Below are 144,179 nucleotides of genomic sequence, written 5' to 3'. Positions count from 1 at the left end.
GCTGGATAATGCAGGGGCGCCTGGGTGGCGCAGTCAGTTAAGTGTACGACTTCAGCCAGGTCACGATCTCGCGGTCCGTGAGTTCGAGCCCCGTGTCAGGCTCTGGGCTGATGGCTCAGAGCCTGGAGCCTGTTTCCGATTCTGTGTCTCCCTCTCTCTCTGCCCCTCCCCCGTTCATGCTCTGTCTCTCTCTGTCCCAAAAATAAATAAACGTTGAAAAAAATTTTAAAAATAAAAAAGAAGCTGGATAATGCATTAAGAGAATAATAAAGGATGTCTAAATGGTATCTTCTACTTTATTGGATAAAATGCATAGAAATAGATTGTTGTCTTGAGTTGTACAAGGAAATTAAAGCACTTTATAAAAACGTGCTTATGTGCCACACATTGTAACACTTGAAAACAGAACAAAACCTGAACTCTTAGTACTTTGAATTGCTTCAATGCTTCTACTGGATATAACACATGGTATTAACTAGCACCAGCACTTACATGAAATGCATTCCCTTATTCTGTGTATTAACTCATGACAAAAGGCCCAAAGGTTTTCTCAGTAAAGTTGGGAAACCAGAAGACTGTTAATTATAGAGATGTGGTAGAGTGGTTACCAGTCAGGTTTAGCTGAACACCTCAGGCTTGAATGCCAGCGTTGGCCACTTACTCCCCTACAAAAGGAAATAGGATGATTTCAATGTCTTTATCCTCCCTCTATTAAGTAGTCATGAAGACTCAATGAGATGATGAATTTAAAGCACTTAGCACAGAGTACTATCCTAAATGAAATAAGTCAAAGAAAAAAAGATACCATATGAACTCACTTACATGTAAAATCTAAAAAACAAACAAACAAACAAACACCAGAAACAGACTCATAAATACAGACTAGTAACTCCCAGAGGAGAGGGAATAGGGGGATGGACAAATGGGTAAAGGAGATTAAGAAGTATAACCTTCCAGTATAAAATAAAGAAGTCACGGGGATTAAAAGTATGCGTAGGGAATATAGGTCAATGTAGTTGCAATAACATTGTACGGTGACAGATGGTAGCTATACTTATCATGGTGAGCACTGTGTAATGTATAGAATTGTTGAATCACTGTTGTACTTCTGAAATTAATATAACATTTGTCAACTCTAATAAAAATAGGGGGCACTCTGCACAGTACCTGTTGCATAAGTTCTCAAATGTCAGCTGGTCATAGTAGCTGTTGCAATTGCCATTGTATTGTAAAAACTATAAGACACAGAATTACAGGCCTTTGGAGACAAATTTCAGTTATGGATGACTTCATTTCTAGTATGAGTGAGGATTCTAAATCCACAGTCAGTATTGTTTGATAAACCGGAAAATAAAAGGATTAACACCTAATAGACCTTAGCATTCCTGAAAACTAGATTTACATCAAAGTTTAGGTGTTTGGTGTTGACTTTCATAAGAGTTTGTGTCTATTTATTTATTTATTTATTTATTTATTTATTTATTTATTTATTTTTTTAATGTTTATTTTAGAGAGAGAGTGTGAGCCGGGGGGAGGGGCAGAGAGAGAAAGGGACACACAAAATCTGAAACAGACTCGAGGCTCTGAGCTATCAACAGAAAGCCTGATGCGGGGCTCGAACTCACAAACTATGAGATCACAACCTGCACCAACGTTGCATACTTAACTGACTGAGCCACCCAGGTGCCCCATAACAGTATGTATCTAAAGAAAAATATCACTCTTTCTAAAAGTCTAAGTAAACTTTAGTTATTATTTAATGAAATACAGCCTTTTATAGAGATAACTGCATAAATGGATCTTAGACATTCTCTAAAAAAAAGCTCCATATAGGAAAACACTATTAGAGGTTAAAATAAAATAAAAATTGAAAGATCTAATTAAAACTCCATATCTGAATATTAAAGAATTGTTTTTGGTTTTTGTTTTAATGGAGATATAATCCACACATAAATTTTACCCTTTGATTATGTACAATTCAGTTGTTTTTAATAGGCTCACAAAGTTGTGCAACCATCAACCACTCTATAATTCTGGAATTTTTTTTTTTTCTTTTTGAGAGAGAGACAGACAGCAAGCAGGGGAGGGACAGAGAGTGAGGGAGACAGAATCCCAAGCAGGCTCTGCACTGCCAGCACAGAGCCTGATGTGGGGCTTGAACTCACAAACCGTGAAATCATGACCAGAACTGAAGTCAAGAGTCAGATACTTAACTGACTGAGCCACCCAGGACCCCCTATAATTCTGGAATATTTTTATCATTCTACAGAGGAACTCCATACCTATTAGCAACCACTCTCCAGAATGTACATATAGACACTGTTTATTTCTTAATGCATGGTAATAGTATTATGATTATTTTAAAGAGTTCTTATATTTTGTGATATATCCTAAGATAAAGATAAAATTACATGATATCTAGGAATTGTGCAAAATAATCCACAAGTGAAGATATAGTTAAGACAAGATTAACCATGTGCTAACAATTTTAATTCAAGATCATTATTTCTATTTTAGTATTTGTTTGAAACTCTCCATAATAAAAAAAAAAAAAAAACTTAAACAAATATAACACAAAAATTTCAGGTAAGAATTTTAACCAAATCTACCTAAGAAATACCTTTCTGATATAAGTCTTTAACACTAAGAATAATTAGAATAAGGACTCTCAACTACAAAAGATGAATAAAAATATTACATTCCCATGTCACATAAACATGAAACATTTTATCTTTAGTTCTTATTCAATCTTTGTGCACCCTTTTATCAGTGTCTTTTGTAAGTCACATGCAGTTTTGGAAGTAGCATAATAATATAGGAAACTGTCAGTAGCATAAAGCTTCTCCATTCAGAGAAGCATTGACTTTTGATTAGAGATATTTAGTCCATTTAGACTTAATCACTGATGATTGAATTTAAATATACAATTTTCCTAATTTTTTATTTCACCTGTTATAGGTTCCCCTTTTTCTCCTTTCATACATTTTTTTAAAATCAAATATATTTTTATTATTCCACTTTTTTCTCATTTTTTAGTTTTCCCTGTTCATTTAGCACCAACCTTAGAGATTACAACATTCATCCCTAACTTACTGAGTTTAATGTAAATTAATTCATATTACTATTTCCCAGATAATACAGAACTTTTGAACACTTTATGTCTCTCCCACATTTTATACTAATGTTGACATGTATTTTATTTCTATTTTAAACCCCATAAGCCATTATTATTGTGGTATATAGTCAATATTCCTGCAGATTTACCCACATATTTATCATTTTTGTTCTTAATTTTTTCCTATATTTCTAGGCCTGTAAGATTATATTCTATATTTCTTAAGTTTTTTAGTTTCTCTTTTAGTATAGGTTTCCTAGTGATGAACTATCTCATTTTTTATTTGAAATGTCTTTATATTTGACTTCATACTTGAAGAATATCTCTGATTCTTCAATGGGTATAGTTAATTTTTTAGCACCTTAAAGATGTCATTTTATTGTCTTTTGGATTTATTTAGGTCCCTGGATACTTTCATGATTTTCTCTGTGTCATTGGCTTTTAGTGATTTTACTATGATGTGTCTAAGCATGGTTTTCTTTATATTTATTCTGATTGTTCGAATCTGTGGTTTGACATGTTTAATCTCTTTGGAGAAATTTTCTACCAATATTTTTCAAATGCTTCTTCTGCCCCTTTCTTACTTTCCCTCTCTTTCTATCACAAGTATGTTAGACTTTCCACATGTCTTATGTCTTTTCTCTATTTTCTATCTTTTTTTTTTCCTCACCGTAGCTGAGTGTGGATTTATTTTTTAATATCTTTCAGATGAGCTATGTCTAATCTGGTATTAAATCTATTAATTGTGTCCTTGATTTCACTTACTGTAACTTTCAATTCTAGTATTTCTATATGATACAGAAATGAATAAATCCAAGTTTTTGATGATATTTCCCATATTTTAAAGTCTGCACCTGGTACCACCCAATCTCTGGATCACCAGTCTGTTTCTATTGTCTATTTTCTCACTTGGATCTCTGGGTAATGTTTTAATTCTCCAGAAAAGAGGTTTTGTTTTGTTTTGTTTTGTTTTGTTTTTTGTTATTTTTTTTTAAGTCTCTGGCAGGTAACTAAACCTTCCCACCTTCACCCAATAAAGAACTAAGAAAATCAAAGTAGAATTTCATTCTTTGCAAAGCTGATATATTTCTCCTTCATCTTTCCTCCTAGGGTATGGTCCTTCAGGGGTCCCAATAGAAAGTCTCAAGTATTTACTAAAGCACCTTTACCTTCACAGGTCCTGAATTACAGTTTTTATTCTCTGCAACATAAAGAGATTGCTGACAATTCTGCTTGCTTTTTAGTTTCTTTGCAGCTACACTTTGCAAGCTGGCAAACACTCCAAGGAGAAACAGGTACAGAATATTGGATTCATGATATTTTTCCATTTCTCTGACATCTTGGCCTCCCAACTCCTAGCTGACTTATCAGCCTCAAAATCCAATTTTGTCTCACCATGCCCCTAAGATTGTTAAAAGCTCTACTCAGTTTCTCAACCTCTCTCCTCAAGGCAACTATGAATCAACAGATGCTTTGAGGAATAAAGCATCATAGAATGTCAAAACCCATTCAGTGTATTTCCCTTCTCTCTTGAATCCTGGCACCTCAATTCCTAGCTGACTTAGTAGTTCTCTGATTCTTTCAAGCATATTATTGTTTTTGTATTTTGTTGAGTTTTCTAGTTATTCTAGGCATGAGCAATGGATTGCTACAAACTATTCCTTTCAATCTAGAGACAGATCTTACATGTTTGGATGTAATAAAGTACACATATAAAACAATGGGATAAGGGGACAGGGGAACAAATGAGGAAAGACAGAGAAAGGGGGAGAATCTCTAGAAGGCTCCATGCTCAGCACAGAGTCCAACACGGAGCTCAATCCCATGACCCTGGGATCATAACGTGAGCTAAAATCAAGAGTTGGATGCTAAACCAACTGACTGAGCCACCCAGGTGCCCCGGTCCTTAACTCCTTAACTCTTGATCTCAGGGACTCTTTAATTTCTTCTTTTTTTTTTTTTAATTTTTAAATATTTATTTATTTTTGAGAGAGAGAGACAGAGAGAAAGAACACAAGCAGAGGAGGGGCAGAGAGAGAGAGGGAGACACAGAATCTGAAGTAGGCTCCAGGCTCTGAGCAGTCAGCACAGAGCCCGATGTGGGGCTTGAACTCATGAACTATGAGATCGTGACCTGAGCCAAAATCGGGTGCTTAACCCACTGAGTCACTCAGGTGCTCCTTTATTTTCTTAATTCTTAAAGACTGTAAAGAACATTTGTTTAGGTGGGTTAGATCTATTAACACTGACCATATTAGAAATTAAAACTATAATTCTAATTTTTTTAATATTTTAAGTGTTTATTAATTTTAAATAGCAATAATAAACTCATTGCAGATTAACAAGTAATTTTATGAAAAGAATCTACTTTCCATAACAAAAAAATTGGTAGAAGAGTGGCAATGTTGTTCATTTTTGCAAATCTCTTTAGTGTCTATATTAATAGGATAGAGCTGAATTGTCTGTTATCTGATTCTGTATTCAGTCTATTACCATATATTGTTTTGGTTGAAATATATGAAGAAAATGTAGCCTCACACACAGGTGAGGGTTAAAAAAAAGTTTTCATTATCAAACAGATTTATTTAAAATATTAATGTCTGCCTTAAAAATACATCTGCATTTGCCTGATACTGTGCATATGAATTTTGCTGTTGTTACTTTATATTTATTTATATAGATAAAAAGAAGAAGAGTGTTGTTTTCATAGTCTTTTCAGATAATTGTGGATTTCCTTCTTTGACAGTATACCTACACTCAAAGAGGAACAGTTTCTTAAACATTAGTTGCAGTGTAAAATCTGAAATTATATCAATGAAAGTTTTTTACTTCGTCACATTTAAATCCAGTGGTCTATTTTGCACTTCAAGTGGATTTTTTACTCATGGATGATTTGTTAACATTAGGCACCAGTCATCTGAGAAATATGGGTTGACCAAACTATACAGACCATTTCAATGTTGAAATATTTCATTATATAAAGTTAAAAAGCACACTCATTAATATTACCATCATTCTTATCCTAGAAGTCTAACTACTGAGAATCTATCATATTTGTGGTGTCAGAAACATGCTTGTCAAAACTTGATTTGTATCAATGGCAATAAACACTGTCAATATGTTTTTTTGAGTAACAGGCTCACTTCTTTTTTCATTTTCAAGACAATATTTACCAAATAATCATAATTGAAAAACAATAGCTGTATGGTATTCTCTCAAGAATGGTGTTCTATGAAATCAGTGGTCAGTTCAGCCTGCAACCCAATAACATACATGTTTTTGATATCCAGCAAAACTGTTCTATGCATGTTACCATTTTTTATGTACGTATATATGTATACAATACACATATAATCAATCCTCATTATTCACAGATTTTTATTTGTGAACTGCTTACTCACTAAAACTTATTTGTAACTCCAAAGTCAATACTTGTGCTGCTTTCATGGTCATTCAGACATGCACAGTGGGGTGAAAATTTGGGCCATCTGATGTACACATTCCCAGATGGGCAGGAACAAGGCAACACCTGTCTCAGCTGTCATAATGTAAACAGGTATCCTTTCACAGTCTATTTACTGCCATGTTTTTGCATTTTTATGCTTTTTGTTGGTGATTTTGCTGTTTGAAATGGCCTCAAGCATAAGGTGAAAAATCTCTGGTATTCCTTAGTACAAGAAGACTGTAACACGACTTATAAAAAAAAAAACCAAAAAAGCAAAAAAACTAACCAAACAAACATATGTGTTAGACAAGCTTCCTTCAAGCATGAATTATAATTCTGTTTTCCATGCGTTCAATGTTAATGAATCAGTAATACATATTAAATAAAGTGTCTTTAAACAGAAAACACACAAAACAAGTTTATATACTGATTGGTTGACAACAATGTTGTGATGAGAGACTCACAGGAATCTAATATTGGATTTCCCCTAAGAGCAATGGCACAGTGTTCACTAACTCATCTTTATAATAACTTTATAGAATAGAATTATGGCAAATAATGAGCATGAACTATATATACATATGCATATATGTATGCATGTGTATAATATACATTATATACATGTATATATGTATACATACATGTGTAGTTGTAAAGACTAATGATTACTAAAGAGGATTTGGTGCCACTGCCTCCATTGGCTCTAAGGCACCAGTTTTTATACCATTACTTTTGTACCATCAGTACGAAAGGCAAATGCTACAGAAAATAACATCTTAGTATCGTTATGAAAATATTGTGATATTCCCCAAGGGTTAAAAAAAAAGTTTTCATTATCAAACAGGTTTATTTAAAATATTAATGTCTGCCTTAAAAATACATCTGCATTTTCCGGATACTGTACATATGAATTTTGCTGTTGTTACTTTTTATACATCCATGGAAATAGTTTCCAAATGCTTTAAACATTGCCAATTCCTCAGGATCGTAATAATAATTTGACAACAAATACTTACAAAATATTCATGCCTTTTCTTTTTTTATTTGTTAGTGTTTTTTTTGTTAATTCCCATAATATTATTAACTGCTCTTATGGTATCTCTGAATTACATTTTTTGAGATAAATATTAAAGAGTTTATAGATTACCCATTTACACATTTTAAGGCAGAAGATGATTATATCCAGGGACAGACTTGAGATAGTTATAAATGGAAGAGATAAACTTGGTTTGAGGTGATGGCAAAATAAAATTGTTAAAGGGAAGAGAGACATTTTTTATTCTTAAATTACAGATATTATTGCCCAAAGGGAGGGACAGACAAATAGGTCACTTATATTGCTTTCATGTCTAAAGTATAATTTCATGGGAGAAAAAGAAAAAGGATTATGATTTATAAACAAAAGGGAAAGGATAGGTAATATGAATGGATAAAAGAGAAGATAAAGTGGAAATATGGATTAAAAGTGAAGAAAGATTGAGAAATTAAAAACAGACACATGTTTAGGATGCAATTGTACAGGAGACCATCTTTCAATAAATCCTATCATTCCAGCCTGGTGGAGACTATTCTCTTACCCCTTCCTCATGTACTAGTAATTTTCTAAGGCTATTAAGGATGGGATTTGAATCTTTGAAGAGAAGAGGCTGCAAAAACACTGGACTGAGTTGATATTGCCCCTTGTAGGGCTCACAGAGTGCTCTTCAAGACTAAATAACCCAGACTATGGGAAAGGCACTTATAGCCATAGAATGCATGAATGTTCATTCTTTCAATTATCCTGTAAAAATACTAATTATAGGGGCGCCTGGGTGGCTCAGTCGGTTAAGCATCCGACTTCGGCTCAGGTCATGATCTCGCGGTCCGTGAGTTCCAGCCCCAGTGTCAGGCTTTGTGCTGACAGCTCAGAACCTGGAGCCTGTTTCAGATTCTGTGTCTCCCTCTCTCTCTGACCCTCCCCTGTTCATGCTGTCTCTCCCTGTCTCAAAAATAATAAATAAACGTTCAAAAAAATTACTAACTATAGAGTAGGAATTAAGGAAATTTCGTCTTCTCTCTTTGAAGTTTTAAAGAGAGAGAGAGAGAAAAAAAAAAAAGAAGGAACAGTGGGGCATCAATTTGACCTTGACTCTGCAGCCCAAAGTTTCACAGTTTCCCAATCATGGGAAATAAACTAGCTCTGGCCACACGGACTTGAGCCAAGCACAAGTCAAGGACACATGCTGGCTAATGGTAGACTTTGCAGTTGTTACTCTCTGGGTATTTTCCAAATTCCTTCAGTTACTGCTAAACACTTAGTATAAATTTGCCTCGGTTGTACGGGGTTGGGGGTGGGAGGTAGGAGGGTCTAAGCCCACAGTTAACGCAGAAGACAGTAGGCCCTCTCTTGAGCTTGAGAAATGATAGCAGCAGCAGTCACTGGTGGATGAAGGTAGACCCAGTAGAACCATGATACGTTGAGGGCCACCAGCGTCACAGCCAGCGATGTAGCTGTTTGGGAAGGAGGACAGCATGGCAGAACCTAAAGACTTATTTCTGAGTAGGAGGCCTGGGTGGCTCAGTCCGTTAAGCGTCTGACTCTTGATTTCTGCTCAGCTCATGATCTCACATTTCGTGGGCTGAGCACCATGTCGGGCCCTGCACTAATGATGTGGAGCCCGCTTGGGATTCTCTCTTTCTCCTTCTCTCTCTGCCCCTCCCCCACTCGAGCTCACTCTCTCTCTGTCAAAATAAATAAGTAAACTTAAGAAAATCATTAAAAAAGATGTATTTCTTCATAAATGTGGAAAAAGATGCAGGCTTTTTGAGAATTAATTTTAAGCAGCAAAGCAAGTAGGGGATCATGTTACATAAAAGCTATTAACTTCCTTAATAGCTTTAGGGTCAGCAGGTTAAAAGACAAACTTGGGCTAAATTTTAATGTTTATGTTTCCTACAAATTGTCTTTTAATTAGTGTTTTGAGACTTTCCTCTGAAATCAGCAAGTGATACAAGAAAGAGGGGTCTCTTATTTGTTACGGAAACATTGCCTCTTGCTTAGTTCACTATTCTACCCCTTCTGCGGGACTTGCCCTAGAGGATGTTTCCCATTAATATCTTGGCCTTGTCCTTTCTCTACTAGTTTTACTAAAGCCAGGATTAGTCTAGTCCAGTATAACACACAGCCCTGTGTGAAATTGTAACTTTATTTCTCCAACTTTGAAAATGGCTAACAGCCCTTATCAGCAAATAAACACCTCCTACTGCAGACAAGTAAAGTGATTGAGAAACCCATAAAAAGCCGAGGAAACAAAGCCCAATGAAGTTAAAACAAATTTCGGTGCTAGGTCTCCATTGATCTCAACAGTAAATACAAAAAGCAAACATGTTTATCGGCCCTCTTTTGATTATAAGTCAGTATTATTGCACTGTTTTCACATCTACTAGTACCTTCTTAGTTGGAATCTTCCAGTAAAACCTCAAAATGGGCATTTTTAGAGAGAGAGAGAGGCACAACTACTCAGATTCTAACTCGTAAAGTTGTGGGTTTTCTAGGGCTTACTTAGAATTATACCATACATGTGAATAATAGAGTTCTAAAAACCAAACTCCAGCTTTATAAAACACATGTTTAAATTTTGTTGGATAAAGAAAATAGGCATCTCCAAATTGGAACAAAATATTTAGAATGCTCTTTCAAGAAATAACAGTCTAGTTAAATATAACTAATGAAATAGAGCACAAAGACTCATTCTTATAATGTGATCACGTATTAAACTGCATTTCTATACCTGGCAGCAACAAAAAGTTTGAAAAAAATCATTTACCCTGAAAAAGAGAACACTTGTGATCATGATTGCTAATCATCAAATACTGTAAAACCCAGTAGCTAGAAAGTTTATACTTGATCTATGTAATCTCAAAGGTCTGAATTTAGATACTATCAGCAAAACCTATAGAGAGAAATATTTTGTCTAGGGACAAGTGAGGGTCCAAGTGTAGGATGAGCCTGAACTCACCTCCTACCCAGACACACCAAATCTACACTTAGATATAGCACAATTCCCCCTGCAGAAGAACGGAGGATTGATTGAACAGTCTGCACAACAGATGCTAGAGGGGCCACATAGAGAAGGGTGGGAGAGACAGAGACATGGTAATGAGAGGAACACCATCTCTCATGCAAGGACCTAAAGTAGGGAGGGATGTCACTGAGCCCATGCACAGAGTCACCCACCCTGGGCACAGTGAAAACAACAGTGGTTTAAGGAGCAACTAGACTATAAGTGAAGGAAATCCATTTACTAGCCCTAGAATGCCTGCCAAATGGGTTGAGAACTGCTGGAACTCTCTCCAGGGTCAGAGGCCCCAGCCAGCACAATATTTTCCATCCACCCTGATAATGTCGGCAAGAGCAGGACCCAGATGTTCTAGCTGGTCAGTTAGGGCCATCCCAGTATGCTCCAGGCCCCTCATCTGCCCCAACTCAACTGTCCCACCAAGGAAGCCCCAGCACAGTGTGCTCCAAGACTCCCCTGCTTGCACCTCACCCAGACATTCCATCAAGGCAACCCCAGTGCAGTGTGCCTCAAGACTCCCCAGCCTACACCTGCTCCAACTCCAACTGTCCCATCATGGTGGCCCTGGCACAGCCACTGGCCCACACCCACTCCGGATGTCCTGTCACAATGGTCCTAGGACTGAATGCCCCCAAACACCAGAGCTAGGAACCACTCTAGCTCCAGCCATCCAGTCAAGGTAGCTTGCATGTGGAGTGCCTGGGCACCCCACCAGCCCACATCTGCACCAGCTAGCTGGTCTTTCAAAGCCTCCAGGTACATCCAATCTACACAGGGAATAGTCCTACACAAGGCTACTTCTTCAAGACCAGAAGACGAAGCTCTCTCACCTAATGCATAGAAACAAACAGAAAGTCAGATAAAATGAGGATACAGGGAAATATGTTCCAGACAAAAGAACAAGATAAAACCCAAGGGGAAGAGGGACCCAATGAAATGGAGAAAAGTAATTTACCTGATAAAGAGTTAAAATTAATGGCCATCGAGATCTACCAAACTCAGGAGGAGAAGAATGGAAGAACAGAGTGAGAACCTCAACAGAGTTAGAAAATATAATAAAAAAACAATTATAGCTAAAGAACCCAATAACAAAAATTAAAAATACACTAGGAGGAATTAATAGCAGATTAGATGATTCAGGACAGATCAACTTTGTGGAAGACAGAAGAGTGGAAATCAGCCAATCAGAAGAAGAAAACAAAAAAAAATGTTTTTAAATTAGGATAGTTTAAGGAAAATCTGGGACAACATGAAGTGTGCTGATATTCATATTACAGAGATCCCAGAAGAAGAGAGAGAGAGACAAAAAAAAAAAAAAAAAAAATCTATGAAGAAATAATGGCTGAAAATTCCCTTAACCTGGAGAAGAAAACAGATATACAGGTCCAGGGAATGCAAAATTTCAACTAAGATGAACTCAAAAATATCCACACCTAGACATACTATAAACTAAAATGGCAAAATTTAAAGAGAGAATCTTAAAGGCAGCAAGAGAAAAACAATCATATACAAGGGAAATCCCATAAGACTATCAGGTGATTTTTCTGAAGAAACTTTGCAGACCAGAAGGGAGTGGCAGGATATATTTAAAGTGTTGAAAAGGAAAAACTTACAATGAAGAATACTCTGCCTGGAAAGGTTATCATTTGGAATTGAAGGAGAGATAAGAGTTTCCAGATAAACAAAATCTAAAGAAATTAATCACCAGTAAACTGGCTTTACAAGAAATGTTAAAGGGTTGGTCTTCTTTAAGCAGAAAAAAAAAAAAAAAAGGCCTTAACCAGAAATAAGAAAATATATTAAGGAAAGAATCTCACTGGTAAAGGCAAGTATATAGTAAAAGCAGTGGACCAGGCATTTAAAAAGCTAGTTGGAATATAGTAAAATCAACTATAACTACAGTAAGTAGTTAAGGGATACAAAAAAGATGTAAAATGTGATCTCAAAACAAAACGTGGTGGTGGGGGGGGCGGGGTGGATAGAAATGTAGTGCTTTTAGAATGCATTTGAACTTAAACTGTCACCTTAAAATAGACTGCTAAATATATAGGTCAATATATATAAACCTTACGGTAACTAAAACCCAAAACCCTATATTAGATACACAAAATAATAAAGAGAAAGGAACCCAAACACTAAAGAAAACCACCAAACCACTAGAGATGAAGAGAAGAAGAAAAACAATAAAAGACAACAGAGAAGAATTACAAAAAGAATCAGAAAACAATTAACAAAATGGCAATAAGTACATATCTATCAATAGTTACTTTAAGTATACATGCACTAAATGTTCTACGGAAAAGACACAGGGTGGCTGAATGGATAAAAATACAAGATCCTTTTATATGCTGTATACAAAAGACTCACTTGAGATCTAAAGACATACACAGGAGTGCTTGGGTGACTCAATCAGTTAAGTGTCAGACTCTTGATTTTGGCTCAGGTCATGCTCTCAGGTCATGGTTCATGATTCATGATTAATGGTTCATGAGGTTGAGCTCCATGAGGACAGCATGGAGCCTGCTTGAGATTCTCTCTCTCTCCCTCTCTCTCCCCAATCTTTGCTCTCTTTCTCTCTCTCTCTCAAAATAAATAAATAAACAAATATAAAAAAAGAAAACTTAAACAAAAACACACACTGAAAGTGAAGGGATGGAGAAAGATACCCCATGCAAATGGAAACAAAAAGAAAACTGATGTAACAATACTACTTAAGACAAAATAGACTTTAATATTTTTTTAATTTTTTAAAGTTTAATTTATTTATTTTGAGAGACAGACAAGGAAAGCGGGGAGGGGGGGTTGCAGAGAGAGAGGTAGAGAGAGAGGGAGTCCCAAGAAGGCTCTGCACTATCAGCATGGAGCCTAACGCAGGGCTCAAACTAACAACCTGTGAGATCATGACCTGAGCCAAATCAAGAGCCATATGCTTAACCAACTGAGCCACCCAGGCACCCCTAAGACAAAATAGAGTTTAAAGAAGACGGTAACAAAATATAAGAAAGGGCATTACATAATAGTGAAAGGATCAATCCAAGAATAGGAAATAGCATTCATAAATATTTATGGACCCAACACAGGATAATCTAAATATATAAAGCTAATATTGACATAAAGTGAGACATTGACAGCAATATAATAATAGTAGGAGAATTTAGTACTACACTATCAATGGACAGATCATTCAGACAGAAAAACAATAATGATACATTGGCCTTAAGGGACATTAGACTGGATGGACCTAATAGACATATATAGAACACTTAATCCCAAAACTGCACAATAACTATCTTTTCAAATGCACATAAAACATCTTCTAGGAGAAATCACATGTAAGTCCACAAAACAAGGTTCAAAAAATTCAAGAAGATAAGAATCATATCAAGAATCTTTTCTAACCACAATGATATGAAACTGGAAATCAATTACAAGAAGAAACTAGGATAACACAAACATATGGAAAATAAACAATATCCTACTAAAAACCAAGGAGTTGATGAATAAATCAAAGAAAAGGTAAAAAATACTTGGCAAGAAATGAAAATGCAAACAGAACTTTCCAAAATCTATAGGACACAGCAAAAGCAGTTCTAAGAGGAAAATTCATAGTGACATAAGCTTACTTCAAGAAACAAGATAAATCCCAAATAAACAATCTTACTTTACACATAAAGGAACTAGAAAAAGAAAAAAAAAAAAATTCCAAAGTTAGTGGAAGGAAGGAAATAAAAAGATCAGAGTGGAAATAAACAAAATAGAGACTAAAAGAAACAATAGAAAAGATCAATGAATCTAAAGCTAGTTTGCTGAAAATACAAACAAAAGCAATAAACTAGCCAGATTCATCAAGAAAAAAAGAGAAAGAGAGAGGGATCCAAAATAAAATTAGAAATGAAAGAGGAGAAGTTACAACTGATACCCTAGATATATACAAAGGATCGTAAGAAACTACTCTGAACAATCATTTACCAACAAATTGGTAAACCTAGAAAAAATAAATTCCTAGAAATACTCAACCTTCCAAGACTGAATCACAAAGAAATAGAAAATCTGAATAGACCTATTACAAGTAATAAAATTGAAACAGTAAAAATTCAGGACAAGATTGATTGACAGGTGAATTCTACCTGTCACATAACCTTGGCACATAACCTTCCCACATTATACCAAAAAATTGAAGAGGAAAGAATGCTTCCAAACTCATTTTATAAGGCCAGACTTACTCTGATGCCAAAACCAGACATACCCCCCCCCCACACACACACGCGCGCGCGCATGCACACGCAAATTTTAAAAAAAGAAGGAAAATGAGGGAAAAAATAAAATTACAGGCAAATATCCCTCATGGACATAGATGCAAAAATCCAGAAAAAATATTAGGAAACTGAATTTAACAATACATTTAAAGGATTATACATCACAATCAAGTGGAATTTATTCCAAGAATGCAATAATGGTTCAACATCCATAAATCAACCAATATGATACAACACATTTACAGAAGATAAAGAATATATGATTAACTCACTAGATGCAAAAAAAATTGCATTGGACAAAATCCAAAATTTTTTCATGATAAAAACTCAACAACATAGGTATAAAAGGTACATACCTCAACAGAATAAAGGCCATATGTGACAAACCCACAGCTAACATCACACTCAATGGTGAAAAACTGAAGGTTTTTTCTTTAAAATCAGAAACACGACAATGCCCACTCTCACCATTTTTATTCAACATAATCCTAACCACAACAATTAGGCAAGAAAAAGAAATAATAGGCATCTAAAATGGAACAGCAGTAAAACTGTCATTATTTACAGACAGGATACTACCTACGTAAAATCATAAAGACTCCACCACAAAACTATTAGAATAAACAAATTCAATGGAGTCACAGGGTACAAAATTGGCATACAGATATTGATTGTGTCTCTATACACTACTAATTAGCTATCAGAAAGAAAAATAAGAAAACAGTCCAGTTTACAACTGTATCAAATAAAATTCCTAGGAATAAATTTAACCATGAGGGTGAAAGACCTGTACACTGAAGACTATAAGACATTCATGGGTTGACCCAGCAATAGCACTGCTAGGAATTTATCCAAGGGATACAGGAGTACTGATGCATAGGGCCACTTGTACCCCAATGTTCATAGCAGCACTCTCAACAATAGCCAAATTATGGAAAGAGCCTAAATGTCCATCAACTGATGAATGGATAAAGAAATTGTGGTTTATATACACAATGGAATATTACGTGGCAATGAGAAAAAATGAAATATGGCCTTTTGTAGCAACGTGGATGGAACTGGAGAGTGTGATGCTAAGTGAAATAAGCCATACAGAGAAAGACAGATACCATATGGTTTCACTCTTATGTGGACCCTGAGAAACTTAACAGGAACCCATGGGGGAGGGGAAGGAAAAAAAAAAAAACAGGTTAGAGTGGGAGAGAGCCAAAGCATAAGAGACTCTTAAAAACTGAGAACAAACTGAGGGTTGATGGGGGGTGGGAGGGAGGAGAGGGTGGGTGATGGGTATTGAGGAGGGCACCTTTTGGGATGAGCACTGGGTGTTGTATGGAAACCAATTTGTCAATAAATTTCATTAAAAAAATCATATAAAAAAAGACATTCATGGGAAAAAAATGAAGACAACACAAATAAATGGAATTATATACAATGTTTGTGTATTGGAAGAATATCATTAAAATGTCCATGCTACCAATAGCAATCTACAGATTCAATTCAATCTCTACTAAAATTCCAATGGCATTGTTCACAGAACTAGAGCAAAGAGATCCAAAATTTGTATGCAACCACAAAACACCTCAAACAGACAAAGCAATCTTGAGAAAGAACAACAAAGCTGGAAATATCATGCTCCCTGATTTCATACTCTACTATAAAGTATGGTACTGGAGCAAAATCAGACCCATAGATCAGTGGAACAGAATAGAAAGCCCAGAAATAAACCCATGCCTAATATGGTCAATTAATTTACTATAAAGAAGCCAAGACTATAGGATGTAGAAAAATGGTCTTTTCAATAAATAGAAAAGGATGAAACAATTATGGGTATGGAATATAAAACTCTAAGTTAATAAAAAAAATTTCCAGATATTAAGCAAGACCTGAATTTATATATTCAAAAGGCCAATTTTGTATATGGAAAAATAGACAAAGAATGATCAACTAAAGTAAATGAATTCAATTCTCAACATAAAAGACAAATACAATAAAGGAAACAGAAGAAAGCAGAAGGAAAGGAAAAATAAAGTATAAATCTTAAAATGCTGGTTTACAGAAAATATCAACAAAACAGACAAACCACTAACTCTCAATCAAGAAATAAAAAGAAAGACTGGGGGAAAAACAAATATAACAAATATAACAAAGTATAACAAAAAACAAAAGAAATCACAAGGGGGATAGCAAGGCCTGAAATAGAAGAAATTTTTAAAAGATCTTCAAACGTTACTTCACACAACTTTACAGAAAATAGAAAATTTACATAAAATTGCTAGTTTCCAAGGAAAATATAATTTCCCAAAATTGGACCAGTAAAGTTAAAAGTACTCAGGCAAATTTCTTTAGAGGAAATTGAGGAAATTATCAAAGTCCTACCCTTCAAAAACACCAAGGAGTGGATAGTACAAGATGGCAGTGTAGGAGGAACCTGAACTCACCTCTTCCTACAGACATACCAAATCTACAATTTCATGTAGAATAATTCCCACTGAAAGTATAAACTCAAAACTAGCTGAACAGCTCCCTCCACAACAAGGGATAAAACAGCGTATCAAGATGGGAGGAGGGCAGAGATATGGTCCTGCCAAAAACTCTATCTCCAATGCATCAACATACAATAGGAAGGAATCACAGAGGCTCAGAGCCTCTTCCCAAGTGAGGAGGAGTTTGTTTGTGCTCCATATGGATTATCCCAACCTTGGGAATATGCAGTAGCAAAATGAGGCCCCAAAAACATATGGCTTTGGAAATCAATAAGGCTCCTGTCCAGAGGACCCAGAGAGCTAGGAGGGATCTGAGATACTCCTTTTGAGGGTTTTGTGTGCTCTCAAAACAAAATAAACAAACAAAAATAAAAACTAAAATTCAGATACAGAAAACCGATCAGTGGTTATCAGCGGGGAAAAAGGATTGGAGAGTAGGCTAAAAAGGTGAAGGGGATAAATATGGCAATGCATGATGACCAGGCATATTTGCTCATCACTTTGTAACGTATACAAATATTGAGTTATTATGTTGTATACCTGAAACTAGATGTTCTATATTGTTTTTTAAGAATAAAAAAAAAAAAAGGAAAAAGCAAACTCAGATGTTTCACAGAGGAATTTTATCAGAACTTCTACATCTGGATAATCACATTGTCACATAAATTATTCCAGAAGAAAAAAAAATGAAGACTTCCCCCCTTTTTTGTTTTATAAAGGAAGTAACATTGATACCTAAATCTGATAAATACATCATAAGGGCATGAAAAATATCATAATCTAGTTTCACTTACACACACACACACACACACACACAAAAAGAGAACAAAGTATTAGTAAAAAGAACCCAACACTGTTTATAAAAATCTTCCAAGAATGGAAGATTATTATAATATTAGTTAATCCAATAATGTAAATTGCCATCTTAATAGAGGTAAGAAGGAAAATAATATAAATGGATTAGATATTAAATTTCAAAATAAATAATCATTCAAATAGAATTGATATGTACTTCCTTAACATAATAATGTAGTTCAAAGCATACACCTGCACACACACACACACACACACACACACACACACACACACAGTTCCATCATAAACCATTACCTTACCTAATGGGGAAATATTAGAGGCACTCACAGTAAAACCAAGAAGAAGGCAGGAATGCCCAATGTCTTCAATACTATTAATTTGGAGGAATCAGTCAATACAATTGATACAATTGGTACAATTGATACAATTGATAAAAGTAATGAAAAGCATAAGAAATAGGAAAGAAGTATAATTACTTCTTTCACAGATGACACAAGATGATAGTATAAATGGAAAGACCAAAAGGCTAAAAGATAAAATTAACACAAGCAATAAAATAATATAGTAACATAGTAGAATGTAAAATGGTCATTAAAAAATCCACAGCTTTACATTTGCAAGTGATATCCTGTTAGATGAAATGAGGAAAGGGAAGATGTCAGAATAGGATGTGCCAGAAATCCCTATCTTCACTTAAACAACAATTGCACAGGCAGAATCTGTCTGATGTAACTATTCTGGAACTGTGGAGTCTAGTGAAGGATTACAACCTCCAGAGAAAAGCTTGGAATGTAAATTGTGCCAAAACTCTGGCAATTTTAGCTCTTAGAAGCTTATACATAGTTTGCAATATCCAGGGTAGACAAAAAGGACTTTGTCTTCCTAGTAGCTGGAGTCTGTGCTCTGATTACCTGCTGCTTCTGACCACAAAAGTACAGACCAAGAGGCAGGCACCCATTCATTTTTGCACTTCTTCCATTGTTGCAAGGACCTCTCTCCCTCCAACTGAAATGGACTTCCAGGGGATTTAAAGTGCTGGCACCCCACCCCACCCCCACCCTTTTGGGAGATTGACTTTAAAGACTAAGACATTCAAAAACAACTGCATATATGGGAAGAACTAGAAAGTGACTGCACATCCAGGGGAAAACTCAAAACACTGGAGAAGACCTTAAGTTTACACCTCAGGCTGATCCTTGGCAAAGACACAGCCTACAACAACAACAACAACAAACAAGAAGAAACAACAGTAACACAAAACAGAAAACCCTGGGGAAGGGGGAGACTCTGGTTTCAGAGTTACCATGTTATAAATTCAAAAGTCCAGCTTCAACAAAAAACACCACAAAACATACAAAGAAATGGAAAACTATAGTCCGTTTAAAGGAAAAAATATAGACAGAAAATGTCCTTGAAAAAGACGTGATGGCAGATATACTAAAGATTTTTTTTTAATGCGTGAAATATGCTCAAAGAAGTAAGAATTATAATGGAGAAAATCAAGAAATTTAACATGTGAACAAAATGAAAACATCAATAAAGAGACATAAAACCTAAGAAACCAAAAAGAAATCTTGGAGCTGAAAAGTACAATAATTGAAATAAAAAATTCACTAGAAATATCCAAAGGCAGATTTGAACAGGCAGGAGACAGTCAGTCAACCTGAATATAGGACAGTTGAAATTCTTGAAACTGAATAACAGAAAGAAAAAAAGAATTAAAAGTGAAGAGTCCATGGAACTTGTAGGACACCATTAAGTGGACCAGTATATGCACTGTGGGAGTTCCAGGAGGAAAGACAGAGAAAGAATGTGGCAGAGAGAATATCTGAAGAAATACTAACTAAAAATTCCCATATTTGATGAAGTGCATAAGCATCAATATTCAAGAAACTCAATGAACTCCAAGTAAGATGAATTCAAAGAGACTCACACTGAGACACATATAACCAAACTGTTGAAACACAAAGAAAGAATCTTAAAAGCAGGAAGAGAAAAGTGATTCATGATATGTAAGGGAGTGTCAATAATATTATCAAATTTCTCATTAGAAATTTGGAGACCAGAGGGCAATAGGCCCATATATTCAAACTGCTAAAAGAAGAAAACTGTCAATCAAGCGTCCTATCTCGCAAAGCTGTTCTTCCAAAGTGAAGGAGAAAATAAGAAATTTCCAGAAGAATAAAGGCTGAGAAATTTCTTACCACTTGACCCACCTTGCAAGATATGCTCAAAGGAGTCCTACAGGGTGAAATGAAAGGACTCTAGAGAGTAACATGTAGCTGTATGAGGAAATATAAGTTTTAATAAAGGCAAATACATGGGTAATGATAATAAACAGTATTATAACTATTGTTTGTAACTTTTTGTTTTCTGTATGATTTCAGAGACTAAAGCATTTTAAAGAAACAATTAGCCTAAAAGCTAATATTATTTTTTTTATTTTTTTTTCAACGTTTATTTATTTTTGGGACAGAGAGAGACAGAGCACGAACAGGGGAGGGGCAGAGAGAGAGGGAGACACAGAATCAGAAACAGGCTCCAGGCTCTGAGCCATCAGCCCAGAGCCTGAAGCGAGGCTCGAACTCACGGACCGCGAGATCGTGACCTGGCTGAAGTCGGACGCTTAACCGACTGCGCCACCCAGGCGCCCCTCTAATATTATTATAATAATGGTTTGTAACTCCAAATTTTGTCTTCTACATAATTTAAGAGACTAATGCATTTAAAAGATTAGTTTATGTTTTGGGGCACACACGTATAAAGAAATAATTTTGTGATATCGAAGGCCAAAAGGGGTAAAGATGGAGATGTAAAGGAGCACAGTCTTTGTATGTTACTGAAGTTAAACTGCTGTAAGTTCAAATTGGAGTGTTATAACTTGAGGACGTTAAATGTAATCTACATCATAATCACAATGAAAATATTTATAGAACATATAGCAAAAAAATGAGAAAGAGATTTAAACATTTTACAACAGAAAATTAACCACAAAAGGCAGAACTAATGTAGCAATGGAGGCACAGAAAAGCTGCAAACATATAGAAAACAAATAGCAAAATGACAGAAGTAACCCCCTCCTTTTTAAAAAAAATTTTTTTTAACATTTATTATTGAGAGATAGAGGAGAGGAGAGACAGAGCATGAGCATGGGAGGGGCAGAGCGAGGAGGAGACAAAGAAAGGAGGAGACACAGAATCCCAAGGAGGCTCTAGGCTCTGAGCTGTCAGCAGGGCTTGAACTCACAAACTCACAAACTCCTTATCAATTATTACTTCAAAGGTAGATAGATTAAACTTTCAGAGAAAGAGAAAAAGAGATTGATTGTGTGAATACAAACACAATATCCAACTATATGCTGTCTATAGAAAGGTCACTTTAGTTTTTTAAATGTTTATTTATTTATTTTGAAAGAGAGGGAGAAAGGGAGAGGGCCTGTAAGGCGGGGAGGGGCAGACAAAGAGGGAGAGAGAGAATCCCAAGCAGACTCCAAGCTGGCAATGCAGAGCCCTACTCAGAGCTACATCTCTCTTACAAACCATGAGACCATGACTCGAGCCGAAATTGAGTCAGATGCTTAACTGACTGAGCCACCCCAGTGCCCTGAGACTCATTTTAGATCTAGAGACACAACTCAGTTGAAAGTGAAAGGATGTAAGAAGACATTTCGTGCAAACAGTAACTAATACTAACTATACTAATATCAGAAAAAAATAGACTGTAACAACAAGGTTACAAGAGACAAAGGATGATATTACATATTAATAAAGAGTTCAATGCAGCAAGATCTAACAATCATAAATTTTTACACACTTAATGACCAACTGACAAAATATATGATGCAAACACTAACAGAAATAGTTCTAAAATCACAGTTGGAGACTTCAACACCCACTCTCCATATGGTTAGAACAACCAGACAGAAGATAAGGAAATAGAGGACTTAAACAACGGTCAAACCAACTAGCTCCAACAGGAGCTACAGAATAACAGCATACACATATTTCCCAACTGAACAGGAGACATTCTCCAGGATAGATCATATACTAGGCTACACATTAAGTCTTAATAGATTTTAAACGTTAGGTAGGTACCATACAAAGTATTTTCTCCAATCACAGTGGGATGAAGTTAAAAAACAATCACAGAAACAAAACTGAGAAACTTGAAAATTTGTGGAAATTAAATAAGACTCTCTTTAACAACCAAGGGGTCAAAAAAGAAATCACAGGGGAAATTAGAAAATACTGAGAGAATGAAAATGAAAATACAACATACCAAACTTATGGGACACAATGAAAACACTGTTAAGTGGGAAATTTATAGCTATAAATGCTTACATTAAAAAAACAAAAAAAGATCCAAATCCACAACTTAACACTTTAAGGAATTAGAAAAAAGATGAATAAACTAAACCCAAACCTAGCAAAAGTAAGGAAATAATAGACATTGGAGAAAAGATAAAGTAGAAAATAGAGAAAAACACAGAAAGTTAATAAAACAAAAAGTTGCTTATTTCAAAAGATATTAAAAATGACAAATATTTACCTAGATAGACTAAAAAAAGGTAATGCTCAAAATACTAAAATCATAAATGAACGTGCGGACATTATTGACTCTATAAGAATACAAAGAATGTAAAAGATTACTCTGAACAGCTATATGCCAACAAATTGGATAACCTAGATGAAATGGACATAGTTCTAGAAACTTAACACCTACCAAGACTAAATCACCAGGAAATACAAAATCTTAATAGACTTATCACCAGTAAAGAGATTGAATACACAATCAAAAATCTCCTCCTGACAGGAGGAGAGGTGTCAACATGGTGGAGAAATAGGGGGACCCGAAGTTCCCTTGTCCCTCAAACACAGCAGTATTGAGGCCAGAAGACAGAATTCCAGTAATCTGGGCTACGTAGTGACAGACACACCTCCAGGGGCCCATGTGGACAACCTGGCAGACATAGGTGCATGATTGCGAATTGGGAGAGATAAAACGGGCAGAGTAGGCACAGAAGGAAGGGATCGATCCCCTTCTGTAAAGATGCAAAAGGAAGAGAAAGAGAGGCTGGGGAAGTATAGGATTGTATTTGGACAAGAGAAAAACCACAGACCGGGGAACAGAAAAAAACAGAGAAAGAACCAATTTCTGACAAAATCCAGCATTGTGGGGCTTTCTTTGGACAGGCCTGCCACCCTGTACACACACCTGGTGGGGAGGGGGAACCAGCCTGGGGTCAGTAGCAACCTCAGAGGTGCAGTCAGAGAGAGAAGTCCCCTCCCTTGAGGGCTGTGGGAAGAAGGCATATAGCCACTCTAAAGACAAAAAATCCTGCAGGCACCTGCCAGCCAGAGGCCCTTTGTCGCCTGGGCAGAGTGGCACTACCCCAGAACCCTGGTGCGTGGAGTGGGATCCTTTAAGCATCAGGGTTTGGATCCCAGCCAAGGGCCTGGGAGGTACAGAAGACTGTGGAGCTGGACAAACTGGCCCACTCATGCCCACATGAGACTGTGAGGAAGGCCTAAACAGACTGGTCTGGGACACCCAGTCAGGGAAGGAGAGACTGGGATGTTGCCATTTTCCCCCCTTTCATCAACAAGGTGGGGCTTCAGGGACCAGACAATGTGCCCACAGTGGAGGCAGGACCCACCTACATCCAAAACATGCCCCAATGTGCCTGGTAACTGGGAACCTACTAGAACAAGATGGACATTGACCTAACCAGAGGGCCCCTCCTCCAGACCAGCGCATGAAGATTAAAGAACATCTTACTAAAGAATGAATGGGTCAACCAGGCAATTAAAGAAGAAATTTTAAAGAATTTATATGGAAGCATATGAAAATGAAAACACAACAGTCCAAACCCTTTGGGATGCAGCAAAGGCAGTCCTAAGAGGAAAATACATGGCAATCCAGGCCTAATTCAAGAAATAAGAAAAATCCTAAATACAAAATCTAACTGCACACCTAAAGGAACTAGAAGCATAATAGTAAAGAAACCCCAAAGCCAACAGAAGAGAAACAATAAAAATTAGAGCAGAAATACACAGTATAGAATACAAAAAAAAAAAAAAAACCCAAAAAACAGTAGAACACATCAATAAATCTAACAGCTGGTTTTTTGAAAAAATAAAACAAAATCAATAAACCCCTAGCCAGACTTTTCAAAAAGAGAAAAGAGAGAACCCAAATAGATAAAATCACAATGACAGAGAAGAAATCACAACCAACACAACAGAAATACAAACAATTATTAGAGAATACTATGAAAAATTATGTGCCAACAAACTGGACAACCTGGAAGAAATGGACAAATTCCTAGACACCCACACACTACCAAAACTCAAATGGGAAGAAATAGAAAATTTGAACAGACCCATAACCAGCAAAGAAATTGAATCACTTATCAAAAATCTCCCAACACATAAGAGTCCTGGGCCAGATGACTTCCAGGGGAACTCTACCAGACATTTATTTTTTTTTTTAATTTTTTTTCAACGTTTTTTATTTATTTTTGGGACAGAGAGAGACAGAGCATGAACGGGGGAGGGGCAGAGAGAGAGGGAGACACAGAATCGGAAACAGGCTCCAGGCTCCGAGCCATCAGCCCAGAGCCTGACGCGGGGCTCGAACTCACAGACCACAAGATCGTGACCTGGTTGAAGTCGGACGCCTAACCGACTGCGCCACCCAGGCGCCCCTCTACCAGACATTTAAAGCAGAGTTAATACCTATCCTTCTCAAGCTGTTCCAAAAAATAAAAATGGAAGGAAAGCTTCTGGACTCATTCTATGAAGTCAGCATTACCTTGATTCCCAAATCAGACACAGACCCCACTAAAAAGGAGAATTACAGGCCAATATCCCTGATGAACATGGATGTAAAAATTCTCAACAAGATACTAGCAAATCGAATTCAACAGTATATTAAAAGAATTATTCACCATGATCAAGTGTGATTCATTTTTGGACTACAGGGCTGGTACAATATTATCAAATCAATCAATGTGATACATCACATTAATAGAAGAAAGGAGAAGAACCATATGATCATGTCAATAGATGCAGAAAAAGTATTTGACAAAATACAACATGCTCTCTTAATAAAAACCCTTAAGAAAGTTGGAATAGAAGGAACATACCTACACATCAAAAAAGCCATATATGAAAAGCCCACAGATAATGTCATCCTCAATGGGGAAAACCTGAGAGCTTTCCCCATAAGACCAGGGATGTCCACTCTCACCACTGTTGTTTAACATAGTGTTAGAAGTCCTAGCCTCAGCAACCAGACAACAAAATGAAATAAAAAGCATTCAAATTGGCAAAAAAAAAAAAAGAGTCAAAATTTACTTTTTGCAGATGACATGATACTCTACATGGAAAACCTGAAAGACTCCACCAAGAAGCTGCTAGAACTGATACATGAATTCAGCAAAGTCTCAGGATATGAAATAAATGTACAGAAATCAGTTGCATTTCTATACACCAATAATGCAGCAACAGAAAAAGAAATCAAGGAATCGATCCCATTTACAATTGAACCAAGAACCATAAAATACCTAGGAATAAACCCAACCAAAGATGTGAAAGGTCTGCATCCTAAAGCTATAGAAAACTTATGAAAGAAATTGAAGAAGACACAAAGAAATGGGAAACATTCCATGCTCATGGATTGGAAGAACAAATATTGTTAAAATGTCAATAATACCCAAAGCAATCTACACATTAAGTGAAGTCCCAATCAAAATTGCACCAGCATTCTTCTCAGAGCTAGAATAAACAATGCTAAAATTTTTATGGCACCACAAAAGACCCCGAATAGCAAAGTAATGTTGAAAAAGAAAACCAAAGTGGAAGGCATCACAATCCCAGACTTTAGCCTCTACTACAAAGCTGTAACCATCAAGACAGTATGGTATTGGCACAAGAACAGACATATAGACCAATGGAATAGAATATAGAACCCAGAATTGGATCCACAAGTGTATGACCAACTAATCTTTGACAAAGCAGGAAAGAGTATCCAATGGAAAAAAGACAGTCTCTTTAGCAAATGGTGCTGGGAGAACTGGACAGCAACATGCAGAAGAATGAAACTGGACCACTTTCTTACACCATACACAAAAATAAACTCAAAATGGATGAAAGACCTCAATGTGAGACAGGAAACCATCAAAACTTTAGAGGAGAAAGCAGGAAAAAAATTCTTTGATCTCGGCCGCAGCAATTTCTTACTCAACACATCTGCAAAGGCAAGGGAATTAAAAGCAAAAATAAACTATTGGGACCTCATCAAAATAAAAAGCTTCTACACTGCAAAGGAAACAATCAGCAAAACTAAAAGGCAATCGACAGAATGGGAAACAATATTTGCAAATGACATATCGGATAAAGGTCTAGTAACCAAAATCTATAAAGAACTCACCAAACTCCACATCCAGAAAACAAATAATCCAGTGAATAAATGGGCAAAGACATGAATAGACACTTTTCCAAAGAGAAGACAGCCAGATGGCCAACAGACACATGAAAAGATTCTCAACATCGATCATCATCAGGGAACTACAAATCAAAACCACATTGAGATACCACCTCACACCAGTCAGAGTGGCTAAAATTAACAACTCAGGAAAGAAAAGATGTTAGTGAGGATGGGGAGAAATGGAAAGCCTCTTGCACTGTTGGTGGGAATGCAAACTGGCGCAGCCACTCTGGAAAACAGTGTGGAGGTCCCTCAAAAATTTGAAAATAGAATTACCCTGTGACCCATCAACAGCACTACTAGGAATTTATCCAAAGCATGTGGAATGCTGAATCATAGGGGCACATGTACTCCAATGTTTACTGCAGCACTATCAACAATAACCAAATTATGGAAAGAGCACAAATGTCTATCAACTGACAGATTGATAAAGAAGATGTGGTTTATATGTACAAAGGAATACTACTTGGCAATAAGAATGAAATCTTGACACTTGCAACAACATGGATGGAACTGGAGGGTATTATGCTAATTGAAATAAGTCAGTCAGAGAAAAACAGATATATGTTTTCACTCATATATAGAATTTAAGAAACTTAACAGAAGACCATGGGGGAAGGGAAGGGGAAAAAATAGTTTCAAACAGAGAGGGAGGCAAACCATAAGAGACTCTTAAATACAAAGAACAAACTGAGGGTGGATGAGGGTGGATGAGGGTGGATGAGGGTGGATGAGGGTGTGGGGGAGGGGGGAAATGGGTGATGGGCATTGAGGAGGGCACTTGTTGGGATGAGCACTGGGTGTTATATGTGAGTGATGAATCATGGGAATCTACTCCCAAAGTCAAGAGCACACTGTATACACTGTATACATTAACTTGATAATAAATTATTAAAAAAAAAAATCACCTGACAAGGAAAAGCCCTGGTCCTTATGGTTTCACTGGTGAATTTTACCAAACATTTTAAAAAGAACTAATTTTCATCCTTCTCAAAATTTTCCAGAAAGTTGAACAGGAATGAAAATTTCCTAATGTTCATACATTCTATGAGGCCAGCATTATTACCCTGATAGTAAACCCAGACAAAGGCACCACAGGAAAACTACAGACTAATATCCTTTATGAACATTGATGCAAAGCTCAACAAAATACTAGCAAGCCAAATTCACCAGCATAGTAAAAGGATTATACACCATGACCAATGGGATTCATTTCCAGAATGCAAGAATGTTTCAATATATGAAAATTAATCAATTTAATATAACACATTAACAAAATTTAAAAAAAAAACCCTCATGATCATCTCAGCTGATACAAAAAAAAATTAGACAAAATTCAATAGCCTTTATGATAAAAACAAAAAATCTAGAAATAGGTTGAAAGAGTAAAAGTTTTTCCTCTATTATTAGGAAAAAGACAAGGATGCCCGTTTTTGCCACTTCTATTTAACATTGTACAGCAAGTTCCAGCTAGAACAATTAGGCAAGAAATAGATGTAAAAGGCACCCAAACTGAAACAGAAGTAAAATTGTCTCTGTTCATAGACAATATGACCTTATGTATAGAAAACTCTAAACATTCCCAAAAAAACTATTATAGCTAATAAATGAATTCAGCAAAGTAGCATGATACCAAATCAACACACAAAATAAGTTGCATTTCTATACACAAATAATGATCAAAGAAGAAATTGTGAAAACAATTCCAATTATAATTCCATTTTTAAAATATTTGGAAATTAACCAAGGAGGTGATGGACTTATACAATGCAAACTACAAAAAGTTGCTAAGAGCAATTTATGAAGACATAAATAAAAATACATCTATGTTCATGGATTGGAAGACTTAATACTGTTAAGATGCCAAATATGGCCCAAAGCAACCTACATATTCAATGCAATCCCTCTGGAAATCCTAATAATGTTTCTTTCAGAAAAAGAAAATTCCATCCTAAAATTCATTTACAATCTCAATAGACCCTTGGTAGCCAAAACAATTTTGAAAAAGAACAAATCTGGAAGACTTTAAAGACTCTCCTATATGGTCAAACGATTTTTTGACAAGGATGCTAAGACCACTTAATGTGGACAGAATAGACTTTTTAATAAGTGGTTCTGGGAAAACTGTCACAGACTGGCACAAGAATGAAGTTGGACCCTTACCTAATATCATATATAAAAATTGTTCAAAATGGATCAAAGACCTAAATGTGAGACCTAAATGTGAGACCTAAAAGTGAGACCTAAATGTGAGACCTATAAAGCTCTAGAAGAAAACACGGGGTAAAATCTTCATGACATTAGATTCAACAATGATTTCTTAGATATGAAACCGTAAGGCACACACAAAAACAAAAGACAGACAAATTGAAGTTCATGAGATTTTTAGAATTTTGTGCATCATAAGACAATATCAACAGAGTAAAAAGACAACCCACAGAACAGGAGAAAAAATATTTGCAAATCATTGATCTGATAAGAGATTAATCTTCAGAATATATACAGAACTAAAACTCAACAACAACAAAATCCAATTTAAATATGGGCACAGGAATTGAATAATACATTTCTTCAAAGAAGACATACAAATGGCTAACACACACATAAAAAGATGTTTAAGATCAGTAATCATTTGGAAAATGCAAATCAAAACTACAATTAAATTCACTGCACACCCATTAAAATTGCTATCAAAGAAAAACAAAATAGCAAGTGTCAACGAAGATGTGGAGAAATTAGAACCTTTGTGCATTGCTGGTGAGAATATAAAATGGTAGAGTCTCTATGAAAAACAGTTTGGCAGTCCTTCAAATAATTAAAATAGAACTACCATATGATCCAGCAATTGTACCTCTGGGTACATTCCAAAAGAACTGAAAACAGGACCTTGAAGAAATACTTACATACCCATGTTCATAACAGTATTGTTCACAATAGTAAAAACATGGAAGCAACTCGAGTATCCACTAACGGACAAATGAATAAGCAAAATGTGGTATATGCATACAACGGAATATTATTCAGCCTTAAAAAGGAAGAAAATTCTCACATATTCTACAATACAGATGAACCTTGAGGACACTCTACTAAGTTAAATACACCAGTCACAAAAAGACAAATACTGTATGATTCCAATAATATGAGCTAGTTAGAATAGTCAAAATCATAGCGATGGAAGGTAGAAGGGGGGTGGCCAGGGGCTGGAGAGAGGGAGAAATGGGAAGCTATTGTTCAATGAGCGTAGAGTTTCAGTTTTACAAGAGCTATGGAGATGGATGATGGTAATGGTTGCTCAACATCATGAATGTATTTAATACCTCTAAACTGTACACTTGCAAATTGGTTAGGATAAAGGCAAATTTTATGGGTGTTTCATCATAGTAAAAATTTTTTTGAACTAGGCAGATAAAATACTCAGAAACTACCTTAAAATAAATGCAGGAAACTTGTAGGAGGAGAATTTTAATACATTTTTGAAAGACACAAAAGTAGACTTGAACAAATGGAAAGATACATCCTATTACAGGATAAGATTAACCAAATTCCTAAACTTTGGATGGCAATTCTCCAACTTAATTTTATAAATGCAAATGTGATCCCAGTTTTAAACCAACAAGTTTGTTTCTGGAGCCACACAGGCTGATTTTTAGCTTTGAAGTTCCTGTGGAAAAAATAATCATGCAAAATAAGAAAAATAATTTTTAACTTGGGAGAAAAATGGGGATTAGCCCTGTCAGATATGAAAACATATTATTAAACTTCCACAATTAGGGGTGCCTGGCTGACTCAGTCAGTTAAGCGTACAACTTTGGCTTAGGTCATGATCTCGTGACCAGTGAGTTCGAGCCCCGCATTGAGCTCTGTGCTGATAGCTCAGAGCCTGGAGCCTGTTTTTGGATTCTGTGTGCCTCTCTCTTTCTCTGCCCCTTCCTTGCTCACACTCTGTCTCTGTCTCTCAAAAATGAATAAATGTTAAAAAAAGAAAACTCCCATAATTAAAAGAATATGTTTCAACCACCTGAATAAATAGTAAGACAATGGTATAGGAAAAAAAAATCCAATACACCAGAACAGACCCAAAAAGATATGGACATCTAGCATCTCAAATCACTGGGAAAAGAAAAATAGATGTTTTTAATAAATGGTGTGGGATAGCCATCTGGGAGGGAAATTGTGGGTCCATTTCTCACATATATACCAGGAGACACTTCAGGCAGTTTTTTAGGCAGTTTATTTATTTGTTTATTTTTTAATTATTTTTCAGAGAGAGAGTGCGTGTGTGAGCAGGGGAGAGAGGAAGAGAGGCAAAGAGAATCTTAAGCAGACTCCATGCTCAGCCTGGAGCCCCTCGATCCCACAACCCTGGGGTCATGACCTGAGCCAAAATCAAGAGTCAGAGCTCAACCACTGAGCCACCCAGTCGTCTCTGCCAGGATACACTTCAAATGTATCAGAGATCTAAACCAAAATAGTGTAACCATACAAACATTAGAAGAAAACCTGGTGAATGTCTTTATAATCTGACTGTGAGGAAAATTCAGATGCAATGAAAGAAAACATTGTTAAACTCAATTCCATAAAAACAACAATTGAATAGCAAAAATCATACTAATAAAAGTAAAAGGCAAATGCATGTTAGGAGAAAATATTTGCAATATCTATCACAGTTAGAAGCTTAATTTCCAACTCTCTAAGGAACTCTTGAGGGACAGAGAGAGAAACCTGACTTGATAGAAAAATGGACAGAAGACGTAAGCACACAATTGACAGAAAAATAGGTGTACAAGTGCCCTTCAAATCTATAACATTTATGTCTTTCACTGTGATGAAATATGTTAATGCATGCAGCATTGCTGATTAGTGTTCTTATGAAAAGTTCTTCACCTGAATTTCATCATGAGTAAAAAATAGAATAAATTCAGAAGACATATATAAGACAACTGATTTAGTAATAAAAGTTCCAGGGGAGAAAAAAAGGTAGAGAAACATTCTAGATTAAAGGGATGAAAGAGAAAGGACAATGGTGGTAGGGGGCTTCTGAAATGACTCCCACTAATCTTCCCTCTTCCTATTCACACCTTTATGTCATCTATTCGGCATGTACGCATAAGCTCAAAATCCTACATGAGCCTGCGGTCAGGTTTATCAGGGAGGTTGGACTCAGAGGCTTGCTCCTGATGAACAGAGCACAGCAAAAGTAATGGGTTATCACTCACAAAATTAGTCTGCAAGCAGCAATTTCTTACTCGACACATCTCCAAAGGCAAGGGAATTAAAAGCAAAAATGAACTATTGGAACATCAAGATAAGAAGTTTCTGCACTACAAAGGAAACAATCAACAAAACTAAAAGGCAGTTGACAGAATGGGAAAAGATATTTGCAAATGACATATTGGATAAAGGGCTAGTATCCAAAATCTATAAAGAAGTCACCAAACTCCACACCCGAAAAACAATCCAGTGAAGAAATGGGCAGAAGACATGAATAGACACTTTTCCAAAGAAGACACCCAGATGGCCAACAGACTCATGAAAAGATGCTCAATATCACTCATCATCAAGGAAATGCAAATCAAAACTACAATGAGATATCACCTCACACTGGTCAGAGTGGCTAAAATGAACAAGTCAGGAGACTATAGGTGCTGATGAGGATGTGGAGAAATGGGAACCCTCTTGGACTGTTGGTAGGAATGCAAACTGGTGCAGCTGCTCTGGAAAACAGTCTGGAGGTTCCTCAAAAAATTATAAATAGAACTACCCTATGACCTAGCGATAGCACTGCTAGGAATTTACCCAAGGGATACAGGAGTGCTGATGCATAGGGGCACTTGTACCCCAATGTTTATAGCAGCACTTTCAACAATAGCCAAATTGTGGAAAGAGTCTAAATGTCTGTCAACTGACAAATGGATAAAGAAGATGTGGTTTATATATGCAATGGAATACTACTTGGCAATGACAAAGAATGAAATCTGGCCACTTGCAGCAATGTGGATAGAACTGGAGGGTATTATGCTAAGTGAAATAAGCCAGGCAGAGAAAGACAGATACCGTATGTTTTCACTCATATGTGGATCTTGAGAAACATAACAGAAGACCATGGGGGAGGGCAAGGGGGAAAAGAAAGTTACAGAGAGGAAAGGAGGCAAACCATAAGAGACTTTTAAGGACTGAGAACAAACTAAGGGTAGATGGGGGGTGGGGGAGAGAGGATAGTGGGTGATGGGCATTGAGGAGGGCACTTGTTGGGATGAGCACTGGGTGTTGTATGGAAACCAACTTGACAATAAATTATATTTACAGAAAATATTAGTCTGCAAGCAATGGTGACTTCCATCTTGCTGCAGTCTGGCTCCTCTAGCTTCCTGCTATAAAGAAGCAGAATGCGATGATCATAGTCTGCCCAGATGGAGAGGCCCACGTGGCAAGGAACTTAGGATGGTATAATAGTCTTCTATCAGTAGGTAAGAAAGTATTGCAAACTTAGTGACTTTTAAAAAAAGAACACATTTTATGATTTTACAGTTTCTGCGTATCAGAAGTGAAGACATGGGTTAGTTAGGTCCTCTGCTCAGGGTCTCACAAGACTATCCCCCTGGGGATTAGCTGGGCTGTGTTCCCTTCTGAGGTTCAGGGTCCTCTTCCAAGTTTAGGTGGGTGTTTGCAAAATTCAGTTTCTTGTAGCTGTAAGAAAGAGGTCCCCACTCTTAGCCCGTAGATGACCTTGCAATCGTTGCCAGGTAGCCCTCTCGAAGGCCCTTGACAACATGCAGCTTACTTCTTCCTTGCCAGAAGAATCTCTGGATCTCATCTACTTAGATAGTCTTATGTACCAAAACCTAATGGAGAGCATGACTATCCCATCACATTTGCCATATTTAATTGGCTAGAGGCAAGTCACAGATTCCACGTGTATTAAACGGGAGAAGTTGTACCAACGTGTGACTCACTGGGGTCCTTTCCTTTTAGAATTCTGCCTACCATAGGCAGCCTCTAGCCAAGGAGCTGAATCCTACCAACAACCACTTGAAAGACTTGAGCCTTGAGATAACTAGTGACTCATTTGAAATCTTGACTGTGGCCTGTACAAGACCCTGAAGCAGAAGATTCAGCTAAGCCGCGTCCAGATTTCCCAATTTACAGATGGTGAGATAATAAAGTTTGGGCTAAGCCACTAAGTTTTGTGGTAACATGTTACACAACAGTAGATAGTGAATAAGTAAATATAATCTTGAATTTTATTTGGATCCAGAGGGAGAAACACGGACACAAGACACAAGACATTACTGGGTCAATTAGAGAAATAGGAATATGTAGTACCAAGGTGAAATTTCTTTGAGGTAATGGTACTATTAGTGCTATATAAGAAAATGACAGTTCTTAGGAGACCTGTACTGAAGTATTTAGGGGAAAATGGCATGTTATCTGCCATTCACTTTCAAGTAGTTCAATAAGCAAAAGCACAAACATATCCATAAACAACCATATGGCTGAGTGTGTGTGTGTGTGTGTGTGTGTGTGTGAGAGAGAGAGAGAGGTGACAAAATACTAATAAATTATAAATGTACATGATCTATACAAATTATGTAATTTAAAAATGACATTGTATAAACTAAGATGGTCAACTCTTCTGTAGGTTTTCAATTCTTCAAACTAAAAGGTTACCTTTTTGAGATGAATATTGCTGGAATTCTCAGTATATAAATAGAATTTTTTAAAATGTCTCCATAGTAATGAAGATAGGTGTTGTGACTAATTCCAGAGCCTTGCCATTCAGCCCTCAGCCTGGCATGGGACACTCTGGGAATAAGGTTTCATGAGGAACACAGAAAATAACTAAAATAAATCCATTTGAAGGTCTTATCCCATCCTGAGCATCTACAGTTTTATGCTTCTTGGCTGATCGTAAAATTTGATCATGAGTCAATTGTTTTGCCTTTATGTAGGAACCAGCTTCAGCCATTTGAAATTCTATACCTTCCAAGGAAAGTTACTAGCGAGCTAATTAAGTGTTTTGAGTTAAAATAAAGCTCTCCTACCTCCAATTTTATTGCCTTAGAGAGTGCATAGGAATCACCTGAGAATCTCGTTAAAATGCAGAATTCTAATTCATTACGTGTGGAGTGGGGCTTAAAAGTTTGCATTTCTAATAAGCTCCCAGGTAATGCCACTGCTGATCCAAGGACCACGTTTTGAGTTGCAAGGCCTTGGAGCAACTTCCCAGCACAGTAATTTAAAGCGAAGTTCAACCCTGAGTCAATCATTCCAGTGCTTGTAATTCACCTGTCGATTCACTTTCTCAGGAAAGCAGAAATGTGTGTGTGTGTGTGTGTGTGTGTGTGTGTGTGTGTGTACATACATACATATATATATATATATATATATATATATATATATATATATATATGAGGCTTGCTATAACAAACTTATAATTGCAAAAAAAAATCTAAATGTCCATCAACAGGAAATGATTACAGTTTATCTATATAAGGCAATGGGTATGTCTTCTTAAAAAGCTGCCTACCCTGTGACTAAGCACTTCTAGTTTTATGAATTTTCATTAGAGGAATTAAATAGGCCTACAAAAAGAGTTATACATGTGTGTTTGTAGCAGATTTCTCATAATTGCCAAAAACTGCTAACGGCCTGGGTGTCTATGAATAGAAAACTGGATAAACAGACTATAGTATATTCATACAGTGTAATACTATTCAGTAGTAATAAAGGAACATATACTTGCTATCCTCAACAACATGGATGAATCTCAAAAACATCATATGAACTGAAAGAAGCCTTATACCAAAGAGTACATCCTTTCTGAGGTTGTGATAATTTTCTATTTCCTCATAGGGTTTTGAGTCACACAGGAAGATGTATTCATTGAAACTCAGCAAATGTTACACTTAAGATTCGTTAATTTCATTGTATATAAAATGTATCTCCCAAGAGGAAACATAGCAAACCCTGAACTCTCCTTAAGGATATGAATAGGAAGTATTTAAGGGAACATGCACCAGTATCTGCAACCTACTTTGAATGCATCAAAAACATAAGACGGAAAGAGAAAATGGATAGGGAAATGAGTATGTGATAATGCAAGCAACAGTACAAGGCTAATATGGGATTTGTGTAGTGGGCGAAATTTCTTAATCTTCATGTTTAAATCTGTTTCATAGTGAACTGTTGGGAAAAGTGAGATAGAGGTATATGTTGACACAGAAAGATGAGCAAGCCATACCGTTATGTGGAGAAAAATAAGTTACACAGATAAATCCAATTGGACATATGTTAGATTTCTGGATAGATAGACAGGCACTTACTTTCTATATCTCTGAGGAGTAGAAAAATATGCTGGTAGTAGAGATACGGAGACTTTCACTTTCTGAAAGTGAAGAAATGGCAATACTGTCGAAAATAAAATGACATAAGCTGAGGAAGTAATGACCCAGAGCAGCCAGAAGTGAGCTCACTGTTGTATGTAATGATACATGTGTTGGAACACAGAATAAGCGTGTATGTCTGCTCTGGCCTTTACAACTCAAACAGAAAAATTAAACTAACCTCCCTTGATCCTGTCCCTGTGTGCAATCAACTTTTATGATGCTGAGAAGAATCTAATTTTTTAAACTAAAATCAACACTAGGTGCTGGGATATAATAAAAAAAAAGTTATTTTCTTCCTGATCCTTCTGAGAGAGTGAATGTTCAGATACTCAAATATGTTAGAGAGTCATTTGCAGTGCTGGTTGCAAGGGGCAGCTTTGGGAGGTCCCCTTCTCTGGGGGCGGGGGGGGGGGGTTGGTGCTTCACACAGGGGTATAATCCCAAGTGTGTACTTCCTCCATTTGACCCCAACCTCCAGCTGTGGCTAACTGGATTAGGATGAGCACCTATACCCAAGATGGTCTAATCAAACTCTTTCTCCCACGAGTTCAGAATTAGATTAGCACTTACTCATTTTTGTTAGTGCTGGATCTGGAAAGACATGCAAGCCCAGGAACTATGGAGATGCTGTTTTTCACCATGTACAGTTGAGAAGCAAAGAAACCTGGCCTGCTGAAAGAGAAAGCATGGGGGTTATGCAGAGAAGAGTAAAGATGAGACTCAGGGAAGCCCCCAGAGACCTAAAGAGCACAGCTACCTGATTTCTACTCACACCCTTGCACTTTTGTGTCGGATACCTTATAAAGCACACTTGCAGGTCATTGCCCTTAAGATCCATGAGACAACCCTGAAGCTCTTCACAAAATTTCTTATTTTCTTAAACCAGTGTGAATAATTCCTCTTGCAGCCAAGAAAGCTACAACAAACGCAATTATCACAGAAGAATGTGCAAAGTGCAATTCAGGAGTCCAGAGGAGATACCATCCAAGAGCTCTGAGAATTCAGAAAACTTCATCCTGACTGGAAATCACCAGGGACAGGGCTCCATAGACCGTGGTTCCCAAACCTTGAGACTTCTTATTTTGTGACTCCCCTCATCCGTCATTCCTAGCTGGAGGTCCAGAAGTAAAAAGTGGCATGGAGATGATAAAATCTTTATCAGTCATCACTCCTAAATTAATTTTCAATCTTGGTCTGCCAACACAGCCTCAGGATAATCTCCTAACCCCCGCTTGCAAGTAAATTTTTACCTCAAATCTTTCCTAGATAGAAGTTTCTATGATTGCAGAAATTCTGGGTCATTAAAAAGCAACCTCAACATATTACCTATGAAACCTGATTTTTATTTCTCATGTTTCTGTATTGTACTGATGGAAGAATAACAAGTAGCTTTAGGTTTAGACAAGGGGAGACTTAGGGTCTTGTGATATGAGGTTCCTCAAGAATTAAGAAAAACATGCCAGCTCCTGCATCCATTGTTTTGGACGTACATTCATGAAAACAATGGGAGCTGGCTGTCACCTGATGACTTTTCAGGTCCTGGTAAGTATCATGCCTTCTCTGCTTTCTAGTCCAACACTCCCTCCATTCTGCAAATAACATCTCTTGTGCAGACACGAACACCCACGAAAGCAAAGTTAACGTTCTTGGGACTCAAGGTCTGGTTCACACTTTCCTGAGACAGAGGAAAGCAAAAAAAATAGATTGATGACAGATTGATGATAGATAGAGAGATAGGTAGGTAGGTAGGTAGGTAGGTAGGTAGGTAGGTAGGTAGATAGATTCAGTACTTTGGTTTAAAATGAAAAAATTTCAAACCTCCTTCCATTTCAGGAGCTTCTACATTGTACACTGGTAATAAGCAGTTAAGATAATGAGATGGCAATGAGTTTATTCATTCAGCAAATATTTAAGTGTTTGGGTGTCAGGCCATATTTTATGGGCTAAGCTCGTGGAGCTCATAGGGAGGTCAGAATAAATATATGTCAGGGAGCAATGTGTTCTTTGATGAAGAATAACACAAAGTAAGAGTACATTTTAGGTAGACTTGCCAGAAAAGACCACTATGATAGGGGACATTTGGACAGAAGCCTGAAGAACATGAGGGAGCAGCTATCTCAGAAAAGAGCATCATAGGCAGCAGTAAAGCAGTGCAAAGGCCCTGAGGATTGACAATGCCAACAAAGTAGTCTCCACGAAGAGAAGACAATGTCACAGAGAGTGAAGACAGGCCTTGATCTGTAAGAGTAAGGCACACTGTGAATGATGAACTGTTTTGAGTCCTTAACACTTCACTGAGCTTCATAAATCCCTTCACTGTCTATGTGCCCCATTACCTTTTATCAAAGTTCTAAGGTAATTTATTAGCAGACAATAGTTAATAGTTACTTGGAAGTAAAATGATTCTTTTTTCCCATTTTACCCCCTCTGTGTCATCTGCCAGGTCAAATGTTAAATCTGTCACATAAGCACATTACTTACTGATTTTATACAAAACAACCAGATGGTGGCAAGATAATAATAAAGCAGGCTTGATGTCTCTTATAAGATTTGTACCATCAACAAAATTAAGGTGTAAACTTGGGATCAAGATTAGCCAGTACATGCAACTTTCGAACTGTGGCTTTTGCCAGAAAAGAGATCAATGGAACAGAAATGAAAGTCCAAGGTCCACCAATGCCCCTCTCTCTCCTCACATACATAGAGAATTCCTTACAAGATGAAAGGTAGCCTTTATAATCAATGGGACAATGTAGATTGTTCAATTAATGGTGATGGGACAACTGGTCAGAACATGAGAGAAAAAATACAGATGTCTCACTACTTACATCAAATCAGATCCCAGTGTATCAAAAGGTAAGAAAATAAAATTGTAAAAGTCACAAAAAGAACACTGCAATTCAAAAAATAATAATATTGGAGTGGAGAAAGCTAAAGCAAGGTATGTAAACCAAAAGCCTCAAAACACAAGATTAATAACTATTACTACATTAAAATTTCAAAGTCATAAAACAGCAAGAAGACAAATATGGTGGGAAAATGCAACATGATGCAATCGGTAAATGCCTCCATCCATAAAAAGTTCTGACAAATCAATAGTAAAGATACAAATTATCTCTTACTCCCCCCAAAGTACAAAATGTGGATAGACACGTGGCAGGAAGAAAAATGTAAATGGCTTTTAAACAAATGTGCAGGGGCGCCTGGGTGGCCCTGTCTGTTAAGCATCTGCCTTCACTCAGGTCATGATCTCACAGTTCGGTTCGTTAGTGGGAGTCCCGCATCAGACACTCTGCTGGCAGTGCAGAGCCCTCTTCAGATCCTCTGTCCCCCTCTCTCTCTCTGCTCCTCCCCCGCTCACATTCTCTCTCTCTCTCCCTCCCCTCAAAAAAAAAAAAGTATTTGTGAATGCACATTCAAAATGAAATTAAATTTAAAACCATTAAATAACTTTGTATCATATATCATATTAAGTACCAAAATGTTTGAAAGCAAAAGTGTTGGTGAGGGTGTAAGAAATAGCCCCTCCTATGTGATTTGGTAGAAGTGGAAACTGGTACGACCTTTTTAGTGGACAATTTGTCTACACCCCTGATGATTTAAAATACACATGCCCTTTAGCCATTATACTTCAAGAAATGTATCCTAATAAATATGTTCCCATATGCATGTAAAAAGAAATATCTGAGGGTGCAGTACAATTTGTAACAGTAAAAATTTGGAAACAATCTAAACATCCACTGACGAGGAATGGGCTAAATAAAGGACAGCACAATCATGTTTTGTAATACTGTGCCACCATTAAAAAGATTGAGGCCAACTTACTTGGGCTGATAAGAAAGGACTTTCAAGATATAATGGTAAGTAATAAAAGCAGGACAAAGGTATTATAGATATTATATGTACATACCCGCACATATAAGAAAAATGTACTAGTAAGGACTCACCCTGGAAAATATCTATCATACCCAGTGTGGCCAGAGTTCATTGGCTTTATTAGCCCATGATCATACTGCTAGTGAATACCAACGCAAGAACTCAAACCCAGATCTGTCAGACTCCAAAGCTCATGCTGTTCATCATGATGCTATACACCATTTGATGATGCTTAAAGGACAAAAGTAGCAAGAAAACAAATGGCAAGATATTTCCTACTTTCTGCTTCCCAAACAACCAGGTGTAAAAATAAACAGACCCATAATGGAGGAAAATAATGGAATTTTACACAAGAAAGGCATATTCATCTTTAAGTCCTTCAAGGGAAAAGGCTGATACGGTAGGAGAATATTTAGCTCTGTCTCCCCTTCCCATGGATAATCCAAAAAGACACCAGAATTCATCAACATTGAGAACAATTTGTCACTTACGTGAGTTTTGGGTACAAAGCCCACTTGGCTAGAATTCTTACCTTCTGGCCATCCAGGAGACCTGGTGTTTTCCTTACTGGCTTCCACCAAATTCCACCCAGTTTAAACATTAAATAAATCCCCAGTTTGTTTGACAGCACTGAGTGTCAAATAAACCTACGTATCTACAGCCAGATATATAAACATCCTTTCAACATGCTGCCTACTCATTGGGAAGCAATGAAAAGTCCCAGATGAGTTCTGAAATCTGCAGTCTTAGAATCTGCAAAACTGCATCCCAGTCCTTGTGTTATTGTTTTCTATGCCAAGACCAATCATAATAGCTGCCTCACTCTCAAGAATTGCCTTTCCTTTGGGAACAAATTCTAATGCACAGGGGTAGGCCAGAACCCAAATGCTGTCCCTATGCCCCATGATCCTATCACCCACATGATGCACAGGGAGCCAGGGACACCAGAATCCTTAGCTGATCCAATCAAATGCTCTATCCCAAGTATCTGAAGTTTAGAACAAAGTCACCAGGAGCCTGTTTCATTACTGAGTCAGTTAAATGGCAGCACCCTGGAGAGCAAGTTCATGATTCCTTGCTGCTGAAGTTTCCAGAGCTCCCCTGGCGTCTGCCTTCTTCAGGCTTCAACCGTATTCCTTCCATTCTCTGAGCAAGGTCAGTGTCCTTTTTCTCAGGTTGCCCAGAGTCAGTCTCCATTGTTTTCAAGAACAACAAAACAATATGAACCATATGCCTCCACTTGATGCCTGCCCAATATCCATCTCCCATTTCCTTTACTGACATAATCCTGATTTTGTTTGGCATAACAGTACATCCAGTTTAATACTCTATTGCTCATCCTTCATTGCAGCAACAGGTAGTCATGTGACCCCGTGTTGGCCAGTGAAACAAGTGGAAGGCACTGGTGGAGCTTCCTAAGCACTTCCTCAAAAGTGATGGAATGGTGGGGACTTTCATCCTTTGTCCTTTGCACTCTTTCTTTCTTGGCTAGAAAGCAGATGTGATGCCCAGAGATGGACCCACTGTCTTGTAACCCTGTGGTTGGGAGCCACACACTGAAGATGCCAGGACAGAAACAGAGAAGAAGCCTGTGTTCCTAAAGACACCCTTGAACAACTGTGCCAGCCTCACCTCATGACTACTTCCTTTTTTTTAAGTTTTATTTTTTTAGATAGAGCATGCAGCCTGGGTAGAGGGGCGGGGGGGTGGGGGGGGAGAGAGAGAGACAGAGAGAGAGAGAGAGAGAGAGAGAGAATCCCAAACAAGCTTCACATTCAACACAGAGACCGACATGGGGCTTGATCCCATGACCCTGGGATGATGACCTGAACTGAAATCAAGAGTAAGACGCTCAACCGACTGAGCCACCCGGGCACCTCTCATGACTTTTTATGTGAGAAAAATAAAACCTCATCCATTTAAGCAGTTTGGACAGGTCTCTGAAACAGACAAACACAATCCCAAGGGATACACCACCTGTCCTTTGGTGAAATCTCCTATATGTGTTCAATCCAATGCAAGTAGGATTGGAGAGGATCTACTACAAGGAGAGGATCTACTATTAGGAGAGGATCTACTAGTACCAATTGAGGTAGGAAAGAAAATAATGACAAATAAGGACCGGTCAGTCCTCTTGCGGGTAAAACACACAGAAACATGACTCACCCTAATTAAAGGTTAAGTTAAATAAGTGATGAACGCAAGTATACACAACAGCTGTGGAAACACAGAGGGGAAAACAAACAGCAAACAGAGAAGAAGGAAAGTTTAAGAGCAGACATGGTGACTCTTCTAAGCCTTGAAAAAATAAACAGAATCTTGACAGGCAAGGGTCTACAGGCCAGGGATAGAGTGTGAACAGGGCTTGTAGGTGTGTTTAAAGAATTAAAGAATTCATCGGCTATGATAATCGAAACCCTTACTAACGATGATAGCTGTCAATTACTCAGTGCTCACCCTGTACCAGTTGTTCTATGTGAATTTTCTCACCAAATCCTCATTATAAGCCACAAAAGAAATTCTTATACAAGCCCATTTTACAGATGAAGAAATTGAAGCATCAAAAAGTTAAGTAATGTCTTCAGGATAACAGAGCTAATAAGTCACAGAAAAAAGATACTGGTCTAAATCAGTCTGCCTCTAGAGCCCAGCCTCTAAAGTCTCTTTGCCTGAATGCTAGATAATAGCAATCTTATAGAGGTTATTAAAAAGTCAAGAGTGGCTACTGGCACATAGAACTGAGTGGAATCCAGTAGCTAAGACTACTTAGTCTTCAAGAGCATTGCATTGTCAAGATCCTGGACTAAATAAAAGTAACTGGCTACTTAAAACTGAAAACCATATGCAGGTCCTCAATGTCACTGGTCAAGAAAGCTGAGCCAGCGTCCACGTAAGGTATATATCACCTATGCCCACAACACTACTGGTCGAGGAGAATAAGGGAAACAGAAGAATACCAAAGAGCAGTGCCAGAAGCCAGGAAGGATAATTTACAATAGAAATACTCCCAGGGATGTGGCGCCTGAGTGGCTCAGTCAGTTAAGCGGCTGCCTTCATCTCAGGCCATGATCTCATGGTTTGTGGGTTCAAGCCCCACATTTGGCTTTCTGCTGTCCATGCAGAGCCCACTTCAGATCCTCTGTCCCTCTTTCTCTCTGCCCCTCCTCCACTTTTTCTCTCTCTCTCTCAAAAATAAATAAATTTAAAAAATTTATTAAAAAAAAATAAAAAGAAATATTCCCAGGGAGCAGAATGGAAACCTTAAGAAGGAATATCTACCAACAAGCTAATGTGAGGCCAGGGGAATTTGGAATTGCTTCCAACCAGCAATTGCTATTTAACTCCTAGTCTTTTCCAGTATAAATAGGAACAATTATTAAATTTATCCTGATACTCCTTCTTTCATCACTGTATGTGGCAGACTTAGATGTAGAGGAATTTTTTTTTAATTCAGCAAAATAGAATCCAGAATTACAATCTTCAGTTTCCAGCAGTGTTATGGATAAGCTCAAACAGCCCCTCAAAACAACTAGATTGAACATAAAGCCTATGTTTAATTCCACTGCTGGACTCACAGAAATAAGAGTAATTCACAAAGAGAATGCAACACACATGTGCACTCCACCTTAAAAAAACTGAGCTGGAACTAGAACCATGAGCAGGAAGCACATAGGAACAGTATGGTTACAGTAAGGGTGAGGTGTTTTACACAGCATTTCAATTGTAAGACCAGACCTTATGGTAATAGTAATTTGGGGTGGAAGATATTCTGAATTTCATAAAATAAGCTAAGGAGTCTGACATGAACTCAAGGGGTCCCCATAGTGGTAGTGCTCCATTTTGTAGCATTAGGGAAACAATTGCCAAGTCATTTCTGGATGCAATTATCTTTAATTGAAAATCAGCCTCATATGCTCTTTTAACCAAAGATTACCAGACACAAGGAAATGAACCACCATTAGGGAGAGTCAGCACAAAAAGAACCAACAGATTTAGACTCTTCTTTCCCCAAGGACTTGAGATATTAGAATCAGATGGATAATTTAAAATTCCAGTTTATAAATTATTTAAAAAATAAGAAATGGAAACAGAAGACTACCAAAACTGGTAATTTTCAAAATGAACCAAATAACTCTTAGAAATAAAAATATATAATACATATTTATTATGTAAATAGTATATATTTATTATATATTATTATCAATGGGTCGGACAAATAGAGATTAAACATCCCTAATGAGAAAATTTGTTGGTTGGAAGGTAGATATAAAGAAATTACTCAGAATGCAGCCCAGAAAGACAGAAATGAAAATTCCCAAAATAGAGACTTGCAGGATTAAAAAAAAAAAGAGCAAAATTCCTAAACAAAGTATTAACAAGTTGATTTTATCACATAATCAACCATGTCTACATGAATGCAGGAATTATTTAATATACAGAAAAAATATATACATATCAATATTTATAAAGCCAATCAGCAAAATCAGAATAAAAATTCCTTAATCTGGTAAAAGACATGCATCAAAAACTTCTAATAAATATTACACGTAGTAGTGAAAGGATAAGACACCTGCTTTAAAGTCAGGAGTAAAATTCATCACTGTTTCTATTACAAAAAACAAAATCAAAGGTCTGCCCTGTCTGTTGAAATGATCAAAAAGTAAAGACTTCTCACTAGCAACAGGCATACCTAACACTCAGATTTTGGTTTCTAACACCATTCTCCATTGAAAGAAACATGGGTTCCTAAGAGAAATGACCACCTGCATGATTCCAAAGTTTAGGCCAGTTTGGGACAAGATGAGCCTGGCATTTCCTGGAATATTCCAAAAAGTTAGGAGGTATTCAAAAAGCGACAAGGGCATTACAAGGACACGGGAACCAGCTTTAGACACCAAAACAATTTAGGCAGTAATGAATTATAAACCACCAAGAGAAAATATAAGGATTCATGAGTTCATGCCTATAATAAGTAGACAGGTAAATAAAGTAGAATTATTATAGTAAAATGCTAAGGGAAGACTGGTGAATATGGACAGCAAGCTGAAGATAGAAAATTAGCATTTTACAACTGTCCTAATAAAGATTGGATCAGGCAGGAAGTATCAATAAATGTTAAATCCGTAGGGAAATTCTGATGAGGAACAAGATATTTACATGGTCATTATTAGTTGCAAAGGAAAAACATACCTAATGGTAGAGTGGAGAAATCAGACAGCATCTTAATTGGGTGATCAAAATTAACATTACCAAAGAAGGACAGATGAGTATCAGATGCTGCCAGATTTCATACCCTCAGAAATATATACCACTTACTCAGTGTTCTGGCCAAGAATGTGCACCCCAAATGCAATCACAGGGAACCATCAGGCAAACCCAAACTGAGAAACATTCTCTTAAGAATGTGGGTAGAGGGTCGAGGGGAAGAGGGGTCAGGTGTCAGGGAGAAGAACTGAAATGCAATGTGGTATCCTGCATTGGATTTTGAAACAGAAAAAAGACATCAGTGGAAAAACTAGTGCGTCTGATTAAAGTCTGTAGTTAATAGTATCATATCAATGTTAATTTTTCAGTTTTGACAAATGTACCATAGTTATAGAAGATACTAACACTAGGGGAAGTTTGGTCAAGTATACATGGGAACTCTGTACTAACTTCACAACTGCTCTGTAAATGTAATATTATTTCAAAATAAAAAGTTTTAAGAAAAAACGGCGACAAAAAACATTTTCAAAATTGCTTATGTTTTAGAAGGCAAAGGAAAGCTATGGAAATGTTTTAAAAAATGTTTAAAGTTAAGGAGACAGGACACCTAAATGTAATATCTGACCCTAGACCACATTCTGTATTGGTAGATAAAATCGCTATAAAAGATATTGAGTCAACTGACAAAATTGGAATATGAATTTTAGAGTATGGTATCAATGTTAAATTCACTGATGTTGAGAATTATATTATGGTTGTGTAAGAGAATATAGTTTTCAGAAATATCACTGAAGTATTTAGGGGAAATGAGGAGGAGTACCCAAATAATAAAGCAAAGAGTAAGAGATTAACAATAGATAAACCTGGGTAATAGGCACTGAAATGCAATTCTCATACTAACTAGCCAGAATTAACAAGATTGCGCTCAGTTCAGATGCCATCCATAAGGTCTAGGGTCCCAGACCTCCTGAGCCAAGATGAAGTCAAGGAGCCTTTTTATATTTTCCTCTAGGAGTCTTATGGTTTCAGTCTTCTGTTTATGTTTTTAATCTGTTTTAAGTTAATTTTTGTGAGTGCTGTAACACAGGGGTTCAATTTTATTTTCTCACATGTGAATATCGAGTTTCCCCAACACTATTTATTGAAGACACTATCCTTTCCCCATTGTAAATTCTTGCCTCCTTTGTGGAAAATTAGTTGACCATATATATGTGTGAGTTTATTTCTGGGCTGTCAATTCTGCCCCATTGGTTTATTTGTTGTTTTTTTTTTTTAATTTTTTTTTCAACGTTTATTTATTTTTGGGACAGAGAGAGACAGAGCATAAACGGGGGAGGGGCAGAGAGAGAGAGGGAGACACAGAATCGGAAACAGGCTCCAGGCTCTGAGCCATCAGCCCAGAGCCTGACGCGGGGCTCAAACTCACGGACCGCGAGATCGTGACCTGGTTGAAGTCGGACGCTTAACCGACTGCACCACCCAGGCGCCCCGGTTTATTTGTTTTTATGCCAACACCATACTGTTTGGTCACTTATAGCTTTGTGGTACGGTTTGAAATCAAGAAGCATGATGCCTCCAGCTTTGTTGTTTCTCATAAGGTTTCTTTGTTCTTTCACAAGGCTGCTTTGGCTTTTGGGGGTCTTTTGTGGTTTCATAAGAATTTTAGGATTGTTTTTCTAATTCTGTAAAAGTGCCATTGGAAATTTGACAGGAACTACATTGACTCTATAGCTCACAGATCATAGGAGCATTTTAATGATATTAACTCTTCTGATCCATGAACATGGGTATCTTTCCATTTATCTGTATCATCCATTTCTTTCACTGATGTCTTAGTCTGCAGACCTTTAACTTCCTTGGTTAAATTTATTCCTAAATGTGTTATTGTTTTTGATGCTACTGTAAATAGGGTTATTAAGTTTCTTTTTCAGATAGTTCACTGTTAGCATATAAAAATGCATCTGCTTTTTATATCCTGGAACTTCACTGAATGCACTTTTAGTTCTAACAGGGTTTTGGTGGAGTCTCTAGGATTTTTCCATATACCAGATCATGTCATCACCATGTCATCTTGCTCTGGCTAGGACTTCCAATATTATGTTCAATAGGAGTGGTAAGAGGCATCCTCACCTTATTCCTGACCTTAGAGGAAGTGCTTTCAAGCTTTCACCATTGAGTATGATGCTAGCCGTGGCTTTTTCATATGTAACCTTTATTAGATTGATGTATATTCCTTCCATACTCAATTTGTTATGAGTTTTTATCAGGAAAAAATGTTGAATTTAGTCAAATGCTTTTTTGCATCTATTGAGACAATCCTAGGATTTTTATATTTCATTCTATTAATGGAATATATCACATTTATTGATTGGCATATTTTGAACTATCCTTGCATCCCAGAAACAAATCACATTTCATCATGGTGTATTATCCTTTTAATCGGCTGTTGAACTAGGTTTGCTAGTATTAAGATTTTTTTGTATCTATATTCATCAGGGATATTGAGCTGTACTTTTATTTTATTTTATTTTTTTGGTAATGTCCTTATCTGGCATTGGTATCAGGAGAATGCTGGCCTCCTAAAATGAATTTGGGAGTTCTCTCTTTGATTTTTTGGAAGAGTTTGAAATGAATTGGCATTCACTCTTCTTTAAATGTTTGGTAGAATTCACCCATGAAGTCATGTGACCCTGGGCTTCTTTGTGTTGGGAGATTTTTGATTTCTCATTCAATCTCCTTACTAGTAATTGGTCTATCAAGATTCTCTATGTTTTCATGCCTCGGTCTTGCTAGGTTATATTTTTCTAGGAATGTATCCATTTCTTATTGGTGGCCCAATCTGTTGTCACATAATTATTCACAGTGGTCTATTATGATTCTTTATATTTGTATTATCTGCTGTAATCTCTATTTCATTTATACTTTTTTTCTTGATAAGCCTAGGTAAAGGTTTATTGATTTTATCTTTAAAAACAAACAAACAAAAAAAAACCTTGTAGTTTTGTTGATTTTTTAAAAAAGTTTCTTTAATGTTTATTTTTGAAAGAGACAGAGCACAAACAGGGTAGAGGAAGAGAGAGAGGGAGACACAGAATGTGAAGCAGGCTGCCGGCGCCGAGCTGTCAGCAAAGTGCCTGATGTGGGGCTTGAACCCACAAACCATGAGATCATGACCTGAGCTGAAGTCGGATGCTTAACTGAATGAGCCACCCAGGCTCCCCTTGTTGATCTTGTCTATTGTGTTTCCATTCTCTATTGCTGCTCTGATCTTTGTTATCTCCTTTCTGCTAACTTTGGTCTCAGTTGATACTTTGTGAGGTGTGAAGTTAGGTTGCTTATTTTCATTCTTTTTTTTTTTTAACTTAGGCTTTTATCTCTATAAATTTCTTTCTTAGCAGTGCTTTTCAGGCATGTCACAAATTTTGATATGTTGTGTTTCCATCTTTGTTTCAAGAGATTTTTTTATTTTCCTTTTGATTTTATCTTTGACCCGTTAGTTTTTTAGGAGTGTGTTGTGTACTTCCCACATATTTGTGAATTTTCCAGGTTTTCTATTACTGATTTTTAGTTTCATACCATTGTGGTGGCAAAAGATACTTGGTATGGTTTCAATCTTTTTAAATTTGCTAAGACTTATTTGTGACCTAAAATATGATGTCTCTTGGAGAATGTTCTGCGTGTGCTTGAGAAGAATGTGTATTCTGCTGTTAGATGGAACGTTCTGTAGGTCTCTCAGATCCATTTGGTCTAAAGTATGCTTCAAGTCCATGGTTTCCTGATTTTCTGTTGGATCTACCCATTGTCGAAAACAGGGTATGGAAGTCCCTATTATTATGTTGCCACCTCTCCCTTCATATCAATTAGTATTTAATATATTTACGTGCTCTGATTTGGGTGCATATATATTTACAACTGTTATATTCTCTTGATAATTAAATTGGGCCTTTTTTTAAAATCCATTCAGCCACTCTATCTATGCCTTCTGATTGGAGGATTTAATCCACTAATCTCTTAATTATTGATAGGTAAGGGACTCGATACTGTCATCTTATTTTCTAGCTGTTGTATTCCCTTTGTTCCTTTCTTCTTCTCATGCTGTCTTCCTTTGTGAGTTGATGATTTTCCGTAGTGTATTTTGATTCTCTTCTCTATCTTGGGTGTATTTCTTATAGGTTCATGTTGTGTGATTACCCTGAGCTTACTTAAAATACCTCATAGCTATAACAATCTACTCTAAGTTGAAAACCTTGGCTACATACAAAAACTGTATTCTTTAACTCTTCTTCCATTTTTTTTAATGTCATAATTTCTATCTTTATATTGTGTATCCAGTAACAAGTCGTTGTATCTATAGCTGTTTTTAATACATTTATCCTTTAACCTTTATACTAGAGTAACATAATTAACACCACAATATTACAGTATTGGAGTATTCTGATTCTGACTAAATGCTCATCTTTACCAGGGTGTTGCATATTTTCATGTTTTCATGTTCCTTATTAGCATATTTGTGTTTCAGCTTGAAAACTCCTTTCACTATTTCTTGCAAGAGAAGTCTAGAGGTGATGGCTCCCTCAGTTTTTGAAGGACAACTTTGCCAGGCAAAGCATCCTGATTGGCAGTTTTTTTTTTCTTTTAGCACTTTGAATGTATCATCACCCTCTCGACAGGCCTTAAAGTTTTCACTAGGAATCCCCTGATAGTCTTATCAGCCAATTTCTCTATTATACAACTATATGTAAGCATACTTGTACTTTTTTAATTTTGGAACTTTTCTATAAATTTTCCAAAGAAAATGTTTATATACTACATATGTATACCATATATACACACTATACTATATATAATATATAGTGTGTGTATATATTTATGTTGTATATATATTATAAAGATGGTCTAGGAAGAACTAATAAAATTCACAGCAAATGTGTTGTTTATATATACATTTTCTGAAAACTCAAGCTATAAAACATTAAAGACTTCAATTTAATTTATATATATATACATATATGCATACATTTATGTATATATAAATACTATAAACCTGATATATTTTATTATCAAGATACTATAAACATGATATATTATCACAGTATCAGTTCTCCTCCAAATTGTCCAGACAGGGCTGTTGTTAATGTTCTAGTTGTTATTGTTGCTTTTTAAAAGTGTGTGTGTTTGTGTGTCTGTTTGTGTTTGTGTGTGCATGCACACGTTCATGTATAAATGGAAAAGCTGAATCTTAAATTTATATGAAGAAGCAATGAACCAAGTATAACCAAAAAGAATAAAAAGACTATCCCTACCAGGTATCAGGACTTACAGTTAAGCCATATTAATTAACACAATGTATAATTTAGTGCAGGGATAGATAGAGAACATGTTAGTAATTATTGTAACAAATAGATGCTTTTGGCTGCAAATAATGTGACTCAAATGGTTTAACTGATTTAACAGAAAATTCAAAAGCAGAGTTACTTTTAGGGTTGATTAACTTTGTAGTTTGACAGCATCATCGAAAAAACAGGTTTGTTCTCTGTTTGTTTTGCCATTCTGAGTGTGGTGGCTTTGCCCCTCAGGCTGATCCCCTTTACAGCCAGCAAGATGGCTGCCACATCTCCAGGTATCACATCAAGATACAGTCATGACAGAAGCAGAAAGGGTAAATATCTTCTAAGTTAGGAAACCTTTCTAGAATTCCCCAAACAAGTTTACCCTCATGCTTTCATGGCCACTGTTGCAGTATTCACTCAATTCTCAAACCAAATATACTCATCCCTAAATTAAACACTGGCAAGGGGATTGAGATCAGTATGACTGCCTCAGACACGTAATTTTATGTAGAATGCATGTTGAGATGTCAACCATCAAAACAATAATGTTAATTCTGGTTGATGAGAAAGACTTTTGCTGTTATTCTTTAGACTTATTCCCCCAAAACAAAAAAAGCTAAATTAACCCATCACTAAATGGAGCTCAGATGTCCTACTTAAAAATCATCGTATTCAATCGTCTCTTTAAATAAATATAGACTGTTGAAAAACATTTGTTGAGTTTCTACCGAATACCAGACACTGCTCTAAGTACACCATCAAATTCAATCCTCACAACCCCCTTTGAGCCTCAGTAATTCTCATTCTATGAATGAAGCAACTAAGCCCAGGGAAGAAAAAGGACTTTTGTGGAGTCTCCTGTTGACTAAGTGGTAGATCTAAAACTAGACACTGACCTTTGAACAAGTGCCCTGTTCTTCAACCTAGAACTTGTTCTTTACCCATATCGTATGGGGAGAAATTACAACTTGAGGTAAAGATTTGTGTACCGAGAAGAGTTGTCAAAAATCTCCTGAGAATAAGGTTTTCTTCTCCAAAACTCTAAGATGAATAAGAATTCTTAGGACCTACTCTCAACCATCAGACACTGTGTTAGAGCAGGGTGGTGGATCGCTTCATAGGAAATAGCTCAATCTGTCAAATGAGCCTGAAAGAATTTAAGAAACGCAGAAAGTCTGTGTGTGAGAAAAACACTCCTGTGTGTCTCCCTTACTCTCCCACTACCCTCCACACTCACAATAGTTCGAACACCAGATAGATGGATTTTCCACACATCAAACAATTCTCCGTGACACCAGCTGAGTGTCCTGTAACACAATTCTAATACTAACTGAAGTTAACACACACTCCAAGGTCAAGGGATCTGTCCCCAGAGACTGTCTCTCACTTCAGATGCCAATCTCAAATAATATGTCCCAGGTTACCCACAGCTTTGGTCTGACGTGGCTACAAATCAGAGGTTCCCGTGACCACTCGCCCACCTTGGATTCCATTATTTGTTAGAACATCTCACAGAACTCAGGGAAAACTTACCTGCACTTCCTGGTCTATTATATAATTAAGGATATGATAAAGATTACAGATGAACAGTGACATGAAGAAATTGATATGGCAAGGTCCAGAAGGGTCCTGAGCACCGGAGCTTCTGTCCCTGTGGGGTTGAGGTGTGCTACCCTCCAGCATGTAGATGTGTTTACCAACCCAGAAGCTCCCTGAACCTGTACTATTGGGATTTTTATGAAAGATTTCTCATGGAAGCACAATCAATTATCAACTCCATTTCAAACCCCTCTTTCTTCCCTGGAGAATGGCAGTTAGGGCTGAAAATTCCAAGCGTCTAATTCTGGCTTGATCTTTCCAGTAACCAGCCCCCTTTTGGGAGCACAGTCACCTCCTTAGAACAAAAGACTCTGCTACCAACCAGGAAGTTCCAAGGAATTAGGAGCCCTATGTCAGGAACCTGGATCAAAGACCAAATATTAGAACAAATGACACTCCTGGTCCTCTTCTCACTTACAAAATTCTAAGTGTTTTAGCAGGTCTGCATCAGGAACTGGGGTCAAAGACTAAATGTTAGCACAAAACATTCTCATGGCCCCTAGTTATAAGGGTTTGGGGAGCTCTGCGTTAGGAACTGGCGGGAGAGACCTCTATACATATAGTCATTATTACTGTTATCTTATAGTTCAGCGTTCCCATTGTGCCCATTCATGCAAATCAACTTTCAGAAACATCGGGACACTTTGGCTTCCTTAAAGGAAGGGATGTCAACAATCCCAGGGGATTAGGGATGTCAACAATCCAAGGTGGCAGGGTCAGGTGACGAAGGGCAGAACAGCAGTGTGGCAGGGAAAAACTTTGAGAAGAAAAAAAGGTCAACCTGGCGGGTCAGGCGGAAACTGAACAGCCCTGTGCCACAGAGAGTCGCCAGGCAGTGGTGCAGGTTGATGGATAGGCCCCTCTGAGGCTGCCTGTGATTGAAGCCAGATTGTCAAAAACAGACAGTAAACCAGGAGAGGAAAGCAAGAAGTTAGATGGTGCTGTCAACTTGCCAGGGGATAGGAGGCAAAGAGTATGGACTTGCATGAAGAGCAAGGAGGAGACAAAGGGGCCGAGGTGGTGGATGGGATGTTTTAAACTCCAAGGACACCTGTGAGAAAATCTGCACCATCTGATGTCCTAACAACGATGAGTTTGCAAAAAAGGTAATCTCATCACCTCTCAGGAAAGGAGGTTCTCTGCCAATCTGCAACCCAAGTGGAACCAGCTGAGGGCCTCCACCATCCAACATACCCAGGAGACCCCGAAGTAACACTGTGGAAGACAAGAGGGTCCCAGAGCAGCCTCATTAGGACCTGAACAACAGTGGGCCAGCCAGAATTGTTGGCCAGTCCACCCCCATTCCACCCAGGAAGGAAAGGTTGATTCAGAGCCATGAGGAAGGCTTGGCTCTGTTCTGGAGCCACGGCTATTGATTCCTGAGAATCGTGGGGCAGCAGCTTCATTAATTTCATCTTAAATTTTATCGTGGAAGGACAAGGCTGTTAGTCTGCAGCAGACCAAGAAATCCAAAAACCCCCAGAGGAAAACCAGCAAGTCCGGGGCATTCTGTGCTCTACAATGTGCTCTACAAAGTCCTAGGCATTCTGTGAAAATACCTCAGGAGAAGTAGTGGGCAGTGGGGAGAAACAGCAGGCAGGGCTCCACACGAAACAGCTTCCCTTCCATGGGTGTCAAGTCACAGTTACCATTCATCAAGGCTTTCCGTATGCCAGGCACTGTGCTGAGCATTTCGTATGTGCTCTCTCCTAATATACAGAAGAGGAAACGGAAAGCACAGAGAGGTGAAGTAACTGGCGCAGAGTCACCCAGCTAGCAATTGGCTGCGGTGGGATTTGAACCCAGCTCATCGTCACTGTGTTATACGGAGGTCCTCTGTAAGACTTCCTGGGATGGAAGGGTTTTCTTCCCCCCCACAGAGGACCATCTATTTCCCAGGCAGCCTCCTTAAGACGGACAGCCTGAGGTTTATCAAAAATCTTGGATGGCAGCTCTGAAGATGCAAGAATCACAGCTGCTCTGTAGTTTACTCGGCCAGCTGTGAAAATGAGGAGGATGTTAAATATTGACCTCTTGGGGATCAGGCAGGCTTTGTGCCTTTTAAGGATTTAACGTCTGAAAAGCACCTCCTGCGGTGAAATCAGGCACCTTACAGCAACCCACCTCTTCCACAACATCAGGCTTTTCCTCTTTCTCACACCCAGAGCTGAGGAAGGAGCCGAAGCAGATCCCAGAGCTTTAACCAGACAGTTGCCTCGAAGATGAGCGTCGAGGGAAAGGAGGCAGGAAGGAAACGGACAGACAGGGGGCTAGGGGTGGAGATGTTGGAGAAAACTCCGTAAACACGGGAGATGGACAAATAGATGTTGTCTTTTATGTTAAAAAAGGAAACAGTTTGTCTTCTCAAGCGTGGGTGTGTTTTTATGAGACCTTTCAAAGATGGCCCGGCTTTTTCCAGCTTGCCTGTAAGAAGACTCAGTTAAGTTTTTTTCTTGATATCGATCTATTTCCTTAGCATAGGATTTTGGCAAGCAGCTTCGTGGACAATAAAATAAAAAACTATCCAAAAGTAGGGAACTGTGCCTTGTGATGATCTGGCTTTGTATTCTTTTTGGGGAAGTGGGCAGAAGGTAATAAATTGTTATGCTAAAGATAGAAGAGAGTTCTCCCTGGCCCAGGGAACATGTGCTAAAAAAGATGCCATCCTCACTCGCCCAGGATTTTCTCAGAAACCATTCCCACTGCAGGAAACAGTCTGAGAAAAATATAAGTTGCTTTTTAAAAATTTGCATTTAATTTTAAAGTGTTTAAAATTTTTAAATTAACTTAAAATGTTGATAACACAGAATGAATCTGAAATAAACATGGAAATATTAGCATCTGGGGGTAGGCACATGGCTCTTTTTCTGTGCCTTTGAAATATATCATACGCTTGAAAATAAACCCAAGTTGCTGAGAAAGGAGACCAGCTGGCAGGAGAATTAGAAGCTCAGGGCAGTCTGGTTTTTGTGATATAAACAGCTCATAATTTGAATCTGAAGTCGAGTGAGATTGAGGTAAGGAACAAAATCCTGAACAATCAGAAGACTGCGGATTAAATCATCCACAGACATTTATAGAACTCTACTGTATACCTGGGACTTTTCCAGGACTTGAGGACAAAATGTTGAACAGAATAGATATGGTCCCTAACTCTGAGCTTGCCGTCTAGTAGAAGACCAGACAAGAAGTAAGCAAATGAGTGAAGAATTACACACTGTGATAGGTGTTCTGAAAAAAAAGCAAGTAGTGTTGAGATAGACAGTGGTGAGGGGCTTTGCCCAATTTAGACAAGATGATTACAGATGGCCTCTATGAACAAGTTCTATCTAGCTAAGAACCAAAGAAAAAAGAACAAGACAAGAATAATCCATAGTGAAGTTCCTGGATATACACATGCCCTGAAGCAGGATTGTGTCATTTAAATCCCAGGGACAGAAGATGACCAAAATGGCTGGTGCACATCCTTGAGGAGGGAGAGGGGCAGATATAGTCAGGGGCCAGACCAGCATAGCTTTGGGCGCTTGGAAAACGTTGGCCTTTTATCCGAGACAAATATGACAGCCGCCGCACATCTTAGTTACAAAAGGAGTGATGGGTTCTGAATATACCTTGAAAAAGATGACTCTGGCTGCTCTTGTGAAGAATTGGCTTGGAGATTGGGAAGAGTGGAAGTAGAGAAGGGAGAACAGGGATTATCTAATTGCAGCCTGTAAGCTGATCCTGGTGCACTGCATTGCCTTTTTTGTAAATACCATTTTATTGCACTCATTTGTTTACATATAGCCTATGGCTGCTCTCACACTACAACAGCAGAGTTCAGTGGCTGAGACAGAGACTGTATGGCCCACAAACCCAAAAATATTTACTATCTGGCCCTTTACAGGAAAAATGTGCTGACCCCTGAGTTTGAAGGTTGTGGCACTCACCTCTGTACGAGGTAGCCAATGATGGTAGCCAATCAGCTTTAACCCAACAAGAATTACTGAACATCTCCTGTGTGCTCAGGAGAAACATAGGAAACATATAAATACTGTGTAAGACCAGGTGTCCTCTTTGATAACTGTCCACCCCATTAGATCTGTCCCCTAATTTACCCTTATATAATCCTACTCTTTCAATCCCTTCACCTTCCCTTCTGAACCTTCCAATTTGGCTCAAGTCCTGCACCCTCCATAAAGCTTTCCCCAGCTTATACCTTACTCTGTATTTTTGAACTCCAGCCGTATCTCCTATGTTACATACGCAGCCCTTGATTATACTGTGTATACTTAAGGCTTTGGATGACAACATTTTCCCCATGGTTATGAAAACATGAACTATCCCCAACTTGTCCCCTAACCTCTGAGGTACCACTCAAGCCTCTCAGCCAGTGAGAGAAGAACCCTAGTTGCAAGGGGACAGCAGTTGGTTCAGGGATAGAACATGACCCTAACATAAACTTTCCTCCAGGGACATCTGCTGGAACCAGTGAAAAAGGTCATCTCTTGTCTTTTTGCTGTGACGGTACTAAAAGATTCTAAGTCTAGGATTACGAACATCCCTACCAAATGTACACAGTTAGATACAAACAAATAGTCCACCTTTGGTAGGGGAGAGGCAGTGATGAGAGAAACCGACAAGGTGGGGAGTGATGATGGATTTCCCTGAGCCCTGCATCTCCTAACACCTTTCATTCTTACTCATTACAAGCCAATACATCCTTATTATTTAAGCTGATTGAGTTTCTGCCACTTACAACAGAAATCCTGACCATTACAATAGCTTTCATCAAGTCTGCCGAAAGAAGACCAAGTCAAGGCCGTTTGGTATCCCCTGGTCCCAGGGAAAAGCAAATTGCTAGTACACTAAATGCTGGCTGGTTGGTGGGCAGACAGTTTCTTTACACTTTGATCTTTGCTGTTAAAATCTCGCCTACAATCAGACTTTGCTAAGAAGGAAGGAGTAGGGAACGTCTAGTGAAAAACCAGGGTACTCAGCCTACCATTACCTCTGGGGCTGGTTTGGCCATGAACTTGCTGTGTGATCTCAGGTAAGTCCGATACCCTCAAGTTAAAATGAGGAAATTGGACTTTCTGCAAAACCACTCCTGTGCTGATTCCTGAGCTTTTATCTGCCCAATTCCTCCAGGAAAATGAGCATTTCTCTCCCATCATTTTGGGACCAAGGTGACTGTTTTCACATAGGATTATTTGATTTTGTTCCAGAGAATTTAATCTGAGCCACGCATAGAAGCAGGAGTCTGTATTCACATTGGACTTCTCATTCCACCCAGCTTGGGCAGCATCCGCACACAAGGCAGTGACAGGCTAAGGAAAATGGGAACACTTTGTGTTTTACTGTGGTTACCTCATGTATCTCATGAAATACCTCAAGTGCTTCTTGAAAAATGTAACAAAAAATATGAAAAGAAGATTTACAAATGTCCTAGAGGGCAGCATGATCTAGGAGGAATTCTTTTAAAATGTTTTTATTTGTTTTGTGTGTGTGAGAGAGAGAGAGAGAGCACGCGCGCACAAGCAGGGGAGGGGCAGAGAGAGAGAGGGAGACACAGAATCAGAACCAGGCTCCAGGCTCTGAGGTGTAAGCACAGAGTCCAACTTGGGGTTCACACTCGTGAACCATGAGATCATGACCTGAGCTGAAGTCAGATGCTTAACCAACTGAGCCACCCAGGTGCCCATAGGAGGAATTCTAAAACTGGCTGGAAATGTTATTTTCTTTTTTCCTATAAAGGCACCTTATTTAAAACAAAAGAAAAGAAAAAACAAATCAAGAAGATCTCTGGCAATGCTTTGTTTCTGCCCTTAGCTGCATTTTCTCATGAACTCTGTTAGTCATGGACTAGCCTGGTTATAATACAGGTCAAGATCATCACAGTGTTTCTCAGCTGGAGCGCCATTAACATTTTAAATGAGATTTTTCTTTGTGCTTCAAGGTCCCCTGCATTTCAAGACATTTACCATCCCAGAAAAATGCCAGAAGTCCGATCCCCTATCATTGTGATGCACAGTCCACAAAGACCCCTTTTCATTTCCAGGAACCCGAGGAGGCAGGTATTACCTCCTAGCAAGCTTTCATTTTACAAAGGAGTTAACTGAGCCCAGAGATGTGATGTGATTTCCCAAGATCACACATGTGAGAAAGGACTAAGGGATGAATTTAAAGCCACATATTTTGACATCCAATCCTAGTAATCTTTATCCTATCTTAACCCATCTCTGATAGTTGTGGGTTCTACTTCTACAGCTGATACTATTATAAAACTCACAACCAAGCTATTAATATCAATACCAACCATTACCTTCCAATTGTGCTTTGATTGCATTTGGTATACTCTTATACTATAGTTCAGCAAGTTTTTTCATATTCATGAGAGTCTTCGTTACCATAAGTAGCTCATAATACTTGCACTTGTTAGCAGATAAAAAAGTAGCCTATCAGAACCCAAAAGCAGCCTTCTAATTCTTGCCCATTGGTCCTCAAGGAGCAGAGAGAGGAACCGTGGGCATGCACCCAGAAGGCAGTGATCAAAAGATAGTCAGCAACTGAGGAAGCTACTCTATCCATAAAATCCTAGCATTTCTGACATTTGGAGCACTGTTTGGTCAATGCTTATGTTTTCTCATGAGTTGCTCCTACTGAGTGATTCCACAAGTGCCCTAGGATACTCAGAGAGGGGTGGGTCTAGGTTTCTAGCAGTAATAAGGTATTAGGGCTAAATACGCTCATCTCCTGTCCATTACAGCTCCCCAAATCCCATCCCATTACTAAGTTCTAGAGGAGGAGATAAATAGATAGGAAAAGAAAGATGTTACATTATTATGGTTACTGGTATTTGCATTGCAATGTCCTGCTACAATAGGGTCACTGACAACAAGGACGGAAAAGCCTGCCTGCATATCATCTGTCTCAGACGCCTCCTCACGCTCATGCACAGCAGATCCATCAATACTGCAGGAAGGTGAAAGAGGACAGAGCCTCAGGACTCTATGTTCTCGTGGTATTTTCAGTGCAATTCATGAGGCTCTTTTAATGCATTTGCCTCCTCAAGATGTGCTTCAGACAAGCCCACATGATCAATGATCGAGTGATGCCCAGTCACTTTTTCATAGTTTGGTAAACCAACAGGTCTGGAGTTGCATCTTAATAGCACCTCTCTCTTATAATCCAGGCTTTTTTTTCTGCCCAAGAAATTTGAAGACAGAAAATAGATTCAAAAGTTTAACACAAAAACAAAGCTACGGTCCTAGGTTTGTAAATTTTTTAGTCAAAAGTATTTAGAGCAGTAAATATAATGTCATCGGAATACCAATTTAAAGCTAACAACGATCAGGGGAAAATGATAATAAATGCACAAATCTCAAAGAAAGATGTGGTAGTGGCAAAGAGTTTTTCTTTTTGAGTCTTCAGCAATGTTATTAGAAACTCATTAGGAGTCAATTACCATTTAATTTCTCTACAACATCCAATTACGGTGTTGCTGTCCAAATGTTCCTGCATATCACATTGGCCATTTAAAATTAAAATTTTGGGGGTGCCTAGGTAACTCAGTCAGTTAAGTGTCTGACTTCTGCCCAGGTCATGATCTCACAGTTCATGAGTTTGAGCCCCACGTTGGGTTCTATGCTGACAGCTCAGAGCTTGGAGCTCCCTTCAGATTCTGTGTCTCCCTCTCTCTCTCTCTCTACCCCTCTCTTGCTCATGCTCACTCGCACTCTCTCTCTCAAAAATAAATAAATATTTTTTAAAAATTAAATACCTTTAAAAAAAACAACAACTTAATTTTGCCATTCCCCCTCCCCTGCCACCAAAAGAGGGTCAATTTTGAAATAGAAGTTCCAAAATCCCTTTTTTGACAACTATGGTCTGGGGAAACCAGAGAAGCTAGGTGAGTCCTATAAAAATGCTGGCAGCTAAGAACAAGGATGCCCTCTTAATCTCCCCTCCCTTTGTAAAGCTGAGAGCTATCCAAAGTGTTTATCCAAATCTATTCTTCAACAAATACCTGTTGCAAACAAGTAAAATGTATGCAGAAATACTGTCAGCAAGGCAAGTGGGGTGGGGGGTAGGGGGTGGGGCAAACACCGTATTTGTGACAGAAAAAAAAAAGACCCTAAAAAATGCAATTATCTGGCATGCCTTAAAGCTAGTCATAACTATTTTAAATTACTTTGTATGTAAATATCAGTTATCCCAATGGGAAAATACAAAACCCAAGAGGAAATGATGGAGTTATAAATCTGGTATTATATTTAGTAAAGTTATACAGTGCAGAAATGCCTAACTCCTTTTCCACACCCCCAACTCACCTTCAATTCTTTCCTGTGAAGCATATTTGCAAAGTAGATCTTTCTGAAAGTGGGGGTGGGTGGACGGGGAATAGCTTGGAAGCAAATCAAAATAACAGCATCAGACAAAAACCACTAAGACCGATCTTCAATTAATTATTTGCCCTCTGGGGATGAGGAGCTCTCAGGACAAGGTATTTGTAAATATTCTACTGGAAATATATATTGGAGAGAGAGAGAGAGAAATCACGCACAAGTGGGAAAGGGGCAGATAGAAAAAGAATCCCAAATAGGCTCCATGCTCAGCAGAAGAGCAGGACTCAGGACTCGAACTCATGAACAATGAGATCATGACTTGAGCTGAAATCAAGAGTCCAGATGCTTAACCGACTGAGCCACCCAGGTGCCCCATTTATTGGTATATATTTGGTTTGCTTAAACATAGCATTGTATCTCAGTCTTTGCTGTCATTTCATTCTTCTCCCAAGACCTCACCTTCATCCTCAAGAGGTCCCAACCAGGAAATATTCAGGGAGAAAGTTGTTGTCTTGCCATAAACTGCAGATGGTAAAGAAGCAATAGATCTTATTTTGAAAATCTTGACTACAATATAGACAGGAGAATTTTCAAAGTAGAAGTGAATAAACTTTGATTATTTTGGCTCCAATATTCTTTGGCCAATAAAGGAGAATCTCAAGTCCTCTGATCCTAAATAGTCAAAATCCTCAAGCAATAGAAAAAATACACACACACACACACACACACACACACACACACACACAAAGTGGGATGATTGTTTAAAAAATCTTAAGGGCAGAGACATTTTGGAAGAGAGGTCATCAGAAATGCTGCAGATGAAAACGACAAGAAGCTAACAGAGATTCTCTCCTTAACCAAACATCAGCCTTCTCAAAACAAGTTTTGATGAGGCTTCCTTGTTGGGCCTTGTTTTTGAATGCAAGAATCCCCTACTGTCAGAAGGGAATTGATAATCTGACCAAATTCCTCATCCCTCCCCATCCCCAGGATACCCCATCACTCTGGCCCACCTTCAGCAAGACTCCTGGGATGTTGGCTCCACTAGAAACTCCCCATTAGCAATTTCCCATCCACTGACCCCCAGCCTGCTCCTTGGTTCTAAATCCCTTCTTGTTCATGTTATATTTGGAATTGAGCCCAGTTCTGTATTGAGGTCTCTATTCCCCTATTGCAATACTTCCTGAGTAAATCTGTTTTTACCACTTTCACCGCTGTTCAGCTCCGGTTCACCTTGACAAAAATCACAGAAGCACAACAAATAATAAAAAGTGTCCATGGGAGGGCATTTCTGGGGGTGGATTGCATGTTTGTGAGCACCTCCTGTCTTTTGTGGGGTTTTGGTTTTGCAACAATTGACCTTTAGTGTTCAAGCATGAATGCAGTTGTGTCTTTTCTTTTTGTTTTAAAGTATTAGCTCAGAAATTCTCTCCTTCTAACTCTTCCACAAACGTGGGTGCTGGCTGTACACACTCAGGGATTCCTGTGCCTTGTAGGCACCAAGTCGTAAAAGTGACTCTTTTAATCAGAAAGGGAGCCAAACTGGGGGAAAAAAAGTTACCACCCTGAGTAACTGATCTAAAAAGAAACTTTCAAGGTGGTCAGGTCACTTTGAACTTAATTGGCTCAACTTTTTTTCTTTAGCCTATAGTCTTCAGTGACTAGTGAATTTCAGAATGTTACCCTAATTACACTTTCTCTTCTTCATCTTAGCAATTACTAAGAGTAGAAACAAACATTTGGAAATAGTTTTAACAAAATCCAGGAGAGTTATTTGTGATTTCAGGGTGGGTCAAGGAAAAAAAATTTTAATGATACAGGAAATGCGGTTACCCCAGAAAATGCCAACCCCCATGCTTTCTATTCTGTTTTCTTAGTGATGTGGAGCTTGTGTTTGAAATTGTCTTAAAGGGCAAAAAATAGTGACTTAAACTAGAAAGGCAGTGATGAGGATCTGGATTCCAGCCTCTATTTTGGCAAAACAGAGGGCACTCATGGGAAATGGCAGGAGCTACATGTGGAAAGGGAGGTGGGGGGCGAGGGGGAGGGGATGTACAGCCCACAGAACCCACTAAATGCCCAGCCAAGGAATGACAATGGAATCCTCTGGGCACAGTGACCTGAAGATTTTGAAGAACGGGAAGGTCTTGATTGGAGTTGATTTACAAAACTCCCTGGAAGCACTGGTCCTTGATGAACTGACAGCAGAAGAACACCATAGGCAGAGAAACCAGTTAGGAGGCTATTGTGACCATGCAGACAGAGCATAATGAGGGCCTAAACTGGACAAGGCAGTAGGGATGGGAGATGATGGATACCAGGAAGCCCTGGAAAGAGAAGCAAGACAACAACATGCTCGGTTTGGAACATGCTGGCTTCCATGAATGGCCTTTGGAACAGAGCTGTTTGGAACAGCGGGACACAAGGGCACAAATGGGCGGCAAGAACCAAAGAATCAGAACCAGCTAATATTCATTGAGTTCCTGCCAGGTGCCAGACCCCTTGACCTATATATGAGGTATTGAAATCGCAAATTCGTCTATACAGCTAAACATATCCAGCATACTGCAAAAACAAACCTAAAAGTACAAATGGAGCTTAGGAGCAGCTCTGCTCAGCCAGCTAGGACTGCAAATGGCTTCACATATGCCTCCCCAACTTGGTAAATTCTTTCTCCCGCGTACTCAGGTTCCTTAGCCACAGGGTCTGGCCAGTTTCTGGGTTAATCCAGTAGCCCATGGCGTCTCTCCTGAGGTTGGAGTATTGTTAGCTCGTAAATGCTGCCGCTGGAACAAGGCTCCGGCTCACCCTGACCCCAAGAGACATTTGTATTCTGCCGCTTCCTTTCCGCGCATCTCAGAGAACTTGAACAAGAGTAAATTGTTCCTCTGCCTTGGTAATAGCCTTCTTAAATTATCCCCCATTGTCATGGCCCCCAATCTGGGAGAAAAGTCCTCCTCTCAGGAAAAAGACTAAAGTAGACCTTAACATTCAGGCCTGTTTCACTCACTCTTCTGGCTTCAGGAAAGCAGGAAATTTCTTCCCTCTGTTCCACTCCCTACATAGTAAAACAGCAAGTTAACAATAGTGAAAAAACATCCTACGTGCCCGTCAATATGTGACTGGTCAATAAATTATGGATCCTTCATGCAGCTAAGCACCATTTGACACTTAAAAATTCAAAACTTGGGGCACCTAGGTGCGGCAGGGTGTAGCCTTTAATGCAATTTCTACTTCTTTGTCACCTATATATAGTGACACAGAGTCTGATTGGACACAGTCCAAGTTACAGGGTCATGTCAGAGCTAGGTATTGGTGTATAGGAGTTGATGGGGCCACCCTGCCTTCCTTTGTTCTGAGGAGGCCTCCACCACATTCCTTAGGGAGGGGCTCTCCCTCTACCACGCGGGTCCAACACTGTTTTTAAGTTACAAGCAATCAATCTCAGAATATATTACCCATAGGTTTGTCCCAGGAGTGGGTGAGTCAGGAGAAAACGAATTTACAATGAAAGGACTCTATTCGCCACTTGACTTCTTCTATCCTATGGAAATTGGTAAAAACAAGTTTTCTGTTAATGTCTTGTTACCAGGATACCATTTTTCCAATTACTCACAAAGAGCAGAGATGATTAACCCTGTGATTTTCTTCCAGCAGGACTGTTCAAAATTGCACTTCCTGCCATCCACGGAGGTTAAATAATGAATTATGAATGGCACAATGATAATGAAATTCTCAGAATGAACTTTTGTAAGCTTCAAACAGGTTTTCTTGGTAGGGTGGAAGGGGGCAGAGAGAGGAAAGGGAACTATTAATAGTGCGAAGTTCTGATGTACTCAATTTGATTTTATAAAGCAGTGAGAAAGTCCCCAGAGCCTCTTGAGAATTTACCCTAATTCCATTCAACAAACATCAAGCCACCGTTCTGGGAGATTTCAGAATCAAATGCTGTAGGAACCAATTGCAGTGGTGCCTGCTGCCGTATTACCTTTGGAAGAGCCTCTGGAATTTCCACCAAAACAGGATTCGTTACCAAACTCTGGCCTCAGCAGCTTTCCCTACACAGAATGGGAATCAGTCTGGAAACGCCTACCCTGCGCCATTTTCCCTTATATTGAGTTCACAGGAGATCTGTGAGGCCCTCAGGTGAGCCCACCAGGTGCAGATCATTGAGAGGCAAAAGGGGGTGCCTCCAGTCCTAGGAGTGTCTGAAGGCTGAGGCTGGGCTCTGCTTGCAGCCCCACCATGTCAGCAAGCCAAGGAAAAGCCATAGCAGCCCTTGAGAGCTTGTTAAAAAATGCTGAATCATGGGCCCTACCCCAGAGCTTCAGAATCTGCAATTTAACCAGATCCCCAGGTTATTCATATGCACAATTGAGTAGCACTAGTGTTAAGTAGGTAATGAGAAATACTGGCTGCATTGAATACAAAGCAGCAGAGGAAAAAAAAATCCCTCCCTTTTCAGCCTAGACTTGCAAACTATTCAAAACTTATTATTTTCTCAAATTTTGGCATGACACTGATGACCTTGGGAAGATACTCCTGCAGGGAAGCATGGCCTCCCTAGTTTACTCTGTGCCAAGGAGTAGAAGGTATAATAAGACTTCAGTGAAGGTTCTGTTCTAGGTTGAATTGCTAATTTTGTTTTGATCTCATGCAAGTTCACTGCCCTTTCTGCCTCTCCTTTTCACTACCTGGGACATGAAGACTTTAGAAGTAGACCATCTTCTCAGCCCCCTCCTGGGCAGTGACAGTCTATAGTTCTATCCATGACAAGAAGTGTCTGCTGTGAAGTCTTCAGATCACAGAAAGAAAGAAATGTCCTCCAATTTCTCCCCTTCATTGACCCCTAGATTAGACAAGGCCCTCTTGCCAGAGCCTGTTGTGATCTTTCAGGCTTTCTTGGTTGTGCTTAGCAGCTTATCAGTCTGCCAGAACTCAGATTTACCTTGAGGCCAGCCTGGTCTGCATTTCCAAGACTCTTTTCTAGGGGGTTCCTCTTAGTCACTCAAAGACACAGATATGTAGAAGTCTAAGCTTCTCTCAGGACAAGGATAACGTATATACAGGGAGAGAGAGAGAGAGAGACAGAGTTTATGAAGATGAATAGTTTAGCTTCTTTGGTATTTGCTATGTTGGGATAACTAAGATCAATTTAGCACAACCCACATAAGCACAGCTGATTACCCTTACACAGAAAAACCAGGGTAAAAGGTCTCCTTAAAGATCAAGCACCCCAAATTATATTTAAATATCCCCTTTACAACACAATGACAAACACATCTTTCAGTCTCTGTTTTAATATCCCTATTTTAAGGAAAACTAATGACCTCTAAGGCAGCCCATACCATTCCACCTGCTTTCTTCTAGAAGTTTCCCTCAGCTTATGCGTCATAGATCTGACATCTTGTCACTCTGCCTACTCAGACTATTTTTCCTCATAATGCTCCATAACCCCTCTTCTTCAGGGTAGCCTTCCAGCTACTGTTCTCTAATTAAGAATTCCCAGTTCCTCCCAAGACATTGCTCCAAATCTCTTTAGTAGGTTCATGTAGCTTTTCAAGAGCAGCAGCTGGACTTGAAATCTGTATTTTGGACGTGGAAGAGCAAGACTCATTGTGGCTGTGTTGCTGGTTCTCTTTTTCAAGAAGGAAGTGAAAAGGCACATGCCGTGACAGGATGATTTATTGAGATAGGGTTTATGTTTTGTTCTTCCTATTTGTCTCACCAAGCTACCCAGACCAGGTAGTGGGACCTTTGTGCTCCTGTACTTCTGGGGAGGTTTGTATTACAAAGTTCAGAACAGCAGTTGCTCTCAGAACACTCTTGGCTTTTGTTTTCCAGGATCTTTTTTTTTTTTTTAAGTTTATTTATTGTGAAAGAGACAGAGTGAGTGAGCCAGGGAGGGACCTAGAGAGAGGGAAACAGAGGATCTGAAGCGGGTTCCATGCTGACAGCAGACATGCAGGGCTCGAACTCATGAACTGCAAGATCATGATCTGAGCCCAAGTGGGATGCTTAACTGACTGAACCACTCAGGTGCCCCTGTTTTCAGGATCTTATACTCCTGGACAAACTCGGAGAACAGAGAGAGGGGAGTGCCCTTGAAGCAGGAAGGTTGAAGCAAAAGATAAAAAAGAGGGGATGCTCCAAGAATGAAAGGGGATGGAGATAAACCATAAAGTAGCGAAGTCCTTTGCCATGTGGTGCTGAAAAGATGTGGCATCCCATGCAGATAGTGATATTAAATTTTCAGTAGCCATGCGATATATTGCTTAGGATATGGTGTAAAAGCTTAAGCTCCAGGGTCAGAACATCTGGGTTAACACTCTGACTCTGTCTAACTCTGGGCGAGCTTGTGACCTGCCAACATTTCAATTTCTTTATCTATAAAATGGAGATGATAATAGCAGCTAGTTTGTAAGGTTTTGTGAAAATTAAATAATATAATCCATGTAATGCTCCTAGCAATGTGCATGGTGCATTCTAAGTCCTAATTAACTATAATACATTGACGAAGTTGAGGTGAAAACATTTGACAAAATTCAACACATCATAAAAACGTAAGTCATCATCATTAAGAACTTGGTGTTTCAGTTGGCTTGGAAAGAAATTTCCCCATTTCTTAAAATAAATTAAACATCTGGATCTAAACACATAGAATTATAACAACAAAAGGAGAGAAAACATTTACATCCACAGATGGGGAGTATTAGTTATTTGGGCCTAAAAATAACCCAACACTGTCATATAACTCAGATCCTGTTCCATAAATAATCCTGAGAAGATTAAGTGATGAAGCATTAAAGTACAGTGCTCAAAACTTCTTTTCTGCATATACATCTGAATACGAACATCTTTAAAATTAAATAGTTTTCCTTCATCTGCCAGGCAGATGATACAAAGGTCTAATCAATAATTCATCCTGGCAAAGAAACTCATTACTCAGCCAAGGTTATGACGAAAATCCTGTCAGGAAGTCTTGTTTTGGCTAAATAAGACAACTTAATTTAGTGCAAAGTGAATAATCCAACTCTAAATCATTCATTCTGGGATTCAACATTATGGATTTGTCCATTAAATATGCATCCCAGGCCTGGACATGTATTAACTTCTGTATTGCTTGGCCCTGAGGGATGGCCAACACAGTGTTTTTGGATTCTCTTTGAACTTACCAGGTCTCCTGGGCAGAACAAACTCCAAGTAAAGGAGACTTTTGGAGAAACCAAGAACTTCAAGTTGGAAGTCCTCAAAGCCAACTTTCCAGATATTCTGGTGTCCCCTCCAAAACTACTCCAAAGGCTGGTCATCCTCTTCTGCATAAACACTACTGTTAATGAGGAGTTTACTACCTATTTGAGTTAAAACTCTTAACATTTCAAGAGCAGAAAGCCCAAATCAAGCTAGCTTAAGCAAAATGGCAATTTATTTCCTCTCATCACACAGCATGAACAGTCTTTTAAGTTCATGCTAAACTTTTAGCTTTTACTTTTAGCTTTATACTTTTAGTCTTGGCATGATCAGGACTCAACCAATATCACCAGGGTTTGTTTTTTATTCCCCTATCTGGGTTCCACTCTCTCTTGAATAGTCTCCCTTTGTGGTGGCACAACAGTGGCCACCTATTCTCTCGTAGCAGGAAAAGATCAACATCCTGCATAACGGAAACAAAAGTCTTAGAATCGGGTCTTTTTGGCTCCAGTTGGCATCACTTGGGCCTTGTGCACATCCCTGACCGACTCGTTATTGTGGGGAGTAGGGCGATGTAGTGCTCTGATTCTCCAGGCTCAGTTTACATGCCATGGTTGGATAGGGGATGAGTCAGGTGCAAGGGAACTACAAATAATTAAAGGGCAGAAGAGAAGTATCAAAGAAACCAGTCCAAAATGAAAGGCAGAACAAATGAATGCTAGGTAACCAAAATCCTACTCACCGCAATATTCTAAATTATTCTGGCAAAGCGTTCCTTTGCTTAGAAACTGATTTTTAGAATTTAAAATTCCCAGTCCTAAATTTGCCTTCTGGAGTAACATAGAACAAGACTACTTCCTCTTTCCAGTGGCAGTTCCTCAACCATTTGTTCACGGACATCAAATCTCCCTTGGTCTGTTCTCCTCCAGGTTAAATGTACATACCAGGAAGTATACTTTTGGGATTGGAAACAATTCAATGCAGGCTATTAAGTAGACACTAATCTTATTGACACTTACAAGACACTAACTGTATCATGGAACTAAATATTTTTTTGTTGTATCCATCTTTGTTTCAAAGAAAATGGTTTTATTAATAATTTGATAATGATTAGCATTGGCAAGGCTATTGGGAAAATAGACATTTTCAAGAACAATTGGTACTGACCAAGTTGATTAGGTAATTTAGACTAACCATTGAAGACACAGAAGCCTCAACAAAATATTTTTCAGTGTTCTTTAATATGTCAAAAAGCCAACAAAATAATGACAAATCACTAGGATTCAACCCAAAGAAAATGCTAAATCAGAAAGGTAAGTCTAGAACTCAAAGTTGCCTTTGTTTTGAAAGTGTTTTCTAATCTGGAAGGAATATCTGCAAAGTTGAATGGTGGTTTTGGCTACCTCATGAAGTTAGATGAAAAGTGTCAAGGTTTAGGGGCATCTGGGTGGCTCAGTCAGTTAAGTAACTGACTCTTGATTTCGGCTCAGGTCATGACCTCCCAGTTTCATGAGTTCAAGCCCCACATCAGGCTTTGTGCTGCTAGCACAAAGCCTGCTTGTGATCCTCTCCTTCCCTCTCTCTATGCCCCTCCCCCATTTACACTCTCTCTGTGTCTCTCAAAATAAATAAATAAACTTAAAAAAATCTTTTTTAAAGTGTCAAAGTTTGGAACTCACAAAGTTAGGGACTTTGATGAACCACTACTTAGCATTAGCTAGGTCAAAAAGGGCTGTCCCCTCAGGTTAAAGGTGAACCAGTAGTAACTCTGGTCTCTCATGAACTTGCAACCTGGCTTCAAGTCATCTAAGTAAACCATGGAACAGTGAGCAGTAAACTAGAGTTTTGGTGGTCCGAGACTGATGACACACAAAAGCACCTGGCAGAAGCAAATGCAAGTTCTTTCTGGAGTAAATCACATTATGCTGGGACTCAAATTATTCCTGCAAATAATTTTCAAATGCAATAACCTGTATACAATCAAGGTAGCCAGGAACACAAGAAATTAAGACACCATGAGCAAGAACATGCAGAGACAAAGGACAACAGAAACACAGCCCAAAAGACCCAAAAGAGTGGAATTTTCAGACAAGCATGCTTCGTATTTTCAAAGAAATAAAGTTAAGCTTGAGTTTCAGGTCCATTCAATGGAGAAAAGGAGCATCTCTTCAATAAATGGTGCCAGCAAAACTGGATTTTCACATTCAAAAAGAATAAAGTTGGACTCCCTACCTCACATCATAAACAAGTCAAAATGAACCAATGACTTGGGGTGCCTGGGTGGCTCAGTCGGTTAAGCATCCGACACTTGATTTCAGTTCAGGTAATGGTATCGTGGTTCCTGAGATTGAGCCCCACATCAAGATCTGTGCTGACAGTGTGGAGCCTGCTTGGGATGCTCTCTCTCCCTCTCTCTTTGCCCTTCCTTCACCCTGCTCATGCTCTCTCTCTCTCTTTCCCTCTGTCTCAAAATAAATAAATAAACATGAAAAAAATGAATCAATGACCTATAAGACTAAACCAAAACACTCTTAGAAAAAAACATAGAGGTGGGGCACCTGGGTGGCTCAGTCGGTTAAGCGTCTGACTTCAGCTCAGGTCATGATCTCACTGTGTTTGTGAGTTGGAGCCCTGCGTCGGGCTCTGTGCTAACAGCTCAGAGCCTGGAGCCTCCTTCAGATTCTGTGTCTCCTCCTCTCTCTGCCCCTCCCATGTTCATGCTCTGTCTCTCTCTGTCTCTCAATAATAAAAAAATAAACGTTAAAAAAATAGAAGAAGAAAACATAGAGGTATATTTTCACGACTTTGTATTTAGAAATAGATTCTTAGATAGGACACTAAGGTAATAAGCAACAAAAGGAAAAATACATTAAAATTAAAAACTTTTGTGCAAAGGACATTATCAAGAAATCAAAAGACAACCTATAGAATGGGAGATATTTTCCTATCATATACCTGATAAGAAATCGATATCCAGAATATATAAAGAACTCCCACAACTCACAACAAAAAGACAAACAACCCAATTTAAAAATGAGCAAAGGGCTTGAATAGACATATGTTCACAGAATATATACAAATGACCAAATAAGCACATGAAAAGATGTTCTACGCTATTAGTCATTAGTGAAGTATAAATCAAAACCAGGAGATTCCACTTCATACCTACTAGGATGGCTATAAGGTTTTTTTAAACAGGTGAATAACAAGTGTTGGTGAGGATACAGAAAAATTGTAACCCTCATACACTGCTAGTGGGAATTTTAAAAGGTAGCCACTGTGGAAAACAGCGTGGTGGCCCTTCAAAAAACTAAATATGTAGCATTACCATATGACCCAGTAATTCCACTCTTGGGCATATATGCCACAAAATTCAAAAGCAGAGACTTGAACAAATACTTGTATGCCAATGTTTGCTGCAGCATTATTCACAACAACCAAAACATGGAAACAACCCAGTTGTCCATCAACGGATAAATGGATAAACAAAATGTGGTATATGCATACAATGGGGATGTTATTCATCCTTAAAAAAGTAATGGGGTTCTGATACATGCTACGACGCAGACAAACCTTGGAAACATTATGCCATGTGAAATAAGCCATACATAAATGGACAAATAGGATTTAATTCCACTTACATGAAATATCTAGAAGAGGCAAATTCATAGAGACAGAAAGTAGAATGGTAGTTACCAGGGGCTGAGGGAAGGGCGAATAGAGAGTTATTGCTTAATAATTATGGAGTTTTTGTTTGGGATGATGAAAAAATTTTGGAAATAGATCATGGTGATGGTTACACAACATTGTAAATGTAATTAATACCACTGAGTTGTACACTGAGAGTGGTTAAAATGGTGAATTTCATGTTTTTTCTTATATATCCATAGTTTTAAAAATTATCTATTTATCTATCTAATATAGCCACAATTCAGAAAGGAGAAGAAATCCAGATAGAAACCAGAGCATTTTTTTTTCAGAGCATACTTCTTATATTCTTCATCATTTCGCAGGGGTGGAAAACCCCCACGTGAACCAAGATATATGAGATGGATTTAAAATTGAAATAAAAAATAGCCCAGCATATATTTTAAGGGCAATAAAAATTCAGTACATGGTCCACTCTCCACATTCCCAGTGTTTTAAAATAATAATTCAAATTCAAAATGGTGCCCTTGCCATCTTCCTAGATTCTTCATCACATTGGAAGTCCAAAGGGGTGTCTGGTACCAAAGGCATGAATGAAAGGCAAGGGAGGATGGCGAATGATAACCGTAACTGGCTCACAGAAGCTGTAGGAGTGAGTGATGGCATCACTTGGGAACAATTTAGCATGTAATGCAGGATTCAGCCAGAGCCAGACCTCTGGCAGGTGGGGGAAGCTGAGGCTAAGAACCAGAGGGTAAGAATGCCCTGGGGTTGACCACGGTGAACCAAGAAAGAACAAAATCAGAGCAAAACTGGAGCTGAGACCAGGGTCCAAAGACAAAGGTAAAGCAGGATCAGAATCGAGGAAAGTGGCAGGACAGAGTGATTAACAATCAGGCTAGCTGCCATGAGAACTGTTTGAATGTGAGCCTCTGAACCACACTCTCAGAGGGTCCACTGCTCCCTGCTTCAGAACTGCTTCAGAACTCTACCACAGTCATAAAAAATCAGGTAGTAGCGTCCAATTGCAAGTCACTGAATCTGCATCTCTGGGGGTTGAACCCAGGTATATGCATTTTAACATGTTCTCAGATGTGTCTTAGGGTGTCTAAAGTATGAGAACCCCAGATCAGGGGACATATGTGCAGCTTCTGCGATAGACCAGAAGCCCACAGGTTTGACATGCCTGTTCTCCAAGTACGCTGTAGGTACCTTCCTGGGAGACTCTGCAGGTCCTGCCAGCAACTCTCAACTAACATAGACAGGTAACTCTAAACTTGCCGGGGCTGCAGAGTGCACTAACAACAGTGCCTGCTAGTCTTAGAGCACCTACGCTGTGCCAAGCACTGTGCCAACTGCTTTACTGGCATTGCTACATTGAATGCTTACTTATGAGGGTCCTGTTACTATTCCATGTTTATAAATGATAAAGCTGAGACTAAGAGAAGCCAAAGCAACTTGTCCTGGGCCACCCAGGTGGGCAAGAACAGCTTCAGGTTCTAGGCCAGTTTGACCCAGAGAGCTGGGTTCTTTCCATACACCAACATGTTACAAAATTTTCAACAATAGTTTAAATTAAAAAAAAAAAAAAAAAAAAGCAGGGGGCTGGTCGTGGAGGTTGTAGCATTAATTGATGGTGAGACTTTGGTTAATTAAAAAACTTTTCTCAGCACAACATACCAAAGGCATGGTAGTAAAGTAAGAAAGATTCTGCTGTCTTTTCTAATCATCTTGATCCCCGAGCCAGAAGGTTTTGTCAGGTAATGTAATCTCGTTCTGGCCTTTTTTTTTCATCTAAGTGAAGAAGGGTCTGAGATTAAGTTTGGGAGGAGATTGAAAACCAAAGCTCAGAGGAACAGATTAAAATGATTCCAGGCATCCTGAAGCAGGAGGAAAAAATGATAGGACTTTGTTGATGGAGCTGCTGAAGGAAGATAAGACGCATCTCAGAGGGACCAGGGAAGAGAAGGAAAGAAGCTGAGGAGGGAACAGAGATAAACAAGGTAGAGAGAGGAGATAAGAGGCATCATGAGGACTGAGGGCCAGGCAGAGAAGAGGAAGGCAGGACCAGAGGCTCTGCAGGAGAGTAGGACCCAGGCCCTTTGCTTTCTCTTTTATCCAGGTATGTTTTTAAAGGGGAAGGGAGCCAGATTCATAGAATATTTTAAGTGCCAGATTCTGATTAGTCAATCTTTGAGCCTGAACAGATAGCCCCATTGAAAGTAAAGCTAAACCTGAGTCCCTTCAAGAATGGGAGACTCTTTGAGCTTCATGCCCTCCACACTGTTCCAACCATTTCCAGGTTGGTCTAGTCAGACAAACTTAGAGAGGGAAGACATTGAACCTCACTAAGGTGATCAGGGGAAACCCTAAGACCCCCAGTCCAACCCCATCCACCTTACACAGGATTACCATCATGAAGAGATCACTAAGGCACTTTATATACCTGGAAGGGCCAGAGCACAGGGGTTGAGTACATGAGCTCTGAAGCTGCTTCAGAGTTTGAATCCAAGCTCAACTGCAGATTAGCTACTTTATGAATCTGAACTTTCATATCCTCACCTGTCCAACAGGGTAAAACTGGCAACCCCCCTCATAGAGAGATTAAATAATGCATGTAAAGTGCTTAGGGTAGTGCCTGACATACAGAAAGTGCTCAAATAATATTAGTGATGACTGCCAGCCCTGTTATTAGGTTCAAGCACAAAGCTAGGTGCTACTTATCCATTGGATTGAGGAGGAATCAGGACATTTGATTCCCACTATTGTGGGAACGCAGGCAGTGACTTTGTCTCTCTGTTCTTGCATTTTTCTCCCCTATCAAATGGAGATATCCTCCTCTTCTGAAACAGAGTACCATAGGTTTGGAGATGCTTAGAAACAAAAATGGGAAACGGCACAGAAATACACAAGAGGTTATTTCCCTTACTGCACCATTGCTCTTATACCAAACTACCTACTCTCTGCCATGTTTATGAAGCTTCACTGCAGCTAAGAATTTTTGCTATAATTTTCTTTCACCTACTAGGGCTGAAATGTTTCTGCCTCATTCCTCTATTGACTTCCGATACTCACATGAAAGGCACAGTTCCCCAGCTTCAAGAAGGTGTGTCTGCAGAATTTCTAAACTTTTATCCTTTTTAAACTCTTCAATCTTTTTGCCTCTCGGATACATTAAAGACGATCCAAATATCTGGAATCATGAAATGCGTAACACAGATGAAATGGTTCTGAAGACTGTAAGCTATCTGGGAAGAGGGACTAGGTCTGTCCAATTCATTACTATACCCCAGCACCCAAAATGGCTCTTTGGCACATAGGAGACACATTAGAGCAATGACAGCCATCTTGCAACCATGAAGAATGAGCCAAAAGAAGTCACAGAGACTCTACTATCTCAACATAAATCTGGATTTTAGGTATGTGAAATAATTCAAAGTCTTTAAGTCACTACTTTTAAGTATTCTCTTACTTGCAGCTGAATACATTCTTACTAAGATAATGAGTAACTGTGCCCTGAGGAGGGTCTCCCATTATTTTTAGGTACAAGAGGGCAGATAGTTCCCTTTTTACCAAGTTCCTTACTCTGCAACAAAGGTTTCCATTTAACCAATCTCCCATGTTTCTTTTATAATCTTAGCATCATCTCCTCATTATCCCCCTGATGTCTCTGAAAGATTAATAGCACCACCTTGACCCCTAGACATTCTTTCTCCGTTTATCTTTTCTGTTTTCTCATTATCACTTTCCACAGACCAAATATTATATCTTGATTTTTAATTACTTTAATGGGCCTCATCCATAGTAATTGGGACATTTAGGTCATTATCTTGTCTCCTCAGATCTTCTTGGACAATTTTATTGATCATTTCTTTGAGCAAAATCATGTGGGGGAACTAGACCCACATAAACTTGTAACTTAGGCCAAAAGCTGTCCTGATTAATTAGCAACATTACCTTCTGGCGCAAAGCTGCCCTGTCTTTAGAATCGTGGCTCATAGTCATTGCTGAGTATTAGCTTTATCCGAGGTGGCATAAAAACTCTTGATAGCCAGGTCTCTCCCCCCTCCCCATGCCCATTAAAATCAGGATTTCAGAGGGGAGTTGAACATCAGTAGTTTTTAATACTGAAATCCCCATATGATTTCAATGTGCTGTCGACTTTGAAAATCAATGCTTTAGGCCAGTACTTCTCAACCTGATGTTCGTATGAATAACATGGAGACCTTGTTAAAATGCAGATTCTGATTCTCTGGCTCGAGGTGGGGGAATGACATTCCGCATTTCTAACAAGCTCCCATGTGATGACAACAGCATGGTCTGAGCCCCACATTCTGAATAACAAAGGTCTAGAATCTAGAGTTAGTAGTCCATTTTAAGAGGGGATCTAAACAAATTAAACTCCACTTGAGTCCCACTGTGGTGAAAACATCATCGCTGCAAGAAAGCCAAGAGTAGGTGATTGAAAGAACTCCAAGGGTGGTTGTTTTCAGCTCTAGTTTAGTTATGGACTCAGGTGGACCAATCATCCCAGTTTGTCCAGGACTGAGGGGGTTTCCAGCATGCAGGACAAGGACAAGTCGCCCTAGTTATGGTAGTGTTCTTCAAAGAGCAACAGAACAGCCAAGTTTTACACTTCTACATTCTGATTCCTCTTTCTGGGAGTGTCAGTCACCCTAGGGTCAAGGGTTTGCTGGGAAAGATGGGTCAAGGGAAAGAAATGCATGAACCAAGAATGTAATGTTACTTCAGAAGGGTAAATAATCAGGCAGATCCAGGTGGACCTAGAAAACTCCAACGACAGGTTTGTGACATGGCCACAGAGGTAAGTCCAGGCGAGATGGTTGAGGTCTGTGCTCTAGCACTGGTTTACTGGTTTACTGTGTAGCCTGGGGTAACTAAGGACCCCTGTCAGGGCCTCGGTTTCATCAGCTAAAACATGGGAGTTGAATTGTTGGATACGTGGGTGTCTTTCCTGCACCCACCCTCCACTCCACGTGCAGCACCCCATAAAGCATACAACTGCAGAACAGCACCTTTCCAGCTCAGTTGGAAAGTAAACCCACCTTCCATTTTGTGAGCAGCCACCTCCAGCACATTCCAAGACCCTCATAAAAACATCAGCATTAATCATACTCCATCTAGTACATTTCTCTTCGCTGTCCTTTGATGTTCAGAGAGCCGAGAACTCACAGAGCTTTTTTTTTTTTTTAAACGACTATAACATGTTTACAAATCCAATGAAATTCTATTTTGAGACCCAGGCTTTTGATTACAAGTGGCTTCCTCCTTCTGATCCTGCCTCCACCCAGGGAACTCACTTCTCAACTTTTTGTTTTCTTTAGAGAGACAAAGAGTCTCCCCAGCCACCCATTGCTGGATTCCTGTTAACCTTTCATTAAGCCTGCTGACAGCTTGGCTCCAACTCTTCATGAGTTAGTTCAACACATTCCCATTTAAATGTGTCCCACCTGGCTTCATTAAGGTTCCTGCCAGGTTCTCCACTTGCAGCTTCCTCTGCAAATGCAAATAAGATTCTGAGTAAATAATATGGGGATCAGGGAAGATTGAGCTATAAAGGATTGGGGATTGGAGAACCATCAAAACACCCAGGTCGCCATGGATTTGAGCAAACTAAAATCCATCTGGGACCAACACAGGCCAATATCGCAATTCTATATGCACAAAGTGTTAAATTAAGGCCCTCGCTGTGAAGCACAGGGTAGTGGTTAAGAGTGTAGAGTCCTTCCAGCCTGGTTCAAAGCCCTGCTCTGTCATAGGGATGTTGGTCCATGTGACCTTGGACAAGTTTCTTCACCTCTCCCTGCTTCTGTTTTCTCAGCTCCAAAAGCAGGAGTAATTTACCTGTTTCACTGGGCTGCTGTGAGAACCCAATGAGAAATTGCCTTGAAACACTTGGTAGAGTACCTAGACCATAGCAAATGCTTTTTAAGGACTGGAGGTTATCTCATTTAGCCTAGAAAGACCAAGGTCCAGGTTGCAGAATTAGGTTGTTCTAAATCCTCAAGGTTTGATTGTGGACCCACTATATAAACATCAGCTGTAAGAACGATGTCTCCATCAAAGCCCTTCCTTGTGCAAATGGAAAATCAACACTGATTCCATTCTGTTGCATTTCCCATATGTGTTTTGTCTCATTTAGATTTTTAAGCTCTGTAAGGGAAGTGATTCTCTCTCCTGGGCCCAGATACTAGGAAGTTATTTGTAGGTGGCTACCAATTCATCCTGATTGCACAGAGAGGGAGAGAGAGGAAAAACTAGACCAACGATCTCTTCTGATTAGGAAGTCTCAGCATAAGAATTGTATATTTATTAAGTCATCATTTGGCAAAACCCTACCCTACCCCCTGGACTTTGGAGTCTCAGACCAGTTGCCTTCTTCTAGCCGATGGCCATGTGTTGCTTGGCCAGGTCATTATTCTAAGTTGGAGTGTTAATGCCTTCAAGTGGACACAGACACATTCCACTTTGTAACGGCCCAGCACTTCCCCTTGCCTCACTCATCTATGTCGGCTGCCTAGCCTCTGAAGTCCCGGCCACCCAGCCACCCAGCCTCAGGCAGAGCCCACATGCTTTCTCTATGCCAAAAGTAGAAGTCAGGAGACAGGAATCTACGATCTGTATTTAGAAAAGGATATCTCTGCCACAGCATGGAGAACCAATCAAGAAGGGAAGGGGCATAGATTGGGAGGCGGCTTGGAAGCTACTGTACGAGTCCAGGGAAATTCCAGCTTAAATGAGGTCTCTGACAACCACCTCCACCTGGACCTTTGCCTCCTGTTGCAGGAAACTCCTGACTCTGTGTGACCACACACCCACCACTGCAGAGCACTCCTTAAGGGAGAATCTTCTCTTTAAAAAAAAACAAAACAAAACAGGGGGTGAGCCGAAATTATGGTGTGGTTCCACATTACTTCCTGAATTATTGATGAGACCCAGGGCTGCTCATACCATACCTGGAGTGGGGCACTGAACTCCGTAAACTGGGCATAAAGAGAGAGATACAAATGCATACAAGGCAAAGGCAACTAGAGTAGAGAAGGGACCAGAAATCATGTCCCAGGAGCAAGGTACTTTGGAGAGACATGAAGCTCTCCTTCCAATATCTGGAGCGCTGCCAGAGAGGAGAGAGATTATACATGTTCTGGGTAAACACAGTAAATTCAACTAGGACCGCCAGGCAGGTGCTTTCTGGAGACAGCTTTGTTTTAAATATTTCTGTCTCAGAACTGCCCTGAGATTGAATGATCTCCTTTAGGTGTGGTAGTGAGCTCACCATCACTGAAATTATTCAAGCGTAGTCTGGAAGATCCCTTAGCCTGATGCTACAGAGATTAAAGCACCTGGCAGGGAAGGTTCGGTCTCTAAAATACCTTGCACTTGTGAAATTAATGCAAGACTGAATGGATGACACCAGTGGAATAGATGGGGCTTTAAAAACAAAACATTCTAGGACTTATTTTGACAACTCCCACATGATGCCCCCATCCTCAATCCTAAGAAAAGGTGGCCCGTTAGAGTGTGAAAAGACCATCTTCAACTTCCCCTCCATGCTGCATATCTTCAGAGGTGTTTTTACACTCTCCAACATTGTCAAGCCTGTAAAGAGAAAAGAGAGGCTGAAAATGGGAAACACCAGGACCAGGAATAAACGGATGCTGCTAAATCACAAGGCCACTAACCATGGCTGTTAGAGTTAAAAGAGCTCAAACTCCATCCGGTCCAAGCCTCTCCATTCACATATGGGAAAACTGAGGCTGCAGGAGATAAAGGGCTTTTGCAAATCTATTCTAATAAGGGAATTAAAAGTTTCTATATTGGCAAAATATAAAATTGTGATCTAAATGTGTTTATGACCTTGGAAAGTCACCTTGCTAAGCCCCAGTTTCCCCACTTGTTAATATTTATTTGCTAATTGATATTTTGGCATTGACATAATTGTTAATGAAAGCACAGTCTTCATCAGGTGACACCAAATCTTTTCATTTCTTTCCCAAAAAGCTATAAAACAGGACAGATATTCAAAATCTCTTTCCAGAGACTCTTCAGACTATTAAAAAAAAAGAAACTGTTACAATGATCTAATTGGGCAGAGGCACCAAATCCCAGGAATGATATTCTACATGTTTTCATTTTCCCCACTGCCAGCTCTCTTCTCTGGAAACTCCTGTTTAACAACATCCTTTTAAAATGAATTGCTCAGAGTTGAACAAAAAATTCTGAACACAGAGGATAGTGACATATCACCTTCTCTCTTTTGCATGCCATGCTTCTATTAATGCAACCTGCCTTTGTATTTATATTTCGGACAAACATAACACAGTGTTAACCAGGACAGAGGTTAATGTGAGCTGAATCCCACATCTTTTTCACCTCTAATGCCACATTTCTCCAACCCTGTATTTCATCAGAACACAAGAACAAGTCATTAAACCACTGAGTAGTATCTAATCATTTGTAACAGCTTGTACAATCATTACAACAATCAGTCATGCAAGATGAATTACCTTGTGTGTTTCTGGAAACAATTGGTTTTCATGACTTTCCCTGAAAAGACAAGGCCATGGAATAAGCAGAGTAGCTGTGTTAGGACATGTGAAATGCTGGGTTAAGCCAGGAGCTGCCTTCCCAAGAGCAGAGGTGGACCAAAGGTGAGAATTTAGGGACTGGTTTAGGCAGGGAAATGCATTCCTTTTCCCAGATCTAGTGACTGCCTCTATGGGTCCTGAGGCAGTGCCCATCACTTACACAGGTGTTCCCATGTGTGGGCAATAGTGTTAAGCCGCTTCATTTTTAAGTCATTGCCCACTCATAATTCAAGCACTCACTCAAGTTTTAAAACACTTCCTTATGAGACATACTCAGAATTTCCAAAACTGTATGAGGACCAATGGCCTCTGCCTTTAAGAGGGCTTTGCATGAAGGCTAAAGACAGGCTTCCACTGAGTTTCAAGTTCCCTTTGGCGGTGTTCACTAGGGACAGGTGCTGAAATGTGCAAGTTTCGCTACTGCTGCTCAAAGCAGTTGAGATGGTTACCAGTCTTATCTCCTTATCTACCACTTCGAAACAGTTTCTGTTGATGACTACAGAACAGTTTTCCCCCATTTTACAACAGGACCAGATGCCACATGCCTATACTTTGCATGACAACTTAAAACCCTGTTTCATGACCATTTTTGCTGTGTTTCAAAACTATTGTTTTGAAAGTGAGGAGTGGTGGTGGGAAGGAGGGGTGCAAGGTCACAGACCGGCTGGAGAATCTAATAACAATTGTGGACACTGCCCCTTGAAAAATGCAGATATCAACATGCAAGTACCTTTACACATTTCAAGGGATTCACTTTTCCCCGAGGTCTCTCTGTGGAACCCAGGTAAGGAAAGCTTGCTTTAAGGAGATAATAAGGCCAAGATCCTTCATGGCTTTCTTCCTGGGGCAGTCCTAGTCAGAGGAGGAGGCCAGGCCACAACTTCCTCCACCCCAGACAATGATAATAATGGCACTTTCCACTTAAGGCAGTAATGAGGGAGAAAAGAGGCACATCAAGAGCATAGCATCAGAACTGTCACAGGTTATGCATCCAGTAAATGAAAGTACTCTCTTTTTTTTTCTTTTCCAAAATATAAACTCCATCAGGAAGATGATACATGAAGGCTTCAGCATCTTAGGGAGAATGAGTTTCCCTTGACCAGGATAGGGACCGGATGGAAAGAGGACTCTGGGGGATGGAGACAGGGGCAGAAAGCAGAATCTGTTCACTCCCAGGCCCTCCTGGAGCCTCCACAGCTCTGAGGGCTCCATCCCACCTGGGCCTGCCCTCCTTACCTCGAAGGAAAAACGCCACAAGCAACACCAACAGCACAAATCCCACGGAGGGAGCAATGATCATTAGCAGGTCAGGGTTGATGACCATTTTTACCTGGTGAGACACAGGGAAGGTGATGGGGCCACTCGTTTCTGAACTTCATACTCACACAGCTTCCGGTCCCAATCATATCTTCCCTCCACCAGCAGCTTCACTGCTTCTCACCCCATTTTGCCCGACATGTCTCAAGATCAAGACAAGACAGCCTTACAAATCAGAAGTTTTTAAAAATAATCTCCGAAAATCTGGAACATTTTCCCAGACCCCCAAATCTTCCTGTCTCCGACATCAGGCATATGAGCTGTGGGGCTCAGGGGTCTGAAGATAGGAAAGAGCTGTGCTGTGAGCCCTGTGTTCTCCATGGTCATGTCTCTTCATTGGCTACCACCTAAACCCTTTGAGTTCTGCCCAGTTCTGTGCAACTCAGGACCTCAGCTGACTTAGACCTCCAGAGGCAACAAGATAGAAGAGGAAAATGGAATTCAATTTCAACTTTTTGACAGCAGTGGTTCTCAAAGTGTAGCCAGGGGACCCATGAGATCAAAACGATTTTCATGAGACATTATTTGCCCTTTTCACTGTCATTCTCTCACAAGATGGAAGGTAGGGTTTCCCAGAGGTTACGTGACAAGTAATGGACTACTGTCACCATTCCGATGATAGAATATGCAAGCAGATAAGAGTATCTTTCTGTCTCCTAGCAAGCCAGACATTAATGAGATTTGCAGAAATGTCAAACAATGCCACTAATGCCACTTCTCTTGCTAATATTTTTTCGTTCGGGGAAAATAGAGTTATTTTTCATAAAACGTTATTTAGGTCAACAAGTAATAGATTTGCTTTCTTTGCTTTTAAATGAATTAACATCACTTTAAATTTGTTTTAATTTTTATGAGTGTACAGGACTTCTGACACCAAATCATTTGAGGAGTTTTGCTCTGCAGGCAGCACCTAGTTCTGGTAGGGGCTCAATGCCACCTCTGCTGCCCAGGTCATGCTCCATTTCCTCACCTTCCTGTCCCTTTCTCCAACACAGCAGCAAGGAGGGACAACAATCTCTCTCTGCAGAAGGAGAAGGGAAGGAAGAAAGAAGGGATGGGGACCTTTTTCCCTTTTCCCTTATAGGTGTCTATACTGCTGACAGTTTTTACGTGATGCAGCTTGAACCACTTTTGTGATGATAAAAATTAATGAAAGGCACGGTCAGCAAATAAGAAATATGCCGGTGGCAAGGGTTGATTCTGCAGGACGTCACTAACCCTGGGCCATGCAGAAGGAACACATAATGATCTTTCCATGTTTTTGTATGGGTTTTTTTCTTATTGGTTTCCAAAGCATCTGCACATATAGAAGTAACAATATGAATGTTAGTTCTGCCAAGAGCACAAGTCTACAGATTCCTCAGCTAGCTCACAACCGTTGCTGCTTAGACAGATCTGTCCTCCCCAGTTCATTTCTGCAAACCTCTATTGTGGATTTTAAAAATGGAAGTCCCATGCTTCAAATACTTCACGAAAATTTTACCTCTTCTGATTGAGCTTCATTCTGCACAACCATGGCTGTCTCGGATTCTGGGGAGGAAAAGTGGGGGGAAATGTTTGTATTTTCTGTGGAGGAATAAAATACCACATCCTGAAATAGGCATTTCAAACCTCATCTGGAATTTTAGTTGATGTGTTTAATCTTTCAATCCCATCTTTTCTTTTTGTATAATTTATTTACAACACATTTGTTTTGAAATGGTTTTATCTGATACCCAGCTGCTATCCAACATTATGCCACAGGAATATCTCCATTTTATAGATGGGTAGAGTGGGGCATTAGGTCAGCAGGCAATTGGGTCTACATTTTCTGTAGGTCCCAGCAACACATTCAGGATTTTTATCCAGCCAAAAAAATGTGCCAATCCATTAGTTAACAAATATCTATTATGCATTTATTATAGGCCATGTACTGTGCTAGCCTGACCATCAGCCTGGCTGATGAAATTTACAACTTAAGGCAGAAAACCAAATTTTTTTAAACAATTTTTTTTCTAATTTTTTGTTTTATTGTTGAGAGAGACAGAGCTTGAGGTGGGGTGGGGGGAGAAAGAGAGGCAGATGCAGAATCTGAAGCAGGCTCCAAGCTCTGAACTGTCAGCACTGAGTCTGATGCGGGGCTCGAACTCACAAACTGTGAGATCATGCCCTGAGCCAAATTTAAATGCTTAGCCGACTGAGCCACCCAGGCGCCCTCAGGAAATCAAATTGAAACAACAACAACAAAAAAAAAGTGAGTGGTTGAAAAAATAATGTCCTAATTGTGCAAAATTCTGGGAATAAATAATGCAAGATGTAGGGGTATATCACAAGGATGGCTGACCTGTTCTGGAGGACCAAGGGTAAGTGTTCTCCAGAAGGTGAAGGTCTCATGAGACATGGATGTTTTTATGTACAAACAATAATTGAGTTCATCAAGGAAAACATACTGAGAATCTACCAAACGCTAAGTACTATTCCAGGCACTAAGAATGCTAAGATAAACACGGCATGGCCCCACCATCATGAAATTTATAGTACATTACAGAAGGAAGACCAGTGGCCCCATGGGCCGAGGTAATGATGGACCCATGGAAGGTTGCTGATGAGGGCAGGCACAGGGAGAGGCATGTAGCCTACCATCATAGTTCAGTAAGAACTTCTAGAATTAAGCTCCATGAGGATAGTGTCCCTCTGCCTGCTCAACAATGGGACCCCAACACTGCCTGGCACACACTTGTTGCTCAGTAAGTGTTTGTTGAATGAGTAACACCTGAACTGAGTTAAGGTTGGGTAAGAATTAGCAATGAAAGATAGTAAGGGCCTTTTAGGTAGAGCAGCATCAGAAAAGCCATGAAGCATGGAACGGTGTGGTTCCAAGTGGGATGGCAAGAGGCTGTGAAGGAATGTGGAGTGGCAGAGGATGACACAGAGATGGGCAGGAACCAGTCATGCTGGTAAGTCTCCGTTTAATGCTGTAGGCAGTGGGAAACTATGGGAACATCTTAAGCTTGTTATGGTCTAGTTAAGAGGATAAGGAAATAACCAGATGAGATGATCAGTTATCATCTGGTCCCAGGTCCGAAATTCAGAGCCAGTAGAAACAAAGGGAGAGAGACAGATTCCAGAAATGCTTAGCAGGGAGATCAAGAGGAAGTGGACGTTGAACGGGAGGGTGAGAAAGAAACAAGTCTTAGATAATTTGCAGATTCCTTCTTGAGACTCTGGGCCATTGCCCAGCTGTCTGCTAAGACTGGGCACAGAAGAAGCAGAGCAGAAGTGTCCATCTCAGTGAAAAGGATGAGGAGTTCAAATTTATAGTCGGTGAGGAAGGCACCTGAGGGACACACACACACAACACTGGCCTAACGTGCAGTTGGCAGATTTAAATCTGAATCAAACTCAGGAAAAGTTGGAGTTGCAGATACTGATTTGGGAGTCATCGGTCTCCAAGGAGAGTTAAAATCCTCCGAGCATATAAGAAATCCAAGGGCTGCGTGTCCAGAGAGAGAAGAGCAGGAATCCTAAGAAACCCCAGCACTTAAAAGGTGGGCAGAGAAGGTGAGGGAGAAGGAAGCCGAAGAAACAAATGGCAGAGAGTAGAAAGTGAGAACTGTGTCAAGGAATCCAGGCCAGGAGAAAATGCCAAGGAAGAATGCAAAATCACATGTGCAACAAAACCTGCTGATAGAAACAGAACATAAAGCCACACATAGACGAGGCCTGAATATAATAAAAATCTAGGCCGATAATTACTGAAATTGATCATTGTTTCTCCCAGCCTTCCTTGCACTCAAGGCATAAGAAAAAACATGATGGGTTTTCTAAGGCTCATAATTTGGTACAAGAGTTTATTTCTTCGACAGGAAAAGTGACCTGTTGAATGCCTAGGAGCATAAACTCTGAGGAGAAAATTCAGCATGTTTTCATATCCTACAACTCAGTTATTGTTGTTTTTCTCTCTGCTATTATCCCCTAGAGCTGGAAATTGCAGGTAAGAATTCAAATCTCCTACCCCTGTTTTGTCAAAATCCTATAGTATTACAATCATTTGTGACAGATAAGCTGGAAATTGAAACCATCAAAGAGAAAAGCCATCCCAGGTCAGTTTTGTCACAGCTAATCTGTATTTTAAATTGGAATTGTCTAATGGGAGAGACGTTTTGTAAACACAAACACTGCTGAGTGATACCAAACAATACTCCTCCTTCCCCTCCTTCTCCTCATCTTCCTTCTCTTCTTCAGAAAATGCCAAAAGGCCCAATGGAGGCACTCCAAACCCAGTGTTAGATAGAGTTAGACACCGAATAAATGGCTGGCGACATTTGTTACCCATGAAACGCAGTGACGCTAACAGCTAGGGGATGAGGTAGGCAAGTGAAGACTACTCACTTCTGTGTTTTCTGTGCTACCTTGGTCCTTCCACCCTCAAGACCCTGACCTCTTACACAAGCACATTCAGGCAAAGGCAGGAGCCCCCCAGAACTTGCAAGAAAAGCAATTCTGTGAGAGGGGAACTGTGGTAGATTAAGTATGGTCTTCCTCAAAATTATGTGTACTCAGAACCTCAGACTGTGACCTTTTAGAAATAGGGCATCTTTGCAGATGTAATTAGTTTAAAGATATTGAGATGAAACCATCCTAGATTTAGGATAGGTCTGAAATCCAATGGCAGGCGTCCTTGTAAGGAGAGAAGAAGACACAGAGAAACACACAGGGAAGGCCACGTAAAGATGGGCAGAGATTGAAGGCATGTGGCTTCAAGCCAAGGAATCTCCGAGGCGCCAGAAGCTGGAAGAGACGAGAAGGGATCTTCCCTTAGAGCCTTCAGAGAGAACATGGCCCTGCTGACACCTCAATTTTAGGACTCCTGACCTCCTGCACAATAAGACGATAAATTTGTGTTGGTCTATGCCACTACATTTCTGGTAAATTTTTACAGCATCCTTGGGAATTCAAAAGAGACACAGTGATCACTAAGGTCTTCCATAGGAACAGCGGCTCTGGGGACGGGCACAAGGGATGACAGGAAGACTGACCCTCATTTAAAATGTTTTCGTACACTTTGTACTTTCACCATATATGTATGGTTATCTACCTAAAAGAAATTCATCACCAGGTAATAACAATGATAAAAGAATCTTCAATTTAACCACACTTTTCCCAGGTCTACGGACTCACCGGTACTTCTGATTAATATTAGACTCCCCTACAGGGTGAGAATGCATTTATATTTTAAAAAAAAAATATGAAGATGGGGCGCCTGGGTGGCGCAGTCGGTTAAGCGTCCGACTTCAGCCAGGTCACGATCTCGCGGTCCGTGAGTTCGAGCCCCGCCTCGGGCTCTGGGCTGATGGCTCGGAGCCTGGAGCCTGTTTCCGATTCTGTGTCTCCCTCTCTCTCTGCCCCTCCCCCGTTCATGCTCTGTCTCTCTCTGTCCCCAAAAAAATAATTAAACGTTGAAAAAAAATAAAAAAAAAAATATGAAGATATGGACAGTCTTGGCAGAGTTGTCATTGTAAATCAGTAAATTGGCCTATGGGTACTCTGGCAAAGTGGAATTCCTGTGGGATTCCATCCCAGACTTTGGAGCACTGTGAGAACACACCTGGGTCTCCCCAACACTGCACTGCCGTCTCTGAATATGTATCTACCCCAGGTTTCCTGGCTGTGTGACCTTGGGCATGATATTTGCTCTCTCTGAGCCACAGTTTACTCATCCCAAAATGCTGATATTGCCCCAACCAATCTCCTATGTCCTTTTCAACCTTTAAATTTCTGGATGCCTTTGTAAAAAAGAATTTGAATGACCTGAGAAAATGATTATTTTTCATGGTAATTTTTTAAAAAGGATGTAAAGCTATGCTTAGTATAGAAAATCAGTGTGTAAATACTTAAGAACATACAACAAACACATGCATACCTCTTGCTTCACAAGGAAAACTGAAAAGAAATACTGAAAGACTAGATACATCTGACATTGAGTGGAAATATTATAGGCAATTAAAAATTTTTTAGTTTGTACTTTTTTATAATTTCTAGATTTTCTCAAGTGAGAAAATTTTAACTGTAAAATATATATCATATGTTAATTACTGAAAACTCTCCAAGATGCCTGAGTCAAGAGCAAACTCTCAAGGTTTCGCTGAAGCACTGCCACAGTGACCTTCTAAGTGACACTTTGAAGATCACTGTTAGAAACACATCAACTCACAGCTGAAAAAGAACTCGGTGATGCTATTAGTAAAAGACACCCCCCCTAGATACAAGTACTGGTGTACAAAGATGTTCAGGAGATATATATATATATATATATATACACACACATATATACATATCATATTATATATCATATATATGTGTATATTACATATTATATATCATGTGTGTATATTATATATTATATATGTATGGAATATGTATGTGTAATACGCATGTATGTATATTACATGTTATATATATATTACATATATGTGTGTTTGTAATATGTGTGTAATATACATATATATGTAATACATATAAGTCTCTAGAGCAAGAATATAGACTTATATATAGGCAGAGAGACTTTTCTGTATATCAAAAATGGTTTGTTTGCTTGCTTTTAGATAATGAATGCATGTAAAAACTGGTGAAATACAGGTAGAGTTTGTAGACTTGTTAATTGCATCATGCCAATGTCCATTTCCTACTTTGACCACGTTCTACAGTTATGTAAGATGTTTGTGGCGGGGGAGGGGGAAACTGGAGGAACATATAGCTTTCTCTGTACTATTTTTGCAAGTTTGTATTGAGTCTAAAACTGTTTCAAAATAAAAAGCTTTTAAAAAGTGGTTTAAATATCAGCATTTCATATGGTTCAAACTAACACATGCATGATACATAGTGGCTTTGTAATCAAGATTTATTGAAAAAAAATGTTGAATACATTTTAAAGTACGTTTAAAAATGATTTTGTAAAATGTTTTGTGTGAAAAAAAAATGATAGACGTTACTCTGTCGTGAGAAAAAAAATGACCTGAAAAGATATAGCCCAAACTGTTATGGTAATTATTTCTTCATCTTGGTCATTTGGGGTGAGGGCTTGGGAAGAATGTTTAGAATACAAGGACATTTCACTTTACAGTGTTTTGCTGTTTTCTTTTACAAGAGCATGTATTTATTTTACAACATAAAAATATAAGGTGTAAATGTTAAAACCACAACATAAAAACATTGCCTTGACTTTTATCATCTAGTAGGATAGGAAGCAGTATTCAGTACATATGCTGGAAGAGTTCTGTTGAAGGAGACTCACATCTGCCCTTTCTAAAGAATGTGTCCTGTATCTGGATGATATAGATTAAGGGTTGCCAAACTATAGCCCAAGGGTTGAATCCAACCTACTGCCTGTTTTTGTACAGACTGAGAGCTAGGAATCATTTTAATATTTTTTTATTGGGGAAAAATCAAAAGAAGAATAACTCATCACACATGCAAACTACAGGCAATTCATATTGAATGCCCATCAGTAAAGTTTTATTGAAGTGCCCATTTGTTCATGTGTTATCTGGGGCTGCTTTTGTACTACAAGGGCAGAGCGGAGTAGTTGAGACCACCAGCATGGCTGGTAGGACCGAAAATATGTACAGTCTGGCCCTTTACAGAAGTGTGCTGACTTCCGGTATAGTTAGTCCCCGGATGCAAAAACAACACCCACGGAGTCAGGGAATTAAATGTGTTATATCAGAGCACAATTTTAATGCTAAAACCTTCAGACCTTCAGACCCTAGAGTGATGAGACTTCCCCTCAAGATGGTTATGCCTAAGGTAGTGGACTCGAACTTACTCACTGAAATAAAACTACATGCTATGTGCAGATCTGGAATGACATTGAATTTTGAGTTAAGAAAATCTTTTAAAATCCATTTTGAACATCACCCCGTTTGCCATCCCACTGGTGGAAATTTGCTTCAAAATTACTTGGAACTCCCTGTAAAAGTCAACTTATTGAGCACTACAGTATGCCTGGCAGAGCGATAAGCACTTCATATAAATTATCTCACTTAATGCTTATACCATCCATTCTACAGACATAAACTGAGGCTGAATAAGTTTAAATCACTCTTTCAAGGTAGCACAGATAATAAAAGGAAATTTGAACTCAACTCTGAATGACTCAAAAAATCATGATTATAACCACTCTGAGAGGAAAGAAAAAGAGCATATTAGCATCCTATTTGAAAATACAAACTCTAGCCAGTGGGCTACGTGCCAGAAATCAACTGGAAATAAAAGCACTCTATATTCTCAGTGGGTCTGCTTAAAAACTGATAACTGAGTATTTTGACTCATTAAATTCATAGACACAGGACTCATCTGTATGTACTTTTAAAGCAAATTTAGTTCTGATATAAGTCAACTCAATGATACAATCTTAGCACAATCCTAGGACTTGAAAAGTGACAACTTCAAGCCTTCAGGTGTTTTTCCATAGGTAGCATCTGGCTTATGCTGCCCCCTTCTGGACCACTGGTGGTATGGCCTTAAAAATTCAAAGGCAAGATAAAAAAGATCCTTCAGAGAGTATTTTAGATTTGAAAAGAATTCGAAATTATCTCCTCTGATCCCCCCCCTTTTTAAGGAAAAACTAAAATCTAGAGACAGTTTCACTCATTCAGGGTTTCAGAGTAATGAGTAACGAAGGAAGTGACTAGAACCCATATTTTTTGTACTTGCCTGGCAGCACTAATGCAGATCTGGAATTTCAAAACGCCTTTTGAAAACAGAAACACAACTTTCTTCAATTCACATACTTGCTTTAAAATTTTGGAGACCTCTGAATGTTTTTAATATGTGCAATGATCAAAAGAGCACCATACGCTGAAATAAATCAATCATTCCATATGTGAGTCAGGTGTTCCTTAGCACCAAGGGCAAAATTGGGTAAGGACCTTTTTTTTTTTTTTTTTTTTTTTTTTTAATTTTGAAAGGGAACAGACAGCAAATTGGGTTGGCACCCAATGTGGTTCATAAAGAAGAAGGAATGGTAAGATGACTTCACATTTCATGCAGATGAGTTAACAGAAGGAAACTCTAGAACAACATTATTTAAGAGTCATTGAGTTCCGGGGCACCTGGGTGGCTCAGTTGGTTGAACATCTGACTTCAGCTCAGGTCATGACCTCACAATTTTTGAGTTCCAACCCCACATTGAGCTCGTTGCTGTCAGCATGGAGCCAGCTTCAGATCCTCTACTGCCCCCACCCTCTCTCTCTCTGCCCCTCCCCTGCTCACTCTCTCTCTCTCAAAAAAGTATATATATATATTATATATGATATAAATTTTATATCACACATATATCTATATATTTTTATATATTAATATCACATATTTATATATTTATATATATGTGATATGAATTTTATATCATATATATTTTTTTTTAAGTCACTGAGTTCCAAACTTTGTGTCAAACTTCCACTGCCTCCAAGGATGCCCCACCAACAAAAATGTCGTCATCATTATGAGAGCCCAGAGTTGTCACCTCAAGTCACTACTCTCACGTGCCAATATGAAGTGAAGCAGAGCTAAGGCCTCATCCCTAATCCACCATCCCCGCCCCCCCCAACCCCAGACTCCTCTCTGCAGGGCAATGCTCTTCCTACACCAGCTGATTGATTTTGGTTGAGGGAGGTGGCAAAGTCCTCACTTTACCAAGAAACCTCAGAAATGCTAACAACAACAATAATAAGTGGATACCATATACCAAGCACTTAACTATACTACACGCCAGACACAATGAAAGTACTTCCATGTCAAAGCACTTCCATGTTTGAGCTCAGAAAATGCTCTGCAGTCAGGCACCTGGTGGCTCAGTCGGTTAAGCACCCAACTCTTGATTTCAGCTCAGGTCATGATCTCACGGCTTGTGAGTTCGAGCCCTGCACTGGACTCTGCACTGACTGTGTGGAGCCTGCTTCAGAGTCTCTGTCTCCCTTTCTCTCTTTCTCTCTCAAAAATAAGTAAATCTTAAAAAAAAATTTTTTTAAAGAAAATGCTTTGCAATAGACACCATTGGTTTTCTCACTGCCCAGTGAGAATCCTGTGGCCTAGAGATGTCAGGTGACTTGCCCAAGTCACGTAGCTAGGAAAGGAAAGAGCAAATCTCAGAGCCAGGATTATCTACCTGCAGAGGCCAAGCTCTTATCCTCTGAGCTCTACAGTCTTTGGAAAATATGGCAAATGCTCACATACGGTTGCCATAGAAAGTTCAGTGGTGGAGAGTGAATGATCTTGCTATTTTGCGGCAAAATAGGAAGAAATCCATTTGGAATGGAACCCTAACCTTTTTGCTGCTTTGATGGGTGCAGTTTTTGGAAAGGAGATCTTTCTAACTATTACTTTAATATTTTAATATTAATAATATAATTTTTATAATTTATTATAATAATATATAAATAACTATATATTTCTAACTATTGATGATGATGATAATGAGCACAATGTAAGCAGCTGAAAGTGCACAAAAACACTTTCACATTATCACTCTTGAACTTCAAAATAAATCTACCAAGGGAAGTAAACTTCAGCAGAGTGCTTGAAAGAGGAGGCAACTGAAACTTAGGGAGGTCCCATCTCTTGCCCAGGACTGCACAGCTAGTAATGGTCACTAGTCAAGCAGTGACAGTATCAGAGCCAGTGAGATTTATCTGAGGCACGATTCTTATTGATTGAAAACTCTTCACAATGTTAGAGCAATGTTATCTGATTCCACCTTCCATGTCTGCCCCCCTCTGCTGGGCTGCTGAGCACCCCAGAGTTCAACAGGCGGCCATGCCAAAGGGCTTCAGTCAATGACTTGTTCACAGTGGGAGAACCGATACCTTGCCTCACCACAGAACCTGCTGAGGTATGTCATTACCCTTCCCCCTGTGACACCAAAGATCTCTCCAGGGCCTAGATCAGTGTCGGAGGAACATTTCGGTGTGCAGAGTGGTCACCCAGCTCACTGGGTTATCCGTCAACGAGGCCTCATCTTAGGACTGGCTCCATGGTCTATTTCAGTGGCTGAAATAGACACCTTACTTCTTTTTCCCTTTGTTTGCTTTACCACAAACATACTTCTCTTAAAGCTTGGCAACTCCCTTTGTTTTTATTTGGTTGACCTTTCTGAAGGTGAGCTGTTAGATGCTAGAATTACACAGATTCAATCCCAGCTTTATTAATGAAAAAATATCATTTGTACGGTTGGTAGAATATAATGCTATTGTGAGAAGAATCATGAAAATCCATTTTTTGTCCTTTGCCTTTATCCCCAGACTGCCAGCCTACAACTGATTCAAGCCTGTGAACAGCGTGGGCATGAGAGATAAAACAAATCGGCTAATGCCTCACGAAAGATGTTGACTTTGAAATCAACTGCATCCAATTTCTTTCCTCCTAACAACGGCATTTGTGAGTGAAAATGAGCTTTGCTTCATTCCCCTGCCTTCCTCTGTTCCTTCTGCTGAACTTGTACTGAAAACAGCAATTCCCCCTACAACTTCTTTATGTCCTTGATCAACTGAGGACCCAGAAAAAAATGTTAAGTTCTAACATGGCTCAGCTTTGTCTTTAATAAAATAGTGCAGTGTAGGAGAAAGAGCTCTGATTTGAGAGCCAGAAGGGAGTCCTATCTGGGGCCTCGTTCCCACTTCTCTTTGAACTTTTTTATGCCTGTGTGCCTCAGTTTCTTTCTATGTAGAACGAAGAGTGCACACTACACCAGCAACTCCTAAATGTCTTCTTGGGGCCAGGGATGGGATGGCTTCAAAAGAATCTCCTGAGGAAGTTTGCTAAGCATATAATTTCTTAGACCCACCCCCAGGGTAGGTTCTAATTCTTCAAGCCTTGGGTAGAGTAAAGCAATCTATATTTTTACTAAGCACCCTGTGTTTTCAACCCATGGCCAGGTCTGGTATATGCATGAACTGGATGACCTTGAAGTTCAAGGTCTTGGTTCCATCCCCTGGGAGGTCAACATGAGATCAGATTGCTCCACACTTTCATTTATTCTATCCTCACTCCCTTTTCTCTTACCTCCATTTCTAGACCAAACCCTACCTCTCTCATTTTTGACTGATCCCCTTCTGCTACACCAGGACCAACCTTGCCCCATTCACTATCTCCTCTAAATATCCATCCTCAAACTTCTTGAAAGAACACCTAATATTCACTCTCTAACAATTGCTTGTCTTGGACTTCAGAGCATCCACCCAGAGAGCTAACACTGTTCACCTAATGGTTCACAGCCACCTAAGGGCCTCATCCTTCTTGACCAGCATTCTGAATTTCCCAGTATTTGACTATACCCTCCATAACTTTTGTCAGCTCAGCCCTCTCTGCACTCATGCTCTGCTGGATCCCTTCCTACTTTTTCTGTCTTCATCCCTGCCTCCTCTTCCAATGTAGTTGTCCCTTTATGGGGTTGTACCTTTTCATTTCTCCCTCCATCTCACACAATATCTTTAGGTGATTTTACAGGAGCTTTCCATTATCCCTCTCCTAACGAGAAAATATAATAAAGTGCTTAAGAGCTGAGTTTCAAGAGCCAAGAGACCCAGGGTTCAAACTCTGGCAAATTTAACTTCTCCAAACCTCAGTTTCTTTTCCTTTATAATGGAAGTAATGATAGCATCTTTCTCACAGATGCAGACAATGCCTCACAATGAGACACTGTGCCCAAGCCTGGTATAAAAAAAGCATTTGGTAAGTGTCATTTATTATCAGTGATTCCCCAAATCGTATCTAGAGCCCTGAACTGTCCCTTATGAGGTAATATGTATTAAATTATTGGTGTATTTTTAAGTCCCTGTTCAGCAATTGTAACCTGAATCATGGTAATTATTATTTGATCAGAGGTAGGTGCCAATCATCAAAGGCACCCATTCTCACCCAGGCATCTGTAAGTCAACCCAGCCCCATATTCCCAACTGCCCATTAGACATTCCTCAGGGACCCTTCAAACTCCAGGTCTCCCAAACAAATTCACCCTTTTTCCTGGGGTTCCTTACTAGTTAACTTGTCACATCAATCTAACCTCCCAAGTACAGAGAATGAGTCATCCTTCATTCTTACTCTGGTCACTGTCCTCCCAATCCTAACTCCTAAGTGGCTTTGACTCTGTCCCCTCTCTGTAGTTACTGCTGCCATTATTCTACTCTAGACATTCATCTCTGGTATGAATTATTACAAAAGGCTCCTGGGTAGCCTCTCTGCCCCCAGGCTTGCTCCTTCTCATACATCTCCCACACTCTTACCAGAGCAATGTTTCCTAAAACAGAACTGGAAATATCATTCCCTACCCAGAAAACATGAATGGTTTCTCATGACCCTGGAATAAAATCTAAATTCTTCAGCCTATCAATCAAGTCCCTTAAGAACCTAGACCATTCCCAGCTTCTTGTCTCTATTAGATTAAACTAGACTATTAGACAAGCTCCAAAGATTTCATACTCTTATCAAGTTCCCTTCTTTTTGTTCATGCTCTTCTTCCTGCCTGTTCACCCTTCCCTGCACAATGAAATGTTCTCATCCTTGAAGAACCAATTCAAAGATTATTAAGTTAAATTATGCTGGCCATCCTTTCCAGGATAGAATCCATCTTTCCCTTCTTTGGGCCCCCAGGAAAACTTTCCATACTTCTATCCCAAAACTAAACCCACTGGATGATTGTTTGCTATACATAGCCTGTCTATCTTACTAAAGTGTGACCCCTTTTAGGACAGATGTCATGACTTATTTATTCCCATGCCATGTATAGAAAATCAATTCAATAAGCCATGTTTAAGTAATGACGGATTTGAAACGCCTTTACCAAAAAATCATATTACCTATTTCCAAGTACCCAAAACAAATTCCAAGATAAAGAGAAAAGTCTCATCTCCAACCACTTTGTCCTCTGAGAATCCTTTGGCTCCTTGGAAAGGCCAGCTTGCTCTGGACCATGAAGCTTTGGATGACTTTGTCAAACAGAAAGACACGGTAATAGAGCAGCTGTTTCTAAAAGCATTCCCTCCCATTTCCTGGGCCCCAGTTTCTAATCTTCTCAGTTTCCCAGATTTCCATAGACAATACTCCTCCCTGGGAGTTAATGAACACAAGTTTAAACCCCCTGAAACCTGGGTGTGAGTCTCAGATCTCTCTCTGTCTAGCTGTGCGATCTCCGGCAAGTCACTTCACATCTCTGAGCTCCATTTCTAGGCAGCCTTAGAGTGGAGGCAAGGATTTGCCACCCTAGGTAGGCCTTTTCACATGATGTCTACAGCAAATGCCTTAAAAGTAGAGGGAGCACTGAAGTAGGAGATAACCTACTTGGAGTTGTCCTATGAAATGAATAACATGAATCTGGAAGTTCTTGCTTGGCACACTCAACCACAGCTCTTTTTCAGGCATGACTTGAATTCCACGCCTACATTGTAGAGTGGAGCCTCTACAGACTGAGCAGTATGAGAAGGACAAAACAATTCAGAGGCAGCAGGAGATGAAATGTGTCCATAAGCAGGAATAAAACCAATGATTAAGAATTCTGTAGAGCCACCTAAAAGGGAGTCAGTGAAGAGCTTTCAGAATCTCAGATTTACTCCAGTAACAAGTAGAGAATTACTACCGTGAGATTTTAAAAGCTCTTGTAACTTTCCCAGGTTTGTAATTTTGTCACTCATTGGCTGTTTCCCTGGTGCAATTAACAGATTTAAAAAAAAATAATAAAACCAAAAGTGTCTGTGTGTTTATAAAGAACAGCGAGTCAGTTGGGAGCTGGTGAAAGTGGCCTCTTGTTACCCTGCCAGAGAGACCTAAAAATGAAGGTGTGTGAGTAGGAATAATAGATATGTGAAGAAGAAAGGAAATGGGGATAGGGCATAAGGACTATCGTTTACTAGCCAGTAATTAGGTACCAGGTATTTTTCTTATGCGTTTCCTCACTTAACAGTCCTATGAAATAAGTACTAATATCATCATCACTGTACGTTTTGGGGAAACTGAGATTTAGAGAAGAACAGAACAAATAACTCACCTGAGGATCTAAAAGAAAACAGAAACACAAAAATGGCAGAGCTGGGATATAAGCCTGAGCCTTCAGACTCCCCAGTGAGCTTTTTCAACCCCCACCCAGAGCTACCCTGGAGGCTGTGAGGATAAAAGACTAGAAAGAAAGGATCTGAGATGTTACTGAGGCAGTAAAAGAACGGAAGGCATAATCAATGGCAGACTTAATCCCAGGCCATCAGATTATGACTTCAGAGTCCCTCCCCAGTAGAGGGAACAAATTGGAACAAATTTGAGGGAGGGAACAAATTTGTCTTGAGGGAACAAATTGGAACCATTTCACAAATTCCTGCTGCCATGCAAGAAATGAAATGAACCCTCAGGCTGGATGGAATGCTTTGAGTTCCTAGGTACCTGGAGGGGTCAGAGTTAGCATTCTTCAAACAGACTCTTTAGCTCCGGGGTGGGGGGAGGGGAGAAACCTATGCAAGTTTTTATTGTTGTTTGTTTGTTTGTGTTTGAATGATGGTTCCAAACCACTTGGAGCTTTGCAGAATTCTTGGAGAATCTAAAGATATGTCCTAGACTTTTCCCTCAGAAAAATGTATGTGCACATATGCACACATAATTATATATGTAATTTCAGGGGGTTCATACCACCCCCAGCCCGTGCACAGACAACTCCACCCAGGAGACCACAGACATTTAAAATTTAAAATCTCCGAGGCCTGGTGTGAGTCCCAGCTCTCCCTCTGCCCAGCTCTATGATCTTGGGTAAGTCACTCCACGTCTCTGAACTCCATTCTAGGGAGCCATGGAGTGGGGGCGAAGAACTATCACTCTGGGTAATGCTGACTTTAGGGAATAATAATTTTGACCAGATCTTCTTGAAGAATTGAAACCAGCTCTCATCCACGGAAGGCTTGCCATCCAAAATTACATGAAGAAATGAGGAAGGAATCAGGGATATTTGGCCAGGGAAAGAAACCCCACAGAGTCACGTGAGCTCTCTGAAAGGAGTTGAAAGCACTTTCATGTGAATGAAGAAGTAGCACTTATCCTGACTTATTCTGTAAATGGCTCCAGACTGGGGAGTGAGGGGTGGGGAGAAGCAACACAGTATGATGTCAGAATGGCAGCAGAGTTGAACAGACATGGGTTAAACCCGTGTCATCATTTACCAGATAAGTTATATAACCTTCATGAACTCTAAAATGGAGGTGATAATGGTATCTATCTCATAGGATTTTGTGAGAAGCCAGATGAAATAATGCGCTTAACGTGAGCACTATTGAAACAAAGAGAGACTTCAGTAGATGTCAGCTACTCTGATAAACTCTCTGAGCCTCCATTTCTTTATCTCTAAAATAGGTATAATATCTGTACCCGATCAGAAGGTCACTATGAGATTTAAATAAGAAAATACATATTAAATACCCTTAGTACAGCACCTAACACATAATTAAGTCTTCGGCAATAGAAAGTGCAATTATTGTTACAAATGTTTCATTACAACCAGTGGGATGAGAGGACAGTAAATGGAAAAAACACCACCATTTATTTCAGACAGGAAGACAAGACAAAATAAAATAATATCTAAGAGCTTGGACTCAGAGCTAGACTTCCTGCATCAGGAACCTGAGAGCAGTGTGGCCTTGGAAAAGTTGCACAAAATAGGGGTATGAGCATCTGCTAAAAAGGAATTGAATGAAGTGGCCCATGAGAACAGCTTTGCACTGCACCACATATAATATGCGTTCAATAAGTCCTGGTTTCTTCCATAATGAGTAAAGGTTACACAGAGATAGACCTTCTTACAGCAAGCTCCTTCTCAGCAATGCAGCCTCTAGATGTTGCTGCAAATATTCTCTCTCCTCCAGGATTTATCAAGGAAGAGTGAAATAACAGTTATCTGGGGTATTACAGAAGAGGGTGAAACATCAAGATGACCTCTTGTTTCCTTGCAGTTGAATGTAAAATAGCCTGAGATTTAAATGGAATGAATGATAACATTTTGAGAACTCCTTGCCCACTCTCCATCATTTTTCTCGTTGCTACCTCCTCTTCTGCCAGGAAACAGCCCCTGCTTTTACCCCACGCCACAGACAAAGAAGGTTTGGATCTTTGGCATCTAGCTTCACCTAAGTTAACAACAACTAGTCCAAATTTCCCGTCTTCCCGCTGAATGAGGTAGCGCCAAAAAAAAAAAAAAAAAAAAAAAAGCCAAAACTTTTCAACATTAGGTCACCCTTGCATTTCACCTTGATTTATAGTCTTCTTTCAAAATGTATCCTCTTTCCACTTACTCTTGCCCATCCTCTCCAATTCTATCTGCTGAGCCCTTTGTGAGTGATGTTACACTGCCTCCTTCACAGAGTTACAGGACCATTGTTTGGCTAATAAACATATGGAAAGACACTCAAACGCCTTGTTAATCAACAAAAAATGAGACAACAAAAAATGAACAACAAAAAAATGGGACAGAATTTTCTTCTCAGGAGATTGAAAAAAAATTAAATAAATGGTCATATCAAGTATAGGGGAGATGTAGGAAAGCAGACACTGTGGGTGGGAAAATAAATTGGCAAAGCCTTTCCAGAAGACAATTTTGTAATGGCTAGTAAACTTAAAGTGTACATTTCTTTCAGCCTAGGATTTCTCCTTCTTAGTCACCACCCTAGACCGTTAGACATAGACACTTAAGGAGGCTCTCACATACAAGGATGCCCCTGCAAACTACTTATGGTAATGAAATATTAGAACACCTCAATGTCCCTTCGTGGGCATTGGATATTATAAGTATCCACAGTATAAAATTCTATACAGCAATTTAACATAATGATATATATCTACATGGACTGGAAAGGAAAGTAGTCCAGTATATAATGCTAGGTAAATAAACAAAATACAGAAGGCTGCATACAGTATAATAGAATTTTTTTTTAATTCACACAACAGAACAAAACTGCATATTTCTATACACACATATAAGGAAATAGAAAAAGATCTAGGAATGGTCCTCTTTAACTAATAGCAGTGATTATATCACAGGAAGGGCTAGGATTAAAGACAGGGAGTCAAAGAGATTTTTTTCCTACTTTTTATGTATCCCTAACAAAAATACATTAGTGTAATATTTGTGTAATTTACAATAAATTACTAATTTTTTAAAATGAATGGATGATTTTCTGGCAATTCTAGCTTCAAGACAGAAACAACTAAGGAAGAAGGGGAATCCCAACACAGGGGTTTCAGAAAAGAGGCAGAAGAGGGAAGAAGCAAACATGGCTGCTATTAGCTGGTTTCACTTTCCCAGCTTGTGGGAAGATGTAGGATGTGACCACAGTGGAACCAAAATAGCCAAATCCCAAGACAAACAGGCAGATGGCAGATGACAGATTGTTCCCACGGTCAAAGACAAAATCACCCTCACGAGCACAGCCCCTTACCTCTTGGCTGAGGAAAAGTCACTGACTCACTCATTTCCCACATTGATGTCTGGGACGTTGACTGGAGACCCCAACCTTCAGATTCTGAAAAAAACAAAACAAAACAAAACAAAACAAAAACAAAACAAAACAAAACAAAACAAAACAAAAACAAAGGAAAAGAGAAAACAAACTTAGGTAAAAACTTGTCTTTTTTATTTTTGGTGCCCCACTGTCCCCTAAACTAACTTCTGTCATAAAAAAAATAAAAGTAGAATGGGGCACCTGGGTGGCTCAGTTGGTTGAGCATCTGACACCTCAGAGCTTGGAGCCTGCTTCAGATTCTGTGTCTCCCTCTCTCTCTGCCCCTCCCCCACTCATGCTCTGTCTCTCTCTCTCTGTCAAAAATAAATAAACGTTAAAAAAATATCTTTTTTAAATAAAAAATAATAATAAAAGAAGAAGAAGAGCTAATGTTTACAGAGCATTCAGTTCATGCTGTTCTAAGTGATCTACAAGTATCCTCTCATTTAATCTTCAGAAAGAGACACAGGATAGGTGTTATTGTTATTCCCATTTTATCAATGAGGAAGCCAAGACCCAAAGAGGTTAAATAACTTTCCCATAGTCATACAACAGTTAAGAAGTGGGTCTTGTACCCAGGCAGTGTAACACCAGAGCACACACCCTGTGCCATACTGCCTCCCTATATTGTACTAACACAAGAACAGATTCATTTATTTACCCCATAGATATCTGTTTTCTTCTACTTGACTATAAGCCCCATTAAGTAAAATCTGCCATTTGAACACTTACTAACATGCCAGGCACTCACCTAAGGCCATTATATCCATGAAGTTATTCAACTCTCCAACTCACCTGGGAAATCAGCCGAGGCCAGAAACCCCTGGCAAAAAGGAATAAAACAGAGAGCCCAGCCTGGGCACTTCTCTCTAGCACCCCCCCATGGATGTAAATCGTGCCTTATTTTAGGGTATTCCCTGCCCTTGGACCCCTATTAAATACCTAAAGAAGTCTTGATTGATGAAAGATCACATGAATGAATTTCTCTCTCTACTACAGAAAGCCAATGATCAAGTGAGGACGTCCCTCAAGGAAGTCAACAAAGATCATTGTACTGGGAATTAGAATGAGACGGCTAAGCACTGCCTCACCTGGAATGGAAAGGCAAATATTCCAGAAATGTGCTACCATGAGGAATTGCTTAAACAAATCAAGGTCAGTCTCTCTCCCCACCCCCCTTTCTCTCTCAAAGCCACAAGAATGAATGAACCACAAATGTGGTCCAATTTGTCCTAGATAGGGTTCATGGCACACAGGACCCCAAATTCATCTTCAATTATCTCATTCAATAGCATTTTACTCTCCTCAACCTAAGAAATGAGGAAAAGAAAGAGAAAGAAAGTGTCCTCATACCTCTGGATGTAAGCAAGGCAATGTTTCCAGAGGTCACCTCGGTGCTTCTCTCAGAGTCACTGGAGAGAAAGAAACTTTCTGATTCTGGAATATAAAAAAAGTTTGATAAAAGAGAGCTGCAAAAATAAGTGTTTGTGCCGAGTGGTGGGATCCAGGGCTATTTTTATACTTGTCTTTGCGCCTTTTTATATATTTCAGGTTTTCTTCAAGGATTGCAAGTAATTTTTTAGGATCAAGAAAACTACAAATGTCATAGTTTAAGGTGATTATTTTAAACACCAAAAACAATTAAAAATACATACAAAAATTGGCTGGTTTATGGTTCATGAACTTTAGGTGACAACCCAGAGTATAACAGAATTAGCTGATTGAATATTATGAAGCTATTTAAATTACCCAGGCCTTACTGAGGCAGCTGAGACAGCTAAGAAAGCCTTCACACTATCTCTTAATGAGTTTCCAATAGCATTACCTTGGTATCAGAGGTTGAAACATGGTGGGCACTTTGATAAGCCCTATAAGTAATGAAGCTAGTAAGTCAGTGAGGGTCCAAGATGGAGGATCAAAAATGACTTGGGGGGGGGGGAGGGGCAGGAAGGAAAGAAAAAGAAAAGAATGGAGGGGAGGGAGGAAGGGATTGAGAGAAGAAGGGAAGGAAAGAGGAAGGAAGAAACAAAGGTAGAACTAGTTCATCATCAAGGGATATTTTAAGGCATCTGGAGGCCTTTCCTCAACCAATCTCTAATGCCAAGGCAGAGACTTAATGCCAAGGCAGAGACTTAACCCCTAGAAGAATAAAACTGGGGTCTGACCCCAGATGACATATCCTAGCTGTTGCATAAATATCTCTAAGATTCCTGGAAGGTCAACTGGAGAACCAAAAAATCTGACTTTCAAAAAACAGAAAAAATAGGGGGCAAAAAAGGAAACCATAAAACAAAGAAAAGGAACAGATTGATGAAACCACATCCTCACTCACACAAACGCACATACATACAGTTATAAACTGAACTATATTCCCCAAAATTCATATGTTGAAATTCTAACCCCCAATACAGGAAATTGTGCCCTTATTTGGAGAAAGAAATAATTAAGTAAAATGAAGTTATATGGATGGACCCTAATTCAATATGACTGGTGTCCTTATGAGAAGATAAGATTAGGACAGAGACACAGAGGGAAGACCATGTGAAGACACAGAAAGAAGGTAGCCATTTATAAGCCAAGAAATCAGTCGTACTGACACCTTTGTCTCATACTTCTAGCCTCCAGAATTATGAGAAAATAAATTTCTGTTGTTTAAGCACCCTGCTCTGTGGCATTTGTTATGACAACCCTAGCAAACCAGAATGCACACACACAAGGGCAAGTCTCTGAACTGCCCCATTCAGTGAAAGAACCCTGTTGCAAGGGACCCAAGATACATCTGACCAGCAGAAGGGAAAGAATGGCCAAATGTACCATGTACCTGTAGTGAAGGTGGGTGCTCCCATTGAAGGCTCAGTGGTCTCAAGAACTGGGGTTGCTTCAGGAAGAAAGGTTGATATTGTTGGGGGGCATGTGGTTGCCACAGCTGTGAGGGTAGTCTGAAGTGGTGTTCTGGTTGTGAGTTCAGGTGTAGTCACAGCTGTTGTTGGAAGCACAGCTATGGTTGTCGTCAAGGCAGTAGTGGTTGTTGGGCGCTTGGTTGTTGGAGCTGTAACCGATATAAGATACATTGTACAAATATATGTGGGATCTGTCCATTTCTCTGTTTCTGCTGCCCTCACCTGGTCCACTGGCCTGGACCACTGGAATGCCCATGAAAGTTGGGTTTCTTGCCCCTACTCTTGACCTTTCCGATATGCTTTTTACACATTGGCTAGAACAATCTTTTATTTTATTTTTTTTTTTAATTTTTTTTTCAACGTTTATTTATTTTTGGGACAGAGAGAGACAGAGCATGAACGGGGGAGGGGCAGAGAGAGAGGGAGACACAGAGTCAGAAACAGGCTCCAGGCTCTGAGCCATCAGCCCAGAGCCTGACGCGGGGCTCGAACTCACGGACCGCGAGATCGTGACCTGGCTGAAGTCGGACGCTTAACCAACTGCGCCATCCAGGCGCCCCTAGAACAATCTTTTAAAATGACAAATAATTATGTTGGTCCCCTGCTTAAAAGATTTTACTGGGTCCTCCTTGCCCTTGAGATAAAGGACCCAACCCCAAAGTTGGCCCACAAAAATTCCCCTTGATCTGGCTCTTTCTTTACAATCTCAGGTCTCCACTTTACTCTTCTCACTTGTCTCCAGCCCACTGGCTTTTCTTCACCTCTCTAAACAGTGACCTCACACTGGAGGGACTTTGTACCTGTTGCTTCTGAGCCTCTCTCTTCATTAGTCTGACTCCTACTGAACCCTCATGTCTCAGCTAAAAGGATACTGTTGTAAGGAGGTCACACATATTCTGCAATCAATTAGGTTTCTGGGTTTTGCACTCTATACTTTACCTTCACTTTTATTTTATGATTATGGTTTAACACCTGCTTCTCCCACCAGACTGTAAGCTCCATAAGGGAAAATCTGCTATTTATTTTGTTCTCTGCTACAAATCTAATACCTACCACAATGTTGGGCACATGGTAGATATTCCAAAAAGATTGCATAAGTGAGCAAATGAACAATTGCATCAAAAGTGAGCCCAAACATGAAATTTTAGTCAAGCAAGATGAAGAAGCTCAAGTTCTGTTGTACAACTCGTACCTAAAGTTAACAATAATAAGTTGTATACTTGAAAATTTGTTAAGTGAGCAGAACTCACCATAGGTGCTCTTTCCACAATGAAGTAAAATTAAAATCTGTAATAAAAATGAATCCAAGGTGTTCAACATGGGATGAGAATGTAGTCTCTTTCATATATTAATGACAAGTTCATGCCGACACCACTCACCCCCTAACATTTGAGTTTGGGTTCATCAGCCACAGTTATTCTACATATGCTACCATCTCTTAAATATGTCAAATTTTGATTAACTCTAACAGATTTCAGTGAGCTTAGAAATGACCCATAGATATTGAGTTCAACAAGTATTTTATAAAATAATAGCTGGTTATATCAGGCTTGAAAGTAGAAGACTTGGATTAGCCTCATTTAACTTTAATAAAACTTCAGTAAATCAGAAAAATACCTTTTCTATCACAAAGTCGCTTTTAAAGAAAAATATACTAAAGTATATGAAAGTTCTGAAATAAGAAGCATCCACATAAGTCGTTCCCAAATTTTAGAGTGCATTGGTGTCACCTGAGAATTCTGTTAAACATGTGGCTATAAGCATATGATCCTGCCTTCCAAGATGCCTACCCAGTCAGGAACAAAGCACAAGAATCCCCCATCTTTTTTTTTTTTTTAAGTTTATTTATTTATTTTGAGAGAGACGGAGAAAGCGTGAGTGGGGGAGGGGCAGAGAGAGAGAGAGAATCCCAAGCAGGCTCCATCCTGGCAGTGCAGAGCTGATGCAGGGTTTGAACTCACAAAACCACGAGATCATGACCTGAGCCAAAACCAAGAGTTGGACTTTCAGCTGACTGAGCCACTGAGGTGCCCCGATAACCCTCCATCTTTGACGCAGTTTGAACATAGAGCTTACTCTGAGAGACACCATTCCCGACAAGCAGGAAAGGTGATTACTGTTAGCATAATTCAACCAGAGGCTGCCTTCTATGCAGCTCAAATCTTTAAGAATCCCACCATATTCCAGTTTCATCAAAAGCAACTGACAGTAACAGACAGAAAGGCCACCTGAAAACTGCTGTGATTGTCTCCAAGTCTCATGCCCTTTCCCCTTTGCTGAAAGTTGCAAACTTTGGCTTAGGGGCTGAAGCTGACCCATGGACACATTTTATTTAATTTATATGGTATTTTTTAAAAAATCTTTGCCAACATATAAAAATCAATGTCATACACGTAAAAATTGCGAAATCTGAAAACACTGTGCACAAAGCAACAATCTCGTAATAAGAAGCAGATGTCTTTTGCAGACTGACCCTCCAATTCACTGGTTCCCTTCCCATGCACCCCCCACCCATTCATTGCTGTGGTCTTCTTGGCCCCCATGGGTATTTGCTCCATACTGTGCCTCCTCTAGTCATAGCAACACATCTTAAAATTAATCTGCCCCCTCGTGCTTAAGCACCTACAGCCTCCCCAACACCACCCAGTACATCCATTCCCCATTAACTGTTGAATCTATCCTTCCACAGACACAAGCCCCTTCATGTACACACCTCTCCTCAGCTGCAGGCGAATGTTCTTTTTCACGTCATTGAACCAGCCAGGGACCTCTATGCGGCAGCAGTATACACTGTTGTCACCTTCGTTGGTGTTCAAGATGGTCAAGGAGACATCGCCTTGTCGGATATTGCCCCGAAGTTCATATTTTGATGACTTCCTGGACAGCACCGTCCTCCCATCAGTGTGGAGAAGCTCATTGTTGCACTTGGATTTGGGACACGGGCCCTTGCCCCAGCACATGCTGTTGCTGTTTTCAGACCAGGATGAGTACTTACAGGGCAAGGTCACCGACTGACCCAAAAACCCTCTCACAGTCTCTGGTGCAGCTGGAACTGTGAGGAAAGATGAGAAAAATTAAGGCTGTGCAGTACTAAAATCTCTCAAATATACTGCATGATGTTTGTGCAGCTAGATGCTTCCAGAAATATGAGAAGAGTCATTATGTATATTTTTTAGCCTAAATTCTGATGTGCCCTTAGCCACTGCTGAGTCCCTAACTCCACACCCTTTTGTCTCCCAGTTACAGATAGCTGACCCACCTCATGGTCTGAACTCATCTCCATAACAAGCCCTTTTTTGCTGATTTAAAAACAGCAAATGTTCTTGAGTACCATTTCAATAAGCCAAAAACTTCTCCAATGAAAAATCCAACTCTTTAATCTAATTCCACTAACTCATGTAAACACATCCAGAACTAGCACTCTACCCAGTGTATCCTCAATAAACAGTGGCCATGTACTGCTGACCTGACTGCTTGGGACTCCCTCCATTTTCAAACCCAGAGAATGCTGTGGCAGTAAGATAGGCTATTGAACTACGTTCCATTGTCCTTCTCTCCTTTCAGTACTGGATCTAGAAATTGATTGCTCTGGACCATTTATTTGTTGCTAGAGAACATGAAGTTAGGTGGAGTTTGAACACTTTTTTAATGTTAAAGCTGGAAAGAACCACAAGAATTAGAAAGAATGGCACCTATGCATAGAAAAATGCCAAGGGTTAGTTTTACTGTATTAGTTGTGTGAGATGGAAGGTATCGCTATTTCTGAAATGAAGCAGTCCTATTTCCCAGCTTTGCCTGCTCATCAGCATGACCTGGGGAAGGTGTTGAAAGTGCAAATTTTATTGCCCAACCCTGAATCAGAATTTTTGAAGCCAAGGCCCATGGAAATTCTCCAGGTCATTCTGATATCACTTGCTAGTCACCCAGGATTTGAGGACCAGTGGACAAGCTCTTCTAAGATTACTTCCATCGCTAAGAATCTGCGAAACATTTTCACTGCTGCAAATGTTAAGCCCACTGGGTTAATTGAGCATCAACAATTGTTCTAATGATTGCTGGTTCTAACCCTCCACTCCCAAAAAATGCTACTGAAGACAGGCTGAAGCTCCAGATCATCAGGACTCCACCTGCTTTCTCTAGGGTACGTAGGTCCTGCTTTGTTTTCTCCAAGGTACCTTCCTGTGAGATTCTACATTCACTGACTTTGTTGGCCCATTGGGCTAAGTTGTATAGCACATGGCCAAGAGTACCAGGTTCCTCTCTGACCCAGGTATCAGGAATGTCCCCATAACCCTCTCTAAAATAAGGTAAGCACAAACCAAATTCAGACACGCCCTGAAATTTCAGACCCTGAAATCACAGTTTATTCATTTCATTGTAGTAGGAATGTTTCAGTGACCATAAATGCTCTAGAAGTCCATTTAGCCTACCATGAAACAAGGAAAAATAAATACATAAGAAATTCATTGTCATCACCTTCAGCTCTATTACCAACAGAACATATGCACCTAAAACTAGCAACTTTCTCAATATGAGCTTATTCCTATGAATGTTTGGAAAATTAATTAAAAATATATGCAGGAATTATTTCTGCTGGAGATTAGTTTGTTTTTCCAGTATCATACTATAGAAAGAGGCATCCTACTACTCAGTAAGAAAACACCCAATATAAACATTGACAGAAGACATAACAGGCATAGATAAAGAAATACAAGAAGCCAGTAAATTTCATCTGTAAGACTGGCAAAAATTTAGAATGCCAATAATATCAAAGTTGGCCAGACAGGGACTCAGGAAATGACATAGACTATTGGAGTACACTGGAATGAAATGGGAGTTTAATTGGTATAGCCACACTGTGAGGCAATTTGGCAGTTTCCATTAATATTGAGCATGCGTGTATCCTAGCTAAGCCTTAGCAATTCCGTGCTTTGTTATCTACCCTACAAAAAGACATGTGCACAGGGAAATCTGTTTGCGAAAGTTTGCTGCAGCTTTCATATATATGTGAATGAAGTGAACAATGTATGTGGGGAACAGCAAAACTATGGCATATGCATTCACAGTAAACATAGTGAATCATTCATTCCATGCAATCATTCCAAGGTTATTAGAAGTAAATCTTTATCAGTTGACATGAAAACTCCAAGCCTTATTAATGTATGAAAAGGACAAATTCAAAACAACACATAAAATACAAAACCATCTTATAAAACAAATAAAACAGTTTGCATTTTTTTTTTGTCTGTGGGCACAGACATATGAAGGTATATGCATAGAAAAGTGTCTGGTGGGATATACACCCAACTCACTGTTCCAGTTGCCTTTGCCATCGGAGGAAAGGAACTGGAGAAGGAGGGAGTAGTCAAAGGGATTTTAGCTTTATGATGCTGTTATTTTTTTCACCTGTTTCACAAGTTTCTGTATTACTGACTGGATTAAAAATTAATATTTAAAAAAAGGAAGCAGGCAATTTGGTGTGGCAGGAAAACACCCATTAGGCTACAGTGTAAACTTCATTCTGCTAGTTACTGCTTTTGTGTTCTTGGGGAAAGCCACAATAATCCTGACCTCATTATCATTGAAAGCAAAGGGGATATATAATACTTGCTTCAGAAGTATTTCGAAGGTTTATATGCAATGAAGTATCAAATGCCACATGAAATTAATAAAGTATTAGTACAAGTAACCAAGCATTTCAGAATTTAGAAATAGGACAAGAAGCTCTTCCCTGCTGGTACAAAAGTATCTTGGAGCAGAAGAATCACTGATAATCAAATTCCCTTTTTGGGAATTACCTAGGACTGTAGGTACAACCTAGGTTCTGTTGCCAGCTTTGTTCCTTCTCCAGGTGGTGACCTCAGGAAAGGCCCCTTCCCCAGTCAGGGTCTCATTTTCACTATTTACTGAGGAAAGGGTTTCATTCTGCATCTTTTAAGAGCATATCCAGTCCTGATTGATCCTTGCTGATTCTGAGCAATCACTCTCTTCTAAATTGGTGATTTTAGAAAAAGTACAAATGAAAAATGAACAAAAGACAGTTCTCTAGGTGCTGCTTCCTTCATATAGGATTGGAGAAGCCTACCCCATCAGTGTCCAGCCAGGAGTGGGAACATAGACTCCAGCAACCTTCAACACAATGTAAACCTCCACACCTCAACTACTCAGGACAAGATAAAGACCACTGAAAATACTGATAAAGAAAGTGACAGGGATTGCCTTCATTCCATTAATTCCTACAGAGTATCTAGGAAGAGAGGCAGTTAAATGATCAATTACTACAGGGTGACAAGTTCTCTGATGGATGACTTCATGGAAGATAGGAATTCATAGCAGAAACACCTCACCCCATCCAGAGGCTCAGAGTGCTCAGGAAAAGCCTGACTTGGGTGGAGACCTGATAATGCATGTAGTTACCGAGAAAAGAAAGGCAGGATGAAAAACAGCATGGCAAAGGTTTGAAGGGTAGAGAGAACACATTTGTTTTCCTTGGAATGGAAGTGCTTTTGCGGGCAGCACACTTGAGAGATCATTTGCAAATAGCTACTAACTTTGAAAACTGCTAGGGATATTAGATACTGTCTAGTTCTAGAATCATGGATTGTTCAAACTGGTCTTATCTGGCTCCCTCATTTCATACATAGAAGAGCCAGAGCAATTTAGACATGTTTCCATTGTTAATGACTAGTGACTGAGACCACTGCAGCTCAGTGAGGAGCATTTTGCCCAAGGCTGCCAGGACACAGAAGTCTAAACTGGCCCAGAATGAGTGTGTACACTTGCATCACCCAAAACTTGGACACAACAAACCTCACCTTCTGGCGAGGGATGAAGCGTCATACCCAGCAAAAGAAGACAAACAAAAAGCAAACCAAAACCACTGAAAATAAAGAGGAAAATACAAATTATAATAAGAGCTCTGCAGAAGAATTCCCCTGGCTCCAACTATGCTAATAACACCTGCAGAGGAAATTTCTTTTCCCCATTTCATCTGACCCTTTATTTTGTGTTTCTTCTTAAGTTGTCATTTCTGATTTGAATACAAATTAGCCCACTGTAAAACTCTAAAACCAGTCTCAGGATAAAACCCTATGTAACTAGAAAGGCAGAGACCCTCCAAAGAAAAAAATCTGGAAGGAATCAAGAATGAAGCAGGCTTCTGCTCTACTGAGGCCTGATCGGCTGTGAAAATCTATCACAGGATGCCAAGCTCTCCAGGGACTCCTGCATGGAAGGATTCAGAACACTTACTCAGAGAAAGCCGCCCAAGTTCAATCAGCAGCCAGAGAATAAGAGGCCCTTTGGACATTTTGACTGTTGGCAGGCCCCAGGAGTCAGTCTGTCTGTCCAAAGTCCATTTCTTATACTCTGGTTAGTGCTGACAGGGCAGGACCTTTTAGTTTCATTTCTCTTTCTGCCTCATAACCTTCCCTTTCCTCCCTCCTGAATAGTCTCCCTCAAGAGATGTATGATAAAATGTGCTGAGCTCTTTCTCCTGACCACCAGTGTATGTGGAAATGTGTGGACTGATAGTGAGGTTGCACCTGTATTCCTTTGTCCATACGTATCAAAGGATTTCCTACCCTGTGTGTTAGCATCCATGCATGTGCTTGTGTGTATGTGCATGTGTAAGCTGTGAATGAGGTACAGTCCTTCCCACTCCTGTGCAGCTTGTAGTAAAATGCAATGAACTCACCTCATTGGCTTCTATTTAAACATGGACTCCTCATAGGGGCCAAAGAAAAGTTAGACTGGAAATGGGCTCTGCTCCCTTTACCTGGTTCACCTGGTTCTCCATCACCTGGAACTTTAGCCCCTTTACTCTGATAACTGGCAAACAAAAGCAATCAACCATCACATAAGACAAAATCACCATTAGAATTTACTAGACAAGGAAAGAAGAATTCAATAGAGGAAGCACAGGACATGCTCAGGTAACAAACAAGCCCAAGGTCAAGACCCAGTTCTACCAGTTTTTAGTGAAGTCTTCATCACCTAATGATGAAGAGCATAAAAGATAGCTCATGAACCAGACTATAAGGCTTGGGTGAGATGATAGACCTCTGGACTCTATAGCTTCAGTGATCTATCCAAGACCACAGAACCAGTTAGAGGAGGAATCAAATCAAACAGATATGTTTTTTTTTTTTTTTTTAATTTTTTTTTTCAACGTTTATTTATTTTTGGGACAGAGAGAGACAGAGCACGAACGGGGGAGGGGCAGAGAGAGAGGGAGACACAGAATCGGAAACAGGCTCCAGGCTCTGAGCCATCAGCCCAGAGCCCGACGCGGGGCTCGAACTCCCGGACCGCGAGATCGTGACCTGGCTGAAGTCGGACGCCCAACCGACTGCGCCACCCAGGCGCCCCACAGATATGTTTTCTAACATAGATTTAGGTCATCATCATTGGTTACTGAATGTTTAGTTATATTCCAGGCACTCTACTACATGATACAGATATATTATTTAATTCTCACAACACTAAGAAATAGGTATTTTTTCCCATTTAGCAGACGAGGGAATGGAGGCTTAAGGGGGCTACATAAATGACATTGACAGTCAAGAAGGTGAAAACATGACTCAAGCCCAAGTGTCCCTGATCCCAAAATCCATGCTCTTGAGCATGACACCCTACTTCAACCTGTGGTCCTTAGGGAACCACAGCTATGAGACACACCATACCAGTGGCCAGCCAAATTATACCCAGCTCCAGAGAGGGAATTTAAGGATGCACAAATGCTCTAGATTTAAGAAAAAAAATCCTCATTTGATTGTAACCAGCCAAATGAGTCTCAGACCTTCAACATTGCTCATAGTAAAAGTATTGGTGAAAATACAATACTGGATGAATCTCTGCACTCAGAGAATCTAGTAAAACAGGGGGAAGGGATGAAAATAGAAGGATTCAGAGAAAATGTTCCCACTGACTACCCACTGAACTGTGGGATCCTCTTCCTAGGAAGCTGGGAGAGTTAGTCTCCGGACAAATTGGATAGCCCTAATAAAACACTTACAGATACTGATATTTAGGTGCTCCCCGTTAATACCAACACAATTCCCCTTCAATAAAGCTACCAGTTCATGAGCCTCAGTCATGTATGCAGCATTCCTAATTAGTTTTTAGTGTGTCTTTTAAATATGAATAGGCAACTAAGGATCAGAGACATTTGGGGAAAATATTCAATATGAAAAAGATACAAAGACAACACCCAAGATGACTTTGTACTCACATGTCTAGGAAACTGATGGGATGATTAGAAGACCTAGTGGCTGGACAGGTACCCCTGTGCCTCCACATGGTCTTTCCACAAGGCATCTTGAGCTTCCTTCAGTATAGCAGTCTCAAAGTAAATGAGTTTCTTACATAGTATATGGTTTTCTCAAAAGTGAGCATTCCTCAGGGCTCCTGGGTGGCTCAGTCGGTTGAGTGTTTGACTTCAGCTCAGGTCATGATCTCACAGTCCGTGAGTTTGAGCCCCATGTCAGGCTCTGTGCTGACAGCTCAGAGCCTGGAGCCTGCTTCGGATTCTGTGTCTCCCTCTCTCTGACCCTCCCCTATTCATGCTCTGTCTCTCTCTGTCTCAAAAATAAATAAAAACATTAAAAAAAAAAGTGAGCATTCCAACAGACTCAGGAAGAATGGGCAAAGGTTATGACCTAAACTGACATGTGATTCAGTATTATTTCCACTGCATTCTATTGGTCAAGAAGAAGGCCATCCCAGGGGTGCCTGGGTGGCTTGGTTGGTTAAGCATCCAACTCTTGATTTCAGCTCAGGTCATGATATGAGACTGAGCCCTGCGTAGGGCCCTGTGCTGAAAGTGCAGAATCTGCTTGGGATTCTCTCTCTCTATCCCTACCCCTCCTCTGCTCCTCCACTCACATGCACTCTCTATCAAATAAATAAACATTTAAAAAAAATACAAAGCCATCCTGGATTCAAGTAGAAGGAACAACACAAGGGTGCGAATAGCAGGAAGTTCATTGGAGGTGAAGGGGAAGCATCTTTGCAGACTTGTTACCACAACAAGCAAACCAGGCTGGAGCAGAAGGACAGAGGAGTAAGGCTGGCAGTGGTAGTGGTGAGTGTAACTGATAGATCATCTCATGCATTTAGGTATTTTGAAAATAGATCAAGTCGGTCTTTGATAGAAAGGGCTTGAATCATTTAAGATGAATTTTGATAAACACTTGGGAAATTAAGAAAAGGAAAACAGTAGACAATTATTACAATCAGGAAACACTAAATATTGTACATGAAAGAATATGAAATTACAGTACATTTGCTCAATTGGAAAGATAGTTGTACAGTCATGATAATGTAAACTCTAGCTACTAGTTTAACACAAAATTATGATAGGAGTACATTGGGAAGATGGTCAGAGAGGAAGGGGAATGGGGGTACTCACCCTTCAGGAGGTCAATAGACGGTAATCAAAATGGTCAATCAAACAGTAACAGTAAAAGCACATTATTAGTAATATGGAAGGAAAAAAAACAGAAGAAAAAAACTCAAAAGAGTTTACATTTTATGGGAAGGAATAGGAAAGGTATTGGCTGTTTTTTTAGTTATAAGCCTTTTATAATAATTTTACTTTAAAAAATGTGTATATTGAGCACATCTCACATCCAGATCTTAGTTTCTAAATACCACTCACCAATAAAAGGAACCGGGCTCCTTGGAGAAATGTCTGGTTCTAGGACTGGGGCAGGAAATACTTAAAATGAGTCTGGAGCATCTTGTGCTAGAAAGTCTGAAAGTGCTCAAAAAGTAAATAAAAAGTAAAATCCACAATGATGTGATTGTTAAATGGACACAGGAGGCAACCAAAAAAGCTACCCATGACCAAAGCAGGAACAACCCAAGCAACAATATAAACTAGAACTGGATTATAGCCCAAAGTATAAAATAAATGTCAATACTGATACAGTGATCAAATCAATAAATAAGCGAGGAAGGAGAGACAAATCTTCTGTCCAAAAACATTCCAAATAATTTATGTAGTTACTTCCTCCTCAAAGGAAAGGTAGAACATAACTCCTATCCTTAATTGTAGGCTGAACACAGTGACTTCCTTCCCAAACTTCCAGTAAAGACAGTAAGAACAACAACTAACTTTACAGTGGAGAGATCTGGCAAACACTACCTCTTGCAGGTGATCAAGGCCAGCATAAACAGAGACAAGTCATGTTGATGGTTTGCACCCTTGACATGATGTGATATAAATGATACTTTACCCGTGTGGTAAATTCTTCTTCCCAAGAAACATCATCCCAGTACAATCATGAGAAAACCATCAAACACAGCCAAACTGAGGCAGATTCTACAAAATATTTGACAAATACTTGTCAAAATGTCCAATGTCATGGGGCTCCTGGGTGGCTCAGTCATTTAAGCATCCAACTCTTGATTTCAGCTCAGATCATGATCTCATAGTTTGTGAGATTGAGCCACATGTTGGGCTCTGAGTTGATAGCACAGAGCCTGCTTGGGATTCTGTTACTCCCCCTCTCTCTCCATCCCTTCCCTACTCTCTCCTGTGCATGCTCTCTCTCTTTCTCTCTCTTTCTCTTTCAAAATAAATTTTAAAAATCTTAAAAAACCTGCCAAGGTCATTAAAAAGCCAAGGGAAAATCTGAAAAAATGTTACAGCCAAGAGGAACCTCAGGAGACATGACAACTAAATGTAATGTGGTATCCTAAATAGGCTCCTGGAAGAGAAAAAGGCCTTTAGGTGAAAATTAAGAAAATTTTGGACTTTGGTCAATAGTATTAATAGTATTAATATTGGCTTATTAACTGTTACAAGTATACCATTACCATAATGTAAGATGTTAATAATAGGGGAAACTAAGTGTGGGGTGTATGGGAACTATCTGTACAATCTTCATCATTTTTCTGTAAACCTAAGGCTATTCTAAAATAAAGCATTTTTAATGCACATATGCTTTTATTTTAGAAATGCAAATTTTAATAATAATTTAGTATCTGTAAGGGGTCACACACTGGAACAAGAGGCTAAGCTTGGTTATCCTCTCTTCCTAAGTTAGGGTCCCTAGACGGTCTTCATCCTAATATTGGATGCTCAATTTGTATTACCGTATTAAAGTATATTATTCTTCAGAGAGGGCCATAGCAGTTTTAGGTAATTCATGTCTTTACCACCTTCCTCTACATATGGAGGTTTGCACCTGGAGAGCCGGTCCTCCCTCATTTTTAGTCAGTGCAGTTTAGATGGTATTGATTTCATTCATGGCCATGGTGTTTGGATCAAGGATGAACAATTGATCCGAATAAAGCCAAGGATACACAACCTTGACACATTTACTAGAATTTTTGAGTTCTAGTTCCCTATTTTCCACTGATTTTTCAGCTATAAGGATATGGGCCTGAATCCAAAGTTATCCATTATGCCACTAATGGGTGAAGCCTGCCTGATGAGAGAACCAATTAGGCAGAAGGCAAGTGGAGAAATAGAGAATCCTAGGTCCTTGACAAGGTTTGAATCTCTGAAACAAGACACGTCAATGTGCCAACAAATGTCCTTTTGAAATAAAGCCGGTTTGTGTGGGGTCTTCAGTCATTTGGAATCAAAAGACCTATGTTCTTAAATCTAGAAGAACTTCTATATCATGGTAATTCAGATGGATGGCTAAGGTTTTTCCAATCATAAGAGTTTACACAATTATCTGGCTCAACTACGTGCTTCACCAAATACCTGCTTTCACCCTGACCTTTCAATCATTCAGCAAGTGGCTTGTCAATCTATTTACTTTTGGCATGTGGAATTCTGCTAGGTTCTGGGGATAAAGACAAATAAGGCATAGATCCTACTCTTAAGAATATGACAGTTTCAAATTTTAAGCAGAGGAGGTATTATTTAAATTACTATTTAATGGGGCGCCTGGGTGGCACAGTCGGTTAAGCGTCCGACTTCAGCCAGGTCACGATCTCGCGGTCTGTGAGTTCGAGCCCCGCGACGGGCTCTGGGCTGATGGCTCAGAGCCTGGAGCCTGTTTCCGATTCTGTGTCTCCCTCTCTCTCTGCCCCTCCCCTGTTCATGCTCTGTCTCTCTCTGTCCCAAAAATAAATAAAAAACGTTGAAAAAAAAATTTTTAAATAAATTACTATTTAAAGATAAGGCTGTTGGAAGCCAAAAGATAAAAGACTGTTAAGTGATATGAAGAAAATAGAATCCATGTTTTCTAATAAAGAGTTCTTTGTGGTAAACAATACTTCCTTTATGGTAAATGAAGTTAAATGTAATCCCACTCATTCATTTTTATTTGTTCATTTCTTCATCAGTTATAGAAGAGGTCAGCAAACTATTGCCCATTGACCAGATCCCACCCACCACCCATCTTTGTAAATAAAGTTATATTGCAACACTGCCATGCCCATATGTTTGCATATTGTTTATGGCTGCTTTCACGCTACAATGGCAGAGTTGAGTAAATGCAACAGATACTGTATTGCCCACAAAGCTAAAAATACCATCTGGTCTTAACAGAAAGAGTTCACCGACCTTTGGACTATATATGGAATTCATGCTCTGTGCCGTGTACTGTGCTAAACACTGAGACAGCAGTATGAGACCAGCCACTCTTATCCTCAATAAATTCACAAGCTGGTGCTTCCTACTGGCAGACAAGCAAGTTAATAGACAATACAGCATGGTGTGATAAGGAAAGGACAGAATAGTAAGGGAGTGTTGAGAAAAGATCCCTAGCCCAGTCTTGAAGATGGAAAAAGAGAGTCGAGAACACTTTTTAAATATAGACCTCAAGGATATTGGAGAGGATTGGGGCAGCATAGAAAAGAATTTCCAGCAGGACAAAGAACATGTAAAAGCTCAGTGACTATAACAGCGAGGCATTTTAGACTAACTGAAGAATTTAAGCTTCACAGGTCTTTATCATAGTATTTAAAAGTAAATGTAAAACTTAAATGCTCTGACCAAAAAAAATAAATAAATAAACGAATAGATAAAATAAAACAGGGCTATGTGTAGACTAACACTGAGACAATGTAGTGATCTGAGGATTATGACTGGTGTGTGTATGTAAATTTCTCTATGGCTGGACCTCAAATCAGGAGGGAAGAAGTGCAAATGAGGGGACTGGGACACAGGCCAAGGGCAGATCATAAAAGACCTGATAAGCCACATGAAGGAGGGCACTGTCTGAGGGCCAAGAGGAATCCATCTTTTGTGGACGATTACTGAGCCTGTTAGTAAAACCTATAAAAGAAAGAATTCCACAAATGGGAGCATTTTCATTAAAATGTGCCTAGAACTAAGTTGTCACATCTCTAAATCTCCTCCAGCTTTGACAGTTTATGACTACATATTCTGTTAGGTCAGGAAATGACTTCAACCTGGGAAAGGATATTTTCTGAGTTCTTTTATTGAGGTAGAAGGACAGCCTCTCTTGCTCATTGTCAACCATGGGAGCCTATTTAGCAAGCTTCCTCTCACTCTATGACCCCTGCATCAACTTCTTTATTTTCTATGGGATGGGAAATCGCACTGCCTGGGTTCCATCTTGACCACATACTAGCTGTATGGCTATGAACAATTTACTCAATGTCTCTGTGCTCAATTAACCTTCTATAAAATAGAGATGGTAGTACCTATATCTTGGATTGCTATGAGCACTAAATGAGATGGCCTATGGAAAGCATTTAGCAGAGTACCATGCAGATAGTGAACCCCCCAAAATATTAGTTATTATTCAAGTAGTTATTATGCAGGTAGAGTTAGAAGAACACAAAAGACAGAATGACCTATTGTAGTAGATATATCTTGTTGTTGCCTGTTCAACATCCCTTCCTTTGTGGAACCAACCCTTTTTTAATCTATATGGATCCAGTCTGGCATATGATTAGGATGGGCATATGCCTTAGGTATAGCCATTCATTTTAACCCATTACCTTGTGGGGACTGATATAAGGCAAAGAAAATAGACTGGTTTGCTTGTCAAAGCTGATTCAGTCAGAGACATGCAGATCCATGGAACCTTGAAATCTTGGGGGGAAAAAAAAGGCAAGTAAAGAAAGGATCGCTAATTTACTCATCAATCTAAAGCTTGATATGTGTGGTCACACCTCAGCTTTCATACTTTCTTCCAAGTAGTCAGTTCTACTTCTGTACAGCCCTAGTTGTTAGGGAAATAAAAAGGAATTAATATTCACTAAATTGTGGCTATGTGCTAAGCACTGTGCTGGGTGTTGTTCACACATAATCCCAACAAATATAAAAAATATATCTTTTGAACTACAAGGAAAAAGGGATTAAAATACAGCTCTTCTTGTCTAGTATGTTAGTTAGAACTTATTTGAGGACAAGAACAGAGGTTCACTAATATTGCCCCAAGAAAGAAGTAACTCACGACAAGAGCACACATGGTCTGGAATCAATACCCCATTAGGAATCTCCAAGGCATCACTTTCTCTGCTCTTCTTTTAGGTATCTCTGCCTCTCTCTGAAACTCTCCCCATGACCAACTTCCTCATGATTTCAGCTTGCTCATGGTATATATTATACAACCCAGCCCCAAATCCTTTCAGCTCAACTCTCAACTCAGCTCTCTGAGCTCACTGACTTATTATCTCAATTCTAAATTCCAAATTCTTGAAAGAGAACTCCAGTCCCTTAAGTTCTCATTTTCTATGGTAGGTCCAGGCTATAGTTCAAAGGCAGATTGGTAGTTGGCTATTCTAGGATCAGCCTTGTCCATGAGGAGAAAGGGCCCACTGTGCAGAACTCAGTCATTCCATTTGTAATTTAGGAAATTGGAGCTATGGATGGGGTACAGTCCCTCAGAAGTGGCTGGGGTAGACAGGCAAAGACTAAGAACTCTAATACAAATAAGAATCTGTGTATTAGTTGGTCACCAAAATAGTCCATTGGATCACCTGGGAATCCATTCAACTGTGCATAACAGAAATTCCAATCAACAGAAGCCTGAATATTTAAGGTGTTTGTTTTTCCTCTCATAACAAGAAGTCTGGATGTAGGCAACCCAAGAATTCAAAAATATCTCAAGGACTTAGGCCCATGTTGTTTGTCCCAACAAGGTCATGGAAGGGTTAATATACTTCCAAACATCGAATTCATCTTTGGGAAAGAGAAAGGAGAGTCATAGTGGCTTTCAAATCATCATTCCTTGACTTTTATTTGGAAAGGAATGCTCTTCTAAGCAAATTCCCCTTATAACTTATTATCCAGAACGAGACCACCAGTCAACACTCAAATCTATCCTATTACATATTTATGACTGGTTTCAACCAATTAGGGCCATCTGCTGAGCTTCTGGTAGGGACCTAAGGTCTCTGAAATCAAGAAATTGAATATACTGGTTTCCTGCGAAAAAACATAAAGAAGGAAATTAAAAGAAGGAAAGGCTGTTGGTTGAACAGCAGATAGCATCTTCTTCAACAGAGCACTCCTCTAGGACAAGGGACTATGTATATACACCCCCTGCAACTGGCCCCATGCCAGGCTTCCAGTAGATAACTAGTTCTTGTTGAGTGAATGAATGAATATTTTGACTTATTAAAGGGCTAAACTGATGACAAAGTAGAAAAAAGACGAGAGAGGCTGTCAGGAGACGAAAATATTTCAGAAATCTCCATGAGACCTTGTCTCACCTCTCTGAACCTCAATTTCTTCATCTTTAAAATAGGATTGAATAATCTCTTCACCACAGAGTTGGTTTAGGGATTAAATGAGACTACTTATGGGCAAGTTCTTTGAAATCATGAAGAATTAGGAATATACTGTTTTGATTTATAAGCTATGGAAACAAAGATAGGAGGAAGCTGGCATGAGTCAATTGGCTTTATAAAGTCATCCTCACAAATAGAAAAGGAGAAATGATGCCTGGGTGGATACATGTTCTGACTGGTTCAAAAAGTCATTGTTACATGGATTTTATCCTCTAAAGATGAAAGAAAGTTTCCATCTGAATAATATGGAAAGTGCTGAAATCTTGGAAACCCAACTCTTGTTTTTTCTGGTAAGGCCAAAACACAGGTTAAGAAATTGAAAGTGGAAGAAATAGATGTAAGAATGAAAAAAGTACATCATTCAACTTCGCTGGGGATATCCTAGTTGGCTCAAATATAAAGAAATAACTATTTCCAGGTCACATTATATTGTAGAAGCTCAGATAAATATAACTGGCTGCCTTTGGCAGTTGAGTTCAATTTAATTTCATATAGCTTAGTGATATTTTTATAGATATTCCAGTTATCTTCCAGGCATATGGTGAAGTAGCACACCCACCCCCATGATGTTAGATATGGCCACAGGACTTGATTTGGCCAGTGCCTGTGGGCAGGAGTGTCGTGGGTCACTTATAGGTGGAAGTCTCTATGAATTGGCATACAATTCACTATTTTCCCTTCCCCTGACAGAGAAACTGGCTCCAAATAGTGAAAGCTCCACAAGTGGGGGTCCCTGAGTGAGAATGACATCAAGCAGGAACCCCTCCCCCAAGGACACCCAATAAAAGCAAGCAAAAACAAAACCAAAATTTCATTGTTCTAATCCACTAAATTGTTTATTTGCTTAATCATAGCATAATGCACCATATCCTAATATCACCTCAGTCCTGTGGAAACAGCAATGAGAAGTGGGTAAGAACATTCAGGTGAGGCAATCCACGATAGGAGGCTCTGCTGCTTACTAGCCATATGGCTACCATTTACCCCGCTGTAGCCTTGCTCTTGTTCCTGTAGCAGTCTAGATCTGTGGCACTCAGATCTGGCTGCATCTTAAAATCAAAAGAGAAACTTCTAAATAATATGCCCAGGTTCTACCCCCAGAAATTTTGATTTCATTGGTCTTGGGTGGGACTGAGGCATTAATATTGAAGATCAAATGTGCAGCTGGGACTGAGAACCACTTGTCTTTAATTTTACTTACCTCATTCATCTCTCAACATTCAGACTGAATAGTCTATAAAAAGTCTTCCTGAATTCAAAGGTCCCACTTGAGTTTCAGTAGTAAGCTGGGCACATCTTATCTCTATAATTAGAACATCATAGTAAGAGTATCCATGTCCATATTTACTTTCTAACTGGGTATTAAATCTCCTAGAACACAGGGACTGTACTAGAATCTTCTTATGCCACTACCTCCTATCATACTATATATCAAAGTATATACCCAATAAATGCTTATTTATTTAAACAGAAAACAAGACCACTTGATTAAAACTAAGAAACCATTGGTAATCTTTGAGAAATCATCTGTAAGAGAAGGATAGAATAAATTGTAATAATTCTACACTGAGAAGTGAAGGTAAATTTGGTTATCCATTTGAGAAAACAAAACTGGAGGTATCATGATCCCAGGTTTCAAGCTATAATACAAAGTGATAGTCCTCAAGACAGTATGATTCTGGCACAAAAATAGACACATAGATCAATGGAGCAGAATGGAAAACCCAGAAATTGACCCACAGCTATATGGTCAACTCATCTTCAACAAGGCAGGAAAGAATATCCAATGGAAAAAAGTCTTCAACAAATGATGTTGGAGGCACATGAAAAGATATTCAACGTCGCTCCTTATCAGGGAAATACAAATCAAAACCACACTCAGATATCACCTCACGCCAGTCAGAGTGGCCAAAATGAACAAATCAGGAGACTATAGATGCTGGAGAGGATGTGGAGAAACGGGAACCCTCTTGCACTGTTGGTGGGAATGCAAATTGGTGCAGCCGCTCTGGAAAACAGTGTGGAGGTTCCTCAGAAAATTAAAAATAGACCTACCCTATGACCCAGCAATAGCACTGCTAGGAATTTATCCAAGGGACACAGGAGTACTGATGCATAGGACACTTGTACCCCAATGTTTATAGCAGCACTCTCAACAATAGCCAAATTATGGAAAGAGCCTAAATGTCCATCAACTGATGAATGGATAAAGAAATTGTGGTTTATATACACAATGGAATACTACGTGGCAATGAGAAAAAATGAAATATGGCCTTTTGTAGCAACGTGGATGGAACTGGAGAGTGTGATGCTAAGTGAAATAAGCCATACAGAGAAAGACAGATACCATATGTTTTCACTCTTATGTGGATCCTGAGAAACTTAACAGAAACCCATGGGGGAGGGGAAGGAAAAAAAAAAAGAGGTTAGAGTGGGAGAGAGCCAAAGCATAAGAGACTCTTAAAAACTGAGAACAAACTGAGGGTTGATGGGGGGTGGGAGGGAGGGGAGGGTGGGTGATGGGTATTGAGGAGGGCACCTTTTGGGATGAGCACTGGGTGTTGTATGGAAACCAATTTGACAATAAGTTTCATATATTAAAAAAAAAATGATGTTGGGAAAACCAGACAACGAAATGTAGAAGAATGAAACTGGGCCTTTTCTTACACCATACACAAAAATAAATTCAAAATGGATGAAAGACCTAAGTGTGAGACAGACAAAATCCTAGAGGAGAACACAGGCAGCAACCTCTTTGACCTCAGCTGGAGCAACTTCTTACTAGACACATTACCAAAGACAAGGAAAACAAAAGAAAACATGAACTACTGGGACTTCATCAAAATAAAAAGCTTCTGCACAGTGAAGGAAACAACCAAGAAAACTCAAAGGGAGCCTGCAGAATGGGAGAAGATATTAGCAAACGATATATCTGATAAACAGTTGGTATCCAAAATTTATAAAGAATTTATCAGATTCAACACCCAAAAACCAAATAACCCAGTTAAGAAATAAGCAGAAGATGGGGAGCCTGGGTGGTTCAGATGGTTGAGCATCCAACTCTTGGTTTCAGCTCAGATCATGATCTCACAGTTCATGAGTTTGAGCCCTGCCTCAGGTTCTGTGCTGACAGCTTAGAACCTGCTTTGGATTTCTCTCCCTCTCTGCCTCTACCCTGTTTGCACTCTCTCTCTCTCAGAAAATTAAATAAATGGGCAGAAGACACGAATAAACAATTTTCAAAAGACATCCAGATGCGTGAAAAGATGCTCAACATCACTTATCATCAGGGAAATACAAATAAAAACCACAATAAAATACCACCTCACGCCTGTCAGAATGGCTAAAATTAACAACACAAGAAACAACAGGTGTTAGTGAGGATGTGGAGAAAGGGGAACCCTCTTGCACTGTTGGTAGGAATGCCATTCTGGAGAACAGTATGGAGGTTCCTCAGAAAACTGAAAATAAAACTACCCCATGATTCAGCAATTGCACTATTAGGTATTTGCCTAAAGGATACAAAAATACAGATTTAAAAGGGTACATGCACCCCAATGTTTATAGCAGCAGCATTATCAACAATAGGCAGACTATGGAGAGAGCCCAAATGTCCATTGACTGATGAATGGATAAAGAATATGTGGCATATACGTATAATCAAATGAAACAAAATTAAAAAAGGAAAAATACATACATATGTAACATACATACATACATACCAAAAAAAAAAAAGTTTGGTTATCTATTTGAAGTTGTTGTCTTGACACAAGAAATAGAAAGACAAGATGATGATGGTCAAGAGAACGGGTTATTTTTAGGATGGCCAAAAAGCAGTTTTTGTAGCACTGTACAAAAGCAGTTTTGTAGAATGGGTTATTTTTAGGATGGCCAAAAAGCAGTTTTGTAGCATCATTCAAAAGGGGAAATGTGTTTCCGCAGAAAAGTTTAATTTTTGTGAGTCAAAGATTCAGAAATAGAAGAAGGGGGTAGGGGAAAAGCACTGGTGTACAGAATGTTGAGTGGCTCTTCTAAATGCTGTGATCCGGGTGATATGTTTTCTTTCACTTCTAGCACGTGCTCAATAAGTATTTGTTCAATGAATAAATTTTCTTTGTGTGAGTAAACATGTGCACTTTTTCACAGGTGCAGAGTTAAGTCCACCATACAGCTTAACATCAACATGGTCTGTTACACATCCTCCTATTTTCTCTGTTATCTACATACCTATCCTAACTTTTTCTCTAATGTATTGAGTATCCTAGATATGTAAGTATCCTTGAAAGATGCATAGTATTGATTTGAATGTTATTTTTTAATTTATAAAACATTTTGCTATAGATTTCATTCTGCTTCTATTTTCATTTAACCCCATGTTCTTAAGATCTGTATTACTGTATGTACGTTTATCTTATAGCTTCTAATTGCTGACTATACCATTGTAGGCATATCCCTTATTACACCCATACAGTCTCTTAATGATGAATATCTGTTTGCCTCCAACTTCTCACTAACACAAACAAATATTTCAATGAACAATCTCACACCTATCTCTACATGGACCTGAGAAAGGGTTTCTTAGGGATAGGTACCCAGGAAAAGAATTGTTAAATCATAGGCTAGTCACACACTTAATTTTTGTAAGTGCTACCAAGTCTTTCTCCCAATCAACTGACCAGTTTTGCTCTTACCAGCTCTGCATGAGAATTCTGTTCCCCACATCCTTTCTAATGAAATCCACCCCCCTTTTTTTCAAGCAGTTTACAAATCCATACTAGGGAATCATTTGTTAATGATCCAACCAGAAGAAACCAAATGGAAATCTGGAGAAAAACGAAGGTACCACCAACAAACGGAGCCCTTTTCTCCTCCAGTAAATAAACAACTTCTGAATCTCTTATAACCTGGACCAAAGAATCAAAATTTGCAAATCAGAATAAATATCTGGGCGGCTCTGGGCTCTGCTCAGGAACAGCTAGCTTCAGGGAGGGGTGAGTAACTATATCCTTCTTTATAATTTTTGCCAAGCTGATGAATGTAATGTTTTACTTTGTTCCCTTTAGATTTCTTTTACTACTATGAGCTTAGTCTCCTCTTCACATCTGCTTAACTGTTAACGTTTCTTCTCCTTCAGTGAATGGAATTCTCTTATCTTTCCCCATTTTTCTATTTTGTGTCTGTGTGTGTTTATGTGTATGTTCAGTATCATCTCTAAACATTACAGGTAATGTTTTCTGCTCCATCAACCCTCTACCAACTTTGTCCATCGAATACTTCACTGAACTGAAAGTCTTAATAATGATTTATTAAAACGTATCAAGCTTTATCACTGTGACGTCTACTTGGGAGGTCTTGTTTAAGAGGTTTTCCTTTTTGCCACTCCAAGATCACTATGATATTTGTCTATAGTTTTTTTCACTAGCTTTATAGTTTGGTTTTGCAATTGGTCCCTAATCTCTCTGGAGGTCACTATTATTTATGGTATGAGATAGAACCCTAACTTTATTTTTTCTATATAATAAGCTAGTTTTCTCATTACTTTCCCCTAAAAATCCATCCTTTCTTCATTGGTCGGTGATGCCATCTCTATTGTATGTTATATAGAATATTAGGCAGGTAGATAAATGTATGTGGATGTGTGTGTGTTCTGTGTTATTTATTCTGTTTCACTGGGCTTTTTGTTGGTGCTCTTGTCCTTGTGCTCTTATTACATTATTTAATATGATGGCTGGGCAGCAGGCTCTACTGTTAAGAAGAATGGTTCTGAACATCCCGCTACCTTTGGCTTTTATTTTATTTATTAAATTTGCTATTTTATATTTTATACTTCCATGAAAACTCTAGAATCAATTGTTGAGTGCTTAAATAGAGTCCATAAGGAGGATGGGGGGAGCGGTGAAATAGGTGAAGGTAGTCAGAAGGTGCAAACTTACAGTTATAAGATAAATAAGCTCTGGGATGTAATTACAACATGGCCACTAAAGCTAATAATGCTATATTGTATGTTTGAAAATTGCTAAAAGGGTAAATCCTAAAACTTCTTATCACAAGAAAGAGATTTATAACTGTGAGGTGATGGATGTTGACATCCATCTTATTATGTAAGTACTTATGTATGTACTTATTATGGTAATAATGTATGTACTTATTATGGTAATAATTTTGAAATATACACACATACTAAGGTATGTTGTACACCTAAAATTAACACAATCTGACATTGCAATTATATCTCAATAAAATCAGGAAAAAATATCGTGTTGGATTTTTATTGCAACTGGCCTAAATGACCTGATTTATTAAAAAAGAATGGATATATTTACAAATGTTAAATCATTCCATTCATTAGCTCGGCACATCAGGTTGTCCTGTGTTCCTTAACAGAGTTTCAATTTTTTTTTCATAAAGGTTTCATGCATTTTTTATTAACTACTACATACTTTCTTGCTAGTGTGATTTATACCTTACTTTTATATTTTTCAGACAAGTTTTGCTGAAATAGAGACTACTTTCTATTTTGTATTCAGTTAACATGGATTACCTTTCAAAAAAAACTGTATGAAACAAAAGGGGGTAACAGACTACATGTGAAAACTTTTTTCTTTGTAGGAACAAGACTATTTCTTTCTCTGAAACAGGAAAGAAAGAAACAAGAAAGGTAAAAGAGAGAGAAAAGGGGAGCGGATTGAGGGAAGGAAGTTGAACAGGTCATTTCTTGAATGGAACTAGTCCTGAGAGGTTTATACTGTACTCCATAACGACAGAAAATACTTTTCTCCTAGGAAAACCAGTCCAGTCAAGGAAATCAAGGAGTGAGTAGGGAAACAACTCTTTTCAAAAAGCATTACAGAAGCCCAGAACTGAAGAACTCGATCTTTAGAGGAAAAGAAAATAAAGATCAAAGTGAAATCTAAACATTATATTCTCCACCTACTTCCTCATCTATAAAATGAGGAGACCGAACTCAATGATACCAAACTTCCTTCTACCTCAGGTCTCTGAAAATACTTTTTTTAGAAAATGAAGCAACAGAAGTGGAAAATAATTTTAAGTGTGAATTAATCTCTCTGTTGCCTTTTTTATTCTACTGTTTTCTCTGGCAAAGAGGATTTGAGAAGAGTAATTCTTTATGGGAACTCAAGGGGAATAAGTTTAGTTCATATAACTGCACAGAGACCATTTGGGAATGGACACTTATAGAGAGGAACTGGATTATTTTTACCACTGTCATTTTGGCCGGTTACTGAATTGGCTCTTTGTCTGACATCAGCTCTGTCCCCACTCTAATATTGAAGCTCTTTTCAACTGGCTCCATGCATTTTAAGAGTTTTCCCTCTTGGGCAGAGAAGAGGAAGAGACAGAAGTGAAACTTCTGGAGTTGCATTGCTAAAGGCAGCTTGTTCCTTGCAGACTCTTTGCTGCCAAATTTTTACTCCATGTTCCTCTTTTGGGAGGTAGGAGGGATTTTTTTTCATATCAAAAAAATATTTGAGACAAAGTACAAAACTCACCACCTAAGCGTCTTACATAACAGACCTATTTCTTCACTCAGATGAGTTCCATTTCTCATTTCCACAGCGAGACCAATCCCCTCACCCACATCTCTAGGGTATACTTGGAAAGAAATCAAAGTTACACTTTTAAAGAACAGCAAATCTAGAATCAAATGATTCATCTCAAAATGCATAGGTATGCTTTACAAATAGGTGGAGATACAAATAAGTTCTTAAAACTGAATATCAGATTATTGCTAATAATAGCACAAAATCTAAAATAACCAACTGTCATGTGCCATCAATATAAAAATTCATACTGAATCATCAATACAAAGATTCAGCAACCTCTTAAAAGGATGTTGTAGGTGTGTATTTATTAATGTGAAAAGATCTTCAGGACAGAAGTGGGGAGAATGATCTTCATGACTGAATGTGGCAATCAGGACACAAAGATTACACACAATCTTAACTGTCTTTGCAGGAAGAAACACACACACACACACACACACACACACAGACACGAGCCTGCAATGATACAAAAAGCATTAACAATGGTCCCCTCTGAGTGGAGGAAACAGGCAATTGTTGGCTCCTTTTTCTTTACATATCTACATTTTTAAATTTTGTGTACAATTAACTTACATTCTCACATTAAAACAAAAGATCTAAAGAGAAAGAAAACAAAAAATGAAAAGGCAAGTGAATAGTAGGTGTCTATGTCCTAATCTTAGCATGTCCAAAGTTTCACAGCAGAAGTTTGAGTAAAGCACAAAACTTTCCTAGTGCCTTAGTTTCCTTATCTGTAAAGTAGGAAGAGCTGCCTTCCGCTGGTCTAGAGTTTTTGTGATGAGTCAAAACATCCTCCCATAAACAATTAGGAGTAAGTTAAATGGACACTTGCCATAGACACAGCAATTTCACTCTTAGATATTTACCCAAGAGAAATAAAACTATGTCAATACAAGTACATCAATGTCTGTAACATTATTCCCAGTAGTCAAAAACTGGAATGTTCACGCACCAAAATGCTAGTCGTCAATAAAAAGGAACAAACTATCGACACGTGCAACAACACTGATGCATCTCAAAAACATTAGGCCAGGTGAAAAATCTAGACACAAAAGATTGCATACTCTACCGTGTCATCCAAAGGAAATTCTAAAACAAGGCAAAACTGTAGAGATAAGGAAACAGATCAGTAGTTGCTGGAGGCTGGGGCGGGAAGGAAGGGCATTGCTTGAGAAGAGACACATGGGAACTTGCTGGAGTGATAGAAATGTCTGCATCTTGGGGCGCCTGGGTGGCTTGGTCTGTTAAGCGTCCGACTTCGGCTCAGGTCATGATCTCACGGTTTGTGGGTTTGAGCCCTGAATTGGGCTCTGTGCTGACAGCTCGGAGCCTGGAGCCTGTTTCAGATTCTGTGTCTCCCTCTCTCTCTGCCCCTCCCCTGTTCATGCTCTGTCTCTCTCTGTCTCAAAAATAAATAAACGTTAAAAAAAAATTAAAAAAAAAAAGAAATGTCTGCATCTTGAGTGTGGTGGTGCTTAGATAATTGTACTCGTTTGCCGATACGATGTACACTTAAAATGAGTGAATTTTATTATAGGTAAAATGTACCTCAATATAGCTGCTTTTAAAAGTGCTAGGGGAGAAAATTACACAAAGTATGTACAAACACATTGTAAAATGTAAAGCTCTATAGAAATGTAAGGAATTTTTCTTAAGCACTTGTAAAACTAAGCCCAGGACAAAGAAACAACCTTGGAACAGATTCAGCTAACAAAGATTTCCCTTTGATAAATGGGGGAGTGGGTGTAAGCAAAGAGAAAAAGAGTAATTGTTTTCTGCTCTTTTTTTTTTTTTAGCTGTGTTAAATTTTACATAACAATTCAGGGAAAAAATACATATCCTTTAAGTTATTTTAATTCTTTTCTCTGCTAAATACTTAGTTGGAAAGAAGAGAGGAGAAAGTAGAGAAAAAAGTTCCTGAGCTTCAACCCCAAAACATGCCATTGGGAACCTAACAAAACAACCATCGGATGTTAAATATTTGGAAACCCTTCAAGCTCACATGCTGTGTTTCTAAGGACACTGTAAAGAAACTGACTTGTAAATTACTTGCTTGAGGATTCAGGTTAGCAAGAGGTAGAGTCAGACTCTTCCAGGGGATTAGAGCCTGAACACCAGGGCACCACCCCACCCTGCCTCACAGAGATGCTTCCTGCAAAATAAATACACAGTAAGAACCAATGTGGGTGTGGTGATGGGGTCCCGGAGGAGGACTCTTTGGCACTAGGAAGTGAGAAAGGTGCGGGCGGCATACAAGAAGGACCCCAGAGAGGAAACGGTGAGGCCTCAGAAGTCAGGCCTCCTTTCACAGCTGTGGCCTGGCTGGCCTCTAGTGCCCCTTACCACGGGCATGAGGGAGGGCTGTCCACATGACATGGCCTGGACTGTGCCTAGAGTGACTGCCCAGTGTATGTCAGTCATAGGGTGGGGCATTCACATGCTGAGGGCTCACTGAAGCTCCGGGTTGAGAAGGAGCAGCTACCAGCCCTACTTATTAAACTGGGGGATGTTTCCATTTTGTTTCTTTTGTTAAAGTTTCTTTATTTATTTTGAGAGAGAGAGAGAAAGAGAGAGGGAGAGAGAACCCCAAGCAGGCTCCGTGTTAGTAGCGCAGAACCTGATGTGGGGCTTTAACCCCCAAAGAGACCATGACCTGAGCCAAAACCAAGTCGGATGCTTAACAGACTGAGCCACCCATGCGCCTTACATTTCTTTTCTCATGTGTCTTGTCTGCCTCCTTTCCCACGTTCTGGGCTTCAAGTGTAAGTGACTCCTAAAGCCGGTCATGTGCTGCTTTGCTTCACTCTGCATTCCCTCTTTAAAGAAGGTAGTTTAAAGGCATTGAGGAACCTACAGGAAACCGCAGAGGTTCACATCCTCTTTACACCGTCTTATTTCTGGGGTGTACATTTAAGCTATTTATTTACATTTTTAATTTTTTTTAATTTTATTATTTTTATTATTCTTTTGATTATCTACTGGAAGATGACTTCCATTGCTTTTATGTTAGTGTTATTACAAAGTAATGAAAGACCGTTACAGATCTTTCTTTTCTTTATTTCCTACAAAGGAAAAACAGGACAAATAGCTTACTGACCCCAGCACTAATCAACGGGGTTGTGATGTAGATCCTACCACCCATATTCACGCGGGGTGTATCTTAGCTTTGGCGACCAGCTTTTCTCATTTACCACAATATGAACATGGGTCACATTCTCAAATTTGTATTCAAGCACTCTTCTTACTGAATATTTCTTCATGTCTTCAGTATTGGTTGCACATTATGGATATGTCATTATTTATTAATTATTGTTTTTTTTAATTTTAGAGATGGAGAGCACAAGCAGGGAAGAAGGGCAGAGGGAAAGAGAGAATCTTAAGCAGGCTCCACACTCAGCTCAGAGCCCAACATGGGGATCACTCCAATGACCCTGAGATCATGACCTCTGCCTAAATCAAGAGTGGGATGCTCGACCAACTAAGTCACCCAGGTGCCCCTGTCATAATTTATTTAAGTAAGTCCTCCTTACTAGATAGTTAGGTTCTATACCTCAATTTTTTACTACTAGAAATAGCACTTTAATAACACCTCTTATGAAGTATTTTTCACAAAAATATTGAAATTGGACCTAATCAAGCATTTATCTTAAACTTCCAGTTTATAGGGAATGAAACAATCTGGAAAGCCCACAAGGTGGGACATTTTAAAGAATTACTATCTAGTATTTCAACAAGTCAATGGCATGGAAAAAAGTGAGGAGTCACTATTCTAGATGAGAAGAAAGTTAAAAGACAAAGCAAAAAAATGCAGTCTATAGGTCCTGTATGGATACTAATTTGGATGAAACAATTATAAACAGACATTTGGGGGAAATCAGTGAAATTCAAATTTAGACTAGTAATAAAGAATTATCACTGGTTTGGGGGGCCTGGGTGGCTCAGTCAGTTAAGCATCTGACTCTTGATTTTGGCGCAGGTCATGATCCCAGGGTGGTGGGATCGAGCCCCACACCAGCCTCTGCACTGACAGTGTAGAACTGGCTTGGAATTCTCTCTCTCCCTCTCTCTCTCTGTCCCTCCTTCTGCTCATGCTCTCTTTCCCTCTCTCTCTCTCTCAAGATAAATAAACTTTAAAAACAAAAAGAATTATCATTGGTTTTATAGGTGTAATAATGGTGATTACATACAAATTTTATTTCACAATTTAAAGATGTATAGTGAAATATTTAGAGAAAAAGTATGCTTGTTCCTAAAAATGTCTAGGACTGTGAACAAAGAAATAAAAGTTACAAAGATGAACCAAACTGCAATCATGGAATTGAAAAATACTATAAATAAAATAACTGAAATAAGAGCTTGACAGATATGTTCAATACTATAATAGAGATAATGGAGGAGAGACACAGAGAGTTTGAGAACATTAACAAATTTACCCAATCTGAGTGACGGAGAGAAACAACAACAACAACAACAACAACAACAACAAACAAACAAATCCAGAGTCTTAGCAACCTGAACAACTAAAACAAAAGAGTTAACATTCATATCACTGGAGTTCCAGAAGGAGAGGATGGAAAGAGTGGAATTGAAACAATGGTAGTAAATAATGGCTAGAAAATTTTCAGTTGGGGAAGAAAGACACTTACAGATGCAAGGAGCTGAGAAGACCTCAAACAAGAGAAATCAGAAAATAATTACACATACACACACATACACACACACATACACACACACATACACACACACGCACACACACATAAGTCAAATTTCTGAAGTTAAAGACAAATAAAAAAATCTTAAAAGCAGCAAGAGGGAATGACTCATTGTTTTGGGGGGAAACACTCATTTGAGTAACAGCGGATTTCTCATCTGACACCATGGAGGTCAAAGGAAGTGACACATTTTCAAGTGATAAAGACACGAACTGTCAAACATGAATTCTATATCTGGCAAAATGACGTTCAAGACGTTCTCAGATGAAGGAAGTTCTTAATTAATGTAGAGGAAATATTTAACACAATTATAAGTGGGAGGAGGTAAAGGGAGATTAAGTTTCTATACTTCATCCAAACTGATAAAATATTGACACTAGTAGACTGTGGCAAGTTATGCATGTATTATACAATAAGTAGAGAAACCACTAAAAATCTATACAAAGAGACACGCTCAAAAACATGACAGATAAATCAAAGTGGAATCCTAAAAAACAGCCAAGTAACCCACAGGAAGGCAAGAAAAAGAAAAAGAAAAAAAAGTTATATATATATATAAATGGGAAACCTAGGTCTTAATGTATCAAGAGTTATATTAAATGAAAATGGTCTAAATACCTCAGTTAAAAAGGAGATGTTAGAAGAGTGGATTAAAAGGCATTGTCAGTTTATATGATATTTATTCTTCAAATATACACGGATCAGCAAGTTGAAAATAAAAGGATAGAAAAATATACTGCTATGGGCTGAATTGTATTGCCCCCAAATTCATGTTGAAGCCCTAACTTCCAGCACTGCAGACTGTAACAGTATTTCGTCCTTTAAAAGGGTAATTACGTTTAAAGTAGGGGTTGACCCTAATCCAATATGACTAGTGTTCCTATAAGAAGAGGGAACAGGACACAAAAATACTTAAAGGGATTACAAAGTGAAGACATAATGAGACTTAGCAGCCATCTGCAAGCCAAAGATTCATCAGAGAAAACCAAGCCTGCTGGCACCTTGATCTCAGATTCCTCCCTCTAGAATTGTGAGAGAATACACACACACACACACACACACATATATATATATATATATATATATATATATATATATATATATGTATATATATATTTAAGCCACACAATCTGTAGTATTTTGTCATGGCAGTTCTGGCAAACTAATATAGATACTACAAAGCAAACACTAATCTGAACATTAATCCAAGAAAGCATGAACAGTTATATTGCCATCATGTAAAGTATACTTCAAATCAAAACATATTACCAGAGGCAGGAAAGGAGAATGACCGTCCAGCAAGACATAGCAATCCTAAATGTATATGCACCAAACAGCTGTAAAATATGTGAAGCAAAAACTGACAGAACTAAAAGAAATAGAAAAATTGACAATTATAGCTGGATACTTTAAGACCCCTCTCTCAATAACTGAAAGAGTAGCTGGGCATAAAATCAGCGAGGATATTGAACGCCATTACACAATAGCCAACAAGATATAATCAACATTTACAAATACCCATTAATAGTGGAATATACATTCTCTTCAAGTTATCACAGAACATATACCAAGATAGGCAACATCCTGGGTCATTAAACAAACTTCAACAAATTTTTAAAAGTTGAAATCATATAGGCAGATGTGGGTGGAATCTAAGCGATCAGCAGGACATGGTAAGCCCAGCGTCTTCCTATGCCGCCATCTATAGATGCTGGCGAGGATGTGGAGAAATGGGAACCCTCTTGTACTGTTGGTAGGAATGCAAACTGGTGCAGCCGCTCTGGAAAACAGTGTGGACGTTCCTCAAAAAATTAAAAATAGATCTAGCCTATGACCCAGCAACAGCACTGCTAGGAATTTACCCAAGGGATACAGGAGTGCTGATGCATAGGGGCACTTGTACCCCAATGTTTATAGCAGCACTTTCAACAATAGCCAAATTATGGAAAGAGCCTAAATGTCCATCAATTGATGAATGGATAAAGAAATTGTGGTTTATATACACAATGGAATACTACGTGGCAATGAGAAAGAATGAAATATGGCCTTTTGTAGCAACGTGGATGGAACTGGAGAGTGTGATGCTAAGTGAAATAAGTCATATAGAGAAAGACAGATACCATATGTTTCTACTCTTACGTGGATCCTGAAAAACTTAACAGAAGACCATGGGGGAGGGGAAAGGAAAAAAAAAAAGTTAGAGAGGGAGGGAGCCAAACCATAAGAGACTCTTAAAAACTGAGAACATTCTGAGGGTTGATGGGAGATGGGAGGGAGGGGAGGGTGGGTGATGGGTATTGAGGAGGGCACCTGTTGGGATGAGCAGGGATGAGGGCACCTGTTGAGATGAATCTACCCCAAAAACCAAGAGCATACTTTACACACTGTATGTCAGCCAATTTGACAATAAATTATATTAAAAACAAACAAACAAACCATGTATCAAAGAGGATCTCTCAAAGAAGTAAAAATACATACATATATACATACATACATACACACATACATACATACGTACATACATACATTGAGCTGAATAAAAATCATGTTGGAACTTGTGGGACACAGCTAAATCAATGGGGAGAGTAAATTGTATAGTACTAAAGCATACATTAGGAAAGGGGGAAATTTTCAAATCAGTAATCTAAGCTCCTACCCTAGAACATGCACAAAGATGAGTAAAAGAAACTCAAGCCAAAAGAAAGAAGAAAATAACAAACATAGAAGCAAAACTTGACTAAATCTAAAACAGAAAAACATTAATGGAAATTAGTGAAACAAAGAGCTGGTTCTTTGAAAGAACAATGACATTGACAAACTTCGAGCAATACATATGGAAGGAAGGAAGGACGGAAGAAAGGAAGGAAGGGAGGAAGGAAGGAAGGAAGGAAGGAAAAAACAGAAAGAAGACACAAATTACCAATATCACAAATGAAACTGGGGATACAACTGATGACCCTACCTTAGTATAAGGAACTACTAAGAACAAGTCTACCCAGATAAATCTGACAACTTAGATAAAATGAACCAATTCCTCAGGAAACACAAATTTTACAAGTCACCCAATATGAAATAGATCATTTGAATAGCCCTATAAATATTAAAGCAAATTTAATTCATAACTTAAAGAAGTTTCCCCAAAAGAAATCTCCAGGCCCAATAGTTTCATTGGAAAATTTTACCAAATATTTAAAGAAGAATTAATATCAATTCTACACAATATTCTCAACAACAACAAAAAAAAAAATGGAAGAGGAGGAAACATTTCCAATTCATTTCATGAAGCTAGTATTAACCTGATACCAAAACCAGACAAAGACATACAAAAAAGAAAAATACACACCAATATCTCTCAAGAATACAACACACAATGGGGCGCCTGGGTGGCGCAGTCACCCAGCATTAAGCGTCCGACTTCAGCCAGGTCACGATCTCGCGGTCCGTGAGTTCGAGCCCGGCGTCAGGCTCTGGGCTGATGGCTCAGAGCCTGGAACCTGTTTCCGATTCTGTGTCTCCCTCTCTCTCTGCCCCTCCCCCGTTCATGCTCTGTCTCTCTCTGTCCCAAAAATAAATAAACATTGAAAAAAAATTTTTAAAAAATGAATAAATGTTAAAAAAAATTAAAAAAAAAGAATACGACACACAAATCTTTAACAAAATATTAGAAAATAGAAATCAGCAACATATAAATAGAATTATACACTATGACCAAATGGGGTTTATTTCAAGGGCACAGGACTGATTCAACATTAAAAAAATTGACCAATGTAATCCACTGAAAACTCATATGACCACATCAATTGTTGCTGTGGCTCAATAATACTATATTGCATATTTGAAAGCTGCTAAAAGAACCTTGAAGGTTTTGTAACTATGTATGATGACAGATGTTAACTAGATTTATTGTGATGATCATTTTGCAATATATGCATATATCAACCCGTTACGATGTATATTTGAAACGAATATAATGTCATTAATATATGTCAATTATACCTCAGTTAAAAAAAAAGAGAAAACCCAGAAATAAACTCACATAAATAAGATCAATAATTTTTTTGACAGAGGTACAAATGTAATTCAATGGAGAAAAGATGCCCTTTTTTTTTAAATTTTTTTTTAACATTTATTTATTTTTGAGACAGAGAGAGACAGAGCATGAATGGGAGAGGGTCAGAGAGAGGGAAGCACAGAATCTGAAACAGGCTCCAGGCTCTGAGCTGTCAGCACAGAGCCCAACGCGGGGCTCAAACTCACGGGACCGCGAGATCACGACCTGAGCCGAAGTCGGACGCTTAACCAACTGAGCCATCCAGGCGCCCCAAAAGATGCCCTTTTCAACAATGGTGTTGGAACAATTGAACATCCATGGGCAAAATAAATAAATAAATAAACCTCGACCTAACCTCAAATTTTATATAAAAATTAACCCTTAAAATGGATTATGAATTTAAATGTAAAACATATAACTATTAAGTGTTTAGGAAAAATTATAGGAGAAACTCTTCTGGATCTAGGGTCAGCAAAGCATTTTCAGACTAGACACTAAAACGTGCTTCACATAAGAAGAACTGATAAATTGGACCACATCAAATTTTTAAACATTTTCTCCATGAAAGAACCTGTTAAGAGGAAAAAAAGTTAATTACAGACTGGAAGAATATATTTGCAAACCACATATATTGCAAACCACAAGGACTAGTACGTAGAATATGTGAAAAATTCTCAAACCTCAACAGTAAACAAAATAAAAAATTCCAATCACAAAATGAGCAAAAGACATGAATGAAAATTTCACTTAAAAGAATATACAGGTTGGGGCATCTGGGTGGCTCAGTCTTTTGAACTTTGACTTTGGCTCAGGTCATGATCTCACAGTTAGTGAGTTCAAGCCCTGGATCCAGCTGGCTGCTGTCAGTCCAGATCCCACTTCAGATCCTTTGTTCCTCTCTCTCTTTCCCTCCCTCATTCATGCTCTTTCTCTCTCTCTCAAAAATAAATAAACATTCTTTTAAAAAGAGGATATACAGGTGGCAAATAAGCCATGAAAAGATGTTCAACGTCATTAGTCAATAGTGAAATGCAAATTAAAACCACAATGAGATACCACCATAACTTATAAGAATTTAAATGGCATATCTGCTCTGGAAAATAGTTTGGCAGTTTCTTAAAAGTCTGATGTGGAAGTAGGTTCAAGATCTATTGCTAGGTAACAAAGCAAGTTACAGAACAATAAGTATAATTTGATCTCATTTTAAAAAAATAACATAAAACAAAATGTGTATTATATGGGTGTTTTTATATGAATTTGTTTAGAGAAAGTTGTGGAAGGTTACACAGGTAACTGTGAATAATGATTACCCCGTCATTGCGGAATGAGAAAGGAGACTGAGGAAAATACTTTTCCAGATGTGATTAGAGGAAGTCTCTAGAGCAGCAATATTCAATAGAACATTCAGTGATGATGAAAATGTTTTATACTGTGCTTTCCAGTAGGGAAGCCACTAGCCATGTGTGACAATTGAGCAATTGAAATGTGGCTAGTGTGACTAAGAAACTGAATTTTTTTAAATAGGCTCTACACCCATTGTGGGGCTTGAACTCATGACCCCAAGATCAAGAGTCACATATTCTACCAACTGAGCCAGCCAGGTGCCCCAAGAAGCTGAATTTTCAATTTAATTTTAATTAATGTAAATTTAAAACAACCGTATATGGTTAGTAGCTAACTTAACAGCACAACTCTAGAATCAAAATGGATGGAATCACATCTGTTTCTAGAAATTTCCAATTGTCAGTCTCTGAACTCAATTTCTCCATCTATGGAATGGGATTTTCTACTACTAAATTGTGTGTAATCTGCTCAACACTACACTTCAATAAACATTGATAATGTAACTATCACAACTCTGTCTGAAGCTAAAGAGAGAGATCTGACTATAATAGAAACTTGGGGATCTCCAGTAAAAGCAGAGAAGATGTCAAAAAAGAAGCAAGTGGTAGATGGAGTCCTGGGACACATTAACACTCAAGGAGAGAGAGAAAGAGGATCCAGCCACAGATTCTAAGAACAAACGCAGAATAGGGAGAAAGTCAGGATAAACTGCACCACTCCCTGAGAGCAAAAGGAAGAGAAAGTTTGTAAAAAGTATGGTTTAGTTAGTGGGGTCAAATGCTACAAAAAGGTCAAGTATGATAAAGATTAAGAAATAGTCACTGCATTTGCATCGAACTATTATTGCTTAATGGCTTTATTGGAGGAGTGGAGCTGGAAACCAGATTGCATTAGTTTAAGGAGTAAATAAGAGTCAGGGAAATGGATATTTGCAACAGAGAAGTTTGGCTCAGAAGTTAAGGAAAGAGAAAGGAGAGCAGCCAGAGTTTAAAGGGTCAAGGGAAAGTTGTTACTGGCTTTTGTTTGTCATATTCACAGGCAGAGGGGAAGATTCCAGTAGAAAGCAGAAGATTGAAGATATAGATGAGTTTGGAATGAACATATACCAAGACATCTTTAAAAGGTCTCATGATCCTGGTCCTTGTTCAAAGCCCAAACAAGATGCTTTTCCACTAAGATCAGGAACAAAAAAGGTATGCCCTTTCAACATGATACTGGAAGTCCTAGCCAATGCAAAAGACAAGAAAAAGAAATAAAAGATATATCGATGGGGAAGGAAGAAATAAAACTCTTTTGTTCACATGTGACAAGATTGTCTACATTGGAAATCCAAAAGAATTGACTAAAAAAAAAAAAAATCCTAGAATAATCCATTACAGCAAGGTTGCAAGATACAAGGTTAATATCCAAAGTCTATTGCTTTTCTATGTAAAACCATCTATATTAGTACTCAAAACTGAAATACTTAGGTATAAATATAACAAAATTTGTGTAAGATATATATGAGGAAAGCTACAAAATTAATGAAAAAAATCAAAGAATTAAATAAATGAACAGATATTTCATGTTCATGGATCTGAAGACTCAATATTGTTAAAATGTCAGTTCCTCCCAACCTGATCCATAGGCTCAATGCAATCCCAATCAAAATCCCAGAAAGTTATTGTGTGGAGATTGACAAACTGATTCTAAAGTGTCTAGAGAGAGGCAAAAGATCCAGAATAGTCAACATAATACTGAAGAACAAAGTCAGAGGATTGACACTACCCAATCTCAAGTTTTATTATAAAGCTACAGTAATCAAGACAGTGTTCTATTAACCAGAGGATAGAAAAATAAATAAATGGGCAAAATAGAGAGCCAAGAAAGGGAACAACACTGATATAGTCACCAGCTCTTTGACAAAGGAGCAAAGGAAATTCAATGGAGGCAGAATTGTTTTTTCAACATATGGTGCTAGAACAACTAGATATCCACATGCAAAAATCCAAACCTAGATTCAGACCTTATGCCCTTCACAAAAATTAACTCAAAATTGATCATACCCCAAAACATAAAGTGCCAAACTATAAAACTCCTAGAAGATAACATAGGAAAAAATCTGACTGACCTTAGGTATGGCAATGAACTTTTTAGAAACAAGACCAAAGACATGATCCATGAAAGAAAAACCATGATGAGCTGAACTTCACTAAAATTGTTTCTGCTCTGCAAAAGATACTGTCAAGAGAATGAGAAGACAAGCCATAGATTGTGAAAAAAACATTTGCAAAAGACATATCTGATGAAAGACCAAAATGCAAAATATGCAAATAACTCTTAAAACTCAACCATAAGAAAATGAACAACCTGATTTAAAAATGGTCAAAATATCTGAATAGATACTTCACCAAAGAAGCTATCTAGATAGCAAATAAACATAAAAACATGTTCAACAGCATATGTTATTAGAGAATGCTGATGAAAACAACAACGGCATACACACCTACTAGAATGGCTGAAGTTCAACACCCACTGCTGGAAAGGGTGTGGAACAACAGGAACTCTCATTCATCGCTGATGGGAATACAAAATGCTATAGACACTTTGGGAGACAGTTTAACAGTTTCTTACAAAATTAAAACTACTCTTTACCAAGCAAACATTGTCCTTAACCTGCCCTTGGGTATTTATAGCAGCTTTATTCATAATTGCCCAAACTTGGAAGCAACCAAGATGTCCTTCAATTGGTCAATGAGTAAACAAACTGTAGTACATCAAAACAGTGAACTATCATTCCACAAAAAGAAATAGAGGGACCCTAAACTCATACTGCTTAGTGAAAGAAGTCAATCTGAAAAGGCCACATACTATATAATTCCGATCAGATAACATACTGGAAAAGGTGAGACTATGGAGACAATAAAAAGGATAGTGGTTATCCCAGGTCTGGGGGGAGTGAGGGAAGAATAAGGTGGAGCATAAGGGATTTTTAGGGCAGTAGAACTATTCTGTATGATACTATAATGGTGGATACACATCCTTATACATTTTCCCAAATCCTTAGGATTCACAATGCAAAGTATGAACCCTAATGTAAACTATGGACTTCAGTTGATAGTGATATGTCAATGGTGGTTCACCAGTGACACCAAATGTACCACATTTGGGAGAGCTGTTAATGGTGGAGGAGAATGCATTGTTTAGGAGAGAGGAGGGTGATTATATGGGAACTCTCCATACTTTCCGCTCAGCTTTTCTGTAAGCCTAAAACTGCTCTAAAAAAAAAAAAATAAAGTCTATTGAGAAATGTGTGAATCAGTCCTCATCCAAGTATTTTTTAGGTTCAAGCAGGTGCAGGAACTGCCAGATAGAGCAAACCCCGTCTCAGCAATCCACAGTACAAAAACAGAGAAGTTTACCTTAGAGCATTTCCTCACAGGCCAAAGGGGATTTTCTTCTTTGCTTATTCTTACAACTTGTAGAAGAAAACATTTAGTTCTTAGGAGGCCCAGGGACAGTCAGCTAGACAGCCATGGGCCAACTTCCTGAGAAGCTTTACAAAAGTGAAGCAACGTCCAGACTTCTTGTCCCCAGGGCTGCCAATATAATGCTGTTGCCATAGAAGCCAGATGTAGGACAGATCTGCTGTTACCCAGCAGCATGCCCTTTCCTACTTGGTTGTTCACCTGCCCCAGCCCCTTGTTGATATTTTCTTGTTTTAGTTTGTACTGTTTTATGTTTTCCAGAGCACTTGTCACACAGAACAAGAAAACATGCTGTAATTTTCCCTCCCCCTCTCTCTAGGTCAGTGGTTTGCAGTCTCAGCTATACATTGAAATCACCTGCAGAGACTGAAAAGCTGCACTATCTGGGCCCCACTTACTGAGATTCTGATTCAATTGGTCTGAGTAGAGGTAGGTTGGCCAAGCTTCCCAGGTGATTATAATTTACAGCCAAGGTTACAAATCACTGGCCTCAGAGAGTCCTTGGGAGTCACACAGACTCCTACACTCCGGCCAGTCATACGAACAGAGTTGTTTCTATATCCTAAAAGAGTTTTAAAGACATTCTTCGCTTCCCCACCCCGCTGTAGCACATACACAAAGTTTCTAGGAAATGTTCTTTCAGACAATTTACTCTCATTTTCACAGCTATGTATTAAGTAACTCATATGAATGCTAGGTGCTAAGACACTAGATACTTCCCTCAAAGATCTCAGTATAAAAAGCGTCAACTGAAATTCCTTTAACACAAAGAACTAAGTTATTAGTCACTATTTATGGTTGTAGTACTTTGTACAGATTCAGTTGGACAAGTCTCGGCCCTGGCTCAGGGCTGTGTCAGCCAGAAGGAAGAGGGGGCCTGCTTGTAATTGACGCAAAGATGCCACACATGCCCTGGCCTCATGTAGAATGAGCTGAGCTAGGCATTAGCACCACGCTTGTATGCCGAGGGGAGGCACTCCATTACATTCACCCAGTGACTAGAAAGGGTTGCACAGAAGTATTCGTAAGATGGGATTAATTCTGTCTAGGTAGATGAGGTCCAGAAAGGCTGAAGAAGAAACATTTTGAGCTGAACCTTGAGGAATGACATACCCAGTGGAGAGGTAGGAGACAAGCATTCCTGGAGGGTGAGTTGACCTGCAGAGCAGAGAGTGGGTATCTGAGGCATTTCCATCCACTGGAGTATGGCAGAGAGGGGCTGCATGAAGCAGACAAGGAAGATGCTCTGACGGGCTTATTACAAACTTTTACCCACCAGAGAGCAGTGGGAGCTTTTCAGTTCACACTTTACACAATCAGATCTTGGTTCTTTAGATTATCCCGATGGCCGTGTGGGGGAAGGGACGGAAGGAGTGGGAAGACACAATTGGTAACCGATGACTACAAGTCAGAGTTGGAAGGGCCCTTGACAATCCCCAAGGGAACCTTGCAATTAGATTCCTGGGGGTCCTAATTATTAGACTCTCCCACAGCCCTACAGACACCATGCTCATGTTCCACATCAAAGCTACTTATTTGTGCTACCTGTCATCGCCTTTGCAGAGGGGTGAGGAATGCCCTTCTGTTATATTTCCTCAGATAATCTGATGTCATCAAGAGTCAAAGAAGAAACCAAGTCTTGGGAGGACGTGTACCCAAAGTGGTCCACAACCAACTGATAAAGAAACTTGATCAGAGGAAGAACAAATGATCAATTGCTATTTCTTTCCTTCTAGAGAGCACTTTTGAACCCAGAAGAAACAATTCTGCACAAACCAGGCTATGAAATGCAGAGGATAAATGCATCTTCCCTACATCGGGGGACTCTGAGAAATTTTGTCTTCAAAACTGGCATGAAAATACCCACCCACTCTAAATATAAGGTTTCCAGCTTCATTTCCCGAGATTCACTTTAGAAATAAGTAGAAATGGGGTGCCTGGGTGGTGCAGTCAGTTAAGCATCCGTCTCTTGATCTCAGCTCAGGTCAAGATCTCGCAGTTTGTGAGTTCAAGCCCCACATCGGGTTCTGCACTGATGGTGTGGGGCCTGCTTGGGATTCTGTCTCTCCTTCTCTCTGACCCTCCCCTGTTTGTGCGCGCTCGCTCGCTCTCTCTCTCTCTCTCTCAAATTAAATAAACTTTTTTTTTTTTTTAATTTTTTTTCAACGTTTACCTATCTTTGGAACAGAGAGAGACAGAGCATGAACGGGGGAGGGGCAGAGAGAGAGGGAAACACAGAATCGGAAACAGGCTCCAGGCTCCAAGCCATCAGCCCAGAGCCTGACGCGGGGCTGGAACTCATGGACCGCGAGATCGTGACCTGGCTGAAGTCGGACGCCTAACCGACTGCGCCACCCAGGCGCCCCTTAAATAAACTTTTAAAAAGGAAAGAAAGAAGTAGAAATGAAAGAAGATTACCTGCTCTTATTTCTACATACTCTTTCAGGAAATCTGAATATTTTGGTTGAAATGTAAAATAATCTGTAGTAGCTTGTCTTCTGTAATTTAAACAAACAAAAAAATAAACTCTTAGGTCCCACCCGTCTTACGAAACATAATCTCTAGGAGGGGGGCCCAGGAGTCTGTATTTGAACTACCTCCCAGCTGATCTAACCTGTTGCTTCCCTGACTTCATGCGTCTGCATGACCTTTGCTAAACTCACACTGGTGTCTGGCTCTTGTTCACTCAAGTTGTTTTAGATTAATTAACTTTAAAATTTTAGTCATCCTAAACAATATCCATTAAGTCATGGTTCTAATGCACTGTTGCCTAAAAGTGCACATCAAAACTAGTTTAAAAATCCACTGTGGGCCAACCGAAGGCATCCCTGCACCACCTGCTACTGAACGCTGCAATGACACCCTAGCCCTGTTCTTCCAGGACTTCTCTTGCTGGGCCTGGGTGCCCTCACACAGCCCTGTGGAAAGCCCCTCACTGCCGGGATGTACCCCCCTTCCCTCTCCTTCCCCTTGTTTTGTTACCCCAATCAAACTGGCTTTTTAATTTTTTTTAGTGTTTATTTACTTATTTTGAGAGAGAAAGAGAGAGAGAGAAGGGGAGTGGAGGGGCAGAGAGAGAGAGAGGGAGACAGAGAATCCCAAGCAGGCTCAGGGCTTGAACCCACAAACCGTGAGATCACATGTCCCGAGCCAAAACCAAGAGTCAGATGCTTAACCAACCGAGCCACCCGGGTGCCCCCAAACTTTTTAGATCTGATCTAAGACCAATGTCACTGGAGCACATTAATGCACGTTAGAATATAATTTGGAGGGGCACCTGGGTGGCTCAGTCAGTTAAGCGGCCAACTCTTGGTTTTGGCTCAGGTCATGATCTCATGGTTAGTGGGTTCTAACCCTGTGTCAGGCTCCGAGCTCACACCTGCTTGGGATCCTGTCTCCCTCTCTCTCTGCCTTTCCCCTGCTCTCTTTCAAAATAAATAAATAAACATTTGAAAAATATATATATAATTCAGTGATGGATAGCAGGTCTAATCTTTAATGTGCACAAGTGCTTTGTTTTCTAAGAAAAGGACTCTTCTCCAACAGATGTGTTCCTAGAGCCCTTTTCACCTAGCATCTTGCCAGTTACCAGGCCATTTCTCCAGCATCAGTTCTTTCTAGTCCCCCTTGTTCACTGCTGCAGCCATAATGTTGCTTTGGGTTTTTTGTTTTTTGGTTTTTGGTTTTTTTTTTTTTTCTAGTCCTTAGAATATACCCTACTTTCTCTTAATACACAGGCTTCTTCCTGATTCAGGCCTTTG

The 144,179-nt window shown here is 39.2% G+C and overlaps 1 protein-coding gene and 1 long non-coding RNA gene across 6 annotated transcripts; both read right to left on the bottom strand.

Moving 5' to 3' along the window:
• Nucleotides 1–60,731: 60,731 nt before the first annotated feature.
• LOC123379753 lies at nucleotides 60,732–66,234 on the bottom strand. The gene is made up of 3 exons (XR_006584633.1): nucleotides 64,375–66,234; nucleotides 63,845–63,930; nucleotides 60,732–63,444 (listed from the first exon to the last, which is right to left on the bottom strand). It is a non-coding gene; the product is annotated as an uncharacterized LOC123379753 (long non-coding RNA).
• An 11,291-nt stretch (nucleotides 66,235–77,525) lies between these two features.
• TIMD4 (T cell immunoglobulin and mucin domain containing 4) lies at nucleotides 77,526–140,371 on the bottom strand. 5 transcript variants are annotated; one of them, XM_045036373.1, is made up of 10 exons: nucleotides 117,941–118,128; nucleotides 117,483–117,576; nucleotides 105,262–105,600; nucleotides 102,470–102,697; nucleotides 101,002–101,085; nucleotides 99,586–99,669; nucleotides 82,635–82,681; nucleotides 81,071–81,164; nucleotides 79,754–79,793; nucleotides 77,526–78,845 (listed from the first exon to the last, which is right to left on the bottom strand). In XM_045036373.1, the coding sequence occupies exons 3-10, from the start codon at nucleotides 105,506–105,508 to the stop codon at nucleotides 78,761–78,763; spliced, it is 909 nt and encodes a 302-aa protein (XP_044892308.1). In that variant the 5' UTR covers nucleotides 105,509–105,600; nucleotides 117,483–117,576; nucleotides 117,941–118,128; the 3' UTR covers nucleotides 77,526–78,760. The 5 variants fall into 5 exon arrangements, with proteins under 5 accessions (XP_044892308.1, XP_044892316.1, XP_044892297.1 ...); XM_045036381.1 differs by lacking the exons at nucleotides 117,483–117,576; nucleotides 117,941–118,128 and adding an exon at nucleotides 140,353–140,371; XM_045036362.1 differs by lacking the exon at nucleotides 117,483–117,576 and having other exon boundaries at nucleotides 117,941–118,127.
• Between the last annotated feature and the right edge of the window lie 3,808 nt (nucleotides 140,372–144,179).

The sequence above is a fragment of the Felis catus genome, chromosome A1, assembly GCF_018350175.1.
Source record: "Felis catus isolate Fca126 chromosome A1, F.catus_Fca126_mat1.0, whole genome shotgun sequence".
Classification (NCBI taxonomy): Eukaryota; Metazoa; Chordata; class Mammalia; order Carnivora; family Felidae; genus Felis; species Felis catus.
Note: the sequence above shows the minus strand (reverse complement) of the source record. Positions and strands in the feature narration are given on the sequence as shown.

What these genes read in the sequence shown, in the direction of transcription:
- TIMD4 (XM_006927929.5), bottom strand. Translation starts at nt 109,857, where the DNA reads ATGTCCAAAGGGCCTCTTATTCTCTGGCTGCTGATTGAACTTGGGCGG. An exon ending in ACTTGGGCGGCTTTCTCTGA is followed by an intron (nt 105,601 to 109,799) that starts GTAAGTGTTCTG and finishes CTTTCCTCACAG; the next exon opens with TTCCAGCTGCACCAGAGACT. An exon ending in TCGCCTGCAGCTGAGGAGAG is followed by an intron (nt 102,698 to 105,261) that starts GTGTGTACATGA and finishes TATCGGTTACAG; the next exon opens with CTCCAACAACCAAGCGCCCA.